Source organism: Trachurus trachurus (genome assembly GCF_905171665.1).
Source record: "Trachurus trachurus genome assembly, chromosome: 9".
Taxonomy (NCBI): domain Eukaryota; kingdom Metazoa; phylum Chordata; class Actinopteri; order Carangiformes; family Carangidae; genus Trachurus; species Trachurus trachurus.
Genome location: NC_139895.1, coordinates 7610806 through 7754984, shown reverse-complemented (window position 1 = coordinate 7754984; position 144179 = coordinate 7610806). Strand labels below are relative to the sequence as shown.

Sequence of the window (144179 nt, the reverse complement as noted above, 5' to 3'; positions counted from 1 at the left end):
CAATAATTAAAAAATGAAATTATAGGTCATGAAATCTGGAGTTCATATCTTCATAAACTGTTTATTTGTTTATAAATATGTTTTTTTTTTTCATAAAATACAGATAAAATCCTCTGAACATTATAAAAATGATATCCACAGTGTTAAAGTAAAGTTATTTTACTCCCAGAGGTTTGACTCTGTCCTGTATCTCACTGTGAACTGTAACTCCGACGCTGTGCCGCCCCCTGCAGGTCAGACGCTGTACGGCCGCGTGCTGTGGAACCCGGAGCAGAACCTGAACGCGGCGTACAAGCTGCAGCTGGAGAAGGTTTACCTCTGCACCGGCCGCGACGGATACGTGCCCTTCTTCGACCCCACGGGGACGCTGTACAACGAGGGGCCGCAGTACGGCTGCATCCAGCCCAACAAACACCTGAAGCACCGCTTCCTGCTGCTGGTACTGACACGCTCTCTCTCTGATCTGTTCATCATCATCATTACGGCTTCTTTTATAATGTTTTTTATTATGTTTTTGATGATATTTGCTAATTTTACTCAACAGAATGGGATGTGACACATCAGGTCGAACTCAGTCTGAAACTGACGACAATATTTAGCTTTGATTTTTCTGAGTAGGGTGGATTTTAAAGGTTTACGGCACTCTGTTAAGTCTTCAGCAGGTTTTGGAGGTTCACACACATACTATTTCTACCACAACAGTTATTTCAAAACAATATTTGCTACTTCACACATGATTGTATCATTACAAGAATGAAAAAAATGATGTGAAATAGAACTGATGATGAGAACGGACAAAGAAATCTATTATCAAAACATTTAATACTAAATAAAACAAATATTTGACCATTAAAATGGATTTTTTTTCATTAAGAGAATTCAAAAAATAATGTAAAAAAGGACTGTAGAATTTGACAGTGAAATCAATGAATGATTAATCAAAATTAAGTTTATAAAACAGTTCAGTTCAGTTCTAACACAACCATTATTTAAAATATTTTAAAATTGTATAATATTTTAACTTCACACATGAGAAAATGAATGTGAAATAGAATATACTGTAAAAATGGACAATGAAAGATCTTTTTTAACGTAAACTTTTTATTTAAAACTTCTGTTAAAACTTAACATGAACTTTTATCATGAAGAGAATGTAAAAAAACAAAAAAACAATGTAAAAATCCTATTGAACACCAACTTGTGTCAGCAGATCCAGGCGGCTGCAGGACTGTAATGATACAGTTGGTGTAATGTCATGTTGTACCTGCACTCGCCCTCATACGACCAACCAACCAACATCACACACGTATCTGCTCTTCTTTTTTCTTTACCACCTGCTGCACCAGTCGGACCAGTCGGACCGGTCTGAGACTCAGAGTCACTTCACCTGATTATTTTCCAAAGATATTCAAAGCCCGCGGTTATTTAAATCCCTGAGCTTCTTCTGCAGGCAAAACAGTCGCCGTAAACAAATCATGTTGCTTTTGTGCAAACGATAATCCCGTAGCTGCACCTGAACGCCTCATATTCAGTCATCCACACATCTGGCCTTGACCTCCTGCACCTTCAACCAGCTGTTCTCCGCTCTGATCCTCTCCTCTTTCTCTCTCTTTCCTTACTACAGGATCGTAAACAGCCGGACGTGTGCGACAGGTTTTTCCACGACGTTCCCTTCGAGGCTAACTTCGCCTCCGACTTCCCCGAGCTGCAGCCGGTGACGGACATGCCGGGCGTCGACGGCTTCACCATGAAGGTCGACGCTCTCTACAAGGTCGGTCGAGTGGAAACTGTGTGAACATCAGTGGAAGAATCTGATGCTACAGATCTGATTTACTGCTATTTACTGAAAGCATCGGGCTCAACAAGTTGGGATTTTTTTCAAAAGCGGCTTAAAAGTTAAATCAGTAATAATGAATCAAATGATTTTATTTGACCTAAAAAAAGTGCAGAAAAGGCCTCGTTTGGTTCATAGTTTCAGGTCGTTTTCAGTTCTAAAAACGTCTCCAAACAGACAAAACTTAGAAACGCTGGATACTTTAGCAGCTAAGAAGCCAAATATTTCCCTGGAGTCGGTGCAGATGAGAAATAGTGAATATTAAACTGACATTTATTCAGATGGACACAGATTTAACGACAAAGGTTGGCGTGTGTCTTGTTTTGCGAACAGGGTTTCAGCTTGTTTTGATCTGTCCAAAAACATTGACTGTAGGTTTGAGGTTTCCTGTTTAAGTGAAGGGCAATTCGATTTTAATGTGATGTGTTGACAAATTGGCTGTGACATGTGAGTTAATGTAGAATTAAATTGAAGTGATCAGAGGCGGCGCGGAGGAGAGATTTGATCCTTTAGAGAGACGTAGAGGAAGAGGAACTATGGAAGACTTTTACCTTAATTTAACAGCTTCAGAGTAACTGTGATGGTTGAATGACTTGTACCAGGGAGAATGGAGGCTCTCTGCCTTCCACCTAGCGTCTCTTGGCTGAAAACCAACCTTGTAAGATTGTCGGTGCAAGCTATTTTTAGAACGGTGGAGCAGAGCCGTGAGCTGCTCAGAGCTACGCTACGGAGGCTCATGGGATTTCTTGGTTCCCCTCATCAAACTCATCAAATACACAATCCAACAACTCCAAAACGCTCTGGTGGACAAGTTGTGACCTGCACATTCACCACGCTATGAGATAATAACACAACGTTACCACACAGAGTTGTTTTAGAGGGAAATTCATGCAAAACTGCTGATGCGCGTTCCCGCCTGAGACAGTTTTTCAGCAAACAGTCTCTGTATTTACCTCTAAAACAACTCTGTCTGGTAACGTTCTGTTATTATCTCATAGTGTGGTGAATGTGCAGGTCACAACTTGTCCACCAGAGCGTTTTGGAGTTGTTGGATTGTGTATTTGATGAGTTTGATGAGGGAAACCAAGAAATCCCATTAGCCTCCGTAGCATAGCTCTGAGCAGCTCACTGCTCTGCTCCACCGTTCTAAAAACAGCCTTCACGGACAAATAAAGGTAACGAACCTACTGCTATGACTATAGGGATTATGGCGATGGGCCAATTTGCCAAAAATGTTGAACTATCCCTTTAAATAAGTTCATTTTATATATATTATCAGAATAACGCTAACGCTCTCTCTCTCCGTGTTGATTGACAGGTGGAGGCGGGGCATCAGTGGTACCTGCAGGTGATCTACGTCATCAGTCCCGAGTCCCGGGCGAGCCCGCGGATCCAGCGCTCGGTCGCCACCTACGCACTCGCCAGTCACCCCCCTCGCCCTCGGCCCAGACGCGACCTGGTGGACCGCAGCGGGCGTCTGACGCTGGACGAGTCGCTCATCTACGACAACGAGGGCGACCAGGTGAAGAACGGCACCAACATGAAGTCTCTGCGGCTGGAGGCCGGGCCCGCCGCCTCCTCCTTCAACGCCCACGTGGGCAGCACGGTGGGCGGGGGCGTGGCCGCCGTCACGCTGCTGGTGCTCGTGCTGCTCGCCGCCTGCTTCCTGATCCGCCGCTGCCGCCTGAGCAGCAGCAGCCGCCACCGCAGCTCGTCGCCGACCGCCAACAACAACAACAAGAGCAAGAAGAAGGCAGCAGCGGCGGCGGCGGCGGAGAAGGCGGCGGCGTACGAGGAGTATCCGCTCAACACCAAGGTGGAGGTTTGCATGGACAAGTGCGTGGAGAAGAACTTCAGCAGCAAACACTGCACCGTCAGGAACATCAACATCCTCAACCGCAACCAGGAGGCAGCCGGCGGCAACGGTGGCGGCGGCAAGGCCAAGGTCAAACAGGTCAACCTGGAGGTCAAGCTGCACAACAACCTCAACGACGGCACTGAGGTCTAAAGACTGACCAGGACGAGGAGGAGTGGAGCGCTACTTTATGTAATAACGCCGCTTTTTGTAGTAATCTGAAACATTTTGTAATGAAACTCTTCAACGCAACATGTTATAAACTTTGCCACATTTTGTAGTAAGTTGTTACGAAATGCTAGCCTGACAAGCCAGACTATATCATTAAAATGTCTAGTCTGGCAACGACCGGTAGACCTTGGCTCAATCCAGGGGGCGGGATGAAGGCTGTCTTTCAAACTGCCTCTGCACGCAAGCAAGAGTACCCATATGCGGGGACAAGAGCGCCGCCATTAGCTCAGCTGATCCATACCGGAAGTCACGACCGGAAGTTGCTCTTCTTCGTGTGTATCATTTCTCAGATAAAAAAAACAACTCAGTAACTCAAATGGTCCATGATAAAAAAAAAAGAATTTCCAGCGGATATCTTAGTTACAACATGATTGAGCTACTAAATATTTTTTTGCATGGATCGTTTATTAATTTATTGAGTTATTAAAAAACGCTGCTAACGGCTAACGGCTAGCGCCGCTCCTGCTGACAGCAGACCAGGAGAGAGAGAGAGAGAAAAAAGAAATGAAATGTCATTGGTGGTTGCTTTGGTTGGGTTTAGGCAATGAAGAAAGGAGTTGGTTAAGTTTAGTAAAAAGAGCAGGTAGAGGCTAGACAGGCCAGAGAGAGAGGGGGGGTTCTTAGAATAACATAGAAATAATATACACGAAGAAAAGCAACTTCCGGTCGTGACTTCCGGTATGGATGAGCTGAGCTATGGCGGCGCCCTTGTCCCTGCACACGGGTCCCTCTCCACGCAATAGGGTAGCGCTACGACTAATCAGAGCAAAGAGCAGGATGACGTTAGCCTGACAAGGCAATTAAAATGTATGTCGTCATTGTGTTAAGCCCGCCCAACGACTCTCTAAACAGATGACGATGACGACGACGACACACCAAAGCGACGTTGTTGAAAGCTTCTCGATCCAACATGGGGGCAGACGCTTTACCTGTCAATGCAGCATTAAAAAAGTGTTTTAAGTAGTTTAGATCGCAAGTTTATTTTGAAAAAAGAGCAACGTTTAGCGTTTTATGTCGCTCTACATACGTCATCGGGTATGATTGATACGATTGGCTATAAGCTACGTACAGACGCATTTGATAGACATTCATAGCGCCCAATAAACAGCTCTGGGCTTTCGTAAACCAGCTTCAAATATGAAAAAATGAACGCGTGGTTCCCAGACCGAAGGCTAACAACTTATTACAAAATGTGGCAAAGTTTATTACATATTCCATTCAAGAATTTACTTCAATATGTTTCAGATTGTTACAAAATGTGGCGTTTTTACATTATGAGATGAAAATGTTTAACAATATTACACAATGCAACATTATTACATAATGTGGCGCTACAAGGAGGAAGAGGAAAAGAGGAGGAAGGGGGATAAAATTTAGAGAAAAAAGTAAAATAAATAAATAAAAAGGTATTTTCTAAAAGAAAAGTTTGTACTAAAGGAAAACGAGATGTTTGTTAATGTATTTTTTTACCACTTTGAAAAAAACAAAAAACAAAAGGGAAAGAGTGCGAGGTGCAGACAGCTGACACAGCGTTTTCATCACTCATGTCATGTCACAACTGGGCTACCTCAGGAATCCACGAACCAGAAACAGCTGCATGATGAACACAGCCAAAACATCTGCACCATCATCATCATCATCCGTCCGTCCATCTATCTATCTGTCGTTCTTTCTTTTCTTTTCGTTCTTTGCTTCTCCACTTCTGCTGAGGTGTGCGACAGGTAGCTCAGACACTGGTGATTGTTTCTCCACTTTGTCGCTGTGACCGTGGACGAAGACGCCGTCCATCGAGCGGCTGCTTCTTCTGACTTCCTGTGAAAGTATTAAAGCTGCTGCTGCTGGATGATGAGTGTAAATAATAATAATAACACAGATGAATGATAGATTTAAAAAAAAAAAAAAAACGTTTCAAGTGCAATTACTTCACCGTTACTGTTGTTAAACCGCCTCCTTCCCCTCATGAGCAGGACCTTCTTCTGTTTTTGCAACGACATGTATTTCACGCCTTACTCAGAACAAACAGATAATAATAATAATTCCTCTTGTTTCTGCACAAGTTATCTCAATTTATTTTTTAATGTTTGTGTTGCTCTGACAGCTGCCAATATTAAGTGCCATGCAGTATTTAACTCATGAGTTTCAACAACAAATCATCCAAAGTGTTTCTTCTTTTTTTCTTTCTTTTGTTTTCTTTGCTTTTAATTTTCCAGAGAGCGAGAAAAGTGGAGAAATTTTTCCCCCTCTGCGATTGTAACGAATCAAAAAGGTTGTAGCCTTACACTGGAAAAAAAATTCACTTTTTAAAAAAAGGAAATAAATAAAGAAAAAGATGCATTTTGTCGGAGACGTGCGTCGACCTGCCTTCGTTCTGCCCAAAGACACAAAAACACACTCACTCGTTTTATTTTATTCTTCATTTTTTTTATTGTATTATTATCTTTTATCCCTTTTATGATGTATTATTATGTTACACTGAGCTACTGATGATGTAATGATGATGTAACCCGCCATGTTTAACGTTACTGTCATTGTTTTTTTTGTTGTTGTTTTTTTTTAAAAGTGTGTGACACTGGTTTGGAGAATGAATGGAGAAGAGAAAAAAAAGAAAAAACAGCTTTTCTTTCTCTCCACTCGTCTCCTTTTTTATTTTATTTTTTTGGTTCCACCACCTCCTGTCTTCTTTCACCTGTGCCTATATCAGATGACATTGGAACAGGGGAATTCTGGGAAATTACATTATATTTTTTTGGTGCTATTCTTTTTTTGTTGTGGAAAATAACCATGATGCTATCAATATGATGCCTGTATTTGGTGCCTTTTTTAGTAATAAAAAAAATTCTGAAACATGATTAACTGACTCGTTTCTTTTCTGTTCATCTACGTCTCTTTTTTATAAAGTTTTTATATATACTATATACATTTGCTAATGTTATTAAAGGAGCATTATCGCAAATACAGCAGTAATAGCATAAAACAAACTGAAATATGCAAAAGATGGGTCGGGGGGAGCCATAACTAAATTTACAAAAAAAAATCGCCAAGAGTATAGTGTCCGTGGGGCAAATGCAGCATTTGTCTTTGTTATGATCCAAGCCGCCCGGCGCTTGCTGCGTTCAATTGCACTCGGAACACGCAAATCCGACCTCCGAACCGGAAAAATGCAACAGTAAATTGTAATGTAGCAGTGTTAGGCTGCTTACAGTCACTGAATCGTCCCACTGCGGTCTGCACGTCACACCAACGATTATACATTTGTAGGAGGAAGTTGCAGTTGCTGTTGTTGCCGTTGTTGTGGTTGTGCGGGAGTAGAGCTGCCGCTTCCACTAGCGAGTTTTCTTTTTCCTTTCCCGCGATTGCACGTTCATTCAGCCTTGTGAGGGAGGAGGGGGAGGAGGGGGGAGGGGAGGACTAAACGAGGCTCCTCTCTCTCTCTGACAGCTGCCCGCTTGTTTATATCTGATATGCTCCGCCTGGCTCCATCTAGTGGCCGAATTAAGAATTTGGATTTGCGATAATGCTCCTTTAAACAGAATGGGACGTGACATTTAGGGACGAATTCAGCCTGAAACTGACGATAATATTTAGTTGTTGTTTTTTTCTAAGTAGGATGGATTTTAAAGGTACATTGTGTAGGAATTACTCCCATCTACCATTGCGGTTGTATATCGCAAGCAACTCAGTCGTTTTTTTCATGCTGCATTCACGTGAAATTGGGCAGACGGCAGACGGACGACAGCCGCTGCAGGTAACGGCGTAAACAAGTGGTAGTGGAATTCACAAGTGGAATTCAGTGTAAAAATGGACAATTAAAAAAAAACTTTCTGTTTAAAACGTATAGTTTACACTTCACATGGACTTTTATCATTAAAAGAATTTTAAAAGAGTGTTTAAATGGACTGACTGACCAAATATACTACGTTTTTGAAACTGTTTAAAAAAAGCAAAAGCTAAGTTCAAAAGACTAGAAATGAGGGTAATTGCAAATTAAAAAAAGAAAAAGAAAGAAAAAACAATCTCAAACCAACATTAAAATTAATAAACATGATTGATGATTGAATGAGACATTTATTACTTTATGTCTGATATGAAGTGTGATTTATTTGCTCAAGGGGCGTTTTATTAGCCTACAGTAAGTTCACGAGCCGCCCCTGAAGGCAGCAGCAGCGCGTGCGGAGTGGGCGTGGTCAGGTGACTCCTCAGGTAGGAGTTCAGTTTCCACACAGACGGAAGAAGAAAAGAAGGAGAAGAGAAGAAGGGAGGAGACGTGTCCCGGTCAGACTGAAGAAGCTCTACAGTAGGTGAGGATTTCTGAACGAACCTGCGAAGTTTTGTGATTTTTTGGGATTTAAAGGTTTGACACAGGTGAGAGTTTCACTTCCGTTTCATCCTCACCTGGAAAGAGAGAGAGAGAGAGAGAAAAAAAAAGAAAACCGGAATGTAGCCTCAGTACAACATGGAGCTGCTCACTGACTTCAGGTTTATCAGGTCTGGTTCTTTAAAAATGTCTTGTCACCGACTGAGACTCAGAGGTTGGTTTGATTTATCCACCAGAGCAGCTCAACGTTTGATGCTGCCTTTAAAATACATTCAACTTTTTAATGTTATTATAGGAAATCACACAAATCACTTCCTGTGAAATGAAAAAAACTAGAATAACACCAGACTGAGATGACAGTGAGTTACAACTGGACACAGTCAAGTCAAGTCACAATTTATTTACCTATAAAGCACATTTAAAACAACCTCAGTCGACCAAAGTGCTGTACAGTTAATCATAAACACTATAAAAAAAAAAAAAAAAAACAACACAAGGGATAATAGTCAATTTAAAACAAATTTAGATTAAAAAAAAATAATAAAAAGAAGAAAAGAGAGAGAGAGAGAGAGAGAGAGAGAGAGAGAGAGAGAGGGAAAGAAAGAGAGAGAGCTAGATATAATTTAAGCGTTGCATATGATCGAAGTAGAAATTGCTATGGTGTATTATGTAAACTCTTTGTTGAAGTCTGTTTTTGTTTTTGCAGAATAAACTTTTGTTGTCGTCATGACGTCTTTATGGGTGAGACAAAGTTTTATGCTTTTATGTTGTTTTTAAAATGAAGTCGTCACACGTTTTAATGAACCCAAACTGACGATGAACATGTTGCAGGACGACCTGGAGGGTCTGGTGGATTCTCCATCTTCCTTCACGGCTAAAGTGAGTTTGATTCAGACATTTTTTATGCTGATTTCAGGCTTTTATTGTGAAATCCAGATAAAGATGTTGTCATGACTTGTTGTTGTTTCTGTTCCTCAGGCCGGCGGAGACAGAGGAACCATCAGGGCCAAGGCCGGCTTCGATGCAGCAGCAGATGTCGAGGCTCTGAAGGACGCCATCGAAGGAATCGGTATGAACACACACACACACACACACACACACACACACACACACACACACCCATCATTAGTTACACAAGCTGTGACATCACACATGCTCCTTCTCCTTCTCCAGGCACCAAGGAGAAAGTCCTGATCGACGTCCTGACTCAGAGGAGCAGCGCCCAGAGGCAGCTCATCTGTGAAGCTTATCAGGAGGCCACAGGCAGAGTAAGACCAAAGACGGTTTATAAACCAAGACCACACACACACACACACACACACACAGATCATAGTCTATTCTTTCGCCCCACCGTCACTGAAGTAAATTTTGAACTCATTTTTTACAAGCCACATCTCTCTGAACAGTTTGACACGAAAATGGCAACACAACAGGAGAAAATAAACTTTGTTCACGACCTGTCGCCGTCTCTTCGACACACTCTCGCGAGATTTGGCACAGATCTCCAACCTAGGCAACGTCAAACAAACGGCCGCGAACTCCCGTGAAAATTATTTAAATAATTTTCGTCATGCTAAATATGACTGTTAGCAGTGTAAATATTTAATGTTATCATAAGAAAATATAAATATCTCACTTTCATCTACCTACAAATTGTATAAATCCACACAGAACGAGGTGGGGTGACGGTTGGCCACGCCCATTTAGGAGACAGGATGTGTAACCATTTCTATCATTGGAGCAGCCTCTCATGGGGTATCTTGGTAAATAGAGTATCTTTGGTAAGAACTGACCTCCATCGCCCAGACACACAAACAACAAAGAGTGCCGAAGCGGAAGCAGGAAGTAACGGCGCCATGGGTCCTCAATTCGAAAAAAGTCTCCATACAAATGAATGGGACTCCAAGTTTTATTTCGTGATCCGTTTGAATTGTGCCATGAGAAAAAAATATGTCCTCTACCTGTTTAAAACATCACGTTTCATGCCCAGAAATCAGCAGTTTAAACGGCAACAGAAAAATGTATTTTGTGTGACGACGCTCTGCGGACTACAAATCTGGTGTTCCACAAAAAATACGTCACCAACTGACACGGGAAAGGGCGGCATGTGGTGTGTGACGTCACCTACGAGACCTGTAGTCTTTCTGGTTACGGACTCTTCGGAATTTTATTTTACAGAGGACATATTTTTTTCTCATGGCACAATTCAAACGGATCACGAAATAAAACTTGGACTCCCGTTCATTTGTATGGAGACTTTTTTCGAATTGAGGACCCATGGGGCCGTTACTTCCTGCTTCCGCTTTGGCACTCTATTACCACGCTGTCAGAAGACCCTGAATGCAGCACCAGCAGCAGCGGCAGCAGTAGTAGTTATTTAGTGTTGAAACACCAGCCTGTGTTTCTTTGTGTGTGTGTTTGGACAGAGTGAGTCATCATGGTGTGTGTGTGTGAACCAACCCTGTGCACCAACAGGTTCTACACAGTCATTGTGAAATTGTATGTGTGTGTTAGAGGAGGCAACTCTCAGAGCAGCCAGATGTCTTGAAAGCCCCAGTATGTAACTTATTTGGCTTTTTATTAGCATAAATCAAATGTTGCTTTAATAAATACGTATTTCACTGAAGTGGAATCACAGCCGCATACAAATGAAAGCTTTCTTGTACCTTAGAATGAGTTGTTACAAGTCTTTACAAATACATAAGTGGGCGACGCACCGAACCGAGGCGGCCATGTTACATCGCCATTTTTTACGTTGAGTGGCAGCGTGACCGTAGGTAACCACGGAAACTCAGCGGAGCTGTCGGCTCAGGGAGAAAGTTTTCCAGGTAGCGCCTGATGTTGCATTCAGGTGCAGTCAGGCAGACGGCCGTCGGCAAACCAACCGGATGTCATTTTACTCCACGAGAGTAAAGCCCTATTCGCACGGGATTAGTTTTACCTGGGGACCTCTGGTAATTTGTAATAATTGCGGAGGACGTCTGTGATCTTAATCCCGTGCGAATGCGCCATGTCAGTAAAAAAGTAAGTAAAAATTCCCCCGCAAATTACCTACTATATTTCACCAAAGACCGACGTCCCGTGGTAAAACTAGTCCCGTGCGAATCTGCATCTCAGTAATTGAGGGGCATTTTTTGTTGTATCTGTGTTTTTAAGAGCCAAGTCACCACCACACACACCTTCACTGCTGCAGATAAAATAAAAACTGTCACCGAGTGCTGCATTTCGATTTGAATTCGTGAGTCTATCAAGTGCATTGTTAATCAATACGTCATGCCTGTGAATCTGTGAACGCGCACGTATAAAAGGCGGATTCAAGGCAGCAGACAAATCACAACCAGAGCACCGCAGAGAGTAGCGAGGTGAGTGCAGCGCACGCCTTATTTCTCCTGTGATGAAGAAAAAAAAAAGAAGCCTAGAAGTTTAATTGGTGCTGATTAAACTTGTAAATTATGCTGCTCTGGATACGATTCTTTCCTTATATTCTGACTCTTTTAAACAGTGGCCAAACAACAGAACCATTTTATTATATTAGACTATTGCCTATATTTTCCATCTTTGCTGGGCATATAAAGGTTTGTTTAAAGCCTGTCCCATATAGACGCGTGTCTCTCTAGACGGGTCCGCTCGGCGCACACACACACACACACACCCTCCAAAAAAAAAAAAAAAAAAACCTAATGTCAGAAGTCCGGGCTGTGAGAACCGGCAGCCTACCTCTGGTATCGATAACCACAGCGTGGTGATCCAATGGATTTGATCGATCCTGGAAAATCTGTTGTCGTGATAGACTCATGTGTTTTCATAATGTTTCATAAAGTGGATACAATCACCGCAACTCTGTCCGGAGCTTCGCTACTTTTATTTCCGTATCCTTGGTAACAAAAACCCCCGGTACAAGGACCCCCCCCTCCCCGCTTGACTTGAAGTTATGGCCCCCCCTTGTCCAGATGCGTTCCGCGGTCCATGCAGCAGCGGATGTTACGACGTGCACAGCTTTGACGTCACATCGGAGCCTTAATGTCAGTAAATTCGAGTAAAAATACAGACATCACTTATCCCGTGCGAATGCACCGCAAGAAACACAGACGTGGGGGGGTAATTTACAAATTACCAGACGTCCCCAGGTAATACTAATCCCGTGCGAATAGGGCAAAAGACGGTAAAACGTGTGTCAGGTAAACAATACGACATCACCATGACAACATATTGTCACGCCTGTATTGTTTTGCCTCGTGCTGGCGGACCACTTGTTTACATAGACGCTTGTTTATCCTGTTACATGCAGCGTCTGTTGTCTGTCTGACATCTGCCCGATTTCACGTGAATGCAACATCAAGAATACGTTCAGATATGCAACCGCACCGCTAGATGGGGGGAATTCCTACATATTATACCTTTTATAATACGGTGGCCCTGAGGTGCAAATCACAACAACAAATCAGAAAACATAACACAAAAAGAGAAAACACAATGACAAACTACTAAACGCAACAACAAAACAGAAAACATAACGGTGATTTGCCGTTCTGTTTAGTAATATATTGTTGTGTTTGGTAGGCTAATTTGTCGTTGTGTTTTCGGATTTGCTGTTGTGATTTGCACCTCAGGGCCACCGTAGTTTAATGTTTGATTTTCACATCAGGAAAATGAACGTGTTGTTTCTTTGATTTGACTAAAGCTCTCGTGCAGCTTTTAAAATGACAAATACCTATCAGTGTGTGTGTAGGTGACTAGGTGTGTGTATTTGCATAGGTGTGGTCCTGTGTGTGTGTGCGTGTGTGTGCGTTCTGAGAACTGATGGGCTGTGTGTGTGTGTGTGTGTTTGGCGTTTCCAGACTCTAGTGGACGACCTGAAAGGCGACACAGACGGCGACATGCAGGACGTGTTGGTGGCGCTGGTCACTCCGCCTGCAGCCTACGACTGTCATGAAGTGGTGAAGGCCATGAAGGTCAGACCATCATCATCATCACCACCTTCTTCTTCTTTGTCTCTGGGATGTTTGGTTTATTTAATGACTTAACAAATGAGTTCAAACTGAAAGAACAAAGATTTACATGTGGTCAGTTCAGAGCCTCATCATACTACTTTGTAGGAGAAGCTTTTAATTGTAGCCTACCTTGAACATTTAGTTTTAATGATAAGTTTAACTGTGTGTGAAGAAGAATCTCTTTATCAACTAAATGTATTTAAACACTAACCTCGCCCAGTCCTCTCTGCATCAGTGTCAGGTTAATTTAAGGTCTTTATTTAATCAGCCGGACACTTGGTTCTGTGATATTTCCTGCAATCTGCATCTACTTTTTTTTCATAATATCAAAGAAAATGTACAGTACATCCACTCTTCCAAAGAAAGTAGTAAAACATAGGTAGGAACAATTCAAAGAGAGCATATACTTACAAATACAATGTTTCTCATTTTGATTTGTGTCTTTCTGCTGTTTTCAATGAAATACCGAGTTTAAATATTTTGTTATGTATCACATTCTGTTTCTATATTTTTCTTAAATTCTGTTTCTTTTTGTCAGTGGGGGTTGTTTCTTTCTTTCTTTCTTTCTTTCTTTCTTTCTTTCTTTCTTTCTTCTTCATGTAAATACAGTTTAGAAACTTTGTTCCTCAACTCTTTTGTTGTGGTTTGTCGTTGTGCAGGGAGCTGGGACTCATGACAGCGCCTTGATTGAAATCTTCGCCTCCAGAACCAACGAACAGATCAAAGCTCTGCGTGAAGTCTACCTGCAAGGTGACGACAGTCTAGAAGTTTTAATTAGTGTTGTTCCAGTTCCAGAATAAATGTCTGCACCTCATCTTATAGCCGTTCATCCAAAGCATTTAAAGGGATAGTTCAACATTTTGGCAAATTGGCCCATTGCCATAATCCCTATAGTCATAGCAGTAGGTTAGTTACCTTTAATTGTCGGTGCAAGCTATTTTTAGAACGGCGGAGCAGAGCCGTGAGCTGCTCAGAGCTACACCACGGAGGCTAATGGGATTTCTTGGTTTCCCTCATCAAACTCATCAAATACACAAAAAACAGCTTGCACCAACAATTAAAGGTAACGAAACCTACTGCTATGACTATAGGGATTATGGCAATGGGCCGATTTGCCAAAATGTTGAACTATCCCTTTAACACATTTTATTGTGAACTTGTTTCGTGTTTTTTTTTTTCCTCCAACAGAAACAGAGACTCAGGTGACTCTGCAGCTGAAGGACGAACTCTCTGGAGACTACGCCACAGCTCTGCTGCTCCTGGCCGAGGTTTGTCCTCAGAGCAGCCGACACTGCATCCACACTGATGAAAATGAAAAAAAAAAAAAGTGAAATAAACTGTACTGTGCAAAAGTTTGAGGCACTGCAGATGTTTAGATTCTTCTCCACCATCCGAGACTATCTCTCATATATTTTGCAGCTTGACAATGAACCAAAACTTACAGCCAGTGTCAAAAATAACTATTTTAATCGACAAGAAGAAGACCGAGTCCTGCAACTGATGGTATAGCCATAACTTTATAAATACAGACTATTCATGAAAGCATCTTCACTTTGCTTAAAGTAAATCTAAAACTTCTGTCAGTTTTGAAAGATTAAGTTTTATTTCTTTGTTTTTGTAGGATTCAGGTCACATTTGCATCAATATATTTTGTTATTTTCCCTTTGTTTAAATCTTTTCCTTCCAAATGAATGGAGAAAAATGTATCGATATATATCAAAAAATTACATTTATATGCAAATTAAAGTTACTAAGCGTTAAAAAAAGTCCTGATGTCAGTAGGTTAAGGTTTGTTTCTGTTTGCAGGGCGAGAGGGACGAGAGCTCCACCGCAGACGTAGAGAAGGCAAAAGAAGATGCCCAGGTGCAGTTTTATGTGAAGTGATGCATGCTGGGAAAATGTCTCTCTTTGTGTTGCATAAAATCTTGAAGAATTTAATTTTGTTGTTGTTTTGTTTTTTCACCCAGACGCTGTACGATGCTGGAGAGAACAAGTGGGGAACTGATGAGTCTAAATTCATCGACATCCTGTGTCAGAGCAGCATCACTCAGCTCCGACAGAGTACGGACGCCACATTTAAACATTCCTGTTTATTCTAGATGAGGATAAAACTGTGTTTTATTATAATTAATGTCAATAATGTAAAGTGAGATTTTCCTTCCAGCTCTGGTCGAGTACAAGAACATCAGTGGGAAAACGCTGCAGCAGAGCATCGAGGGCGAGATGTCAGGAGAGCTGGAGGAGCTGCTGGTCGCTATAGGTGAGATTAAAGTTTCATCTAAGAAATGTTTTTGCACATTTTCAAATCTCTTCTTCATCTCTGTAGAAATATTGTTGTTGTGGTTGTGGTTTACAACTTTTTTTTTTCCTTATTTCTCCAGTGAAATGTGTGAAGAGCGTCCCGGCCTACCTCGCAGAACGTCTGCATGAGAGCATGAAGGTGAAAAATTGAGTTTTTTATTTTTGTGTTTCAGTTTAAGATCAAAGTTAAAAAATAAAATAAAATAAAAAAATTCTAACATCCAGATCAAAGAAACACACGTCTGTGTCTATAAAGAGAAAGAACAGAACTATAGAAGGTAGATCATATGACCTCAGCCAATACTAGATAATATCAAATATCACAACGTTTTCTGTTATTTACAATACATTACATAATATTTTCCATAATGTAATATTCATTTCATATTCTATAATATTTTATTATTGCACATATTGTCTTATTGCTACAACTGCTGTTCAGTTTATAATACTTTATTATTGCTACAAGTGCTGTTCAGTTGAAGCATCATTTATACCTGAAATATGAAATACAATAATAAAGTTATATATTATTATTACGGTTAATAATATGGTTATACATATGTAGTATTATTAGAACATTCATAGTAAATATACTTATGTATTGTTTAATATGTATGTATATTTGAATATAAAGTACAATAATATAGTTGAATTTTTTAATTTGTCAAACTATCTCAAACTAAATATAATGCTGTAATTATATGTTATTGTAGAAAATGCATTATAAATGTTATTTGTTGTTATAAATGTCGTTTAAGGGGCGGTGTTTAGCTCTGTTGGTAGAGCACCCGCCCCATGTGTTGAGGCTATAGTCTTCTGCAGGCGGCCCCGGTTCGAATCCCGCGCCGAGCAGCCCTATCCTGCGTGTCATTCCTCCCCTCTCTGCCTCCCATTTCCTGTCTCTCTCTGAACTGTCCTGTCCATTCAAGGCCAAAAAAGCCTCAAAAATATACTTAAAAAATAAATAAATAAATGTTGTTTAAAAACACATGCAAAACTTAAAAGCCAATAATGTAATAATGTATAAAACATAAGTTTGTTTGTTGTTCAGGGCGGGGGAACAGACGAGTCGACTCTGAACCGGATCATGGTGAGTCGCTCTGAGATCGACCTGCTGGACATCAGGAGGGAGTTCAAGAAGCTCTACGAGCGCTCGCTGCTCTCCGCCATCGAGGTGAGGAGGAGGAGGAGGAGGAGGAGGAAGAGCTCATACTATGAAGTCATAAATACATTTAGTTTAGTCTGCTCTCTCTCACTGTTCACCACCACCATCACTATGACTCCAGTGTGATCAGAGGGTTTTAACTAGAGTTTGTTCTCTGTGAGTTTCCTCTGATCGTCTCTCTGACCTAAATGAAGCTGGATTAGAAACAGCTCCACGACTGATGTCTGACGTGTGTGTGAAGCCGAATCTGTCTGAATAATGCAGGAGGCTGCTGCTGCGGGTCCTCGGAGACGCAGCTAGAGACAAAGTGACTAATCTGCAGCGCTGTGAAGTACAGAGGAACTCGAACGTCTCTTCATTTGACACCAGAAACAACTTTTCTTATGAACTCTGATTAAAGGATGTGAGAGCAGCAGCAGACTCCTGTAAACAGCGGGGGGGCTACTCTGCTCTTTATTTAGCTCCTTGTTCTTGTTGCTCAGGTGGTTCTTCAGTCTGGATCAAAGTCCTCAGAGAAAGACAAGAACTGCAACTTCCTGTTGTAGCTCCGGGAAGCAAAGGAAAAAAGACAGCACATGTGATTTAACCCTCCTGTTTTCCTCCTGGGTCAAGGAAGGAAGGAAGGAAGGAAGGAAGGAAGGAAGGAAGGAAAAGGGAAAGTTGGGAGGAAAAGGGAAAGATGGGAGGAAGGAAGGAAAGATACATGGAGGGAAGGAGGGAACAGATTAGGTCAAAAAGGAAGGAAGAAGTAAGGGTGGATGGACGGAAGGAAGGAAGGAAAAGGGAAAGATGGGAGGAAAGATACATGGAGGGAGGGAACAGATTACTGTAGGTCAAAAAGGAAGGAAGAAGTAAGGGTGGAAGGAAGGAAGGAAGGATGGAAGGGAAGGAATGAAAAAATGAAGGAAAGAAAGATGGAGGGAGGGAACAAATCAGGTCAATTGGATCAAAAGAGTAAGGGAAGAAGGATTGTGGAAATAAGGATTGTGGAAATAAGGAAGGGAGAAAGGGAGAAGGAAGGATGGAGGAAGGGAACAGATTGGGTCAATTTGACCCAGAAGGACAGCAGGAGGGTTAATACAAGTTTGCATGCTGGAAAAAAAATCTAAGTAAAACATGAAAGGAATTAAAAAGACGTCACACAATAGAAAGTTTAATTCTAAAATGTGTCTTGAGAAGTGAGATGAAACAAGATAAGATACAAGATACAAAATTATAGATTTTTTTGTGTCATTTTGTGTTTACTTTATTCTAAAAAAAAAAAAAAACACAAAGTGCACAATATAATACAGACGACTTTTACATTTTGTTCCCTTGGTCGTTCCTCCATCATTTCGTCTCTCACAGTTACTCGAGCAACAAACAGCTCACACCGTCTCGAATGTCCTACAGTATTTTACAACATTAATACCACAGAATGACAGTTACAGGAGAATATGGTGATAAAGAAAGAAGGAAGAGGAACTGGCGACAATAAAACGACAGATCGATAGAGAGTCTTGTAGAATGAATTTCTTGAGGTGCGAGAACTTTATTTTGTCTAATGTTTAGAAAAGATGTCAGATTCCTCAGCTCCACAGAAGGAACAGGGTGATTTGAAAATGCCAAAAGAAAATGAATTCGGAAAGCCAATACATTTTTAAATTTACTCTTGAAGGTTCAATCTTTGTCAATCTGAACACCAAAGATAAAACATCAGGCTGAAGTTTCATGAAAGGTTGGACCTTAAAGGAGAATTCCGGTCATTTTTGGCCCCTAAATCGTTGTCCTGATGGTCATCCGGTGTTGGGGGGAGCAAAAAACGCGACTAAGATTGATGCAGGTAAACCAGAGTTAATTCTTTCAACCACAACAAACACTCAAAAAACAATCAAATATCTATGGTACATGACTGGAATCCTTACGAGACACCACTGAACTCATATAGTTTACAGTATAAACATAATAAACTTCCTATCCAATCGCAGAGCGCCTGCTCTCCCCGCCACAGAAACAAACACTTTTTCCTTGTTGTGATGATTTCTTTACAACAATAAACGGTCAGAGATATTTTGGACATTACCACTGCACTGCTCCACCGTGTATTTTTGTTGATTTAAGGGGTCAAAAATGACCGGAATTCTCCTTTAACATCCTCTATCAAGTTATTTTTTGTCTGACCTGAGACTACAAAAGTGTCTGTTTTTAATGTGAGGACAAAGAAAAAGAAAAGAAAAGTATATGTTGAAGCTGACCTCCTTCAACTCTGCTGCTGCTGCTGACTGACACAAAGTGTTTCTCCTCCTGCAGTCGGAGCTGTCTGGTGACCACGGCGACTGTGTGAAGGCCATCTGTGGAGGAGACGACTGAGCCGCTCCGCCTGAAGCCTCCTCCTCCTCCTCCTCCTCCTCCTCCTCCTCCTCTGACCTTCGACCTTCAGTCTTCACCCCCTGTGCTTCATCTTCAAACCTCGTAGATTATAACAACTTCATTTTATACTTGAGAAAACAGCCAGAACTTACTGTACTGGCAGTTGCCGTAGCGATTATCAGATTAGTTCACAAAGGAGACGATGAGTCGTTATCGATTTGTTTCCACTTCAGTTTTTCCTTATTTTATCATTTCACCGTCCACTTCCTCTCACTCCTGTGAAAACATAGTCACAAAAACTGTGAATTTGAACTCTATTTGTTTTCATCAACAGATCTTTATGCATTCATTTCACTGTACAGTTACACAATATCAGTGCAGAACAGAGAATCTTACACAATACTAACAAGAACATTAGAGACACTTGTCCAAGTCTTCACATCTATTGTATATTTAAATCTATTTAACTGTTAAAAATCTGATGTCAGTTAAATTATTATATTATTAAAATATTCAACAATGTACTGTATGGAACGCAAATGATGTCCGTTTTACTAGTGCAACATTATAGAAGAAACATTAACTGTCATCATCAGTTTGCTTCTTCACGTTTTCTGACATGAAAGAAAAGTTTTAGGATTATTAACTTTTAATATGTTTTTTTTTAAATAGTAATTCTTTAAATGTATCAATTATTTCCCAGAGGATGGAGGTTGTTTCGTCCCAGATACTGTTAATCTGAATCTTTTTTGGCAGTGTAGTGAACAGAAACTTGAAATATGAAACACCATGAAACAACACATAAATAAAGAGAATAAAGCTTCCAAGTGAATAATTGATATTTTTAGAGGATTTAAATGAAGATTTTCTCTTAATTAACCCACATTCAATTTAACTACCATTTAATTGTAAGAATACTGATCCATGCAACAAAGCTTCACTTAATTAGTAATGACTAATAATGACTAATTTAAATGCATTTACATTTACAACAAATAACATTAGAGGACTCAGGCTGTTATCAACTATAATGTGATGAATCATATTCTCTCTGTTTGTTTCTTTGCTGTTTATTCTCTCTCTTATTATAAGTTTAACAATAATGAGATAATAATAATAAAAACCCCTTATGAATCACTGCTGGTGATAATGTTTTTCACATCCTCGTCTGTCCTCGTGGTCGTTCCTCTCAGTGACCAGCAGGGGGCGTCACAGACTCAGCAGCAGGTCTCAGTGTTGTAGACGCTGCAGCTGTCTGAAGACCTCGGGGGGCTTTAAGAGGCTTACAGAGGCCGTATGTGGGGAACATCTGAACCGTGGAGATCAGTCAAACCAGTTTTTTTTTACTGACTTGATGGAAATTCCTGCTGATCAGGTGGAAAACAGAGACTTTATCCTTAAACGAGTGGTTTCACTGAAACCAAGAGGGGGAAATGCATAGACGACTAAAACTGAAACATTCAGTCAGTCCACAGAGAGTTGGGAAGAAACTTTGTTATTTGATTAAATATTTAGTAATTTTCCGGAACAAATACCGAAAAACAAAATTAATCAGTTGCAGAATATATTTTTTCTCTGTTTTACACACAGCACAAAAACCAAGACAAACACACACAATTTAGACTAAACTGTGCTTTCATAGGTCCTGCTTTTGAGGAATAACGTTGTCAACAATAAGTATTGTACTGAAACAGTAAACCATTTAAATACTTTTTCATATTTATACATACTGTACCTGTAGGCCTACTGTATTAGATAAGCATTTTTACTATAAACCATTCATTTACTGTCAAATATGTCCCAACAGTTTTATTTATCATTGCACTTGTTTTGATCATTTATTACCAATTTCACTTATATAATAAGCGATAATTCCAATAACTCAAATATATTAGAAAAGATATATACGGTATATAATCTAGAATATGATATCAAATAACCCTCTCCAAACTGCTGAGTAACACAACAGCACCACAGATGCCATCAATTTATAAGAATTAAATCAATTTCTAAGATATTTACTAAATTAATCAGTTAGAAAAACAGTAAACTCTCCTCAAAATACAAAAAAGTAGCATTTTCAGTTTTTGTTAAAGTATAAAGTATTTATTTATTCAATATTTTATTTAATTTGTCCTATAAATCTTTTTCTTATTTATTTTCTCTTATCAAGCTTGTTTTCTATAGTAAATCACAAACTGACAGACTTTGGCTAATTAGAGGAATAAAAAGTATTCAATAGAAAAAGTACACAGACAGGACACACCATGAGGTTAGAGCTGTGGTTTCCTGACAAGATGCAACCAAAATGATCTGTTATATAAGAATAAAATATTGATCGTTCTTGACCTTGGTGTTGTTCTTCCTTATCTGAACAAAACAACGAGTGAAGGACGACACTAAAACACGTTCAAATCAATCATCTAAAACAGCTGAGGGGAGAAAATCAATGCGTCTCGTTGGCAGCAGCAGCCGCCCTCGGCCTCGAGCAAATCTGGAGATAAAAACCCTGAAGTGAAACGGTTGAGTCACAATGACGACACGTGGCGTTTCTCCTTTCTCCTCTCCGTTTCAGTTTAATTCAATTAAAGTTTGAAATTGTTTCCTCTTGTTTCTGATCTGCAATAAAAACTCATCGACAACAGTTTGAATCCCACTGAAAAGTTCCCACACAGCTTCTTCTTGCTTCATCTGAGGTTTTTTATTTGTGACTGACAACTGTGACATCTGCTCTGAGAACTGAAGCACAACAACGATCTGGTTCTGGTTCTGTAGAGTGGGAACATGTGTAGAGAGCAAATCTTTAACAAATTAAATTCAGATGATGAACTTTCACTCGGAGCGATGACATTCAGATATTTCCCTCCAACGCCGACGGAGGGAAATACCAACAAGCAACAAGAGAGCACGCAGATGTCAGAGAGTGGACATTTGTCTTATCTTTCACTAAACTATAAAACTCAGCGGAGGTCGTTCTTAAACGTTCGGACATGACAAAGTTATTACTTCATGATTTCATATGTCCTGGCAACTTACAGACTCTAAAAAGTGACAAGAACAAGAAAAGCTTAGTGAAGTGAAGAAGACTTCAAAAAAAATTTGACTTATTTACACAGAATGATTCATTTTATAACTCACTTACTGTATATCTCATGTTGTGATAATTATGAGCCTGATTGGTTTGTGGAGTTTTATAATGTGGAAACATATCCAAACAGCAATTAACCAGTGAACTTTGAGAGTATTTTGTCAGCTGCTTTTGCCATGTTCAGTTCAGTTCAAAAATACTTCAATCGTCTGTCACAGTAAAATTTACAAATGAGTATGAAAGTATGAAAACACATACATTTATTTATTTACTTTTATTCAGAAGAATCCCTTTAGAAGAATCCCATCACACATGAACACATGAGAAAGCATAACAAAAACAATTCACGAACAGATTCCAAAAATATAATTTACAAATATGTCAGTAAATGACAAAAAAATGTAAAATTGTAGAAAAAAAAATTGTGAAACTCAATAGACACTGTGAGAAAATGTACATAATTGTAAAACTGTACTAAAATACACAACGAAAATTGTAAATATCCTGTTTTGGGAATACACATAGCTTACATTTAAAATACACATACAATATTAAACTGCAAAAACTCAAATATCTTAGAATTAGAAAATTAGAAAAACTTTATTGTCCCGCCAAGGCAGGAAATTCATCTTTGGTCTCACTTACAGACAGAACAGTCAGAACACAAACGCTTGCCAGCAAGGCTTACATGAGACAAAACAAAGTCAACAGCAGTCACATCACTTACCAAGAATATTTGTCTTATTTCTAGTCAAAATGTAATTTCTAGTCAAAACAAATCTCATTCTACTTAAAATAAGACTCATCACATAAAAAGTAGCTTGTTTCTTAGACACTTTTTACTCCTTCCAAGCATATTTTCACTTGAAATAAGTAGAAAAATCTGATAATGGAACACGTTTCAAGTGAAAATGTGTTTGAAACAAGTGAACATGATCTAAAAACAAGTTAATTTATAGGTGATGAGTCTTATTTTAAGTGGAAAGAGATTAGTTTTGACTAGAAATTAGAAATTTTGACAAGAAATAAGACAAATATTCTTGGAAAGATTTTGAGTTTTTGCAGTGTAATTCACACTATACAATAATATGAATAACATGAATGAATGTTTGTGAATGAAGGTTCAGTAGAACCTTTTGTTTACCAGGTAAAAAATAAACAGCTAAATCCAACAAAACAAGTTTATCAGTGCGTCACATTGAGAATTAAAAGAAATCTAATCAGCTTGCTGAAGTTTAGCGAGTCGATCAATATGTCCCTATCTCCTGTCAATGTCAACAAAACTAAACTACAAAGGAACCCGGGCTGCTGCTGCTGCTGCTCACTTCAGGAGTGCGAAAATTTAATGTCTCATAAACATTTTATTTACACTGTAAAACACACAAGCTGTGTCCAAATGAAATCTACAGACTCATGTTCATCGTCACCGCCTACGTCTCTCACTCTTTCAGTCCTGCTGGGAGAACCGGCAGTAAAAACTCGGGCCAGACACAGACACGCATGCTGCTCGCAGTCAGTCAGACTATTGAGGTGGACGACCGCCCCGAGGCAAAGACGTTTTCCTCATTAAAGACAAAGTAATCACCCAGAGTCCTTCACTCCCCTGCACCCACTCCATCCATCCCCTCCGTCTTTATCTCCACTGAAGGAAAAACAGGAAGGAAGGAGAGGATGCAGGCTGACTTCTATACATCTTCCTCCACACACACACACACACACATCCTCCGCCTGTGTGTGTGTGTGTGTGTGTGGTATGATAGTAGAGGGCTTATCAGCACCAAAAATATTTTTAAAACACTCCTTATTGCACACCGTCTTTGTGACCTACTTTATAGCAGCCTGATGTATGACCCAGTAGCTACTATTCCCTCTCCATCCTTTGGAGAATATAAAAGCTGTTTCGGTTCAGCTCAACAATAATAACCCTAACGTGTTGAAATCAATCACGTATAAATAATTTCCAGAGAAGTTCTACGTTGTTTTGTTGCAGACAACAACCGTGACCTCATTAATGTTGTTTCTCACTTTACAAAAACCCATTTTTCCTGCAGCTCAATGTAGATGTTTCCATACAGTATAAAGGTTAGATGTTTGTATTAAAGCTCCATACAGTATAAAGGTAGATGTTTGTATTAAAGCTAAAGGTAAATGTTTGTGTTAAAGCTCCATACGGTATAAAGGTAGATGTTTGTGTTAAAGCTCCATACGGTATAAAGGTAGATGTTTGTGTTAAAGCTCCATACGGTATAAAGGTAGATGTTTGTGTTAAAGCTCCATACGGTATAAAGGTAGATGTTTGTGTTAAAGCTCCATACAGTATAAAGGTAGATGTTTGTGTGTAGTGTGATAATAAAGCAGCTCTAGGTTCTATATTAATACTGTGAAAGTATCAAAGCCTTATCAGAGTCTTAAAACCAGCCGTCGGGACTTCCTGTGACTTTGTGATGTCACAACGAAACAATCCCCTTCTTTCAGAGCCTCATCTCCTCTGATTGGCTGACACCAACTTGTTGTCACTAGAGCACCAAAGACAGTGCTACTCTCTACTTTTGGTTATTAATACACAATATAATCAACTGATACAATGATTACCGTTGTGTATTATTATAGATACGTCGTATAATCTCCTCAGAATTTTATAAAGTTGTTCAAATAAACCCCACACTTACCTAACTCAACATTCAAGTCATACTCACAAATGTTAGTTAGTTAGTTAGTTAGTTTTATTTGTCCACGATGTGGAAATTTGTCTTTGGTCTCATAAAAAAAACAACAAGAAGCAGGACAATAACAGCAACAACAAGCAGGACAACAACAGCAACAACAACACTTACACACAGACATCTTCATGGCAAAAAGCAGGACAGCAGTGGCAGTTACATTACAACACATCGCATCAACGCATCAACGCATCAACGGGGCATGGTGTTCAGTGCCCCAATTGCATTAGGAATAAAAGAATTTTTAAAAATATTACGATTTGCCCTTGGTACTTTATAACGTCTACCAGAGGGAAGAAGTTCAAACTCCCTATTGAGTGGATGAGAGGGATCATTTGCTATTTTGACAGCTTTTTTCCTAAGCACTTCATCGTACATACAACTTAATTGTTTCTGTCTTGTCCCTATGATTTTTGAGGCAAGGTTTACTATTCTCTGCAGCTTGCTTCTTCCTTTACTATTTAGATTACCGTACCACATTGCCATGTTGAAAGTTAGAATGCCCTCTATCAGGTTCTTATAAACTGTTTCCATAATGTGCTTACTCACTCTAAAGGAGTTGAGCTTGCGCAGTAGATGGAGACGTTGGTTACAGATTTTAAAAATATGGTCTGTGTTTTCACTGAAATTTAGGTTACAATCAATATATGTACCTAGATATTTGAACTTGTCTACTACCTCTACAATTTGTCCCCTAATTATAAGGGGCTGCACAGGGTCCTTTTCATGAAAGACAAGTTCCTGAGTTTTTGTTACATTGATCTCTAAGGAACTTTCATCACACCACTTTTGGAGAGATGACACATGTGCTCTATATACTTCCTCTCCGACTATGTCCCCCTTCTTTAATAAGGCAACCAGGGCCATATCATCTGCATACTTGAACAAACGAAACTTTTCCAGATCTAATTGGAATTCGTTTGTGTATATGGAAAAAAGTAATGGGGATAAAATGGTCCCCTGCGGGGCGCCGGTGTTAAGCACAGTGATGTCGGACCGAGTATTGTTAACCAGGACCTGTTGAGGGCGGTCAGAGAGGAAGTCCCTAACAAGGTGGATAATACCACCGTTTACTCCTATGTCGATAAGTCTCTGCAGCAGGATGTGAATCTGCATGCTGTTAAAGGCAGAGGTAAAATCGATAAATAGGGCCCTAGCAAGGTGGGAGGGGGCTTGTAGGTGCTTTGACAGGGTGTGGAACATACTGACAGTTGCGTCATCAGTTCCCCTCTGACTTTTGTAAGCAAACTGGAGATGATCTAAACTGTTAGAAACTGACGCTGTAATTTGTCTGCTTATAACTCTCTCAAAACATTTTCCTAAGATAGAAGTAAGAGCAATAGGCCTGAAGTCTTTTAATTCAGTAGCTCCAGGTTTTTTAGGGATAGGTACAATATAAGACATTTTCCATAATTTGGGCATTGTCAAGGAATTAAGCAAGTTCTGGAATAACTCCAGCACAATACCTTTAAGTTCATGAACATTTTCTTTTAAAACTCTCCCTCTCAGGCCATCTGGCCCCGGGGCCGAGTTTGGCTTAATACTAGACAGGCTGGCTACAATCTCATGTTCATTCAGTGTAATGGGGACATATCCCAAAATGGACCTACACACACTATCACGTTCAGCACTAAAATCATTCTTGTCAAAACGACTGAAAAAAACATTTAAATCATTTGCAAAAGATGGAGAGGGGTGTGACAGGGGGGTACGCTTTTGCTTAGTTTCCCTGCCCATCATCACATTTAAACCTTCCCATGCTTTCTTGGCATTTCCTGAGAAATAGTGACATTCAACTTTATCTTTATATTCTATTTTTGCTTTACTCAGTTTAGATCTTAGTTCACATCTTTTTTCCTTAAGTAACTCAATATTACCATTTTTAAAAGCACATTTTTTCTCACGGATACATTCCTTAAGATCACTAGACATCCATAAGTTATTATTAGGAAATATTCTTACAGTTTTAGTACGGATGATTTTACTTTCATTAAACAACAGATATGATGTAAAAGTGTCAATTAGTTCATGAGGGGTGCCACATGAGTCAAGAAATAACCAATCGGTAGTCTCCAGCTCGCATTTCATCTCCTCCGTACAGTCCTCAGTCCAGATCTCAATTTCCTTAGTCACTGTCTTCTCCCGTCTCAGTTTAGCCCTGTAACGAGGGAGTAGATGGACGACATTATGGTCAGACTTCCCCAAGGCAGGCCTACAGGTGGATTTATAGGCGTCTAGTATGTTGCCATAGCACTTATCCAGGGTACGTGCCAGGCGGGTGGGACAGTCCACGTATTGATGTAGAGTGGGTAGATGGTCGGACAGATCACAGGAGTTAAAGTCCCCGAGCAACAGGACGGGTTGGTTAGCTGCACGGGACAGGGCGGTGTTATAGCTCTCGGCTATCCTGGCTGCAGCTCCCACGAAGTCCGGCCCAGGTACATAGGCCAATATGATTGTAATCTGGCCAAACTCCCTCGGGAGGTAAAAGGGGCGAAAGGAGACAACCAGGATTTCATAGTCATGTGTGCACACACGTTCCCGGACGGTGTACTGGGTGGCCCAGCGTGTGTCCATATAGACACACAAACCACCGCCAATAGATTTCCGTGACGAATTAATGTCTCTGTCAGCCCGAATAATTGTGTAACCCGGCAAGTTGGGGTCTGACATATCCTCTTTCAACCAGCTTTCCGTAAAACAGATGAGGTTACTCTGTCGGAACTCATTGTCATATTGAACTTTAGCGGTCAGTTCATTCATCTTGTTGCTCAAAGAGCGAACATTAGAAAAAGTTATTACCGGTAGAGGATGTCTGCTGCCGCGCCTCCTTAGTCTTTCTCTCACTCCACCTCTCGATCCTCTTTTCTTTATTTTAGTCCCTTTTCGCGTTCCGGTGTTTTTGAGTTGCGGATACTTGACCAGCAGCTCCGGACCAGAGTCCCCCGGTTTGATTGAGTGCCTGAGTGACAACAGCTGGTCCCGCGTGTAGGTGAGGACGCCGGCTTTTCCATATAAACTCCATACTTCGGCGATTAAACTACTGAGAAGGCACACAGCCAGCCAAAGTAACATGCCGACGCTAAACTTCATCTTGCCACAAAGAGAATGCGGGCTCGATCACTTAAAACAACAAAAAAACATAAAAATGACAGGAGACGAGACAGACAGGTGAGACACAGGGTCAGCAGCAGAGCCGCGCCCCTTAATGGAAGATGACCTACATATTTAATGGAATAGGCCATTTTACATAAGTAATACTTTTGATTTAGGGATTTAAAGTATACATTTGTAATATAATAATTTGGAATAGCCTATATTATATTGATAATAGTATTATTATGTTAAGTAAATGGTTAACATGCAGCCTTGTCTTATTCAGTGAGGTCATTTGAGGAGGTGACCATAAAAAAAACAACAATGTTAGAACAGAAGAAACACAAACCCATTCACCATTGTTGTGCGCTGCCAAGCATCCATGACCGCTTCAGTTTTGTGTAACCACAAACTTTGCTGCTGTTTTTTTTTTTTTTTTTGTCTTTTCTTAACAACAGTCCAATGTCTAACTTGTTTATGACTCGTCATCTTCTCTGGAAGTTTATCAGACAGTAACAGTGAAGAGTTAACGGGAATTGGGTTAAAAAAAAAATGCTCTCGACTGGATTTCAACTAGTATGCATGTCTTATTTATTCTCAACCGACAGCATAAACCCTGTTGTTTGTGTTTGTGTAACGTCTGACCGTCCTGTGAGTCTCCGTCTTCCTGTAAAAGGTCAAAGTGATCGTGCTCATTAGGACTTTGAATGTTGTCTGTCTGCACATCTTAACAAGATTTAGTGTTCCACCTCGACTGAGTTTGAGACGGATGCAGCAAAGGTCGACACATCGATTTTATTGACATTGTGTCACATCAGGCTCTAGAGGTCATAGGTCAAGTTCCACAAAATGTAGCATCAGTGTTACGACACATTCACACCTCAGCGTCGTCACGTATAGACGCTTGGTCAGGGGCCGTGTCGCTGTCACTTATGTGTTGGATCCTTTTCCTCTAAACAGACGTCGCGGCCCCCTGTACTGGGCTGGATTTGAGCAAATGAAAGTCGGTCTCAATTAGAAGTCTAGTCTATTTTCTGTGCATGTTATTGTGAATGTAAAAAAACCTCTCAAAGCCAGTTTGAGCAGTTAATAAGCTGCTTAATTCATACATACAATAGTTAGATGGCGCTGCTTCAATCGCTCTTTTTCCCTCTTTGCAACTGTTACAACCATCTGTCCAAAGTTTTGTCGACATGGACCCAACTACATGTCGTTAGATCGCTTAGATTCTCCACAAATCACTCGTTCAATTCAGTATAAGAAACAAACTAGTCCTTTCTGAAGACTCTCTGCCTTCACTGAAGTCCCAATAGCATTACTTTTGTACATTCATTTAGAAGTGTAGCGACTTAAGCCAAAAGAGCCGCTGAGAGACTAAGCATGGGCCGGTTGTCAGACGCGCTATCAAAAAGAAACTCACTGAGATTCAGAACTAAAGATCAAAGTGTTTATTAACCAAACAAAATAGGTTAACTCATAATAAAGTGTACAAACTAAGGCAAAGTAATCCAAAAATAGCGTAACTATAGCGGTCAACAAAAAGTAAGGCAACCCACGCTCACCCCCTCTCTCTCTCTCTGAAACAAAGGAAAAGCAACAGGTGAACATAAGTGCTAAACCCCGCCCATAATGACGTGACCCGCTGCTGAAATAATAACATAAACTAAATCATATTCAAAATAAACAACACCAAAACAACCCTTAAACTTAACTAACAGAAAACCCAATTCATGGCTCCTACATACCAGCCCCTAATTATTAAGTTATTACACATAATAATTACCCATATTCATATTAATAGGAGACACGAACCAATATGCTATACATTCAAAATTCATAATGCACATTTTCGTCTTCTTTCTTCCTTCTTCCTGTTCTTCTTGTGTCACAAGTCAGTAAAGTCAAATGTCTCTTGACTGTCAGAGTCCATCAAAACCACAATTCTGTGGAAAGTCTGTGAGTCAAAAGTTCAAGTCAAACGAGTCAAAGTGTCACTGTGCAGCATCCGCTCCTCATCCAGCTTCAGCTCCCTGTGGTAGGCAGATCCTTGTTATTGGTCGGTTGAGGCAGATGCTCCCCAGACGAGTCCAAGATGAGAAACGTTTCATCACGTTAGTCACAGCATCAACCTCCTCCGCAGCCTGCAGAGCACTCACCGCTGCCGCCCTCTTGACCTCTGCTGGACTGAGCACAGTGTCTGCATGGGATGCTGAGTCCTTATGAAGCCTCCTCTTCAGGTATGAAGCACACTGATCAACAATTTTCACATGATTTGGCACACTGAGTTCCTGGTTCCTTGACGGTAAAGTAATCTTGTAATCACCATTCACATTCTTTGACGAGTGTGTGACCAACTCCACATACTTCTCTTCTCTTGATTGCTCATCCATGTTGCGTTCAGGAAGATCCATCTTGAACTGTTGCCGAATTTCCTCCAGATTCACAACTGAGACTCCATTTACTGATAATTCTTGTTTTTCACAATCTCCTTTTACAGGTCCATTCACAGTCCAGCCCAGCCTTGTCCTGATTGCATAAGGTCCACCATTTACACTGTGAATGACTTCCTGTGGTTCCAAAGCTTTAGGAACATTCGCTCCAATCAGCAGTTCCACATCTGCATCTATCTCAGGCAGATACACAGATCTCAAATGAGACAATCCATGAAGATCCCTCTCCGTGGGAATGTTCCCCCTGTGGACGGGCATGCGCTCCTGTGTGTAAGTCTTTGGCAGTTCACAAAAGTTGTCACTTCCTAAACCAGCAACCTCCAGTCCTGAGACAACATGGCTACTCACAATCTTCTCTTGGCCCATGGTTCTCAAGAGGATGTGTGACCTCTTTCCTGTGAGGCCTAATTTGTGCATCAGTCCCTCTGTGCAAAAGACTGCTGTACTTCCCTGATCCAAGAAAGCATAGGTGGTGATGATCTTGCCTCCTTTCTTGGACCTGACCTGCACAGGAACAATAGGAAGTTTACACTCACTGTCACCAGCCCCGGTGAGCCCACTTGATACCAAGGTGTCATCTACTGCCACCTCTGATTCTTTTTCTTCTTCACAGGAATTATTTTCATTTTCTTTTGGAGGAATGTGAAGTATGGTTGGATGTTGGAGACCACATTTTGCACAGGAGATCCGTTTTCTGCAATATTTGCTGATGTGTCCAATACACAGACAGCCGAAACAGAGACCATTTTCCCTTAAGAAGCCTATCTTCTCTTTGTGGGTTCTTTTCTCCAACTGAGGGCACAAATCCAAGGCGTGTCCTCCTCCACAGCACAGACATGTCCTCCCTGTTGTCAAGGTTTGTTCCTTTCTTTCAGTTACTGGTTGAGCTTTGTTCACAGGAGCCACCGTGGTGGCAAAGCTTGCTCCTTCATGTCCAGAACGATGTTGTGGTCTGACTTTGTTCATGCATTTATTAACTGTCGCTGAGGGCGCATCCTGTATGTTCCCAAACACTGGATCAGTTAAGATTTTCACTTGTCTTTCAATAAAATTGGTGATGTCACTGAACGTGGCTCTCATGTTGCGTTTCTCCTGCAATTCACAGGCTACAGTTCTCCACTTGTCTCGCAATTTATAAGGCAATTTCCTTATAATAGCAAGCATGTTGGCAGGAAGATCAAGCTCATGCAAATATTCCACTCCTTCCATAGCATTAGAACAGCTTCTGAGGAACAGACTGTAGTCCTGGAGAGCTTGGACATCTTCTGGCTTGATGGGCGGCCATGACAGAGCCTTGTCCATATACGCAGAGGCAATTTTCTGCGCATTTCCAAAGTGCTCACATAACAATGCTTTAGCTCTGACATAGCCCCTTTCTGGGCTGAGCTGCTGGCAGCTTCTCACCAGTTCCTTCGGATGGCCACTAGTGTACTGCTCCAGAAAGTAGAGTCTGTCACTGCAGTTGTCAGTGTTTCTCTCCACACCATTCTCAAAAGCCTTCATAAATGCATGATACTTTAATGGATTACCTTCAAAAACTGGAATTTCTCTTTTGGGTAATGATGAGAGGCACTGCTGTTGGACTAAAAGAGTTGTTATTTCATTTTGCTTTCTCATAATTCCCAGAATATTGTTTTGATTATCATCTGTTGACCCAAATCCTGCGTTCCAGGTGTTTCCATATCGAGTGTGTGTGTCATCATTGGTGATACGATTCACTGAATGATGTTTGGGTTCATGCAATAACACAGATTCACAGTGAATGAATGAAGGCGCAGTATTTTCTTTAGGCCTTGTTCCTGAATCCAAGCAGTCATGTTTAGTTTCCCTTTGTTTCACAGACATTTGTGGAATAAATGAGTTTGCATCTGCATTAAGAGCTCTTGGTTTAGATTTTTCTTTTTCCAAATAAGAGTTCATTCCATCAGAAACCCTTGACCTGAAGCTCTTTCCACTTATGATGCTCTGAGACCTCAGCACACTTAATTTTGCCATGTTTGCTGCAATGTCTTCATCCATTTTAAGTTGCTCCTTTTTCCTTTTCAGGCGTTCCTCTTGTTCCTCAAGTTCATGTTTGTCCTTTAACCATTTCTGTCTTGCCATTAATGCTGCCAGGTCAGCCACTGCTATCAGACGTGCAGAAGAAGCAGTAGAAACAGCAGACCCTCTTCCAGTAACAGAGTTTTTGCTTCCCACGTTTGACACACTGTCACTTGGTTTTATGTCAATTTGCATTTCCTCTGTACCGAGTCTTGGTGCAGGCTGAGTTGGAAGTTGAGGTTCATCCTGTGTTGGACATTGAAACACTTCCTCATTTAATGCAGCAGCTGAATCAGAATGAGATGGATTGAGGATGCCATTTTGTTGCGATTCCTCTGGCTCACTCAGCCATTTAACAACGTCCTCCTTAAATGTGTGGCTATATTTCATGATGCTGGAAAACCATTCATTCTGTCTTTTTTGTTCATCTTCCATGAGCAAAGCAATCAAAGCATCATGTGACATCATGGCATTTTCACGCAGTTGTTTTAATTTGTCAAAATGAGATTGAACATGTGAAACATTTTCCTTTGTTTTCATCAGAGCTTTCATTTCTGGTATGAGTGCTTTCATTTTATTCACAGTGATTTTACGTTCATGTTGAAGCTTTTCGATTTTATTTGCCCAGGCCTTGGCTGTGAGTTTGCTTTGTCTTTTCCCACACTCCATTTCAACATCAGCATTTATTTCACTCATTTTCCTTGATTTCCTTTAGATTTTCAGAACTTCCAACACAAGCATTAATTTGACACAATTCTTCTTTCATTTCCTTTTGATTTTCCACAAGATATTATTTGTGCACCTGAGACACATCCACAGAACAGAAGCGAAATTCATTCAACAAACATCATCCACATTTCGCACAGCAGCGGAGCGACATCAACTTCAGAGACAGAGTGAAGATTCGCATTTACAGCTTGGAGATAATTCGGCATCGGATGCACTGCGCTGAGGAATCCAATCCTCCATTAACCAGGCAATCGTTCCCAATGAACAACAACAGTCAATATGCACGCCGCGATCTTTCCATTGATACACGGCTTCAATGCGCACATCCACAGGTGGACTTACCTGGCTGTAGTTCGCTTTCGCAGCGGCTCCTTAAACTGTTTCACAGCCAGCGCCTACCTCCGTGCCTTTTCTCCGGTTTCTGTTTATATCGTCCTCTTCCTCTTTTCGTCCTCTTGATTTCGGCTCCGCTGATCCGTCTCTTGATGTTTGTGATTAATGCCTTTTTTGTTGACAAAATGTAGCGACTTAAGCCAAAAGAGCCGCTGAGAGACTAAGCATGGGCCGGTTGTCAGACGCGCTATCAAAAAGAAACTCACTGAGATTCAGAACTAAAGATCAAAGTGTTTATTAACCAAACAAAATAGGTTAACTCATAATAAAGTGTACAAACTAAGGCAAAGTAATCCAAAAATAGCGTAACTATAGCGGTCAACAAAAAGTAAGGCAACCCACGCTCACCCCCTCTCTCTCTCTCTGAAACAAAGGAAAAGCAACAGGTGAACATAAGTGCTAAACCCCGCCCATAATGACGTGACCCGCTGCTGAAATAATAACATAAACTAAATCATATTCAAAATAAACAACACCAAAACAACCCTTAAACTTAACTAACAGAAAACCCAATTCATGGCTCCTACAAGAAGTTTAATGGGCAACGGTCTCCAGCTCTTTCCTTGGGTTGGTTGGTTGAAGTGGCACCGAGGGCTAAAGCGCAAGTGTTCTTAACTTCCGAAGTAAACAATCAATTTGATAGCATTTTCCCATTTTTACTGACCAAAAAAATTGTGCAAATTAATTAAAAGCCTTTCCTATATAGACGTCTGTCTCAGATACGAGCCGGTTTAGTTCAGTTCAGTTCAGTTGAAGCAAATAAAAGCCTCTGTCTTTTATTTAATAAGTTACGGTAACAAATGACCCTCTAGTTATATTCTATTGCATTGGTGTCGTACATTTTTAGAGAAAATGATCATATCTCTGTTGAAAAGTTGATCTTATGATAGTGGAGCTCCAACGCCGGTGTTTATTTTGTTCATCTTGTGTTTCAGTGCCTTTTCTTTTCTGTCACATCCCTATGACATCACCATCGGAGCTCATCTGTTTCTGCGGTCCTCAACATTGACCTCCATCATTTTTCTCATGCCCTACATGTTATAGTCCTGCTGCCATGGTGGCCAATAGCTTTTGTTATGATAGTCTATCAGTGAAGTCTTGTGTAAGGCATCACTGTGGTTTTGTATTATTGGACTATATGACGCCTGTAATGTGTGTGACTGTGTTGGCCACTGAGCCCAGCAGCGCTCCAGTAAAGAAAATTAAACTCACAAGAGGAGGAGGAGGGAAACGGGAGGAAATGTAGGCCAAGTTCATGCATGCATCCTCGCTGCGCTGACTCCAGACTCCAAACTGGTGTGTGATGCCAAGTGTAAAGTAGTATAACAGACCAGAATTCAAGAGCAGAGCTTTTATCCCTCCTGACATGCACTCCGGGAAATGTAAGCTTGTCTCTGAGTTTTACCCAATTATTTTCTTCCCGTGTGAAAAGTCTCCATTCATAAAGTGGACTGCCATTCACGAGTACAGTACAGCAGTGAGCAGCGCTGCAGTCTGCCTTCCCAACACTTTACTGCTCCACTGTGTGACAGCATGAAGCCAGAGAGTGGGGAATATGGAGGACACACTGACTCTTCAAGTTAATTTCCCTCTTAAATTACCACTTTATATTTCTTCTGTGCATCTTAAAATACTTAAAATCTCCATTTTGCATGTGTTTGCATGTTTAGTTGAAGTTAATCTTTATAATATCAAGAATCTGTGTATTTATGGATCCTGCAATTCATAGATTAGAGGTTTTGCGTCCTCAAATAGCTTCAGGGTTGGAAACATTATCGTCGAAAAACATAAACTACATTCGGTATTGAAGTGTTCCAGCTTCTTTTTGGAAGCTACACAGACTGTTTACACACAGTGAAATAGTCAAACTGCAGTCAAAATGCATGACATATTTAGTGTCTTTGGAAACGCCGGCATCTCCGTCTCTTTAATGAGGCTTAATGGGGGAGGTTTAAATACTTTGTCGGCGTAAAGTGAGCTCGTAAAGATGGAGCCACATGGCAGAGTTTACGGTGGTGGTTTCTGACCCTTCAGGCTTGTTGTGAGTGACACATTAAAATTAAACTAGTCTGGTTGTGGTGGGATTTGGTTTCAGTTGTCAGCAGTGATTGAAGACAGAAATTAAAAGACAAAATAATAATAACGCAACACATGAGATTTTTCTTTCTTGCTTCTTTAAAAACATTTTTTTTTAAATCTAAAGCAGATGTGATATTCTTTTGTATTATGAACCATTTATTCAAGACAACCTTTATAAAAAAAAAACCTGACCTCATTATATTTCAGTTAATTAGTTCCTTGTTGTTGCTCTTAAATCATCATCTGCATCAGTGTGATCAAAGATGCAGCTTTAAATCTCCAACTAAAAGTTCGTTAACAATTAAAATGCTCATATTTAGCCAATTTCCTCTGCTGGTTTGTTAGTTTTGAATTACTGATATGACCTCGTTTTCTATTTTTATGTTATTATCACCCAACAGGAGACTTGACTTGGCTGACGATCCTCCTGGAGGTTCAGAGGTCAGCCCAGAATCTTTTAATTGAAGACGCTCCAGTAATGGTAGTGTATTGTGCACTGATTATTATGTCTCAGTGTATTGAAACACCAACAGGTGGCAGTATACACTTCACACACAGCCAGGCAACAATAAGTGTGTCAGAGAGGAAAGATTCCCCCCTGCAGAAACAGGATGTGTCCAGACATGGGGGTTTATACAGTCATGTGATCCCGCTCTGCTCCTCCTCATCTCTTATGTAATCCCCATCACAGCCATGTGCTCCCCCAATATCCACTGACCTGAATATGCTAATTACGACCAGTTATCCACATATGTAGGCATTTTTTCACCTCTAGCGACCGACGTTTGGTCGACAGAGGTCACTTTGGGTGACACTGCCAGCGTTGTTGTGTGATTTAGATTGTGAAGGAATTGGAGGTCTGTAGAATAATGTGGTGGATTTTTTTTTTTTTTCCCAGCAGCCTACACACATGCCTTTGTTCACTGAGCCTGTAGGCAGCTGTCACACCACTTCCTCATTGCCTCTGTCTGCTGAGAAAAATTACATTGTTTCTCTCACTGCAGATGATCATTACAACCAAAGGCAGTGTCGAGAGATCAATTCACACATAACTGAGGAAGTTACGACCACAACCAGTGCCTTAAAAACAGACCAGCAGTGTTTTACAGGCTTGGGACAAAGACACAGATGAAGATAGAGCTTCTATGATGATTTTTTTTTATTAATGAGCAGGATGATAAATGTGAATCAGCAGTAGAGCACATTGCTCCGGACCAGCCTGAGGTTTGTTTATTTCTCCATGCATTGCATTGCATTCTTTCCAGCCTGTTTTGTGCTCTCCTTCCTCAACCAAACTGCTCAGTCTGTCTGTCACTGACGCCGCCCCATTATAGATGAGCATTGTCTGGGCACTTCTTATGGAAGTCCATTCCTGCCAAGACGCAGAAATTAAAAAATGTGCTTTAGTATTTGATTATACAGTAAAAACCGAAGCAATTCTTTGAAGTCTGCCTGAAAGTCACTGATGGTAGCATCTTACTGTAGTTGTGTCTTTGTGAAACATATAACAATATTCTCACTTAAAGGGGAACTATGCAAATCCGGTCGCTTTCCACTGTTTTGCTAACCCTCCTCCTGGCGGCCGTGTGCATTTGTTTTAAATGAAGCCAGTGAGAAAGCAATCCATGGAAGAGTGGCTAATGTTATTTATCATGAACGCTATGTGTATATTTGTCTAGTCTTATCTGTCATAAACAAGAGATTAGGCCTACAGGTTACGGGGCGCGTTTGTGTCACAGTGCCGCCAAGATGAGAACTGGGACACCGGGTCAGAAGCTCTGATCTGGTAAGGTTGGTTTGCGGCCAAGAGACGCTATGTGGAAGGAGCCTCCATTGACTCTCCCTCTAACAAGTTACAAGTCATTTATTTAACCGTCACAATTACTCTGAAGCTGTTGAATTAAAGTAAATGTAGCATAGTTAAGGTAAAAATCCTGCATAGTTCATATTTAAGATGCAGATTTCTTACCTGGGCTGCTCCCCATGAATCTCAATTGTCCATAAATAAAGTTTAAAATAATAATTTAATGATTTTTAAACTTTATTTCACAAGTGGAGTTTATATAAGTGCATTTAATATAAATGTAAGATGTACAACTATTACAAAAAAGAAAATGAGAATAGATTCTAACAGGTCATGTCTATTTTTATTTTTTAAATCTTATATTATCATTATTTTTAAATCATGGATTATTTCATTTATTTATTTTTTTACTGACATCCAGCGGCTTCCACACATTCTCCCCTTACACCGATCACAACAATAGAAAGGGGCTTGTTTCGCTGAGGAACTGTTGCGGCCCACCAATCTCAAGTTGTCCATTAATAAAGTTAAGAAAAATTTTCAGGACTTTTAAACTTTAGGCTATTTCATAAGTGCAGTTTATATAAGTTGGTAGCAAAAATATAAATAACTATACCAAAAGAACAAAATAGAAAAATAAGTAAAAGCAAGTAGAGTCATGTGTATTTTTATTTTTAAAAACTCAACTTATTTTATCATTATTTATAAATCATGCATTATTTCATTCATTCATTTATTCCCCCCTCTTTTACCGACATGCAGCGGCTTCCATACGTTCTCCGCTTACACCAATCACAACAATGGAAGGGGGCGGGGCCACGTCATCAGGTTAGGTTGTCACTGGTCTCATTGGGTAAATAACAAACCACCCACTTCTGTCTCGTAGCAGCAGCAGCAGCAGCCGCAGCAGCAACCTACCTACCGTAACGTTACAGAGAGAGAGTCACGAGAAGTTTAACGTTAACAGAAATGACACGCGCGGCCGGGAGGGGAGTTGGAGTGGGAGTGGGAGTGGAGAAGACGAAGATGATGACACAAGAAGAGAAGAGAGGAACCGAACAAAAACGACTCGGCTTCCTACTTTGTTAGCCTAAAAACGTTGACGTTAACGTTAGCAACGCCGCCGCCGCCACCTGCTCGTTGCTACGCCGAGGAACCAACGGTTGTTGCTGCGCTAGCTAAGGTCGAGCTAACCGCTGCTAACGTTACTACTGCCTGTGTGTTTTTTTTTTTCTCTTTGAGAGAGAAGGGTTATCGGACTGGATATATACAAACCAAGGAGGGATTTCTTCTTCTCAACCCCCCCTCCTCCCTTCCTCCTTCTCTCTCTCCCTCTTTTCATTTCATTGTTGGCTTGTGCACCACGCTGCAGCCTGCCTTGCTGCTCCCGTGATGTGTCACATTATCTAACTAACTAACACAGCAGTAGCGCCTCTTCCTCTCCTCTCCTCTCCTCTCCTATCGTACATAGGCTGCTTTTTTTTGTGGGGGGAAGATATTTGCGAGTGGATGCTGCCAGCTGTCACCTCACCATCATCAAAAACGGTGACCCCCTTGCTGTGTATTAATGAACTGTAACTTTTAATGTTACAGCCTCCCTGCAGAAAAAGAAGAACCAAGACGACTCGGAGCATGCAGGAGAGGAAAAGACTTCAGATAAGTAGATAGAAGAGGAGGAGGAGGAGGAGAAGGTGGAGGAACTGGGACTGGGACTGCTGTTGTGTGTTTTTTTTTTTTTTTACTACCAAAAACCAAACAAACAAACAAGGATTTGCTTTGGAAATAGGAGAGAAAAGAAGAAAAGTTTGCAAGGATGAAGAAGTTTTCCAGAATGCCAAAGTCTGAGAGCGGAGGGCTCGGCGGAGGAGGAGGAGGGGCGTCCAGCTCAGGCTGCAGCTCCGGAGTCAGCAGCTACTTCGGGAAAGTGTTCGCAGTCGGCCGGTATCAAGTCACCGTGGAGGAGCTCATTGCTGAAGGTATGTATGTGTATGTGTTATAGGTTAGTTAGGCTACAAGTGTTTATAAGCTGTCTCACACAACAAACACACAATACAAACCACCCCAATGTAGTTTTACTTTTTCTTTCTGGGACACACCCGTCATCATGCTCTTGTTTTGAGTTTTGAGAGAGTGAGTAACCTAGACTGACTGACACACAGCAGCTTCAACTCCAGTTTTGTTCAGTTTTGTTATTATTTTCTACCCCACTCCCCCTAAAAAAAAAACAAAGAAAACCCCCAAAACATCTGCACAATAACCCAAAGAAATCCTCATCATCTTCTTCATCTTCAGAGTGATTGAAATAGGTCGCCCCTGCCTCTTCCAGGCTGTGCGCTTTTCGTGCTTAAACTGGGACAACAGGGATTTGGTACATTGGCTGGAGCTGGAATTAAAAACTTGTAACTTCAACCCCCCTCCCTCCCCTCTATCCCTCCTTCCCTCCCTCTCTCTCCACCATGCATGCAGCTGGAGTTGACATCCTGCTTCAGCTGCTCTGGGAAGGGTGGATGGATGGTTGGGGTGGGTGTGTGGGTGGTTAGGTGGGTGGGGGGCTGCCCCGAGGATAAACCCCCCCCCCCTCTCTCTCCTCCCTCCCTGTCCAAGCCTCCTGTGTCAACATACAGCATGTAAAGATCCAGCCATCAAAGCAAGAAAAACACTTTGTTCAACATGTTCAGGTTCAACAAGTTCTGCTGCAGTTTGCTTTTATCCCCCCGAGGATTTACGTAATAAAAAAAAAAAGAAAAAAGAGGGGGGGGTATGAAACATTTGACTCTTTTGTTGAAACACAAAGACAGAGATGTTGAGAGATACTGTACCTGTGTGTTTACATATACAAATTGGATTTGATTGCAACATTAAAACAAGTAGCAACAGTGCCGTTTGCCTGGGATAGAGACATAAAGGAAGTCTTGTGCAATGTGGCTCTGAGAGAGAGATGTCCACAGGCTTCTTCTACTGGGGGGAGCATTGGAAATTTCCTTTTCCTTACTGTAACAAAGCCTTGTTTAAGAAAAAATGTTGAAATGAGAAACTTCACAACAACACACAGTCAGACGAGCAGAAAATGAGGAAGTGTTGCGGCGAAACACGCCTCTGAAAACAGCTGTTCTTTCACTCATGGTTCAGCGGTTATCACGGTGTAACAACTGGAGAAAATCGGTTCATCGATTCGATATTAATGCTCCAGCTTTTCCCCCCGGCATGGCCATCTACTGTAGTTGTCAGGGTCATTTGTTTTCTAGGAAGTGGTCACACCGTTGTAATCCTCATTTACAGATCGAGGCGATACTGCAAAGTAAAGGATCAGAGCTACTCCGACCTAAAACATTACTGTTAATACTAGTTAATATAATATCAGAGTTAATTAGAGTTAATAAACACTATTAAATATGTTTCATTTTTGATTATTAATTGTAATTACACTGAATAAAGAGTTCCCAAATCAACATTTCAGACGTGACAACCATGTCGGGGAAGTAAGCAACGCTGTAAACAGGCCACGGTGTCAGATTGGTCAGTCACACACACGCTTACATTTAACACACATAGACAGAAACACTTCCTGCAAGCGGTCACGCATCCAGTGTCATCATATAATCATGTGAAGTGGCCGTGGCTGCACAAGGTTACACCGTGACCTTTGCTCATCATTCTCTCTCCACCACCGAGGCTGAGCGGTGTGTGTGTGTCTGAGCCTGTCCGGGCCCGTCCCGCCCGCCCGCCCGCACTGTTAATCATATAATAGTATATTTCATTGTCACACACACACACACACACACTTACACACACACAGAGTGCCTGCTGTGTTTAGAAATAGACGACAGCCAGGCTCACTCATAGGTAGAAACAAGAATGTCGCTGTGAATCCTTCTGCTAAATAGAATAAGTACATTTATATTTACTGTTGAGCTATTAAGAGTTCATCTGCCTGAACTCAATTCAACTTAGTCCTTTTTTTTGGGACTTTTGTTTTGTTGTTGAGTCATAAGCAGGTTCAAAAAGAGAAGAAACAGAACTCAGTTTCAACACAGTCAACCATAATCATACATGCAATCAGAGCTCTGTTTTAGCAAATTAAATCAATTCAGATCCCAATCATATCATACCACATTAAACAGTCTGGAAAGTGGATGAGTTATAGTTTTATTAATGCACCAATGGCTATATAGTATGATACAACACGCGAGGAGTTGCTCCTCCTCCTCCTAACCGACACCTGCTTCCCTCTTACATTCATAGTGTGAATGCATGAGCAGCTTCAAGATGCTTTCATACAATTATAAATATAGACACTTTATGGTGCCATGAGTGCACGAGGACAAGAGCCCATTGCTGTGTCAGTGCTGCTGGTCGCATGTCAGACCGACTGCCTGACCGAGTGACTGCTGACTCTTCAGGTTCTTCTGAGTAACCAGCGAAATCATTTAGAAGGTCTTGTCTTCGCCGTCTATTTAAAGAACGGCTTGGCCGGTGAAGTGTTGGAAATGTCAGGATAAATTTGGGATTTACCTGCTATTGTGGCGCGGCGGAGAGCGCCGAGAACATTTGAAGTGACATTTTGAAGTCAGCAGATTCATTAATAAACCCAACAGCGCTCGAGTCGTCACACAGTCGCCTGTTGAGAAAAGGAAACAAAGCACCGTATGAAGTTTTATGTCTGAAATGAAACCAACGTTTTGACGGCAGTAATCAGTCGATGTGTTTCTATAAAGACATCGTTAGCTTTGTATCGGCTTGATTGGGCCGACGGACCTGCTGCTACTGGTCATGAATGCGACTGACGTATAGATACTGAATGGATCATGTGATGTTTTCAAGAAGCTCATCATTCCCAGTCCGTTACTCACTGTTACCAGCATCTCTGCTGTTTAATGGTAGTCATGGGATTCCCTCGAAGCCAAATGCACAGCTATATAGACATTAGGGCTTTAGAACAAACTTCGCCATCAAATTATTTAAAAAATGAGAACATTCAAAGGTGGAAACTAACGTTCGATCGTGTGCCTTCCACAACAACGCAGATTAACGTTGTGCGTCGCAACGTTTGGGGTAGTCAACATGTTGAACAAAAACTATTTTGTTGCTGCAGCTTGAAATTTACAAGCAGAGTTTTTTTAATTGCCCGTTTATTCGGTTCGGGCGGTGCGCCTACATATTCACACACCACACACACACCTTTCTTTTAAAACATTTTTATCGATCGATTCGCAAACCACTTATGTGCCGATCACGGGTCAACTGTGATCTGTTGCACCACTACTTGTAATATTCAGATTTCCCTTCTTGAAGTTTTATATAAGTGTGTTGCAGATGTTACAAAACAGATTTGGTTGGAATGTCCTTTAGTGGACGCAGGACGTAATAATAAGCTGGTTTGAATTGATTAAAAAAAACATTACAAATTTGAATATTTAACAAAAGAAGCATTAGAAATTTGAATCTGATTTGGGGGGATGGTTGACAGCCCTAATAGACATCAGAATGTCTTTAAAAACTAAACTTTCTCTCCATCTGGTTAGATGTGTGTGTGTTTTTTTTTCTTCTTCCAGTCATATTATCTGCAGAGCTGGACAGGTCTTACACTGAGCTGTGGAGCTGGAGCTGGAGCGCAGTCATTTCCGTCCACTCCTCTTCAGCCTCTGTGGTTTCTCTTCTTGAGCTCTATCTGCTGCTGTCTCCAAGAGGAACAGAGAAGTGACATGAAGGAACAGGATGCATCTGCGAGCTTGTCACCATTTTTTATCCTCGGGTTCTCATTGTTGTCGTCGGGGCCTTAGAAATTCTGGGGGGGATGTGAAGAAAATTAATTTGATGGATTACAGCTTTTGGAAAAAATTGTCTAGCTGCACCATTGGCTGCATAAAGTTTGGCGCTGGTGTTGTATGCCCTAAACACATGCTAGAGCTGTTAGTCTTTGACCTGCTGTCATTACGCACACATCATGTGCATAATAACGGATTGTTTCATCTGGAAAGTACAGAATTGAAAGGAATAGTTAGTTTACTGCTCCTTTGAATCGTGATACATTATGTTTATGTGTCTTTTATTCCTGATTAAACTGGAAACAACAATTGGTTTTGTGTTAGATCCCAGGTCAGTTGTTGTAGCAGCAGCACACAGCAGACGGTTCCTAACCTGATTGCCCTGCACCTGCAGTTGGAATATTTCATTAAGCTCTTCTGCCGAGCAGCCGGTAAACATTTAACAGATAACTGTCTCTGGAACATGTCTCGTTGTCAGTTTAACTTGCATAATAGCCCCCTTATGTCACTTGTGTTTATTCACCAGACCACAACTGTAACCGGGGCCGTTTGCTCCGACCTGCCTGCTGTGGGCACAAGGCAAACAGTCGCTGTTTGCATGTGTTGGGTAAATTCAGGGTAAAATGTCACCGGCTTCTTTCTAATTAACAGGAAGACCTTGGCTCAGTGGTTTCATTTCCTATGTTTGCAGTTTTACAAGTACGTTAGCAGCGAGCTTTCTAATACATCACTGTCTGGTCTGATTAGGGCCACCACCACCTCCGTCTTTGCAGCTTTGCAGACTTTATGCTTCTCTTTAACCCTCTTCTTCTCGACCACCGCTCTCAGCTGACGGCTCCTCTGGTGGTTTTAAGTGACACATGTTTGTCACAAAACAAAGAGCTTTCTTTTTTCTTTTTTTTTGTTCTCCGAACACGCTGACTTCACAGAAATTCACCCAGTTCCGTGTTGTCAGCGAACTCGTCCTTAAAGGGATAGTTCAACACTTTGGCAAATTGGCCCATTGCCATAATCCCTATAGTTTTAGCAGTAGGTTCGTTGCCTTCAATTGTTGGTGCAAGCTGTTTTTAGAACGGCGGAGCAGAGCCGCGAGCTTCTCAGAGCTATGTTACAGAGGCTCATGGGATTTCTTGGTTTCTCATCAAACTCATCAAACTCATCAAATACACAATCCAACAACTCCAAAACGCTCTGGTGGACAAGTTGTGACCTGCACATTCACCACGCTATGAGATAATAAAGGAACATTGCGAGTCAGAGTTGTTTTAGAGGTAAATGCAGAGGCTGCTTGCTGAAAAACTAGCCCTGACAGAAACGCGCATCAGCGGTTTTGCATTTGAATTTACCTCGAAAACAACTCCATTCCGTTATTATCTCATAGCGTGGTGAATGTGCAGGTCACAACTTGTCCACCAGAGAGTTTTGGAGTTGTTGGATTGTGTATTTGATGAGTTTGATGAGGGGAAACCAAGAAATCCCATTAGCCTCCGTAGTGTAGCTCTGAGCAGCTCACGGCTCTGCTCCGCCGTTCTAAAATCATCTAACAACGAAACTACTCCTAAAACAATAGGCATCATGGCAATGGGCCAATTTGCCAAAATGTTGAACTCTCCCTTTAACGTGTGGACACTGGGGTGGATGTGTTACGGTGCTGCTGTGTAAGTTTGTCAACCTTGGTTGCAGGAACTCCCCGTGACCACGAGGAGCCACAGATCATGTAAACAGGAGAACGGCAAACACCGTCTCCATGCAAACAGCTGCTGTGTTCACAGAGAACACGTGGCTCTCTCACCTTGTCCTTTGCCACTCGTGATCTGGACGGACGCCACACGCTCGCCAAACAGGCCTGGCCGCACCGCTTCTAGAAATTTATACAGCACAAGTTGTATCAGTGTAGAGGCAGTTACAGTTAATTCCAGTATTTATTTCACGTGCCGCAGCGTCAAGTGCGTTTGATAAGCTCTTTGTCGGGAGTCTCTCGGCCTGTGTTTGTGTTGAATTTAATAAATGAGAGCCAAAGCCAAATGTTAAGTAAATAAACTTTACTTATCTGCCGCCCTTTAGCGTCTCTGACATGGTTTAGATTAACTTCTTTCCCAGCAGAGTGATGCAGTTGAAATCAGTACCAGAGTGTTGGATGGAGCGACTGAGCACCATATTACCTCAGTTGGTGTTTTTACAGTGACGTCGACTCTACACAAGATAAGATTTTACAACTCTGGAGAGCCACAGTTGTTTCTTTGATTGGCCAACACAAGGACATGCAGGATGACATAACACTGGTTTATGTCAAAGTTGAACTTTATTGCTAGATAACCCTGTAAATATCCTGATGTGTTGTTGTTTTTAGGTCCTTCCTGCCTTTTCTCACCTCTCTATATAACAAATCTATTGAAAATAACATGCAGTGATCGAACTAATCTCAGTGCATTCAATACAACAGAGGATAGAATGACTTATTTTGTAATGATTTAGAGCAGCAGCCTTTGTGCAAGCATCAAAATGCTCTTCAAGTAAACGCACAGATGCTGTAATTTGATTGAGACAAGTGCAGGAGGTCTGAAACGCTTTTGCTTCCTCTGGATAATGTTTTCTTGAATGACCTATTTGATCGTCCCTCTCTGCCCAGGGCCGGGCGGTGAGAATGCATCCATCTACATTATTAGCATACTGTACTGGTGATGAATAGGCACATTGTGGCCCCTTTGTTGTCTTATTCTAGCACCCGAGAAAGAATGCTGGTACGATGCAGCACTTGGTCCCGTGATGGGTATCGGTGCCTTTGTGCTTGCTCATTGAGGCCTTCTGTATCTGCCTCTCTGCGTTGCCGCTGCCGCTGCCACTGCCACTGCCGCCCCTCCCCTCTTTGTGAAACTGCAAATGAATGATTTTCTAACAATTCATCATCGCCTGATCTGAGGAGGGCGCCGAGCCAAATGTGGGTGTGAACTCGGGTCGTACATGGAGAGAGGCCGGAACAGAGGGACGTTCATATGGAAGTCCACCACAGCAATTTTTTTTCGCCGTGCATTTCATGTTTGACAGACAACGTTTTAAAGTGACACGGGAGCAGAATGAAGTCCTGACGCACTGTTATAATGCACATTCACAGCTTTCTTTTTTTCTTTTTGAATGAATGAAATGCTTGGGCTGCAGTGAGGCCAGCTTGTATAAATGTGCTCGCAGATGGGTGATTGTGGGAAGCTCAAGGTTTTCATAACTCCTCATCTTTAGTTGGACTTGAGTCAAGGGTTTGTCTGAGAATGAGGATCCAGCGTTTTTGTTTTCCCATGGACAGAAAGTATGTTTCCTTTTCTTTTCTGCCTGTGGCATCAACTCAGTCAGTCAGCAAACAGCCTGGAAATGTGTCATTTTGATGTCGAAATACTCAAAATAACAAAGGAGATGGATATTATTTATGTTAAATAATCAGTTACAAATGCAATACATTTCCTGTCCTGCCTCCAAGACGAGGTCGGTTTTACCGGAGAGACTGCGTGCAGGTTAGAAACTGACGGTAGGCCTGTGTCAGCAGTACACTTGACTGCATGTCAGTGACTCGTGCATGACTACACTTGATTGCAGGACGACTGAGAAGTGATGAGCGATCGCCTCACTCTTAATGACTGAGGCTGTGTGAACGCACATAAACAAGTCAGTGCCAACATGTCCCTGCGGTCTCCTATAGAAAAAAACAACAACCAAAAAAAAAACGCTGCTCTAACTGAGCAGGAGTGTGTCGGGTTTTTTTTTTGCTCTGATAATCAAATAAAACAACTTGCCTCATGGCTGTCTGTCTGTCTCTGAGGTTTAGGTTTAGATGGCTGGGATTTGAGACGTCGCTTTGAAGTTGATTGTGGGCTTTCTGGGTGGCATACAGAATCATAACAAATGTTACGTAATGCTTTCAACTTTTACGGGCTGGCCTTGTGGGACTCAATAGTTTGATCAAGTCACTCGCATAGTTGTTTTTACATTTGTGCAATATCCTGGTGATCTAGTCTGATCTTTTAATGGTCGGCGTTGCCCATGATTCAGACCAGGTGTGGCAGCTACACCTGGTCTTTGAAAGATGAGGACCGCGTAAAGCTACACTGAGTCACATGAAGCAGAAAACAGCTTATCTACACCCTAAAGTCGTACTGCTGCTTTTATGTGTCACTTAGGGTGAGTCATTTATAGTTCTTAAACCATGGTTTTAGCAAGAGGTATGGTTAAAAACCCCCATTAACTGATGATAACTGTTGAGTCTCCACAAACTCTAAACGTTTCTTATAGGTCAGTTTGGTCAGTGTTCGTGGTGCAAACTTGCAAAGTCAGGTAAGTTGTGCAACATACAGGCTTTGTGCAACTAGCACAGGGAAACAGTGGTTTGTGCCGGCTAATGAGGGTGAAGTGAAGTACTTGTTTTGGTCTCACGTAAACAAGGTCGTGCTCCTCGACCCCGACCAGTAACCACACACTCACTGAAGACCCATTGTTGAGTCTGGACCAACCACAGTGGTCAGATGTGGAGCTGCGCTATTAGACACCAGAGCATCATCGTTGTACTCTTGCTGCAAAAATATAGTCAAAATGCACACACAGAGATGATTGCACATGCTCTGTTTATTTCAAGTCAGTGTTTTTTCCAAAGTCGTACTTGCAACAACGACCTTTCCTCCAGTCTGTGGTGTTTTCTTTGTTGCAAATTGCCTTTCTGAGATGAAACACAGTGAGGACACAGATAATATTCCTAAATGCTACTTTTTCGGTTGTTTTTGTTAAATAGCCATTTCATCTTGGAAGGAGATTTCAAAGTCAAAGCAAAGGATGAAGAGAAGGCAACGTTTCCCCCCGCCTCCTCCTTTGTGTATTTGTCATGGTGGTGTTGAACTTGGACTTCTCTGTTTCACAGCTGCCCCTCATTTTCACCCTTGTGTATCCTTTTCCTCCTGCAGCACCTCTGTCTCATTCCCAGTTTCATCTTAAAGCCTTTTTAAGCTCAGCCACTTGTGTCTGTCACTTCAGTTGTAAACCCTGTTGAGGTAAGACGTATGAGAGCCGACTGCCAGAACCTTCCAGCAGCACTAAGCCCGGCCTGAAAAAAAACAAAAAAACCCAACATCCTATACAGTCATCGCTGCACCTCCTCATGTTACCTTCTATGGACTTGCTTCTTAGAAAGACTTCTTCACACACTTGCATCTGTCTTTTAAAGTGCTTTGCATCCTTCACCTGAGTGTGGGTAGAGAGGAGATTAATTGCATCGAAGGCTCATGCGCTTAACACGCAGGCCAGAGGGCAAGAATGAATACCGAAGAAGAGGAGGAGGACGGAGTTGTAGTCCAGTCCAGACCAGGCCAGGTTGATGTTTTCGTGAGGCATACCACAAAGTGTCTGCAGTGGTGTTGCACTTCTCACTCGCCAGGCAGGAGTTACTGTGTGTCATATGGGAGATAGGGCAGTTAGATTTGTGGTAGTTAAAATAAAGCTGACAGGGCATTAGTCAGAGTTCTTCTTTCAGCTGGTGTCTGCTTCCAGACCAGTTTTCCTTCACCGCTGCTGCTGCTGCTGCTGCTACTTCACTGTTTGATTTTTCTTGTGACTCTTAGTGTGCTTTTAAAGGTCCAGTGTGTTATAATTGGCATGGTTTATTAGGAAACTGAATATACTACCCTTGAATATATTTGTCTAAGTGAATAATCACTATAAAATAAAGATATGTTTGGTTTTCGTAGCCTTATAATTATTCTTTTATATAGCAAAGGTCTTGCTTTAGAGAGTGTCGCCATCTCACACCGCCATGTCTGTACGGCAGCCCGAATGGAAAATCCAGCCAGCCAGAGAGCGCGTTCATGAATAAACCAACAAAGAAGAAGGCGGAAGGAAATAAGAAGGAGTAGGAAACAGCAGACATATCATGAAATGGTTTAGATCTTCACCTCATGATCGCTCCATGCTCCTGAAATACTCACAGTCGTCCCAGTCGTGGTAAACAAGTTTTTTGTTGAGCCTACAAACTAGAATCTGAACGCTGGATATCACGGTTTTCCCTCCATTTTACACACTGGACCTTTACAAGACAGGATTGTTAGTTGATTAAGTTTGACTGATTGGACTTATATCGACTTGAATGCAGCAAGACCTAAGAATGATTGAGTTTATCTGTTATATCTTTTGACCCAGTGCCAGATAGTTTTGACAACTGCTGGTTAATGGACCGAGGCAATATCCAAAACGTAACATCTTGACACAGTCCAATACAATGTTATTGCTAGTTGGGGAAATATCACGATATACAATATGATAAGATCCAATATTATCAAAGATCTGCCTTAGCTTCCTCTTGCCATGTCTTCTACAGTGAAAGGATATCTCAAAACCCAATGGCAGGATGTCCATGGGGTTTGCTTTTTTTTTTGTCCTTGAGGCCCGGAGGATGTGACCCCTTTGACCTTTTTTGTGGTTGTCACACATATACAATCTCAGGCTGCGTTTCCGACCACGTCACTGGCATGTGTCAGTAACAGCACAGGGTAGTTGTTGTGAAATGTCTGGTTCTAATTTCTTCTATTAAGAGTTTCATAGATCTTCAACCATGTTTAAAATTTGAGAAGTTTTGATTTATAGTCTCCGTCATGGCGCCGCGAGGGTGGCAGCCTGTGCAGCAGCTCCTGCTCAATACTTGAGCTTTTCTTCTTCTTTTAGCTTTTGTGTACTGTCTTTTTCTTGTAAATTTCCCCACTGTGGGACAAATAAAGGAATCTTAATAGTCCTAGAGATAAAGCAAAGTTTTGGTGTTGGCGAGCAAACTCAGCTCTAGATGTACAGACATTTGGCCACGTTGCTGCATCATGTTGCATCATCCTGAAGGCAAGTTGCAAAGGAACTATATGAAATTTGGAAGAGCTACACATGGAGTAATCCCTTTTCCCCCCTCTCCCCCGTGACCACCGTGCTGCAGCCAAACGGCTTTACATATTTTTGGACAGCACTTCATCACAGGGACGTAATACGGTTGTTCACGCAGTGCTGTCATGCTCAAACTCAGCACTGGTACTAAACAGACGTTTATAAGCCACTTATAAGGCGGCTGACAGTGACCCCTCCGTTGTGAGCAGGAGCTGTGTGATGATGAATACAGAGCGGATATACCTGTAGCTGGGATGAAGAGAACACGAGATTCTACTTAAAAACCTCCGATAAGACGATGTTTGAAGAGGAAGTGTTCCTGAAAGGTGATTTGAGCAGAGCTGCTATAATAATTCATGAACCCCCCTCTATGTGGGGTTCTCCTCTGAATAATTTTTATTCCTTAAAACAATCTGTCTCTTTCAATGAAGACATGGACAGGAAGAATCTCAGGGGAACAATTTTCAAGAGGTGTAAATCTTAAACCCATATGTCAGGTAGGTTCTACACTCTGCATTTTAAGTGGAACGTAGTACGTGTCCTCAAATAGTCTGAAGCACTGAGACAGGATCAGCGTGCCGCTTGCGACCAAGTCACACTTCCAGATGTTGGAGCAGTTGGAGCCAGATTGAGGTTATCAGCTGTTTTCCCACTCTGATGGCACTGCTCATTCATTTTAGTGCGGTATGCTCGCAGCATGCATCCCACCACCTCCTCTGTGCTGTGGCAGAGTGTCACCTTCACCTGTGAACGTTTAAAAATATCTGACCTGAAACAACCTTGATGATCTGTTTGTTATGGCCTGTTATACTAGAAGAGGAAACTTGGTAGACAAAGTTTTAGTAGAATTTTTGTTAATTAACACCTCTTCCTCATCTCTTACTGGTATTTTCTTATGTTTAATAGCCAGAAGAAGAGATGTGGCTTTCTTTATCTGTCAAAAAAAAAGCTAAGGTAGGTTTTTGCCCATGAAAGGTCCAGAAAAACTGACAAGTCAGTGTGGTGCTCTGTCAGGGAAAAGCTCACAGAGTGCAGAATCTCTCAACTACTTGCTAAAAGCAAGTGCACGTCTATTTTTAGGCCGGCAACCTATGCCACTGATGCTTTTCTGAGTGTAGCTGTAGTTGAAGACTCCAGTGAAACCGATTAAGCAGCATTTCTAAGAGTTCACGAGCCCAAAGTGGGTTACAAGGCCTCGGTGTTTGCCAACTGTTGTCTGACGGTGCCTGAAGAAGGTGAGAAATCTCAGGTTGGATTGTCCACAATTGGGCTGTAGATAAAAAGAAGACATGTTAACCTTCATATTGATTTATGCAATGAAGCTGACATAATATAGATTGAAACACATGCTTGTTGCTTGTGTTAATTTGTTCGATGTGACTTCAGTTTCACACTTACCAAATGGCACGTTTGGCCATGACATTAATCAGCCAGAGAACAAAAGCCCTACCCGCATTAGACTGTTTAATACCAAATCTCCAAGGATTTGCTAAAGCGCTGGGGATCAAAAAGTCATTATTGGTAATTAGCAGCAGCAGCTGGCACAGCATGGCAAACTGGCAGAGACCTTGAAGCCTGTGGATGGAAATCCATTTCCTAGTTTTACTGTGGAAAAATGGCACCTGTTAGTCCACCAGAGGAATGTGCTTCCAGATCAGCAACTGAAAGTCATGCAGCCTTCAGTTAAGGCAGCTACATTTGAAAAATATTTCTCTTTTATTTAAGAAGAACCATCTGTAAAAACTTTATTTTGGAATAGGTTTGGTGTCAGCTTCTGTTTTGTTGATCTCCTCATCTTGAAAAAGTTTATTTTTCTTCTTTCATTCGCCCCCAAAATTAAAGTAGGTCGGCCTGTTTTCGCTTCAACCTCTTTCATACCACAACTGGTGTTTTACTTAAAGATGGAGAACAAAATCTTTGATATGTTGATTATGCACTTATCACATCATTATGAGCAATAGTCAAACTGGATCAGAAATGTGAATTGCCCCAGATCCTCAATAAAGAGTTTGATTCTTCCAAGGGAAGGTTTGCAGAGTAGACGGCTCAGAAAACATAACTCTCTGAGTTTTGATTTTAAAGTTTTCTTTGGGGCATTTTCCCTTTAATTCATTAATTCAGCCAACTACTTACACTATTTTGAACTTTCCTGCAAGCCAAAAGAAAGGTGAGACGGCCTTTTGCACTTTTTTGTAAAACAGAGTAACCACATGTAACTTTAGTGAGAGGTACTTACACTTATTTTCAAGCGTAACAACTGTGAAGACTTATAGGGGAAGTGTTGTGGGTTGAGGTTAGGGGATGGGGGCCTCCAGGAGGAAATACCTCAGGCTGCTACAAATGTTCTCAAAAAGAATTGGCATTTTCCCCTCTTAAAAGCTGAAGCAGGCGCTTGCAATGGAGCTGCCATCCCAGTTTGGAGCTTTTTTAACAAGCAGAGACATCGCACTCGCTCAAGTTATAAAGCTGTGTGCGTGCGTGAAAAAGAGTGAGAGCGAGATGAAGAGGAAAAGACGGTCGGTCAAAGTTGTGGTGTGTTATCACAGATGACATCATGCTTCAGAGGAAGAACATCTGTGCCTCTTGCTCGAACAGAAACTATAAATGCACCGTCTCTGTTTGCTGCATGTTACTTAATCCTCTAATCCTCCCTCATCGTAACACTCCTCTGCCACTTCTGAAGTTTGATTTTTTTTTTTCTTGCCTATATCACAAGGCAACGCTGAGTATCTGTTTCTGTTGAGATCCTCTTTCAGGCCTCTTCCACAGGCTGTCATGTGGGCTGCCTGTGACTGTCCTAGTTAGTCAGGCTTTGTAGTGATGTCAGGGTCCCCAGTGCTGGATGCAGAGTTAGGGAAAATTCTCCAGTAATTACAGCCCTCGCTCAGCCAGTACCAGGCTTTTAATGTCCGTAACCCCCACCCCCACCCACCCACCCTCCTTTTCTTTCTTGGCCCGGTGGATTCGGGGTTTTCCTCCCAACTGTCGCTGACAACTGACCATATCGTCGTCACTGCAGTGAAGCGCCTCCATCCCCTCTCCACACTGCAGCCAGCTAACGGTAACGGAGCAGGAGGGGCAGCAGCACAATAACAGAGAGATGTGACTAATGGATACTGAGTACCAGCGTTAGACATGCCCATCAGCAGTGCTCCAGTACACTGAATGGATTCAGTTACAGATAATAAAACTCAAGGATTGACATTCAGCTGTGTTCTAACGTTCACTTTTCCTTCATATATTCCGTATTTGCTGTTTAGCTGAAGGCCTCCAAAATGTTTCCTGCCTGACTTGATGCTCTAAATAGAAAATTAAGAAATGTTACAGGAAACTGAGTTTAAAAAATCCATTTGCAATTTGCAACCACATCCAAAAGGATATCGGAGAACATTTTTACCAAATCGTATCAATAATTCATTCTCAAAAAGCTTTCAACATTAAAGATAATCAATTGTTATGAAAGTTAAGAGTTTTTGCCTACCTAAGACTGTTATTTGCATTCCCCACCCACAACACATGTGGTCACACGCCAATATTTGCATGTGTGTAGCCACTGTCAGTCAGTTGAAGACGGCTTTGTTATTGTCATCAGTTGAGGCCAGTCCCCCTGTACAGTGAGGGACATTTTCTGTAGCTTTAGGAGTCCTTGATTTGTCCAGGAAGTTGCTACGCTGCGCACAAAGACCCTCTAAAACAAATCATTCCATCCACAGCCACTCAGGAGAATAATACACTCAATAGCGTACCACTTCCGTGGCTGGCATAGTCACGGGAGGCAACAAAAGGCTCAGTGTGGTGATGTAGTGAGAACCCGATCCTGAAGCATATGGCCCCAGTCGGCCCCAGATCAGCCCAGCAGGCAGACAAGAAGCATTCGGTAGGATGTCCTGGGCTGAGGCCTCTATCTTCTCTCAGCTTTCCAAAAGCCTCCCTCTCTCTGGAGACACGACACCAGCCTCCAGGATCGGTGGATTGGTCACTTTCTAAAGACGGATGGATAAAGGCCATTGTTGGGGAATCACAGGACGGGTTACCTCATCCACTTCAAGTGATCCCAAAACACAGATTGACTCAGCTGTGAGCTGTCTCAGAGAGTTTTTTGCAGCGAGATGTTGTTTACCAAGATGCATCTAAAACCAGAGATGTAGCAGATTAGTTGTTCCGCTCAACGCATCTCGTGGACGGGAATAATCTTGTAAATCGGCACACCTTGTCATTCGGGCACTCCCAAGTGAGCATGACTTCACTCTGGTACAAATAAGTCTTGTAGTGTGCACTTGGTTGAAGGCAACACAGTGGGAACAGAGCGGTTGTTCAATGTAAACTCTGTCTCCACAGTTTGTTTAGTTTTTTTGTTTGTCAGTGAAGGTTAGCTGCTCTTTTGTCTCTTGTCCATGCATGCTTTAACAGCCGGCTCTATCCAGCCTCTTGGCCCTGTGCCCGACCAAATGGATTTTGCCTTGTGAAATCTGTCATCCGGTTTGAGCAACCCCCACATCTTCTTTGCCTACATTGTTGCTGCAAGTTGGATCTTTGCTACGTCTGCATCTTACATCTTTTGTGTCAAAGCAGCACATAAATGCTTGAGATTCAGACAAGGATGACTCACTTGTTTTCCCGCTTATACACCAGGGTCATGAAGCAGTATCTGCATCACATACGACTGGGTTTCAGCTCAGAAGTGACTGCACTCTGCTGCCTTTAAAGGTCCAGTGTGTAAAATGGGGGGAAAACCGTGATATCTAGCATTCACATGCCAGATTGCAGCATTTGCTTGCTCGCTCTCACTCACCCCAAAAAAATACTTGTTTACCACAACTGGGACAACTGGGAGTATTTCAGGAGCATGGAGCGATGAGGTGAAGATCTAAACCATTTTACGATGCCTGCTGTTTCCTCCTTCTTCTACTTTGGCTTATTTATGAACACGAAACACGTTCTCTTGGCTGGCTGGATTTTCCGTTCGGGCTGCCGTACAAACATGGCGGCGCAAGATGGCGACTCTCTAAAGCAAGACCCTTGTTACCTAGATATAAACGAATAAGGCTAAGAAAACCAAACAAATTTTATTGTATAGCGATTATACACACATTCGTGGGTAGTATATTCAGATTTCTCCAATAAACCTTGCCAATAATTTCACACTGGACCTTTAAAAAGCAGCTCTTTCACAAGACTATGTCATATGATTCAGTTTTCTGCCTGTAGTACACTCTCATCCTTGAGTCTCTGGATGGCTCTGCACTCACTGCCTTGTTACAGGAAATCAATTTAAGCCCGGCCCAGCAGTTTGGAGTGACCATCAAGCTGACCTTAGCACACAGTGCAGACCAAGGCGAATCAATGAACAGCCGCCAGCAGGTGTAAACAGCTCTGGCTCATGTACTCAGTCTTGGCAGAATTTCTATCTCTGGTTCATCTTTCTGTTTTTTGGAAATTGCGGTAGGTCTGGGGATGTAGATGCCCCTGAACTCCATCCATGCATCCACAAAACTTTGTCTTTTCATTCTCTTATACGCAAATTAATTTTCCCACCTGAAGCACAGACATTTCAAGTTATTATCAAGTCGGTTCCCAAATACAAGTCTGGGCCTGTGATTCTTACCATTCTCAGCAGCAGCAGCAGCTGCACCATAGTGTTTGATAAGCAGCTTGTTTTGTTGTTCAATCAGCAGTATCTTTTCAACCTCACCTCCGTTGACAGCCGTGGCCAGAGGCGTGGTGTTTCCAGGTCATCCATCTGTCACGTATCTCAGTGAGGCCTTGAGGGGAATCTCTTCAAATTCCTCACAAACACTGGACTTGGACTTGAAGATGAACTGATTTGAGGGTTTGAAAGTCTTTAGTTTAGTTTTTATCATCGAATGTATTATTTGTATGTTGATAACCCAAAATTTTGTATTATTTTCTTTTAGGGTGACTTTCAACATCAGTCCAGGGACAACAGATGCAAAATAGCCTTTGGCTAATTCTGGCATGTTTACATTTGTTTAAATGTTTTTATTAATGTGCAATGTCCCTGATCCTTAAACCTTTAAATAAATAAATAAATAAATAAGTCAAATAGTCCAAGGTCACTGTGATCTCGTCGTGTCCATCCCACGCTTTGTGAATATATCAGGGAACGCCTGCAGGGAATCTCATCACATCTGGCACCATCATCTACGGTACTTGGATCATCTCATTGGAATTTGGTGCTCAAAGGTGAAAGGTCACCCTTACCTCATAACGTACGCTGGTTATGATAGAAACTTCCCTCAACGGTCTCAATGCGATAAAAAATGTTGACTTTTATATCCAAAGTCTTTTGCTTTCACTCATCATTGGTTCAGACAGATGTAGACTTAATGCAACTTGACTGGTTCATGGAGGCATAAAACTGCCGGGCATTAATTCAAGTTCTGATTTGCTTCTAGTTTTTATTCTTTGTCCATATGCAGCCAAGTTTGACATTTTGACTGTCAGCGGTGGAAGTGCTTCTCTTAAGTTCCCAGTCACTTTTGATGCCACTGAACCGAAGATGTTTTTTAAATGAGAAGTATTGGATGAGAAGGACTGGACTGTGGTGGTTTCTCTTTTATACTATCAAAAGCTCTTCCTTTTTTGTGATGTTAAGTCGTCTTAAGTCTCATTAGCCGCCCTTTCATTCCTCTGTTCTGCTGAGTGGCATCAGTCGCCTCATCTAATCTGATAATGTGTAGGCCTACTACAGTTACTCTCACTGTTGTGACAACACAAACGCAAACACTAAGCTCCAGTTTGTTTATGCTTACCTGAATTTACCAGTTTTTATTTTCATGTCTGTTGCTGTCGGTTTACTGTCCCCATGGAAACACAGGTTTAACCTGTACAGATTATTTGTACTTACTGTATTTGTCCCCACATTTGTTCAAACGTAGCTTTCGGGGACTCTTCAATGACGGCTGTTGTGCCACACTGGTCACTTTCACCTCCTCCCTCCCTTTATTTCTCCTCCGTCCCAATCCAGAATCCACGCTGTTTTTTTTTTTTTTTTTAGCTGACCTAAGGTAACTTGGACGGGAACAAGCGTGCCATTGTAGATCTCTTCTTTCTCCTTTTCTCTGGTCGGTGGACTTTGATGCCCACCACTCAGTGACTCAGTGAACCCCCTCTAATGAGACGCACTGTCCTTTCACCCAGAGACACACACACACAGCGACAACAGCTCCTGGCACCCAGATAAACACCTTGGCCTCTGTCAACACAACTCTAATCCTACAGTGCATTCAGAAAGTCTTCACACCCCTTTGTGATTTTTATTATTTTTGCAGTCTTATAAACAATAAATATTATTTTCTCTCAACAGAACAGAATTCAGACACTTGAAATGAGCAAAGCTGCAACAAAACGTGGAAAAAAAAGGGGCTCTGCAGACTTTCTGAACACACTGTGCACCAGAAAATCCCATATAACAGCAAAAATGCACTCAGTCAGGGCGATTCCACCTTCAATAACTCATTCTTGTAAAACATTTCTGCATTTTATAAAGCAAGTAGCTTAATAAACTCCAGGATTAGAGCAGCTCGAGGCTTAAAAAGGTTCGACTTCTTGCCCATGAAAGGAGACGGTAGTTAGTTGCTGTTAAAATATCAGCTCTTAGAGACGCTTAATAAATCGTTGATTACTTCTTATCTGCACATTTTTCTACTTTGACTATTTTATAAAGACGTTCATATGGCTGAAACCCCCTGAGCAGCATGAACTGACCATGAAACAGAAATGACCATGTGCATAAAGTTTGGATCTCACATGGCTCACAGTTTCTGAAATGAAATTATTTGAACAAAGGTTTACTTTTCAAAAAGATGAAGCTTGAATGATTTCCATGTATGAAATATGCAGTGCTGAAGTTACGCTAACGTATCGTACCATGTTTTTATTTTTTTCCAGGAGGCTTCTCGGTGGTTTTTCTGGCTCGTACGCACAGCGGCGTCCGCTGCGCTCTGAAGAGGATGTACGTCAACAACGTCCCGGACCTGAACGTCTACAAGAGAGAGATCACTATCATGGTGAGTTTTACCATCACAGTATATGCTGAAAGTTAGTGATGGTATCTCTAAGCCGAGGTCTTCCTGTTTATCTTGATTGAAGAGCTTTACTTTGAATATATTCAATGCACATTTTTGTGTTTTTTTTAACCACCATCAAACTAATTCCTGGCTTTAGCTGCTTTTTTGTTTCCTCTCTCTCCATTCATCTCCTCACAGGAAAACAAATTCCTAATTTGAACTTTAAGACACTGCGCTTCTTTTCTGAAAATTACACCAGGGTGTTCTCAGTTTTCAGGCATTTAATTTAAGCGCATAACTCCACAAGCACCTCGCGAGGACACACGTGCGCTCTAATAAAGCAAAGGTGCATATAAATGTCCTCATTCCATCTGCCTAACCCATCCTGTTTTCCAGCATTCCCAATCTGGCAAGAGCAAAAAAAAAACAACTCTTTTTGGCCGCGTGTGTGCTGGGTGACGTTGCATTAATGCACCTGGCCCTCTGACAAGTACATTTGATCTCTTGCACAGCGCTGGCACCGGTGCGATTATTACAGCCGATCATTGTCGTTCCAAGTTATATATCCTCGTTTATTCCGTAACCTGCCCAGACGTACGTAACGTAGGACGGCAGATGTCTCGTCTTGAACGTTTGACCTGGTTGTGTCAGTGAACAGCTCACTCTGAGCTGTTTGGCCACAATGTGTATCTGTGTATTTGTGTGTGTGTGTTGACTGGCTCATCAGCTGGAACAATGTGTAATACTCACCCACACACACACACAGCTGACCTTAAACATCGACAGCTCTGGCCTTTTGGGACGTTGCCTTAGGTGTGTCGCCCTCCCACAGCAACACACTCCTCTGGTCTGCTGCTTGGCCGCAAAACACTTTAATCCAGTGAATCAATCAAGTTAAGGGCCTCGATATACTTGCTGTAAAGTACGCGTACGCGAGCTGCCGCGCGTATCCTGCGTCCGTTTGATGCGTATCCTGCGACCGAACGCACATATCGACGCGAGGTGACGCGACGCAGGATACGCGCGGCAGCTCGCGTACGCGTAGTTTACAGCAAGTATATCACGGGCTTTAGAAAGATTAGTGGAGTTAAGAGATCAGCATGGAGTAAGAACATGAAAGAATACAAAACACATTCTTGCCACACAGTAGCTCCGCTGTAAAGCCCAGGCTGGACCCGGTTCAGCTGGGTGGTGTTGAAATGTTTGAGACGTTTTTTTTTTTTTTTTTTTTCCCTGCTCTGGTCATTTGATTGTGGTTTCCACAGATTTACACTGCTCTCTTTTATTTTCCTGCTGAGCTGCAACTTTAGTAGGCAGCGTTATTGGCTCATCATGAGTACAGTAACTTATCTAACATGATTAACTCTTTTAATGCAGTTTGTTTGTATTTGTTTGGTGGCTTTAATACTTAAAAAGACATCAAGAATCAGCAGAGCGGTAATCGAGTCTGCTGGTTTTGTTAATGCAACATTTTAAATTTTGCAATGAGGAGAAACAAATAAAGCAGAAACACCACAAGGACAAATCCAAACAGGAACAGCCGATGCATATTAGGGCTGTCAATCTTCCCCCTAAATCAGATTGGAATCGAATGCGTCTTATGTTAAATATTCAAATTATATTTCTATATATTCTTTTAGCTCATTATATAAGCCTACCTATACCATCTTATTATTACATCAGACAGAGTTGTTTTCGAGGTAAATGCAGAGACTGCTAGCTGAAAAACTGTTCCCGACGGGAACGTACATCAGCGGTTTTGCATGAATTTACCTCTAAATCAACTATGTCTGGTAACATTGTGTTATTATCTCATAGCGTGGTGAATGTGCAGGTCACAACTTGTCCACCAGAGCGTTTTGGAGTTGTTGGATTGTGTATTTGATGAGTTTGATGAGGGAAACCAAGAAATCCCATGAGCCTCCGTAGCGTAGCTCTGAGCAGCTTGCGGCTCTGCTCCGCCGTTCTAAAAATATCTTGCACCGACAATTAAAGGTAACGAACCTACTGCTATGACTATAGGGATTATGGCAATGGGCCAATTTGCCAGAATGTTGATGTCGCGACGCACAACGTTAATTTGTGTCGCTGCGGAAGGAACACGTTGTTCTCATGTTTAGAATAATTTGAATTCTGTTTGAATAGCGAAGTTCGTTCTGTATATTTTGTTATTGCCCTCCCGTGTTTGGTTTTTTTGTGGTTTTTCCTTTCTCTTTCCGTTTGGTATGATGTCCATGTCTCTTTGTCCTCACCACTGTTCGTCTTCTCTCTTCCCCGTCTGCAGAAGGAGCTGTCCGGCCACAAGAACATAGTCAACTACCTGGACTCCACAATCAGCGCGGTGTCGGACAGCGTGTGGGAAGTCCTGATCCTCATGGAGTACTGTAAAGGTGCCGCCTCTTCGTTCTCACACTCGTTTCACTCTGAAAGCAGGACATGACCACCGTGTTCTTTACTGTTCACAATTTTAGCCTCATTAAGGTCGGCGTGGCTTCATTTGAGTCTCAGGTTGTAACCCGGTCATGGTTTGTTAAAATTATTGTGACAAGTAAACAAAATATTTGAGTTTCTGTTCTTTTTTTGGGAAGTCACAGCAGTGCTTGTGAAAAAAACTCAACTTTACTTTGTGCATATTGGTAAATAAACTAATCCTATCATTCCCTAATGATCTACATTAAGTTTATTATATTTATAGTCAAAGTGGCTCATGGACAAAAGCCTGACTTTTATTTTTTTTAATACTAGTTGCTGCTGTGTTGCTGCTGCCTGTGTCCTCTGCATGGCCTCTATTGATCACGGCAGCTGCTGGCTCAGCTTGTCGTTTTTGGAAGGTTATTTAAAGAGGATTTTGCCCTCGTTGGATGAGTTTATACACAAACATGACTCTGGTTACCAAGAATAATCGGATGAAGTGTTCACATGACGATCTGATTAATTTATGTATTGCAAATAAAAAACATTTCTGTTTGATTGAATCATGATGCTGCGTGAGCCGACAGCAGTACAGACACGATAACATCAAGTATTTCCTTTTTTTTTTTTTTTTTTTTTTTTATGTTTGTAGCCTGTTGTTAAGGTTACATAAACTATGTTGATAACAAAACATTAAAGGGATAGTTCAACATTTTGGCAAATTGGCCCATTGCCATAATCCCTATAGTTTTAGCAGTAGGTTTGTTACCTTTAATTGTCAGTGCAAGCTATTTTTAGAACGGCGGAGCAGAGCCGCGAGCTGCTCAGAGCTACGCTATGGAGACTAATGGGATTTCTTGGTTTCCCTCATCAAACTCATCAAATACACAATCCAACAACTCCAAAACGCTCTGGTGGACAAGTTGTGACCTGCTTGCTGAAAAACTGTCCTTGAAGGCAATGCACCCCTAAAACAACTCTGTCTGGTAACATTGTGTTATTATCTCATAGCGTGGTGAATGTGCTGGTCACAACTTGTTCACAAGAGCATTTTGGAGTTGTTGGATTGTGTATTTGATGAGTTTGATGAGGGAAACCAAGAAATCCCATTAGCCTCCGTAGCGTAGCTCTGAGCAGCTCACGGCTCTGCTCCGCTGTTCTAAAAATAGCTTGCACCGACAATTAAAGGTAACGAACCTACTGCTATGACTATAGGGATTATGGCAATGGGCCAATTTGCCAAAATGTTGAACTATCCCTTTAAGGAATTCATATTATCTGTGCTATAGTGTGAATATTGGATTTTTTAATCAGGTCGTGTCCAGTCTGAGAATAAACACACAAGAAAAAATGCAAACTATTCCAGTTGCAAAACACTGAACAGGCGTCGGCTTCCCAGGCTGAACTGATGAGATGAGCTGAGTCCTGATTGAGTCTCTCTCTCTCTCTCTGTCCCTCTCTCCTGCAGCGGGTCAGGTGGTGAAGCAGATGAACCAGCGGTTGAACGTGGGCTTCAGCGAGGCCGAGGTCCTGCACATCTTCTGCGACACCTGCGAGGCCGTGGCCCGGCTGCACCAATGCAAGACGCCAATCATCCACAGAGACCTGAAGGTGACCACCAGACTCCTCCTCTTTCCTCCCCTCCTCCTCTCCGTCCTCCGATCTTTTTCATTTATGAAATGTCATAAACATGCCCGTCACAAACTCCCCAGAGCCTGTGTTGGCCTCAGATTGCTTGTTTTTTCAGGCCAGCAGCTCAAAAAACCAAATTTACAGAAACATTTCAGAGTGAAAACACACCAAGTCCTCTCTCCTTCTAGAAGCTGAAAATTAAAGACTTGGAGAAATATCTGATTTAATTAATGACTTAAATCATTTATTTCTGCTTAGCAACTAATTGCACTAAACAAAACCATGTGGTAGCTACACTCACCCAGCAGGTCTTGGGGAAAAAAAAAGCTAATTACCAATATCCCTAAAAGCAACAACAGGTTTATAATGAGAGGTTAAAGGAAAGTGTGTCACCTACAAACTTCCTCAAAAGAAACAGAAAGGATTTTGCTGTCGAACCAGTTCTGAAGTTCCTCTATTTGACGCTTATTTATGAGCAGACATGACTGTGCACGGCTGATATTGTGAGACTGTGTGTGTGAGACTGTGTGTGTGTGTGTCATCGTTGTGTGTGTATTAATGAACTCAGAGAGTGCTGGTTGGCTGGGCCGAGCCATGGTCCCACCAAGGTTATTATACGTAGGTTTAAAATTTTCATTGGTTTTTAGTTTTATTTAGTTTTTCAGTTTAGTTTTACTTCGTGGAACTAGTTATGAAGCAGTTTTAGTTTTTGAGGAATTGATAGTTTTTATTTAGTCTTAGTTTTTCAGGTTTTAGGAGAAGGAGCTTCTGTGAGAGATGAACTTCCAAATTTGTGGGATTTTTCCCTTTTTAGTTGCATCCCGTAAATGTTCCCATCATTCCTAATCACGTTACCTTCACTCTTATAATAATACATTTTATTTGTAATGCACTTTACTTTTAACAAAAATCTCAAAGTGCTACAAAAAGCAGCCAAAAAAGGAAAAAAAGGAAACAATTACAGATTAAAGGATTTTTTTTAAAGGTACTGTAAGTTTTAAGATCTTATCTTATCTACCTGTGGGTCGTTTTATTTCAGTTTACTAAATTGTTTAGCTAGTTTTAGTCAGCGTTAACTCTAATAACCCTGTGATCCGGCTCCAGGATGCTCCTCTCGCTCAGATTGATGTGGGATGTTTATGAAGCCAAGTGATTAATCTGCTCGGTCAGCACAAGAGCCAACACTTTGGTTTCACTTCGCTCCTTGTTCTAGCTCCTCTGCTTCCTCGTGCGCTCCCCCGCTTCCTTTGCCAGCTTGTTCTTATTTCCTCTCCTTCCTCTCGGCCGATACTCCCCCCGTCCCCCCTTTTCCTCTTTCTCCTCCTCCTCCTCCTCCTCCTCCTCCTGCTGCTCTCAGGGCGCCAGGCTTTACTCTTCTCACCGGCGGCAACTGTAGCTTGTAATTCCTCTCTAACTTTTACCACAGCTTGATTTTTCAAATCAGGGATGGTAGAGAGGCAACCGGCCAGTTTTTTTTTTTTTTTTTTTTTTTTTCCACCCTCGTTCAAGGGGCCGGTGGTAATTTCCCACCCTGGTTGAATTGTGTCCTGAGCGGCCGGGGTGCTGTGGGCTGCTGTCCGCTGTCCAGTTGGACCAACCTCTAAACAGAGCGGTTCCTTCAGCTCCACAGGCCCGTCCTCTGTTCACTGTCTGTTCATCTGTCCGGCCTACATGGCTTACATAACATCTCAGGGACACAAAAGACCATGGAGTCCCAGTCACGCATCGCCAGGGAAAGTGAGTGTGCAAAAAAAGAAAAAAAAGCAGCAGTCCCCTAACCCTGAGCCGTCAACAGTATTGAGACAGTCTCTGCTGCTTTCATTAGCTCGCTCTTCTTCCCTTGGATAGCTCACAAATGTTTTCCCTCTCTGTGTCACATCTCTTACAAAAAACACTTAACCAGCTTTGCTTTCTCAGGTTTTTTGCATCTCGTGACCTTGTTGCACTTTGTTTTCTGTTTACTTTCTTTCTTTCTGTCTCTTCTTCTGCTTTTCTTTGCTACTTGTTCCTCATCTTCGCCGTTTATAGGAGCCATGCAGGCAGCGTAAGACACCTATTGTTTTCCACAGTATTATTCTTCTTCTTCCTAGGAAATCCTACTTCCCATACATGAAAAATCACCAAACTTTACACAAAGCTCCCGTCCCATGTCAGATCTACTCAACTCCCAGGACAATAAGTGTTTGAATTGAAAAACTTTGAAAACTCCTAACCAAACCAACCACACCTGCTACAGTTTTGCAACTTTTACCAAAATGTCGCCCTAATACTTTAGAAACCTTTGTCCATTTTAACTCATTAGAAATTATGAAGTCCATCGCTCTGTTCTTGTCCCACAATTTTTGCTCAATTGTCACCAAATTTTCTGCACTGCATCTCCAGACTGTCCTACACAAAGTTACCACCCGGCGTTTTGATATTTGAAAAATTGAGCTTACAGTGCATGAAAACGTTTGACTGTAAACAGTACTGTAAACGTATATCAGCCAGTTCTTGCTAAATACATTTTCAATCTTCTTTCAATCACTGCTTAAAATGGCTTTGGAATTCATAAAAAAAAAAAAAAAAAAATCCAAATTCAAGTTCCTTTTTCTTCTATACTAATACTTAACTGGCTTTTCTTCCTCTGATTTTTGCATCTCATGACCTTGTTGAACTTTGTTTTCTGTTTAATTTCTTTCTTTCTGTCTCTTCTTCTGCTTTTCTTTGCTACTTGTTCCTCATCTTTGCCAGGTTTTTTTTTTCTTTTCTTTTTTCTTGAAATCTCTCAGCTGTGCCACTTCTGAAAACTGAATAAAAGTCAACTAGAAAAACCGTGAAATTCCCCTCCAAACACATCTGATAACTGTTTTCAGACCCACTTGTTATTGAGATGTGCTTTCTGTCTCCCAGGCCACAGAGCGGCCATGATGGCAGAATTACTGTAATGAGGGCTTGTCTCACTACTCCATCTCTGTGTATTAAATCACTCTTGTGTGTGGGCGTGTGGGATTTGTGAGGGGTTTTTTTCTTTCTTTATAAGCAACTTCATCCACTAATTGTCATTCATGCCCATAATGATGTAATTGGAGATGAGCTTCAGCTTGTTTGTTGTCTGTCGGTCACAGTTTTTGATAAAACCTTTGGATGATGTGTCTCCGTTGTGACCTCAGCTATTCGCTACTGTTGTTACAATTTTCCAGACGGTTTAAAATAAAAGTGGAGTGGAGTTAAACACACATCAGTTTAAACCAGCAGACATCTTTGTTTTGTACCAGCTACAAACAGGAAAAGCTCTGAAATCTCACTTTTTAGATATCGACATATTGGTTGCTTCATGTTTCTGAGCTTTTAAATTAAACATGAAAACACAACTTTAAAGGGATAGTTCAACATTTTGACAAATTGGCCCATTGCCATAATCTCTATAGTCTTAGCAGTAGGTTTGTTACCTTTAATTGTTGGTGCAAGCTATTTTTAGAACGGCGGAGCAGAGCCATGAGCTGCTCAGAGCTACAGTACACTACAGAGGCTTATGGGATTTCTTGGTTTCCCTTATCAAATACACAATCCAACAACTTTCATGCAAAACCACTGATGCACGTTCCCATCAGGGACAGTTTTTCATCAAGCAGTCTCTGCATTTACCTCCAAAACAACTCTGTCTCGTAACGTTCTGTTATTATCTCATAGCGTGGTGAATGTGCAGGTCACAAGTTGTCCACCAGAGCGTTTTGGAGTTGTTGTTGGATTGTGTATTTGATGAGTTTGATGAGGGAAACCAAAGAATCCCATTAGCCTCCGTAGCGTAGCTCGAGCAGCTCACTGCTCTGCTCCGCCGTTCTAAAAATAGCTTGCACCGACAATTAAAGGTAAAGAACCTACTGCGATTATGGCACTGGGCCAATTTGCCAAAATGTTGAACCATCCCTTTAAACCTCCTTTGGACAAATAGAAGTAAGTTAGGTCTGTAATGTGAATCAGGAGGAAACGGGACGACTGTCTGAGCAGGTTTAGACTATTAAATCTGAAACCAAACACACACGCAGCACATTTTCACTTCTCAACATCTGCTCCCGTCCCACTGGTGATGTAGATGAGGTCGGACTGCTGACGCTCCGTAGCTAAAGCTCTGTTATTGACTCATATTAGCCGGGGCGGGTTGTAGGTTCTTCACATCAGCGACACTGTCTCCAAAACCCAGCAGAGTTCAACTACATCTGTCGCTCCCTATCAACTCAATATAGTTGGCGTATGCTGCAGATTATTTTTTATTTTTTTGGTCTTTTTCAGTGTTTTCCTTGTTGCTTTTTCGTTGACTAATGTAAAACCTTTGTGTGCCTCCTCACCAGGTTGAAAACATCCTGCTGAACGACCAGGGAAATTACGTGCTGTGCGACTTTGGAAGCGCCACTCACAAGGTTTTACTGCCACATAAAGACGGAGTTACGGCCGTGGAGGACGAGATTAAAAAGTGAGCGTTTTTATTTTTCACGTTATTGATGCCACTACTTGATTTTTAAACCATAATATTTATCTGCGCCCTCTCTGTGTTCTGGCTCTTGGAAACATCATTGTTTTGAACTTGTGGAAGTGCTGTTTAAAGTTGGCACCGTCAGTGTAAATCAACTGCTGAGAATGAGCAGAGCATTATAATGGTCCCTTTTCCATCACACAGGAATTTAACTGCAGCAACACGCTCTCAGGTTTTACATGCATCCAGATGGCAGATGGCCTACTATGGGCTGTCAAAGTGGTAGTCAAGGCGATGCCTCCAGGTCACAACAACATGAATTGTGGGGGTGGGAGTTATAGATGTTTTTTAACAGAGTTGCAGACCGTGGATTTTCCAACCAGGCCAGAAGAGTGAGGCGAGACAACAGAGTTATGAGAGAAAGAAATTATATTTTATCATGCCTAACTTTACTTTCTGACAGTTTCAATGCAGTTACATTTAAAATAGGTGTTTTAAAAAAACTCTGCATCATATCAAATCATGAATTATTAAAGGGACTGTTATTAAAGGGATAGGTCAGAGCTATGCTACGGATGCTCATGGGATTTCTTGGTTTCCCTCATCAAACTTATCAAATACACAATCCAACAACTCCAAAAAGCTCTGGTGGACAAGTTGTGACCTGCACATTCACCACGCTATGAGATAATAACAGAACGTTACCAGACAGAGTTGTTTTTGAGGGAAACTTACATTGAAAACTACTCCGTCTCTGAGCTCTGAGCAGCTCACGGCTCTGCTCCGCCGTTCTAAAAATAGCTTGCACCGACAATTGGGATTATGGCAATGGGCCAAATTTGCCAAAATGTTGAACTATCCCTTTAAGAATACTGTATACAACTCGTGCCATAATCAGGAATAATCCTGCTCAACGCCACGCGTCTTTTAAATGTGGCGTGAACATAAACTGGAAAGCACAAAATAGATTTCCGATTAATTTAGTTGCTGGGTCTCCTCACCTTCCAAGACTGTCAAGTCAAAATCAAAATAACTTTATTGATCATTACTCTACAAACAAAACTTCCGATGGAAAAATGGGTGCATAAGAGTCAGAACTCAACTCAAACTTTATTTATAGAGCACTTTGAAAACATTATGGATCGCCCCTTAAGATGAGCAGCCATTTCATTTTGGAGGCGACATGATAAAAGAGCGACACTGGAGATGTGTTTGAGGGAACCTGTATTGGGTCCACACAACAACACAATCTGCTGCAGCTCTGGCTCTGTGTTTTCTTCTCTGTGTGTGTGTGTCCACAAAGCAGAGGAGTAAATCTCATAAGTCACACTGGGAACAGATGAGGAAACCTCTGTTCTACCATCCACTCACATAACTCTATGCAAGTAAACCAAAAATAAACACGCTACTACGGCAAACAGTGGCTGCAGATGACGGCCGTAAACACACACACGCGCACGTGCACGGCACGCGTTTAGTTTTGTTGTGTTGTCGCAGCACCTGCACGATGGCTGCCTGCGTGGCGTGTTGTGTACTGTACGTTTTTTTCTATTCGTGTAGCGTCAAATCACAGCAGCTCAGATCTGCTCTGTCAACTTCCACCACGTTTTACAGCTGCAATAAAGAGCGACGCGTGGAGCTTATCAGCCGTATACGACCCGGCGTTAAGTCTCCTCCACTGGCAGCGTCATACACACACCATCAGGCCTTTGAACTCTGACCAACACACACACACACACACACACAGTCCTCGCATTTTCACAACTCCACTGACTTTTATTCCAAACACAAGCAGCTGCTTTGATCATTATCAGAACGAGCAAATAGGAGGAGAAATGAAATGTTTGGAAGATGAACTAGGAAACCTCTGCTGTCAGATTCTGCTCTTTTTTTTTTCTTTTTTTCTCTCTCCGTGCCTCGGCAACAGGAAGCTCACATTGCATCACCAGAGGAGAAGAAGAAGAAGAAGAAAAGTGTACTCAGCAGTCATGAAACAAACCAATAACCTCTGCCACAGTCTTTTTTTTTTTATTAGGCTTTGGTTTTGTTTTGACTTTTTACTGTAGAGGAGCTCTTGAAGTGGAGCGTTAAGCAGCTAAAGAGCCGAGGGTTTCCCTCAAAGTGAAACGTCAAAGTGAAAACAACTGTCATGTTCATTTAAAGGTGATAGGTTCAAGTATATTTCCTTTTTTTATGATCATAATTTTTACTGTGTCAACCGAGTGCCACAGCATAACATTACAAAACATGAGTTCACAGCATATACATGTAAACATACACAACACATTTGCATACACTAAAACAAAACAAAGCGCCTCGATCTATCGCCACCAGCTGACTATCTGTCCTTTTTGTTGTTCATGTTTATTTTAAGAATCCCTATACTATTAACAACAGCAGCCCTTATCATAGTTACTATAATAATAATGAGTTTACAGAAAATCTAAGAATAAATATGTAAAGGAGAAGGAGAGAATAACTAAATGAATAACCAAATACCTGAATTACACATGATAATTACATAAAATATCTCTACCCATGTACTTATGCATACAAATCCTCCTGATCTGACACAGAAATCCATAAATACAATCTGTAAGCAAACCAATACAGCTGTAAAATTTCACAATTGTCCAAATTTAAATGTAAAAGTTTGCATCTCTCTACTATGTGACTCATTTCAGGAGAAAGTTAAATATTTGCCTCCAGTTACCAATGTATATTTCCGTTCCTCCAAGTCGTTTGTATGAAAACTACCCTCCTCATCTCTGCAGCCCGTTCTTGTGTTGAGGGCACCGCCTCTATCTACCTGCATCATAATACTAGTTTGGCTCCAGCTTCTAACATGGTTTAAGTGTATTTTCTTTTTCAGATGTGTCATGTAATCTGTTCTCACAAGCTTTTAATTCGTTTTTTTTTTCTTTTTTGTTCGTCTTAACACGTTGGCTTTTGTTTTAATATGTACTCATATGTATTGCCATCTTGCTTTTATCCTGAAGCACATTGAGTTTATGCTCGCCATATGAAATGTGCTATATACTGTAAATAAAATTGGCATTGACATTGATGAAGGTCTTTTGACTGAAAGCTTGGTCTGTAATTTAAAAATATTGAAACTTGCATCCGATCTAAGTGTGCACTCAAATGTGTAATGTAACATCAAATGAGGAACACACAACCTGACTAACTTCACTGTGTGTGTGTATTCTGCCACTAATGTTGTCGCTTTTGTGTGTCACACAGGTACACGACCCTCTCATATCGGGCTCCGGAGATGATTAACTTGTACGCAGGGAAAGCCATCACCACTAAAGCTGATATATGGGTAAGACGCCTCTTTTGCTTGCATGAGTGTGTGTGTGTGTGTGTGTAGTATGTGTGTGTGTTATGCACCCCGCAGGGCTGGTTTGTCCTGGCAGTGGCCCGGCCGTCATTCTGCCCCGACGGGTTCCTCAGCCTCCTCTCTCTTCTCGTTGCTCTGCTCTGGCTCTGTGTCTCTTCCTGGCTCGCCCCTGGGCTGTTTGCCTCCACCAGCTCTCCAACAGCGTTTTTCCCTCATAAAACATTGAGCAACATCATTCACAACAAAGCCAGGGCTCCATCTCATCCTCTTCCTCCCCTCTCCCTCCCTCCCCGTCGCCACCGCCACCGCCGCCTGTCCTCTATTTTCTCGGCGTTTGGAGATAATTAGGCTCACTCGAGGACCTCGATAAGCTCGTGTGAAACGGGGCCTCTGCTGCTGATTTTTTGAAGGTGCGAGGCGAAGAGAGGCGAGAAAAGAAGAAAATAAAGGGGCTTGGACAGCAGCCATTTTGAGAAGCGGTGTAAATTGATGCACTCCAAAAACCCAGGGAGTTCGAAAAACAGCCAAACACAGAGAGAGATTAGGAAGCTGCAGATGGGACAACCCCCCCCAACCCCCCTGCATTTAAAAGTTCACACTCTGCTCAGACTTTTTCATCATGCTCTGTCCTTTTAAAAAAAAAAATCTTTAAAGGGATAGTTCAACATTTTTGACAAATTGGCCCATTGCCATAATCCCTATAGTCATAGCAGTAGGTTTGTTACCTTTAATTGGCCGTGCAAGCTATTTTTAGAACGGCGGAGCAGAGCCGTGAGCTGCTCAGAGCTACGCTACGGAGGCTCATGGGATGGTTTCCCTCATCAAACTCATCAAATACACAATCCAACAACTCTCTTGTGGACAAGTTTTCTGCACATTCACCACGCTATGAGATAATAACAGAACGTTACCAGACAGAGTTGTTTTAGAGGTAAATACAGAGACTGCTTGATGAAAAACTGTCCCTGAATGCAACGCGCATCAGTGGTTTTGCATGAATTTACCTCTAAAACAACTCTGTCTGGTAACGTTCTGTTATTATCTCATAGCGTGGTGAATGTGCAGGTCACAACTTGTCCACCAGAGCGTTTTGGAGTTGTTGGATTGTGTATTTGATGAGTTTGATGAGGGAAACCAATAAATCCCATTAGCCTCCGTAGCATAGCATTGAGCAGCTCGCGGCTCTGCTCCGCCGTTCTAAAAATAGCTTGCACCGACAATTAAAGGCAACGAACCTACTGTTAAAACTATCGTGATCATGGCAATGGGCCAATTTGCCAAAAATGTTGAACTATCCCTTTAAATCAACACCAGTGCTGTGATGTTTTATTGTGCAGCCTGATATAAAATCAACACCACCACCAACAACAACGACGACGACACAGCTGCAGAACATAATTCAGCTGTAACAACGGCAGCTGTAATTGTCTACAGACCAGCCAACAACAACCGGAGCTTTTAACGCTGCTGCCACTTTGCATTCAAGTCACTTATAGTTAGCGTGCACGAAGTCCACATCTGTACAGGGACGTACAGGAGCTTTAACTGACTGACTTCCTGTCAGCTACCTCTCTGTGTTTTCACTTCCTCTTCTATGTTTAGCCACGTGTTTTTTTTTTTGCTGTTTTCTATATCGTGCCTCACACAAAATGTCATATGAATTTATTCATGCATATTTTCTGTGTGTTTTCTTGTGGGGTTGCAGCAGGCAGCAGGCAGCAGGCAGCAGGCTAGCGCTGTCTGACTCAGATTAGGAGTTTTAATATCAGACGGGATTAGCCCGTAGTGTCGAGCAAGAGAGAGAGAGAGAAAACTGTGAAGAATATGTGTCTTCAGATTAGAGCGCTTAAAGGAAAACAGTCCCTAAACGCTGTGGCTAATTCCAGAGTCTCTTTCATCTCCAACTGCATCATCAGCAAAAAAAAAAAAAAAAAAAAGACGCCTGCTGAGCCAAATATAGCGCCAAGTGAATATATGATTCGGGAGCAGCAGAGCACTTTTGCATGTGGATTTGTTTGGACAGCCATACTGCCAGGGGAGCTCCACTCCGGGCCTGGATTTTTTTTTAAAAGCAGCTTTTTCAGCCACTGACATAAGGAACATTAATTCTTCGCTAAGCGTTGCTGTGCAGCTCAGCGGGGTAAAGAAAAGGCAACGCACGCCGCCTGGGTCGGGCCTTCACCCCTCCCCCCGGAACAGACTGTACCTGACATGTTAGCTGTAGGAGGCTGCGGTGATCAGGAGAGACCAGCCAGTTCCCTCTTTAAACGCCGTGGCTGATCTGTGCTCACTTCCTGTATATGTGATGAGCTCAGTGATTCAAAACTAACTTGGAGCTTCTGCCTATATCACTTTTAAGTTAAGATAAGATAAGATAAGACTTTATTGTCCAATGGTTTAAAAACACAATGGAAATTTGCATTTGGCATCTTGACAGTCAGCCGACAACAACATCTGGACACAACCAGCACAGAAACAAATACATAAATAAGCACATGGAGTACAACAATACAATATCATGCAGCTGCGGTTTCACTATAGCTCAAAGTTCACTTAAAGATGACAAATGACTTCTTGTATCCTGCTTTTTTGGCGAAGGGAACTCTGAACCTCCTTAAAACCACTCCTGCCTTAAAGAGAAACTCTCCAAGTCTGGTCTCTCCTCCTCTGTGTCTCTAACCCTCCTCTCCTCCATGTGCATTTGTTTACAATGAGAAATCAATCCAGGGAGCGGTAGATATCATTATTTATCATCTACCATGATATCTGTGTAGTCTTATCAGTCATAAACAAGAGATTACAGGTTACCGGGTCAGAGGCTCTGATCTTACAAGGTTGGTTTTCAGCCAAGAGACGCTAGGTGGAAGGCAGACAGCCTCCATTCTCCCTGGAACTAGTTACAAGTCATTGATTTAACCAGCACTAGGACTCTGGAACTGCTTAATTTAGGTAAAAATCCTGCATAGTTCCTCTTGCAATAGTGTCCCAACTCCTGCACCAAGACTTAAGCAACAGATCCCGGTCCAGTACGGGATCCATCTTGTTCCTGTTCCCGTTGACCCAAGGTCGTCACCAGGAGCAGCTGACAATCCCCGGTGTTTTGTAAATGCTCTGACCAGCAGCTCTGGTCTTTGTACAAACCTCTCAGATCTTTACACCCGACTGCTCCGCTCACATCCTCGACACAAGCCCCGTTTCCACTGCAGGACCTTCAGGGGGTCGGGGGGGGGGGTGTTAGCGTGTTAACTCAGGTTTACTCTGTTCTGATTGGGTATAACTCAAAGCGAATTGTGACAGTGACACCAAAAGAAAACTAAAAAATAAGCAGCATTTTTAAAACCCAGGATTGTTAAAAAAAAAGCAGAGAAAAACTGCTGCACAATAATTAGGCGACGAATGAAACTTAAAAAATAGATTTCATTCAAAAAGTCACACCACTACAAACAAAACAATTAAGTTCAGCGTCCGTAACTGTTGCACATTACGTCGCCTAAAGAGTTCGATACGTGTACAACTCTGCAGTGGAGACACAGCGGCCGAGTGCTTCCTCAGTGGAAACGGCCTTACAGACTGTGTTTTGACCACATATTTCCAGACTTTGACATGTGCTGTTTCTGAGATAATCCACATTATTCACTTCATGTGTTCATGGTCATAATATTTAAGTTAGAGAATGAAACCGTATCTTATATTTTTCCTTCCCTCTCAAGGTCGTGAGGAAAGTACCTGACGTTCTGACAGCTCCAGCCCTGTTGGAGTTTTTCTTTCTTTCTCAATGCGTATCTTTATTTTCCACTGAAGATTGTAGCGTTTCAGTTTCAAAATGTGTCAAAAACCATAATGCACTTTCATGCCGCTGGTTTAAAGCTGTGTGTTGTTGTGATGAATCTGAGAGGTCAGAAATCAATCACATGTTTTAAACTCTCTGAGGAAGGAAAAGCAAAAAGTATATGGAGCAAAATAATGCGCTGTCTAAACTTAGATTGTTAGATTGGCACCGACTTTGGACATATGAAACGATACTTGCAGGAGAAGTCACAGGGTTCAGGTGTTTGGTTTTTTTTTGTATTTTTTATTAAAGACTTGTTTCTTTTCTCTCCACAGGCACTTGGATGCTTGTTGTACAAGCTGTGTTTCTTCGCACTTCCATTTGGGGAGAGTCAAGTCGCCATATGTGACGGAACCTTTATCGTTCCAGATAACTCCAAATTCTCCTTCAAGTTGCACTGTTTAATCAGTAAGTCTGAGTTACACACACACACTATAATGTGTATTTTAATGATTGATTACCACCTCAGTGTTTTAGTGAAGCAGATAATTGTAGAAAATGTTGTGTTTGAGGAGTAAAGATTCCTCCTCTGACTGTTGTGTGTCTGTAGAACAGTTTGACTGTGACTGTGAAGACACTGCGACTTGCATTTTGCACAACCTGGCCTGTTTGAACCGGTCATGGACTGTCTGTCAGTCATGGCAGCCTTGTTTCCTTTCAAGCTGTTTTACTTCCCTAAATGTATATGGCGTGGTGGTGGTGGTGGTGGAGCTTCCTTTTTTTTCTTTTTTTAAATTTAGATTCTTTAACCAACAGCTCCACCAAGTGGCCAAATGGAGACGATGCACATGAGCTGCAGTGGAACCAAGTGTCCAGTGTTGTTCACGCTCTATAAAATAACCTCTGTCTGTGTCCGTCTGCTGCAGGATATATGCTCGAACCAGACCTGGACAAGAGACCAGACATTTACCAAGTGTCCTACTTTGCCTTCAAGTTAGCTGGAAAAGACTGTCCAGTGCCAAATCTCTTTGTAAGTCATTGGAACAAAGCGGTCATCGTGGTTTTTCAGCCTCTGCAGTCATTTGCTCCTCTTGTTATTTTAATTCTCTGCCGTCATTTTCTCCTTCTTCTCTTTTTTTTTTTCCCCAGAACTCGCCCATCCCCACGTCGCTCCCCGAGCCTCTAACGGCCAGCGAGGTCGCTGCTAAGAAGAGTATGACAAAAGCCAGGTACTGCTGAGTTTTCTTATTTTAATTTTCTTTTCTTTTTTCTTTATACTTTTAAGGCTTATACTTGACAGTATTAACAAAAAAACGGACAAAAGCAAACATTAAAAGACAAACAGACTGAACCACAACAAAACATTGACATAATCCACAACAATATCACAAAGAGGGGGAATATACAGTACAGTGCATGTTAGGTCTGATTTTAAAACAAAACAAGACTAAAAAAGAAAAAAAAACACAGAAATCTTCATCCACTTTTATGGTAAAATTTCAAATGTCTGATTATTTTAGTTTTCTAATGATATATGAACTGCGATGTGATGATAACTTGTGTAGGTTTGAACTATAAAAGCAAACTGACATCAGGATGACACAAAGTAAAACCCTCTCTTTCTCTCTCTCTCCAGGATAACAGACGCTGTCGGCCCCACGGAAACGTCGATAGCTCCCAGACAGAGGCCGAAGGCAGCAAACAGCAACGTCCTGCCCCTCGCCAACACGGTCACCCCCGTCAAGATGACCATGCCCTCTGCACCCGTCAGCAACGGCCAGAAAGGTCTGATGGTTTTTATATCAGTAGAGGTTCTGATGTGGTAGAAAAACACAAATGATTAAGTTTGTCTGAAGGTTTGGTAAGAAAAGAGTTAAGTTAATGATACTGTTGGAAAAAAGCAACTGAACTTGATGCAGGGCTCCAAACTAACTTGTTTTACCAGAAGCACAGTGGCCCCTAACTTAAAATTTTAGGAGTTCAAGCAGAAAATGTAGGTGTTAAAACCATAAATCGACTTGCAAAGCAAATATTCACATTTCCTTTTTCATTCGTGATGCTCACACAGATTGGCCTGACACCTTTAATAACAAATTCCAGATTCTCTGCGTTAACCTATCCACATTTACCCCCCAAAAAAGGGGAAATTTACTGATTGTACATGCACAAGTAGATGAAAAAGTTGCTGATGCATTTTCAATGTCTGAAGAATCTGGAACTAACCAACTCACTCAGTGCTCCTCGGTACTCCTCCACATGGGCAGGCTTTGCGACGCGCTGTATCACTCCGCCAATCAGCTGTTTGGATCAGCTGTGTGTGGACACCTTTCTACTGCAGATTTTATACTTAATGGCCATACGTACCTCACACAACCCCACTTCAAAACAGCTGAACTATCCCTTTAAGGACAGTCTGGAGCCCTGTGACGTGATGTGATGTGATGTGATGTTCAAAGTAGTAACTCTCTCTGTCCGTCTCGTCCGCTCAGCCCCCACGCCAGGCTCAGGGCAGCCGTCCATGCAGCCGCAGCCCAGCAGTCAGCAGCACCGAGTCCTGCAGCAGCTGCAGCCTGGAGACCTGCGTCTGCAGCAGCTGCAGCAGCAGCAACATCACCACCACCACCACCAACAACAACAACTACAACAACAAGCAGTGCAACAACAACATGCAAATGCACAGCAACTCCAATACCTCCAGGTACACAACACAACACATGCAAATGAAATCAATCACACTGCTCAACAGCTTTATTGACAGTTTCAGTTCTGGATCTGGCATCGGAGCAAATGTTGAGTTTGTGAATGTGTTTCCGGCCCGTCCTCAGTACCAACAGGCTGTGCAGCAGTCGCTCCAGCTCCAGCAGCAGCAGCAGCAGCAACAACAGGCCCTGCTCCAACAGCAGCAGCAACATGCCCTGCTCCAGCAGCAGCAACAACAGGCCCTGCTCCAGCAGCAGCAGCAGCAGCAGCAGCAGCAGCAGCAGCAGCAGCAGCAGATGATGATGCAGCCCATGTACCAGCAGCAGGTGGCTCAGGCTCAGGCTCAGGCTCAGGCTCTGGCTCAGGCTCAAGCTCAGGCTCAGGCTCAGGCCCAGGCTCAGTACGCAGCCATGGTGAGTTCTGTCAGAAAAAAACAAAAAATCTCCAGTCTCGACAGGTTTGAATTTCTCATCTGAGCTGAAATCTGACTCTGTTTGATATTAGTATTAAAGGAGACATATTATGCATCCTTTTCTACAAATTAAAATAGTTCCCAGGTGTCTTAAAGACGTGTATGTGACATGCTTCGGTCAAAATCCCCCAAGGATCGAACATCACAGCTCTTTTCATCCTCTCAAAACAGCCCTGTTCAGAACGGCTGGTTCAGTGCCTGTCCCTTTAAATACAAATGAACCACTGCTTGCCCCGCCCCCTTCTAGGGTGGGATTATGCAAATTCCAAAACTAGTTACATCACTGGAAGACAACTGAGGGATCAGCTCGTAAAACCACTTGGATTTCAACCCAAGGAGCCTGAAAATTACAGATTTTTTGTCAATTCTCACATTTTGGGGTCCGGAAGGCAAGTTAAAGGGATACTTCACCCAAAATCGATAATTCACCAATTTTCTACTCACCGTCATGCCAAGGAAGGGTTTGGAGAACTTTCAGTCATCAAAATGCTTTAGGAGTTCCAGGGGGGGTCCGGCTGTTAAGTGGCAACGGATTTTCATATAATGGCGGCGGATAGAGTTCACTTTTGTATCGTCTAAAACACACACTATGAAACAATTTTTTCCTGTGGCAGCTTCAGGACACTTGGGTCAGTAGGACAAGCAGTATGGAGGCATTTGGATGTTTCATAGTGTGTGTTTTGGACGATTTAAAAGTGACACAATTCACCGCCATTATATGAAAATCCGTTTCCAGTCGGACCCCCCCTGGAACTCCTAAAGCGTTTTGATGACTCAGAAAGTTCTCCAAACCCTTCCTTGGCATGACGGTGAGTAGAATTATCGATTTTGGGTGAAGTATCCCTTTAAGAGCCTTCAAAAAGTGACATTTCCATAATAATATGTTCCCTTTAATGTTGAAGAAGCCTTTTGCTGTTGGTTTGTAACTCAAAAAACCACAACAGAATCTGAGAACAGAAGATTTTCTCCAAAACTGCAATAAATAGTTTGAGCAAATGACAGCGAAACACATGGAGACGCAGCGTGAAACGCCACGGAGCTGAAATTTTTCATTTAATGTCAGAATGGCCTAAAATTGCTCTCTCTGTTCCAAACACTGGCAGCCAGTCGAGATCTCCCCCACGTCTGTGCCAAGCAGCATTGGAAGCAGACGCTCCAAAACTTCCTGCTGACTCTGTCCAAATATTCAGAGAACTAGTATTTACACAGCTACTGAATCAAACACACAAACACAGGTCCTCCGAACGCACACTGTTAGGGCGGCGCAATTTTTAGTCTCGTTTTCCCACCGAACGCGTACCATCTGTTTTATTTCAGAGGCAATCTGGTCCGAGCGAAGCCACGAGGGGATCGAACAGAGGGTGAAATCGAGCAGTTTCCTCTGCGTCGCGTCCTGACATATGAGGCGGTTCGCAGACGGGACAAGAGAGCACCTCTCGGAAAATTACTGCTCTTATTCCCAAGAAACCTGCTGCCTTCAACGCTTTTTTTTTAAAGCAGCGGCGAACTCCGACCTGGCGCTGTCTGTCTGTCGTTGTTCCCGACGACGACTACGACGAGAGCTTCATTCGCAAAGCGGCCGCAAAATTTGTCTCATATGGTTTTAATAACAGAACATCAACTTTGTTAATTTGGATATTTTAAAAAGCACAACAGTGATGTGCTTTCTTTAAAAAAAAGAAACAAAGTGGTAGAGGATGGAGCAACGATGCCAGACTGAGAGAGTTTTAACTTTAATCTCCTCCTGAGGATTCACACAAAACATTTTTGTTATATTCAAAGACCGAATATTAAAAGAATCAGGTGTTTTTAAAGCGGAGCTATGCAACTCCGGTCTCTTCTCCTCTGTTATGGATAACGTTATTTATCATATACGATATGTATACTGTATTTCCTCAAATAGCAGCCGGGGCCTTTATTTATACAACTGCCCAGAATACCCGGCTTTTATTGGAGGCAGGCTTTTTTTTTTTTTTTTGAGGGAAGGAGGCCTTTATTTCTTAATCCCTCTATTTATTTTTACACATTAGCGACCAAGCTCATCGTATCTGTCTCCGTAGCGCTTCGCTCCCATTCAAGTCAATCACAGCAATTTCACATTATGTTTTTTTTTTACCCGGCTGCCACTGAGACCCGGCTATTAATTGAATACCGGCTATTAATTGAGGAAATACGGTATATGTGTAGTCTTATCTGTTATAAACAAGAGATTAGGGGGTTACGAGGCGCGTTACGTTTGTGTGGCGGTGCCGCAGAGACGAGAGCTGGGACACCGGGTCGGAGGCTCTGATCTTACAAGGTTGGTTTTCAGCCAAGAGACGCTAACGGAACAAGTTACAAGTCATTGATTTAACTGAAGCTGGTTCATTAAGGTAAAAATGTAGCAGAGTTCCTCTTTAAATGTATGCAGAGATCATCACAGACCCTTTTTCTTTTTTTTTTATCTCGCTGTTGAACTTCTTTGGTCCAGATAATGTTGCTCCAAGTCAAACATAAGCAACCGACATCAAAATGCTGTGCAAAATGTTTTAGGTATTAAACGTACTGAAACAGTGACGACGCTTCAACAGCTACAGGAAGCAGAAGAAAAAGATATCAAATCAATATTTGGTTCGACCTCCTTTTTTTTTTTTTTTTTTTTCTCCCCGTCCTCCTCGTTCCACCTACACACACTTCTTCTTCAGGAACTTGGCAGGTGCTTCGCTCGTAGCATCTTGGAGAACCTGACACAGTTCCTGTCTCCTGGCTCGGTGTCGGAGATCAGGGCTCTGTGGGAGTCGGACCATCTGCTGCAGGATTCCTCCTCCTCCTCTTCCTCCTCCTCCTTCTTCTTCTCCTCCTTCTTCTTGTCTCTGAAGATCCTGTCGTCCTGCCGCGGAACAAAACCAAACGCCTCCCCAGCGCTCGCGTGATGAATTATATAACTAAAAAAACCTAAAACTTTTGCACAGCGTTTAAAGGGGCATTTCCAGTGGTAATCGATGTTTACCTCAGATACCAGGTCACCTATCATCAGTTCATTTCATACCATCCATACTCCCAACTGCAGCGTGTATTCGTTTTTGTTCAAGAATCTATCATTTTTTCAATGTTTACTAATGGGCTCCGGACTAATTTTCCGTCCATTTAAATTAAAAAATTCGCTTTACAATTAAATTAAATCAAAGTTTGGGCTTATCACAGCTTCTGCATTGTTCCTTTCCGGGTTAAGAGAACACAACCGTAGAAGGACTCTGAGGCGTTTGTTCTCTGACCTGGAAAGGAACTATGCGGAAGCTGCGATAAGCCCAAACTTTGATTTAATTTAATTGTAAAGCGAATTTTTAAAGCCCCAGTATGTAACTTTTTTGGCTTTTTATTAGCAAAAATCAAATATTGCTTTCATAAATATGTATTTCAATGAAGTCGAATCACACCCGCATACAAATGAAAGCTTTCTCGTACCTTAGAATGAGTAGGTAGCGCCGTGTGAGGAAGGACGGAGGCACTGGTGTTGCATTCAGGTGCAGTCAGGCAGACGGCCGTCGGACAAACCAACCGGATGTCATTTTACTCCACCAGAGAAAGACGGTAAAACGTGGGTCAAGTAAACAATACGACATCACCATGACAACATATTGTCACGCCTGTATTGTTTTGCCTCGTGCTGGCGGACCACTTGTTTACATAGACGCTTGTTTATCCTGTTACATGTAGCGTCTGTTGTCTGTCTGACGTCTGCCCGATTTCACGTGAATGCAACATCAAGAATACGTTCAGATATGCAACCGTACCGCTAGATGGGGGGAATTCCTACACATTATACCTTTTTTTAATTTAAATTATGGTCGACCATTGATGAACATTGAAAAAACGATAGATTCTTGAACAAAAAATGAATATATAAACGGTAATGGATGGTATGAAATGAACTGGTCATAGGCGACCTGATATCTGAGGTAAACATTGATTAACACTGGAAATGCCCCTTTAAATTAAAGTTGATTCTTGTTTTACTTTGGAAGAATTTAGTTTTTTGTTCAGCTTGGTGTTCCTTCTTCGCGCTTGTTTGACTCTCGTCCCCTCATCCCTCCCCCTCCACTGTGTCCCCAGCTTTCCAAATCCAGAACTGGTTTCTAACAACATTTCATCATCTTCGTTGCCGTTGTGTCATTGTGCGCCATGAAATCAAAGGTCCGTCCCTCATTCCCTCCCCTCCCTCTCTCTCTCTCCTCCGTCCCTAACAGCTGCACCAGTACCAACAGGCTTTTGTCCAGCAACAACAGCAGCAGCAACAACAACAGCAACAACAACAACAGCATCATCATCATCATCAACAACAGCAACAACATCATCAACATCAGCAGCAGCAGCCTCTCCCCTACATGTCCTCCCCTCTTGAGTTCCAGATCCCCCTGGGCTCCTTTAACGCCACCACACCCACCGCCGCCGCTGCTGCTGCTGCTGCTGCTGCAGGATCTGGCCAGATGGGGGCGCTCTCACCTGTGGATCCCTCCTACACTAACGCCAGGTAACGTAATGTAACGTGTAGTAACCCTGAAGAAGACGTGTTTGAAATGAAACCAGAGATCTGATTATTGTGTGTTTATTAAGGTTTTTAAATTTGTTTTTATGGGGCAGTGATTGTATAATTCAATATAAAAGTTGCTTTAATTCGGTTTAGTTTAGTTTAGTTTATTATTAAGATCCCCCATTAGCTGCAGCAAAACCACAGCTATTCTTCCTGGGGTCCAACAGAATTACATATACAGCACAGAAACATTATAAAAGCAAAAACCAAAAGAAACAAGAACATCAGTATATAAACATTATCAAAACGACACAAAGAAAGACCAAAAACAAGGTGAAGTTTTAGCTTCCTCACTTCTTGATCTCATATCAGCACCTTATAATACTATAACCATACATACTATTTATAATATAGGTTAATGTGGTGAAAACACTTTGTGACACCTATCTCTATAAGGCATTATAACATACTTATAATAAGTTATAATGCAGTTATAAAACTGTATATCTGTAGTTATAAACACTCATAAATGATCGTAAGGCTTTATAACAATAAGCATAACACATTATAGAGCATTATAACTCATTATAATACCATTATTAATAATAATGCCATTATAAAATGCTCTATAATGTGTTATGCTTATTGTTATAAAGCCTTATGATAATTTATGACTCTTTATAATAGTCATACACGTTTATAAGCCAATTATAACATATTATAACTATATTTACAATGCATTATCGATGTGGGCATTGTCAGCAAGTTACTAACAATTATAACATATTATAATACCTGGCCTCATAAGTCATGATAAAACGCTTTATAGTGTGTTATGATTATTGTTATAAAGCATTATGATAATTTATGAATGTTTATAACTATAGTTATACAGTGCTATAACTGCATTATAACTTATTATAAGTATGGTTATAATGTGTTATAGAGATAGGCATCAAATAAAGTGTTACCACTATTTCTTTTTTAATGTCAGTTGTGCTGAAAGAGAGAGAGGAGAAATAGTCGTTGTCGTGTTATAAAGTGATGAAACCACACATCAGTGTTTTATTTTGTCTAACAAACTGGGAAGTCTGTGATTCAGACACATTTTGTGACCTTTTCTATGTGTCTTAGATTTGTGTGGTTTCTAAATCATGGAGGCAGATAACTACGATTTGTAACTGTGATAAATATCTAAAGTGAGATTTTTAGTTTTCATGATGACTTGCAGAAACATTGTTTGTCTCGGTTCTCTCTTGTGTAATGAACCGTAGTTGTGTAACAGCTGTTCCTCCTGAATTCTTAATATTTTTTTTTTTAAAGCAAAAACAGGAAGAAGCTACATGAACTACAGTAGTCTGAGCAAAGAAACTGTATTTATCGTGATTAAGGCTGATAAAAGAGACGTAGTCAGAGAGGACCAGAGAGCAGAAACCTCTGTTGTGACCTGGTGTTTTCCTGTCATCCCTCCCTCCGCAGTAGAAACCCTCTGCTGGCCTCGGACGCCATCACCCCTCCCTCTCAGAGCTGCAACAGCGCCGTCTCCAACCCCCCCGACATGTCGGGCTGGAACCCGTTCGGAGAGGACAACTTCTCCAAGTTGACGGAGGAGGAGCTGATCGACCGGGAGTTCGACATGCTCAGAGCAAGCAAGTGACCCGCCCACTTCTTTTCTGATTACCTCTTTACCTCTGTCCCGTATATAGATTTACTAGTAAAAGGCCTTAAAAAGATATTATATTGTCTTTTATTCAGATTTTTATGTTGCTGCTTTCAAATGGATGTCTTATACTACTGTTTATAATATTTTCATCACAGTGAGACTTTTTGGTGCTGAATAAATCACGTGACACAATGACATTAATATAATTTAGGATGAAGATATTTTTGTTCTTTTTTCACATCAATGAAAAATGTTCTTGAACTCAACTGATTATTTTCATGTTACCTACTGTAACTGTTCATTTTGAACTGATATCAATGCCTTTAATTGAAAAGAGTATATTTTGAGTTTTGGCCTGTGTTTCCATCGCAGGTTTGGTATTCAGTTTTGTTTAAAGTGGTGTTAAAGGTCTTTAAAAGTCTTAATTGAACTTCAGTTCAGTAGTACCTGTAGTCACCCTGGTTACACTTTTAAAGGGATAGTTCACCCCAAATTCAAATTTCACTCATTATCTACTCACCCTCATGTCGACTAAGGGCTGGGAGAATTTTCAGAGTCCTCCGTGCCTTCTCTGAGTTACAGGGGGGTCCGCACAGCAGTATTTGTCCATATAATGGTTGTCAATGGGGCTCACTTTTCTTCGTCCAAAAAGACACACCAAAAAACATCCAAATACATCCAGTGAACTGAGACACTGGGAGCTTCCGCTACAAACAAGCTTAAAATATAGACTTATTTAATTTTTTCCGGAACAATTTCTCATGTCGGGGCTTCAATACAAGAGGGACATTACAGACGAGCACTATGGAGTTCATGGCAATTATTGCCCCAACAATTATTCTGAAAAGGACAATAAATCTAAATCTAATCTAAGCAATAAACACCAAAACATAGAAAAGTCAGATATTTAACATAAGAAATTAGAAATTTCAAATCTGGATTGTGGGAAAGATAGTCAGCCCATGTGTAGATGCTCTAACGTCTTCTCCCTGTTGCTCTCGTTTCCTTCAGACAAACCTGTGGAGAGAACAGCCAGCGTGGAGACGGACCGGTCGCAGCCCGCCGTCATCGCCGCCATCACCGCCGCCGCCAAGCCCCTCCCCCCCGAGGATCTGTTCGGCTCAGTCCCGTTTGTGGCCAGCGCAGGCAAGTCTTAGAGGAGTCTCTACCATGAGGACCCAACACTGTGGAGCCACCTGCCTCCTCCTCCTCTTCCTCTTCCTCCCTCCCTCCTCCTCCCCCTCCTCCTCCTCTCTCTCTGATCTCACTTAGAAACCAATGATCAGTTTGTTGTTTTTGTGTTATTCTCCTCATTCATGTTCAGTCAGCAGATCTAGACGTTGCCTCTGTTGTCGATTTACGAACTGAACTAACGAATGAACGAACGAACCGTGCTCCTCCTGTGACTGGAGCAGCTTCTCGTACTTGGGGTTCTCGGCGGTGATCGAAAACTTAAAAAAAACAAAACTGCCCTGTGGTTACAAACCTTTATGCAAGACAACTGGAAGAAATGTATGTGTGTGATTGTTTGTGTGTATGTGTGAGTGAGTAAGTGAGCATCCTCTACAGCTCTAACTCTGTATCAAGGTACTAAAAAAAAACACAGAGGTCTCACTCACGAGTCCTCTCTCTCTCTCTGCATAAGAAGTCGTTTTTATTTTTTATTCTTTATTTTCAGTGCATTAAAAACTTTAGAGATAAAAACTTCCACTGAACTGACGAGATGGTTCGTTTCCATTGGCGATAAAAAAAGCAATACTTGACGACGAGGCCGAAGCGACAACCCAACGTGAAAGGTACGGTAACGAGGGCTGAGTGATGTCAACGCGTCTGGTTAAAACACACAGGCCATCTAATTAAAAACCATCAATATGTGAGTTCTTGTCACTTTTTTGTGCTAATATTCATATTATACCCTTTTCATCCCAGAGGTCAAATGTAAAGGGATAGTTCAACATTTTGGCAAATTGGCCCATTGTCATAATCCCTATAGTCATAGCAGTAGGTTCTTTACCTTTATTTGTCCTTGCAAGCTATTTTTAGAATGGCGGAGCAGAGCCGCGAGCTGCTCAGAGCTACGCTACGCTCATCAAATACACAATCCAACAACTCCACAACGCTCTGGTGGACAAGTTGTGACCTGCACATTCACCACGCTATGAGATAATAACAGAACGTTACCAGACAGAGTTGTTTTAGAGGTAAATTCATGCAAAACCACTGATGCACATTCCCGTCGGGGGCAGTTTTTCATCAAGCAGTCTCTGTATTTCCCTCTAAAACAACTCTGTCTGGTAACGTTCTGTTATTATCTCATAGCGTGGTGAATGTGCAGCTCACAACTTGTCCACCAGAGCGTTGTGGAGTTGTTGGATTGTGTATTTGATGAGGAAAACCAAGAAATCCCATGAGCCTCCGTAGCGTACCTCTGAGCAGCTCGCGGCTCTGCTCCGCCGTTCTAAAAATAGCTTGCACCGATAATTAAAGGTAACGAACCTACTACTGCTATGACTATAGGGATTATGGCAATGGGCCAATTTGCCACAAATGTTGAACTATCCCTTTTAATTAAGTCATTAATCGTCATGTTAACGACCTGTTTTCTTCTAACAATCCAGATGCATGTTGAACAAACAGCTGTGATTTTCTGATAATCCTAAAACCTAACCCTGATTTGAAGACAAATCCACATTAAAGTGGTTAAAACAAACAAAAATAAACATGATGTCACACAATCATTTGGAAAAAATAAAATAAAACCAGTTTTACACAAAAAATGTAATAATACAAACATCATCATCACTCAGCCCTGGTACTAAAACAACAACACTTGAACTTCCAAAAGTCTTTGTGGCTCTTTTTTGCCGTCGTTTACATCAACAACACAGTGAACTCTCCTCCGATCCAACGTCGCCATGACGCCTCAAATGTTCTCGTGTGGACTGTGCACTTTAAACAACTCAGCCCCGCCCCTCCCACCCCCCCCTCTCCTTCCACTTCCTGATAATAACCCCCCCCTCCCTCCCCCTCATTCGGCTTCACTAACCCGTCGTCGGCCTGCATGTGGTTCAACCCCCTCCCTCCCTCGGTGAAAAAATCTAATAAACAAGGTGAATATGACAGTGCAGTATTCCTTCATGTTACTCTACTACGACATCGGTGGCAGCAATAAGCTTCTGTGCCTCTGTAACTCTTCCCGCTCCTTCAATGTGAACTGTTTTTGATAGATAGATAGATACTAGATAGGCAGTTTAGGGGGGGGGGGGGGGGGGGGACGCTGTTTGTAACTCAGAATATATTTAATGATGAGAAACAGTATCAACGCTAAAGCGCTTCGATATTTTCTAGAGGAGAGCAAGAGTTTGGTTTTGTTTTGTTTTTTTTACTTTTTACAGTAAATTCATCTCGTGTCCTTAAAGCGAGTCCAGTGGCTTCAGTCTAGTAGAGTCAGACCTGATGATGATAATAATAATACAGATGCAATATATATATCTAAATATATATATGTTACCCTCTGAGCACTCGAATGTAAGTGTGGAAATATTTTATCCTCTTCACTTGTTCAATAAAGAAATATAAAATTATATCAGAGCTCAAATTGGATCAAAGGAAAAACCAAAAAAGGAAAAAAAAAAGAAAAAAAAAGTTAAGAAAAGAAACCAAACAGTTCGAAGGGACTTTTTTTTTAGTTTTTTCTTTTTTATTCTGAACCCACGTCGTCTCATTCCTTTCAGGCTGGCATGAAGAAACCTCTGATGAGTTTTGGATCAGCCTTTTTTTTTTTTTTAAGCTTGTTGTGTTTGTGCCATCGGTGCGTCAGGTTGTTGTGATTTATTGGCTTGTTTACGCTCCTTCCTTCAGAAAAAAAAGTGCAAACACACTGCCAGCAACTTTCTTTTTTTTTTTTCTTCTTTTTTTTTATACAGCCACCCTGTCATTAGTGGAGAAAGAGAGAGAGATGAAAATAAAAACTCTCTCTGTGTCCTGGTTCGGTTCGGCCTCGGTCGCAGCAGTGGTTTAATTTTCTTAAAGACAGAGCTGTAATTTTATAAAATAAACTGAATCCTTTAAACCACTTGTGAACAGTTCAGAGAGAAAACTTGAAACTTAAGTGAAAAATTAAAGATTTAATGACTTAAAAAAAAAAAAAAAAAAAAAAAACCCAGCTTCTGGCACATTCAGGACAAAAACCCTCAGTTAAACATGAAACAACTCAGAATAAACTGGCTCATCTAACACCGTCAGAGACATTTATTAAATAAAACTACAATTAAACATGTAACAGAAGCTCATTTGGCCTAGATTTGCATTTATTTGTGGCTTTTATATAGTTTCATCTGCGACTTCTGAATCGATTTCCAAGCAGATGTCTGATGTTTAATTCTTTCCACAATAAAAAATCAACTTATTTCAGAAACATTTGAACATTTCAACACATTTAAAACTTTTATTTTGGCGGTTTCAGGAACAGGACAGGAGTGAAGTTGCTGGTGGTGCGTCTGCACATTTTCATTTAGCGCCTCCTTTTTTATTTTTACTAATCTATAATACTATCAGTTTCTTTTTGCTGTGGAAGTCGCTCGGTTTCCATCCGTAGATACAAAGTGCCTTTGTGTCACACGTTTATTTACCAGATCAACAAAACTGACAGAGCTTTTTTTTGTTTGTTTGTTTTTCCTTCCCCACAGCAATTAAAATTAAAAAATAAATAAATAAGTTTTATTTTCCTGCAGTAGAGTGTAAGTGTGTGTAACGGACACAACCCGGCTGATGGCACATCCTCTAGTCTAGTGTAAATCTAAGTTTGTGTCGAGACAGACAGCGTTCTGGCGACTTTCCCGTCAAAATAGAAGCTGAACATTTAGATTTTTTTCCTTTTTTATTATTATTCTTATTATTTTTTCCATGAATTGAATCCATACAATCCTAAAGGGCTGTATGTTTGTTTCCTCCTCCTCGTCCTCGTCCGCCTTTAGAGCAGCACGTCAGAGTGAGCCATCTTTAGTCGCCCCATGAACTCATGTGACTCATATTAACACTTTTAGCTGAAGGTAAGTTAATGTGGCCTGACTCCACCTCATGTCTCCGCTCATGTCACTGCTTGCTCTTTATTGGACCTCTCTGAAAAAAAAAAGACAAAAAAAAAAACAACTGCTTCATTTCAGTTTAATTGTTGTTGTTTTTTTAATTATTATTATAATTATTATTATTATTTGAGTTTCATTTTTCATCAGTAAGACAGCCATACTCAGAAACATCTTGTTCAATCATGTGTACTGGTGGATGGATTTACAGTTTTGGTACAGTTGAACCATCAAAAAAGCCAAAAAATGAAAATGAAAAAAGAAAAAGAAAGTGAAAGGGACGACCAGAGCCATTAACTGCACTTTATTTGAATTGTTTTTTTGTTTTTTTTGTTATAAAAGTGCGAGGAAACGTGAAACATTATAATCCCAGCAAAACAGACGGTGAATATGTTGTTATATTGTTTACATCTGTGCTTTTTCCTCTGTCTTTTAATTTTTTATTTTTTTTTGGTCAGCTTTACATCCTGTTGAGGAATTAGTCGCCCCAGATAGACTTTCAAAAAATATATAAATGAATAAAAAATTTGGATTTTTTTTTTATTTTGGATTAAATCTCGGTCAGTTAATCGTGTTGGGAAACGAAACTGTCAAAGCTGTGGAGTTTTAGCCGTGGTAGATAGATTATCAGCAGCTCCTGGTACCTCCCTCCTCCAGAACCAATACAAAACCTATAGATCGATAAGTTGTCTCACACATATCTTGTTTTTTTTTGTTTTATTTTTTTTGTTTTGTTTTGTTTTTGCAGCAGACTATGTAAACGGTCCTGTATCATACTGTGAGTGTGAATGTATTTCTTTATAGAATGTTACTGATAAATAAAAAACATTGAAAAGCAGCGTTCACTTTGGTTCCTTCATTTTATTATTATTAGAGCGACAGAGTTTTTTATTTAGCGTCTTTTCTCCACCACTACACCAACGAACGAGCAAGATGTTCCTGATGTAAACAAACATGGCTGTCTTTACTGTGAGCGCCTTCACTGTCAATCACACTGACAACAAACTAAACTAAACTAATCTAATCTAACGTGTGTGACTAACTCAGTGTGGTTCATTCAGTTTGAACTTCTTTGTTTTTGTCTAAATTTGATTTTTTTTCCCACTTTTTTTTTTGGTTTTCTTTTTTTCTTCTTCTTCCAAAAAAGATTTTTAATCACAGGTCTGATTATTTATTATGACCTCGATTGATATAATTGTCCACTTGATTGTTTCCCTCAACTAGAAGTATCAGAATCAGATGAGAATACGTTTTTATGACATAAGAAACAAAGTACCTGGGATTTTTTTTTAAATATCACCTAAATCAAGTCAGAAACTTCAAAATCATACTGGAACAGAAAAAAAAACTACCCATTGAAGCAAGTTATATAGATAATTTACATCCTCATTTTGTAACTGAATCGACCTTAATGAGAAACAGAGCAGAAGGTCATACTGCGATTATTGTTCACACACCTGTTGTTACTGCGATAAATTTGAATTTAATTAAAATTTTTGAAAACAATTTTTAAAAAAACATACAAATTATGATGACATAATTTTTTGTCGTTCAATCTTAGCACCAGACAAACATTTTCCTTTTTTCTATTTGAAGCACTTACTTATTGTGACACATTTGACCTTTTATCAAAACAAAGGGAGCTCCTGTTTCTCGGATGTTGCACTTCAGCTCAAACCAGCTGTTATTTGATTGATTGATTCATTAATAAATATCCATAGCAACAATTGATCAGTTTCTGCTAAAATACTAACACTTTGAAAGGTGTTAAAATATTTGCATCTTTCACCAAAACTTGAAAGGTCACAACCTTTGCTATCCTCATTAATTGTTATCATAGATAATATTATTGATTAATCCATCTAGTCCTGTTACTCAGAGATTTAGTTGGTGAAAACCATAATAAACTTTTTTTTTAAATACATAATTTAGTAATTTTTTCAAAATGACAGAGTGTTTTTTTTCTTTTCGTGGTCCCTTTTAATGGTGCAATGTTTAATTATTCCTCCTCAAAGACCAGATGAATCCTCATCTGTGTCAAAGTGGAAACTCATTAACCTCAGTCTGACGTTACCGTGGCGATAATGGGAGTTATTAGAGTGAAATAGTGGGAGTGGATGAGATGAGACTGAAGCTGAAGCTGAATCAGCAGTTTTGACGGATCTGAAAACTTGTTTCAGCTCAGTAATTTAACAAAATAAAAGTCCCGAAAGTGTTAAAAGACTCACATCAGCAAAGAAACATTTAGTATTTTCATCTTAATTAATGACTTTACAAACATGTGGGTTGATATTTCAGCACTTTGATAATCGGAGCCTCACTTTTAGTCCCTCAGTCTTCATTAACTGGATCTGGTGCAGCGACAGTTGAAGCCGATCTTCACCTCCGTCAGACCGGGCTTTTAATCCCTCCACAGATCTGTGTCAGCCCTGATCAAACATGAGTCTTCAGTCCGACGATGAGAGGTGAACACACGAATGATGAGAAGTTGTAATCTGTGCAGCCGAGCAGCTGCAGTCAGAGCACCTCGTGTTTTTCCACTTTTTGAGACTTTTTTCCATTTTATTATTTGCCGCCTTGTTTCATCTATCGGCAACAAAGCCTCTTGGCTAATCCGTCATCTCGTCCTGCCAGTTTGGATGATTCAAGACGTGGAGAGAGAGGTTTCCATTTTCGTGTTCACAGCAGGGGGGCCCTTTCTCTGCTTTCTAATGTACAACTTCCACTAATGGGGGAACAATAAAATTGGCTCATTGTGCGCGGCACAACTTATTTTCAATATAATTGGAGACTATCCACTTGCTAATTAGACTAATTTCTAAGTTGCCATTATGCAAATCTCTTGGAAATAAATTTACACAAGGAACACATTTTTTAAACAATTGCCAAACGGGTAAGAATTTATAGAAATGCAGAGGGAGCGGTAATAACTGAACAAAGCTTTATTTTTATTCTCTAAGTCTGGAGGAAGTAGTGACTGACAGCTTCAATCTTTTCAGCAGGAGATTTGAGTTTAAAAGCAATTTGGTGCATCTTGAAAAGCCGGGCGTCTGAATTCTTTGGCCTCCGCAGGATCAGAATAGAGAAGTCAGAGCAGCTTTCAGACCATATTGAGTTTTATGATTTTCCTTCGTCGCTCCTTCTGCTTCATTATTAGACAAACTGTTGGGATTTGTATTTGTGGACTTGGGGAAATCCAAGTGAAAGCCAAAGTAATCCTGATTTCAGTAATGCCACATATGACACAGCCTGAGAGAGGTATTATTAGGAAATGAAAAACTTCTCATGGTGGCACCATTCTGTCTCCCTCGCCTCGTCCCTACAGTTTAAAAACTTAAATAATCAAACTCGGAACATCTGCCGAGGTCTGAGGTCTCCAAAAATCCAGTGTCTTTGCAGATAGAAGAAAACTTAAACGTCTTAAAGAGGAACTATGGAGGATTTGTAGCTTAACTATGCTACATTTTTACCTTAATTTAACAGCTTTGGAGTAGTGCTGGTTAAATCAATGACTTGTAACTTGAAGAATGGAGGCTCTCTGCCTTCCACCGAGTGTCTCTTGGCTGAAACTCCAGCGTGTCCTGGGTCTTCCTCGGGGCCTCCTCCCGGTGGGACATGCCCTCACGAGGGAGGCGTCCAGGGGGCATCCGGTACAGATGCCCGAGCCACCTCAGCTGGCTCCTCTCGATGTGGAGGAGCAGCGGCTCTACTCCGAGCTCCTCCCGGGTGACAGAGCTCCTCACCCTATCTCTAAGGGAGCGCCCCGCCACCCTGCGGAGGAAGCTGCAAACCGCCCTAGTGCATGCTGAAGGTCCTGGCTCGAGGGAGCCAACAAGACCACATCATCTGCAAAAAGCAGAGATGAAATGAAGTGGCTCCCGAACCGTACCCCCTCCGGCCCTTGGCTGCGCCTAGAAATTCTGTCCATAAAAATAACAGAACCGGTGACAAAGGGCAGCCCTGCCGGAGTCCAACACGCACCGGGAAAAGGTCTGACTTATTGCGGCTAGCACAGAAGTCCAATAACAAAACACCGCTCGGGTTCAGATCGGGGAGGCCGTTCCTCCCAATCACACCTCTCCAGGTAACACTGTAGAACGATGGAGCACTTTCCAGCACCCCTCCCAGGGCCTCCAGGAAGGCCGGGTACCGTAGGCCGAGACAACAGTGAGAGACCTATCCCCGACCCGAAGGCGCAGGGAAACGACCCTCTCGTTCAGTGGGGAGAACTCCAACACATGGCGGCTGAGCTGGGGAGCTATGAGCAAGCCCACACCAGCTCGCTGCCTCTCACCGTGGGCAACTCCAGAGTGGAAGAGAGTCCAACCTCTCTCAAGGAGTTGGGTTCCAGAGCCCAGGCTGTGCGTGGAGGTGAGCCCGACTATCTCTAGCCGATACCTCTCAACCTCCCGCACAAGCTCAGGCTCTTTCCCCCCCAGCGAGGTGACATTCCATGTCCCTAAAGCCAGAGTTGTTGTCTGGGGATTGGGTCGCCGGGGCCCCCGCCCACGGCTGCCACCCAAAACACACGGCACCGGCACCTCATGGTCCTTCCTGCGGGTGGTGGGCCTACTGGAAGGCGGGCCCACGTCACTCCTCCGGGCTGGGCCCGGCCAGGTCCCGTGGGCAGAGACCCGGCCACCAGGCGCTCGCCTGCGAGCCCCAACCCCAGGCCTGGCTCCAGGGTGGGGCCCCGGTGACGCCTATCCGGGCGACGTGAACGTCCTTGATATCGTTCCACTCATGAGGGGTTTTGGAACCGCTCTTAGTCTGACCCGTCACCTAGGACCTGTTTGCCTTGGGAGACCCTACCAGGGGCATTAAGCCCCCAACAACAGAGCTCCCAGGATCATTCGGGTGCTCAAACCCCTCCACCACGGTAAGGTGGCGGTTCCACAATCCTTTTTCCCCTTCCTTCTTTCCTTCCTTCCCTTCATCCTTACTTCTTCTTCCTTTCACTTTTGATCCAATTGACCTGATCTGTTCCATCCCTCCATCTTTCTTTCCTTCCTTTTTCCCTTCCCTCTTTCCACAATCCTTTTTCCCCTCCCTCCCTTCCTTCCCTTCGTCCTTACTTCTTCCTTCCTTTTTGACCCAATTGATCCAATCTGTTCCCTCCCTCCATCTTTCTTTCCTCCCATCTTTCCCTTTGTCCTTCCTGCCTTCCTTCCTTGACCCAGGAGGACAACAGGAAGGTTAAACTCGTCTATTTGTGTCGTTTCTGCAGGAACCACTGTGATGAAGACGGAGCAGAGCAGCGAGGAAGTCGGCGTTCCCATCTCCACCACCGTCTCCACCACCACCGTGGAGGATCTGCCGCCGCCGCCTGTTGCTGCAGCCGCCAAGGAGCACAAACCGGGCAGGAAGAGCCACTGCAGAGCGGGAGAAGAGTCCGACAGCGACTTCGAGTCCGACCCTCCGTCGCCGAAAAGCAGCGAGGACGAAGAGCCGGAGGAGGACGAGGCGCTCAACAGCGAGCACGGCGACGACACGGAGCCGGAGAACAACCTGGGGCAGCGGCCTCTGCTCATGGACTCGGAGGAAGACGGAGAGGAGGAGGACGACAAGCACAGCTCCGACTCGGACTACGACCCCAGACGAGTCAAGAGTCGCTCAAAGAAACCTTCGGCTGGTAAACCGGCTCCTTCCAACGCCACCGCCGGGACGAGTCCGCGCGGCGACTCCACCATGACCCTCATCACGCCTCCGGAGTCGCCCAGCGGAGCGCCGACGAGGCCCGGTCCAGCCGTGGACGCCGTGGATGTTTTCGGAGCCATTCCCTTCCTAGGCGGAGCCTCGTCGTCCGAGAGCACGGACATCTTCGCCAAAGCGCCGTTCCGGCAGGTCAGTCAGGAGCAGCTGCCACCGGCCGCCGCCGCCACCGACGAGTTCGACGTCTTCACCAAAGCGCCGTTCAGCCGGAACCTGTCCAAGTCGTCCGGGAAGAGCGACGTCCCCATGGGCCAAACGCCGCCCGTCTCGCCCGACGCCGGCATCATCGACATTTTCGGCTTCTCGCCGTTCCACCCGGCAGGCCCTGCGGCGCCGTCGCTCCCGGTGACCTCCCGGAGCGCCGACGACATCTTCCAGCCTTCCTTCGAGGAGTCGAGTCCTCAGCAGCAGCGTCTGAAGCAGCGCAGCCTGCAGAAGCTGTCATCGCGCCAGAGGAAGACCAAGCAGCAGGACGCCATGGCGGGCGGCGGCGGCAGCAACGGGAAACGCCACCACGGAACGCCGACCGGCGGCCGCAAGACCAACAAGCCGACGTACCGCACACCGGAGCGCGTCCGCCGGCACAAGAAGGTCGGGCGGCGGGACTCGCAGAGCAGCAACGAGTTCCTCAGCACCTCCGACTCCAAGGAGAACATCAGCGTCGTCGTCGACATCACCATGATGGCGGACGGGAAGGACAACAAGGCGCCGTCGTCTCTGTTGCCGGGAGACGACGCCACCGCCGCCGCCGCCCTGTTGGACCCGTTCGGCGCCAAACCGTTCCACCCTCAGGACGGATCATGCCGGTATCAAGGCCTCAACGACGGCGGGAAGATGGCCGACATCGGCACAGCGGCCAACGGGAAGTCCTGGACGGGCGGCGTTGCCCTCGGGGAAAGCGGTGGATTCATGGATGACTTTGGCGCGGTGCCGTTCACAGAACTGGTCGTCCACGGTGAACCTCAGCAGCAGCAGCAGCCGACGCCAACGCCGATGCAGACGCCACCGCCGGCGCCATCGCAGCCGTTGGAGCTCGACCCGTTTGGAGCGGCGCCGTTCCCCTCCAAACAGTGACTCATCGCTCCTTCTTCTCCTTCTTCGTCTTCCCGCTCTGCCGCTCAAACGACGAGTCATCTTCTTTCTTTTTTTTTTTTTTTTGGTTTGGGATCATTTTCAACCACAAGCTAAAACACTGTCCTCTTTCTTACAGCTCTGACTTTATGAATAACAAAAAAACTGAATCCTGTGGAGTGTGAGAGTGACGTTTTCCACATATCTTTCAGCCGCACTTGTTTTTGCTGAGAGGCCTTTTTAATGCTGCATCTTCTGAAAGGGATAGTTCAACATTTTGGCAAATTGGCCCCATTGCCATAATCCCTGTAGTCATAGCAGTAGATTTGTTACCTTTAATTTGTCGGTGCAAGCTATTTTTTAGAACGGCGGAGCAGAGCCGTGAGCTGCTCAGAGCTATGCTACGGAGGCTAATGGGATTTCTTCGTTTCCCTCATCAAACTCATCAAATACACAATCCAACAACTCCAAAACGCTCTGTGGACAAGTTTTGACCTGCACATTCACCACGCTATGAGATAATAACAGAACGTTACCAGACAGAGTTGTTTTAGAGGTAAATTCATGCAAAACCGCTGATGCACGTTCCCATCGGGAGCAGTTTTTCAGCAGGCAGTCTCTGCATTTACCTCTAAAACGACTCTGTCTGGTAACGTTCTGTTATTATCTCATAGCGTGGTGAATGTGCAGGTCACAACTTGTCCACCAGAGCGTTGTGGAGTTGTTGGATTGTGTATTTGATGAGTTTGATGAGGGAAACCAAGAAATCCCATTAGCCTCCAACGTAGCGTAGCTCTGAGCAGCTCACAGCTCTGCTCTGCCGTTCTAAAAATAGCTTGCACCGACAATTAAAGGTAACAAACCTACTGCTATGACTATAGGGATTATGGGCAATGGGCCAATTTGCCAAAATGTTGAACTTTCCCCTTTAACGCTTACAAAGACAAGACTGTTAGAACCGGAAAAGAAACAGAAAAAACCCACTCGGAAAAAAAAAAGTCGTACTGTGATTTCTGAAGCTTGACGTTCGACTGGACCGACCGCTTGACTTTGCTGCAAAAAGCCTGAACTTCTGTTTGTTTTCAGCACCACGAAGCCTTACCCGAGCTCGGCTCCGCCTTGCTGCACAGTACCTCGGAAAAACACGACGCAGCCGGTCGGCCTCCGTCGGGCCGCCGCTGCTGTCGTTTGAAATCGTTTTGGGAGACGACCTTAACCACTTTTTTTTTTGTTTTTATCCTCATTAGACCTTTTTTCTCTATGCATAATTTCACAGTAGTCTTTTTACTTTACGCAGGCTCTGACTTGACTTGTGTCGCATTTCACCTGAATACTAGAAGGGATCGAATTGTTATTGTACTTCCTTAACGAGTTTAAATTTTAGGATCTTAACTTTTAAAACTTGTATGTAAACTACTGTTAATTTTGATTCAAGTTACGACTCGTACAAACATGTTCTGTTTAGAAACGAGGAAGAAATAAAAACACAAAGCCACAGTTAATTAAGTGCACTAGTGTAGGGTTTGTGTTGCAACAACTGTTGACCCCCAGTAGAAACCTGTAAAGCTGCACTGATGTTTTCCTCAGCTCTCTGCATCAGACTTCACAACATTTTCAGACTAATTTATACTTAAAGGAAAAGTCTACGACTAAGATTGATGTTTTTTTTTTTTTTTTCCATTTTTGGTTTCTGTCAACAAAAAGCCACAAAAGAACAAAAACCAGGACTTTTTCACCTGTGGATCCGACTTTTTAAGGAATAACTCGATATTTATTTTGTGAAATATTCTCATTTGCCATATGAGGCTACAACCTTTTAATTATTGAGCTTTATCTCCAGTCTTTATGCTGTGCCATGCTAACTGGCTGATAACTGTACCTTCATATTGGATGCACTGGTAACAATCTTCTCAACAAAGACAGACTTTTCTCAAAAATGTCAAATTATTAACAGATCATAAATATGTAGTTTCATTTTTCTCCCTCAAACAGAAGCATCGGATTAATCCATATTTAGTATGTGGGATAGTTTGTCAACTTTAATCCATCTTTTAATGACATGATTATCAGGTTTTAAGTCTTTTTTTGGGGGGTTTGTTGACAGAAACAAGATAAATTGTTCATAAAGGGAAAAAGAAAAACAAACAAATCCTTGTGATGCCATTTTCAGGTCATTTGTTTCCATGACAGCACTTGACTTCCTCCCTGAACTCGTTCTGTGTTTTTTTTCTTCTCTCCGTCGACGGCCTTAAGCATTTTACCTTCACCACCACTGGCACATTGGTTTGAATGAGACCTGCAGGTTGCTGTGTTTTCACCATTGGAACCATTTGATACAAATAGTTTACCTTTTTTTTTTTTCTCCACCAGGGTTAAATCTTATATTGTATTTATCATGCTTTATGCTGTTTGATGCAATAAATAAGATTCATCTCAGTGCAGCTGTAAAGTGGAATTTGAAAACAAAGCAGTGCGACACTTGTTGAAACAATACAGATCAAGTTTAATTTTATTTTAGAGTCGAGTACAGCGGTTTGATTCGCCGCTCACGTATGAAAAGTCCAAGATACAAAACTTCTGCTGCTACAAAACGAGCCTCAAGACACAGAAGAGCTCATCATCGAAGACAGACAAGACGTGTTTCCAGAGAAAAATCTTTACAGAGCAGGTTTTATAACGAATAACTTAAAACACACAAAAAAACCACAGAGAGAGAGAGAGTCTGCAACTGTTAACACTAAAAAAAACATTAAATATCACAGAAAAACAAATGACTTTCATTCCAAAATAGAAACTACCATGCAGCTGTGATTACGTGGTGACAACGAAGCTTTAAGACTTTTGTATTTTCTTAAATTTGAGCGTGGATTTTGTTGCATTTTGGAATGAAGGAAACATTGCACATCACCCTAAATGAGCTGGAGAACATGTACTCGTCTGAAAGTAAAAAAAAAAACACAGTCCAGGCAGAAGCAGCACGTTGTTTATACCTGGACTAAAATCGATAAAGTAAAGTTTGAGTTTTACAGAGGGGGAAACACTGCTGCAACCTTTCAAAACAACGCAGACAACACAGAATAAAATCCATCGATTTGAGCAGTGATGATAAAAATGATGAAATATAAAACACTTTAAATTCAAGTTAGGCAGCAGGAGCTTTTTTTGTTGCTAAGTTTATCATCCAAACAAGGTCCTTTTACTTTTACTTCTTCTTTCCAGTGTGTTGAACTGATGCTTAAGCTTAAAACTAACAAACAGGCAGCATATCTCCTCTACTTTTATCTATTTAACTAACCTACTGCACGTACAAGAGGCTAATTAATTAATGTTACTGATAGTGTCATCATTCAACATCAGTGTTTTAAAGGTTATTATTATAGGACTGGGACACACACGGTCTCACTAGCAGCCTCTAGAGGCCGAGCTGCGTCTTCACACCCAAACACTGACCACTGACAAATCCCCATTTAACTGAACAGCTTTAACCTTTAACCAGCTGTAAAAAAAAGAAATAATAATAAATACATAGTGGACGCTTTAAGTCGTCCTGTGCAGCTCTGACCGACGCATCAAGTTTGAAAAAAACAACATTCAACAGTGGAGCGTCAGGTGTGCGACCGACATACTGTACCTGGATTCACCATCATGTGACTCAAAAAACAACCTGTTGTTCGTCTCGCTCAGTGGAAAAAGAAACATAAACATCCACACTGTTCCCAACTACAGGATAAAAAAAAAACTAAATGTGAAGAAAGAAGCTGCTGAAGAGAAAAATGTCACGTGTCTTTGGTTTTTCTATCTAAAACACTGAAGATACTGATCAGAGAGAAATGTTACAGCTTATACACACTACCGTCTGATTGTTTTCACCTGAAACATGTCGCTTTTCCCTTTTAAAGTCTTTTTTTTTTTTTTTTTTTTACGTGATTGATTAGTGAAGGAGGCTCAAAGCATCAAATTCTTTTAAAAACTTCTGATTTTCGTGGGGAAACATTTCAAATAAATTAAAATTAGAGAAAAAAAAAAGGTGTTAGATTTGAAATTTTAGGGGCAAAACTGTACAAAAGTTCAGTTAATTTAATTTTTTGCCAAAAGCTACATGATGTTTTATTTACAGGCACTTTAAACACATTTGTAGGATCTTATTAAATATATACTATATATATATATAAAAAAAAAAAAGATAAGAGAGAAGAGAAGAAACTGCTACTCGAGTGAAGCTGCTGTGATTTCTACAGAGGAACAGTGACGAAGTTTGAACTTGAACGCAGCGCGACGGTGACGAGCTGCTTCACTCACACTCGTTTCCTCCGTCGTCACGGAGACTCACAGGTAAGAATACGTGATGATGATGCTGCTGCTGCGATGGACTGAGAGCCTGGCGTTCCCCCGGGCTTCCATCCAATGCATGCTGGGATACGATGCAGCCTAAAGAGAGACAGAAAAACAGGTTGACTGATGATGAGAACCATTGATAAAACAGGGTTGCAATATTCCGGGAATTTTCAAAGTTGGAAACTTTCCATGGGAATTAACAGGAATATATGGGAATAAATCTGAAATGTACAAAATTGAAGGTTGGCCTTTAACAGGGAACTTAAATATAGTTGGGGGAAATATATTGTAGTATATTGAAGTACACTTGAATATCTATGCTATTCCTATTCACATGCACACAGCACACTGCTTACTGCAGGGGGGGGGGGGGGGGGGGTAATATTTTACTCAACATTCATGTTTTTTGTTTTTCAGTAAAAGAATTGATTGTTCATACAAGAATTAAAACTTGATAAAGTTCTACTCACAAATAAATCTGTTGAAATGTCATGTTTTTTAATTGTATTACTTTGCATGGATGCCTGCTTATGATAAAAAAAATATTTACATTTATGTTTGGATATGATTGTTTAAATTACCCCCAATTTCCAGTTTGTTCCCATAGAATACCAATAATTCCCATAAATTCCCATGGAAAGTTTCCAATTTGGAATATTTACAAAATTCCCCTGCTTAACTTCCCATTGAAAGTATCTGAAAATTTACTGGAAATGTTCCCAACCCTTTGCAATCCTAATCAAACATAAGAGCGTTGGTGTCTCCGTCAGCTCAGACAGAGTCAGTCGGTGGCACGGCTGCTTTAGTTCTCACCGTCCAGGGGGGCGTTGGAGGACTCCCATGATGCTCGGCGGCGACCCTAGGCGTGCTGCGGCGCGGCGTCGGGGCAGGGCTGGCTGTGTCGGTACTCCATGATGAAGCCCGCCGTCTGGTGCCACCAGTAGAACATCAGCACCAGCAGCATGTGCCACACCTGGTGGCTGGAGCCCAGGTAGTTGAGCTGACCTGCAGACACATACACACAATCACTTACTCCAGAGCATTAAAGGGATAGTTCACCATTTTGTCAAATTGGCCCATTGCCATAATCCCTATAGTCATAGCAGTAGGTTTGTTTCCTTTAATTGTCGGTGCAAGCTATTTTTAGAACGGCGGAGCAGAGCCGCGAGCTGCTCAGAGCTACGCTACGGAGGCTAATGGGATTTCTTGGTTTCCCTCATCAAACTCATCAAATACACAATCCAACAACTCCACAAAGCTCTGGTGGATAAGTTGAAAAACCAAGAAATCCCATGAGCCTCCGTAGCGTAGCTCTGAGCAGCTCGTGGCTCTGCTCCGCCGTTCTAAAAATAGCTTGCACCGACAATTAAAGGAAACAAACCTACTGCTATGACTATAGGGGTTATGGCAATGGGCCAATTTGTCGAACTATCCCTTTAAATTGTTCTAAACTAAAGAGTCAAAACTATGAGTGAAAAAACAAAACGACAGAGAGAAGGAAATAAAAACTCTGTGTGTCACCTGGGAAGTAGCGTTCAGGGACTTTGGAGACGTAGAAGATGAGAGCTAACGCTGCGATGAAGTACATCCCCAGGACACGAGGAACAAAAGCCTGAAACACAGAAGATTAAAAAGATTTAAAACACTAACAACAACACATTTATATAAAAACAGCTGAATCATTTTACTCTCACAACTATTAAAGCTTTGTTTTAGGTGAATGATGATCAATATTGCCTTTGTTTATAATGTTGATTTATAGTTTTTTTTAAACAGGAGCTTCTCCTCTTTTCCTTCTCTCATGTCTGCATCATAGTGAAAATACTCACAACTTCATGATAATTCACCCATGTATTTATAATATATCACTAATCTGACATTAACAGAAATGATACTTTCAGGTGTTGACATTTCAACTTGTTTAACGTCACTTGGTGCGTGGTTGTAGTAACCAGTGTTTCTTCTCAAATCTCATTCAGAACTTTATTCATTTATTCATGTTTCTGTCAATGTTTTTTTTCCATTTTTGTTTTATAACCAACAGGGTTAAACTGAACCAGATGATGAAATGCTTCCTAATACATGTGATCCAGGTTGAGTTCAGGTTCAGGTTCTTTATTTGTCATTCTACACGTTAAAAACACAGAGAACTAAGTGTTTCTCAAGACCAGTGAGGAAAAAAATAAAAAGAGGAAAATAAATAACCTAAGAGAACCAATATTAGGAACTAAAAGCCTAAGATAATGAATAAATAAATGAAAACACATTGTTAGGCAGCGACATGTTGGGGTAGCGTGCAGTTATAATGTAAAGTGCAGTAACTGACGGTTATCCTGAGTAGGTTAAACTTGCTTCTAGTGATGTCACGATTATAGATTTTCTTGGTACAATTATTGTCAGAGAAATAATCATAGTATTACGATTATCACGATTTTTATGAATCAATACATTTCACAACACTATTAATGTGTAACATCAAATATAGTCAAAAAAGAATTACAGATAATTAATATAGGACCAGTTATTAATCCCCAGAGGGAAGTGTTTGAAATATTCAAGTCATTTATTGTCATCTATACCAAATGTTTAAGCTTATTTTAGTAATTTTTTTAAAAATACAAATGACACGCTAACATTTAAATTCCTACCAATTCAGTGTTACTTTAGATAAATGGACCAGTATCTGTGCATTTTCCTTTACTTTGGTGCACATATGGTGTCGATATGCATCTTTTTTGGAAAGTGACGGTATTTAGGAATCTTTACGATCAATTAATTGTGGCGTTTAATACCGCGATTAATTGTGAAAACAAGTAATCGTGACATCCCTACTTGCTTCACATTACAGGCCTGATGCTGTATCTGCTATTAAGAGCAAAAAACCTTGGAACAGCTGATCAATATCGACGGTGCAGCATCTTCAGGTCTTTCATCAGTGAATCCAAAACATTTCAGAATCTGTTCCTCTTTTATTTTTTTCCTCTCTATAACAACTTATTTTTCAACTAGCAGATGAGCTTTCACTTCAAATGCTGCAGGTTCACACGGCTCAACATCACATTTAACATCAAAATGAACATCAGAATCAGATGGTCGTCGTGGAGCAGACGTGACCTCACCCACCTGGACGAGCTCGGAGGAGAAGCCCCCCGTGATGCAGATCCAGTGGACGGTGGGGACGAGGCCGTAGCCGGCCACCGAGCAGAAGATGAGCGAGCGCAGCTGCTTCCACTGCTTACTGAGGTAATGAGGGTGGATCTGAGCGAAGAAGACGGCCAGGATCATGGCCAGGACCGTCACCAGGTACACCTGCCGCCAGTACTGCAGGGAGAGGAGAGAGGAGAGAGGAGAGAATAAACGTAAACCTTTAAAGGGATAGTTCAACATAGTGGCAAACTGGCCCATTGCCATAATCCCTATAGTCATAGCAGTAGGTTTGTTACCTTTAATTGTCGGTGCAAGCTATTTTTAGAACAGCGGAGCAGAGCCGTGAGCTGCTCAGAGCTACGTTACGGAGGCTCATGGGATTTCTTGGTTTCCCTCATCAAACTCATCAAATACACAATCCAACAACTCCAAAACGCTCTGGTGGACAAGTTGTGACCTGCACATTCACCACGCTATGAGATAATAACACAACGTTACCAGACAGAGTTGTTTTAGAGGGAAATTCATGCAAAACCGCTGATGCACGTTGCCTTCAGGGACAGTTTTTCAGCAAGCAGTCTCTGCATTTGCCTCTAAAACAACTCTGTGTGGTAACGTTGTGTTATTATCTCATAGCGTGGTGAATGTGCAGGTCACAACTTGTCCACCAGAGCGTTTTGGAGTTGTTGGATTGTGTATTTGATGAGTTTGATGAGGGAAACCAAGAAATCCCATTAGCCTCCATAGCGTAGCTCTGAGCAGCTCACGGCTCTGCTCCGCCGTTCTAAAAATAGCTTGCACCGACAATTAAAGGTAATGATCCTACTGCTAAGACTATAGGGATTATGGCAAAGGGCCAATTTGCCAAAACTAAAATATTTGTGTTTTCTGCTTCTTTGTTTTTAGCGTTCAAACTAAATCAACTGACAGTTTGATTGTTTGATTGATCGGTGTCAAATGCCTCATTTCTGATGTTTAAAATGAATTTTTTCTGAACATCTTTTTAGTTGCGATGAGTATTTTCCACTTTATCTTGAATTAAATTACTTGTTTTGCAGCAGGTCTGGACCGCTCTCTGATCCAAATCACATGAGTATTTGTTGGTCATTTTCATTAATTTCACACCCTCCTTCTTTCTCTCTGTCTCTCTCTCTCTTTTTTTTTTTTTAATTAACACCTCAGGCCATTTCATGTATGGCTTTATTTTATTTTGCATCTGCGTAACGGTGATACAACTAATAATCTCTTTGGAAAAAAAGAAGAAAAAAAAAAAACCTGTGAAGATCTGTCCATCTGCTCTGCTACAGTTTCAGCCGTTGTCATCATATATATATTTATATTTATATATATATGTGTGTGTGTGTATGTGTGTGTGTAAAACATAAAGCAGTTGTCATCAGATCTGTAACTACTTGGTATTTAAACTTCTATAAGTAACTGTGTAAAAAAAGAAAAAAAGAAGAAGAGGAAGAAGGAGGAGAAGAAAAAAGTCTGGACGCTCTCGGTCCCTTCTGTCCGTTTGTGTGGATGCAGCCGGCCTTCGTCCAGTCACACGTCCTCATGTGACGAGTCCTGCTGAATTTCACAGTGAATAAATTTGCACCAGGAACAAGGCCCCACTCGGCTGCAGCCAAAAAATGTTTTAACTGAAGCAGCGCTCTCCTCTTTTAACAGACAGCATGTTCCCTCTCCTTCTCCTTCTCTCTCTCGCTCTCTCTCTTTCCTCCAGATCTACATTTTTTTTATTTTTTCCCTCACACAGACAAACTCAAGACAAGACGACGACGACTTTGACTTGCTAAATATAAAAATATCTACTTTTTCTGTAGGGACTTGGCTTTGCCATATAAAGAGTAGAGATGAAGAAGATGAAGCACGAGCCCCAGTCTTGGCAGAGACCAAGGGGGAGGTGGTGGTGGTGGGAGAGAGGGGGGGAGGGGGAGAGGAGGGGGCTTCGCTGAGATGAGATGAGACGGCTCCCAGACTTGCGAACGTCATATGGTGGGGAACAGGAGTGACGGACGGCGCCGTGAACGCAGCCATCTGGTTTGAGCTGGAGCAGATTTCAGCTGCGTTCTGGGGGCAAAATAACCCGGCGCTTCCAACACGCGGGAGGGAAAAGAAAGCAGAAGAGTACGGAGACGACACACACACACACACACACACACACACACACACACACACACACACACACACACACACACACACACACACACACACACACACACACACACACACACACACACACACACACACACACACACACACACACACACACACACACACACACACACACACACACACACACACACACAGCCAAACACTCACACAGAGATAAGGGAAAAAAGAAAAAGAAAAAACATGGTGGTGGTGGTTGTGGGCGGCTGGAATAAGGAGCTGAAACTGGCTGGTTGGTGTCATCATCATCATCATCATCATCATCGTCGTCGTTGTCGAAGGCTGGTTTCCAAACGGCGAAGGTGTCGTGTTGCTTATTCACCGGGAACAATGAGTCAATGTACCGCCGCCGCCGCCGCCGCCGAGCCAGACTGTGACTGTGACTGTGACTGTCGGCGGCTCCACTTCGGCTTTTTATTCAATTAACTGTCTGCTGCTTCACACAGGACGAGGACGAGGACGAGGACGAGGACGCCGCACCGCATCGCACCGCACCGTCCCCGGGGAGATCGTGCACTGCAAAAACTGCAAAATCTTACCAAGAATATTTGTCTTATTTCTAGTCAAAAATGTAATTTCTAGTCAAAACAAATCTAATTATACTTAAAATAAGACTCATCACATTAAAAGTAGCTTGTTTTTTGACACTTTTTCATTCTTTCAAGCATATTGTCACTTGAAATAAGTAGGAAAATCTGATGGTGGTTTTTCTTCCTTATTACAAGCACAAAAAACGTACTTACTACTTATTTCAAGTGAAAATTTGTTTGAAACAAGTGAAAATGATCTAAAAACACGTACATTTTTAGGTGATGAGTCTTATTTTAAGTGGAAAAAGGTTAGTTTTGACTAGAAATGAGACATTTTGACAAGAAGTAAGACAAATATTCATGGGAAGATTTTGAGTTTTTGCAGTGTGGTTAACACACACACACACACACACACACACAACCATCCGTGTGTCGAACTTATTTTAGTTCAGGGGCCACAAACAGCGCAATTTGATCTCCAGTGGGCCGGACCAGTAGAATAATACCATGATAACCTATAAATAAAAATAAATTTGGGTAACCCTTTAATCTACAGGTCGTTAATTATGCAATAATGTCAAGAAATAGACAAGAAATACCAAGTTATTGCATCATAATGTCTAGAAATAGCCCAGAAATATCGACCAATTGCAAGACGACTTTCCCAAAAAATTCAAAGCATGAAAAGCATGTGTAATCTTTAGCCTTTACTAGACTAGCGCTGGACTGTTGCTAAGAAACGCAAACATCAGCCTGAGCCAGCTACTACTCCGGTTTTTTGTCTAAAAGTTTTCTGTCCTCCCCTTTATCCTCCTTTAACAACCACACAATGTTAATTCAAATATTATTTCTGCAAATATTTTCATCTTTGTAAAAGTTTGACACAATCTAAGAGAGTTACCGACTGTTAATTTAAGGCTAATTAACAGTTAATAGGACACTCGTCACGCGGAGTGATACATGTAGGTAAAAGTCACAGTGGAAACCAACAGTGGCGTATTTTTTTATATCACATTCGTAGGAAATAAAAACATAAATATCTGAGGGTTTCTTTGACAAAGTGTGTGACTAATCCGTCAGTAGCCTTTAACTTTAATCTGCTTTCAATTAAAACGTCTTTGCAAATGTTTTGGCATCAAGAGACAGTGACACATAGATTTATTTACATATTCAAAGGCTGAGCTACATTTTTCTCCTGAATAGAGTTTGACGTTTTGTTCTATAGTTGGCACAACGCTGATAACAGTAAGACATGAGGCACTTTGTCTGCCATCTGATTCAATCAGTAGCAATTGTGGTGTTTGATTATTTATTTCAACTTCTGTTTTTAATGTTTTCATGCTCCGTTCTTGTTTTTGAGATTATTTCTTTGATGATTTTGCTTTTACTTGACAGCAGACAGGAGCGTGTACAATGCATCTACTGCTGCTGCGACACCATCTTTACTTTAGCAGGGTTCCTACAGCTTAAGCCAAGTTAAATTTAAGACTTTTAAAGACTTTTTTAAAGCCACTTGAAATTAAATTTAAGACCGACTTCATAATAAACATAAATGCAGAAAAAAAAAGAAAAACACCACATCAATTACATAGGGTTGGGGACAATTTTACCCACTTTCCTATGTGATCCAAGGTAAAGTGACTGCTACATGAACATTGGATTGTGTCTCTTTCCAGCTGTCCTTTCAAAATAAATGCATAAAAAGTCCGGAAAAAAAAAAAACACTGACTCGGGAGCTGGTGGCGGTGAGAAATTTAGCATTGACGGCCGCCACTAAAACTTCTCTATGCCGGAATGTTACCAATTATTTTGAGATTTGAGACTAATAACAACCATAAAATCCCACTTACCATGTGTTAACATTTTTAAGACTTTTGAAAAATTGATTTAAGACATTTTAATGCCAATTCAGGCCTTGTTTTTAGATTAATGAATTCAATGCCTTTTAAGACTTTTTAAGGATCCGTAAGAACCCTGTTTAGGGATCAATGAGGTTTGCCTGAGGTGGATGAGAGACGGTGAACTTACGTTGTTGCAGTAGAAGGTGTAGAAGACTCCGGGGACGTAGCAGCCCAGGATGCCGATGGAGATACCGGCGTAATCCAGCGCCAACCAGCGGCGGCTGGTCTTCTCTGAGCGGTGGCAGCAGAACAGGTGGTAGCCCACCGAGCACAGCATACACAGCTGAGTGACCAAAGGAATAAACACACACAGTCAGACATTACAGCAGCAGAGACATGAGATATTAGGGCTGGGACGATATGCTTTTCTCCCGATTCGATACTTTTTGGGTGCCAATTCGATTTAAATTCAATTGCGATTCTTTGATTTTTTTGTTTGCTTTTTTAACATCAGCCCATGTGAAAAAGGTTGAATGATGATGATGATGATGTCTACAGACTAAATCGGGAGCCATATTCTGCGCTGGTTCACCTGCAGCTCCACCTGCAGCTGCACAAACATACAGTATAGAGTATTTTAATCTTATCAGTTAACGGTTATTAATCGGTTAACGAGCGTCGGTTATCTGAGCTCGCTGCAACGCTGTGTATGGAAGCCTGTGAGGGCGTGCAGAGAGACAGAGGAAACGTTAATAAAAAATCTATTTTTGAAGTTTATGAATCGATTCAGAATCGTAGAGGATAAGAGTTGCGATTCTTACATGAATCAATGTTTTCCCCACCCCTATGAGATATACAAAAAAAGATAAAGAAACATGTTTAGTTATTCAATTTCATTTTAAAATCCACTGATTTCTCATAGATGTGACGACTCTGGTTGTCAGGACCTGTTTATTCACAATCTGCGAAAAATATCTGCTAATATTGTCAATAAGGTCTGATTTTCTTGATCACACTGATCAACACTAGGTTACAACACCTCGCTGTAACTGAGCATTAAAAGCAGAACACTATTTATTCCTTTGCTGTGTAAAATTACTCCCACACAACCAACATTTTTCACTCACTTCAGTTTAACTTTAACAAACTGAACGTGAGCGCACACTCTTGCATTTCAGCAGAGTCACTTCCCCCCAAAAAAGAGGAAAAAAAAAAAACAGGCTTTTCCTCTGATCAGCACAATCTGCCTCTGAACAGATAAACATCGGCCAATGGCCATCAGTATTTTCCGATGGCCGATGTCAGTCAACAAGGCGAATATCAGTCGATACTGGTGTTCATCTGATGCATTGGTGCATCCCTACCAAAAACTAAACCTCCAATTTGAAACAAATACTTAGAATTCAGTCTCAAAAACTGAGAAAAACAATTAAAACCATTTGAGTGGTGAATTTAAAAAAGTATATAGAAACATTGTTGTTGATTGTTGTTGTTTTCTGTTGTGTGCTATGCTAAGTAATGCATTGCATTGCACTTATGCTACAGCCTGAGTTGTCAATGCTTGTCATGTTGTAGTATTGTGTGTTGGATGTTGTACGTACAGAATGACAATCAATTTCCCTTAACAGGGATTAATAAAGTAAACCAACCAGTGTAAAAGCTCCCAGCTGTCTTATCTCAATAGTAATATCAGCCAAGTGGGTAAACTGGAGGATGTGACATGATGACCGTACCTGGAAGCAGAAGAGGCCGATGGAGTAGATGACATAATCCTCTCTGGAGGCGCCGAAGCCCGGCAGCACCGAGGCCATGTTGTACACCCCGAGAAAGAAGAAGAGCAGGAAGCCCAGCAGGTGGCTCCAGATGTTCACCGTCTCATTGGATAGAATGAAGAGGCTGCAAAGAGGGTTTTTTTTTTTTTTACAAACTTAATAGGGATAGCTCAACATTTTGGCAAATTGGCCCATTGCCATAATCCCTATAGTCATAGCAGTAGGTTCGTTACCTTTAATTGTCGGTGCAAGCTATTTTTAGAACGGCGGAGCAGAGCCGTGAGCTGCTCAGAGCTACGCTACGGAGGCTAATGGGATTTCTTGGTTTCCCTCATCAAACTCATCAAATACACAATCCAACAACTCCAAAACGCTCTGGTGGACAAGTTGTGACCTGCACATTCACCACGCTATGAGATAATAACAGAACGTTACCAGACAGAGTTGTTTTAGAGGGAAATTCATGCAAAACCGCTGATGCGCGTTGCCCTCAGGGACAGTTTTTCGGCAAGCAGTCTCTGCATTTACCTCTAATTTTGATTCTTTGATGCAGAAAAGTTTTAAACTAATTCACTGATTGTCAGTAGTTAAACTTGGTTGGTTCTAAGAAAGCAATAGAAACACATTTCACGTCATTTGCACTATTGAAGGAAAACATCTTGCCAAATGCATCTGATGCATTGCACATACGCTCTTTTTTTCTTTTTTGCACTGTGTCTTGAGGTCCTTTTTATGCACTTTTAATAACTCATCTGTTTTTAAATGCTGTTGATTTTTTTTTTACATTTATTTTTATTGTTATGTCTTATATGTGTTTGTGTTACTGTGTTATGTGTTTTATGTGGGAGTGGAGAGAAAACGAAAACGATAATTTCCCCTCATGTTTTTACATGCTGTGCAAATGACAATAGAGCCTCTATAAGTCTATTTTTGAGGTTGCATCTCTGAAGAAAATGAATTAAAAACAACAGAATAAAAACACAGTGTTTTGTTTTCATGCACTGTTGAAATGAAATCCTCCTCCTCTTGTGTTGTAGTATTATACAAATAGTCTCCTGTACTTTGAGTGTGGTCTGACAGGATGAAAATGCTGATCTAAATTATATTACAAAAAAAAAGAGCTAACCACCACAACGTTGACTCGGCACTTTGACTTCCCTGAGGAGCGACCAAGAAAGAAAGAAATGCGTTTCCTCCCCCTCCGTTGGGAAATGTAATAAGAGTCTTACAAGAGTAGAGCTGATTAATTAATTAATTAATTCATTAATTAATAAATAAAGAGCCTCCTCTCACCTCTTGATGCAGAGCCTGGAGGGCAGGTAGGCTCTGTATCCGTCCGTGATGTACGGGTTCTCCCTCAGGAACACGGGGATCTGCTCGTAGGTGTAGAGCCGGATCCCTCGGGGCACCAGCACGGGCCAGTACTGATACCCGCCCAGCTCGATGTAGTGCGCCGTCTGGGCGTTCTTCTGCCCCTTCTGAGGCATGGCTGCTTTAGTGTGACCTGAAGCTGAGGAGGAGTCACATCACATCAGATCCAATTAACACTGTAAACTTACACAGCAAAGTCCAATTAACCATTAAGAGCACAGTGGGCGATGCAGTTACTGTATATCTGTTTACACAAGCTGCTGCAGCAGGTAAAGGAGGTTTTGGAGCAGGAATGAGTGAAACTGAACCTTTAATGACAGTAAAATGTAAAAAGAAAAGTTGATTCTCTCCATATTCATCTGATGAGACTACAGAAACTCATATCTGCTGGCTGACATTACTGTAAAGCTGCAGACAGCAACTTGTCCCTTGTGAAATGCACCAAATATACAGTAGCATTGTGCAGAAGTTTGGCCGCCCCTGGTCAAACTTTCTGTTAATGTGAACGAATAAAGCAAGTGGAAGATGAAATGATCTCCAAAAGGCAAAAAGTTAAACATGAAACACTCTTCTGCAATATTTTAAGCAATATCAGTGTATTATTTTTGTTTTCTACAGTTTAAGAGTGGAAAAAGGGGAAACAAAGCAGCAGCCTGCAAAAGAATGGGAAACCCAGAAGACTTGAGCTCTCACATAACTTTGACCAAGGTATCAGACAAGATATTTACAATATATAGGCCTACACACTGTGATAGTTTCATTTTGAACAAGTAAAAGATTTCTTTAAAAATTAAATGTTTAAAATGTAAAGGGAATGTGTCATCTGTAACGTTATGCCTTTTGGAGATCATTTCATCTTCCACTTGCTGAATTGTTCACATTAACAGACATTTTGACCAGGGGTGCCCAAACTTTTGCGTGATACTGTATGTCACCTATGTGCAATATTCCCTTCTACTATAATCATATAGCCTAAAAGATTAATCCCATTATATAATCCCATATTATGGGATTATATATTATCCCAGAATGTATAATGTTATTATATATTAGGTATATTGTGCCATTACACTATGCTATATCTTGTATTGCCCTATATTATATTACATTACCGTCACATTATATTAGGTTCAACGATATTGCACATCATATCATAATGTCTTGTATTACCTTATCTTATCTCGCATTATCTTGTCACATTACATGATCTTAAATTATATTGCACAATACTATGTGAATACATATCATCTTATTGCAGATAAATGCAAACAATTATTATTTATTATTTTCTTTCTTTTCTCTTCTATACTTTCTTTACTTATTTTTATTGTATCATCTATTATAAATGTATATAATACCACCCCACCTGCCTCTCATCTACACACACAAACACACACTAACTTCACGTTGTTTCCTGTTGTAAATTGTACTGTTTGTATGTTTAGTCCATGTGTTGTAACGTATTTGACCCTTATGTCACCTTGTCTATCACTTAACTTCACCAATAAAGGAAAGAAAGAAAGAAAGAAAGAAAGAAAGAAAGAAAGAAAGAAAGGATAAATCCCAAACTCTGTTTAGAAACGTCACAATTTTCTACCTTATCTTACATATCAACAGTCACTGAGCTCTTTTAGAAGTTTTAAACATCCAAGCTTTAATTCAATAAGCAGCTTATAAACCAAACCTAATCTTAATGTACATTATTACGAATAGTTAACCTTTACCGTTAGTATTTACACACCAATTACTGTTTTATTTTATAGTTTCTCAGTCAGGCACACAGTGACACAGAGGAGAAGCAGTGAAGTTTCAGATTTGTTGACATAATAAGGTGTTTGTTTTGTAAAGATTATTAAAAGACCGACTGTTTCTAAAGCGACAACTGAAACAGAAACTATTTTAAAAGAAGTCTTATTAATATAAATAACAATAGTATTGACAAAGTCGGGTTTAAAATGACACAGTTTCCATAGCGGGTTTTGCCAACTAGTGGTTTAACTAACGGGGCTAACTGACGCTGCTAACGCTGCGTCGCTTAATGGTTTAAATTCATTACAATAAAACGGCGCACTTACCCTTTAACTTGCTGTATGTGCAGTGCGCGTCATTCTGCGGCTTGTAGTGCGTGCTACGCATTTGTAAACATAAGTTAACACTGACTTTACAAAAAACAACGAAATGTTTTTATCAAGTTTCTCTCCGCTACAACATCTTCCAAATCACCATTGACGTCATCAGTAATGGACCCCGGCCCGGCGGTGAGTGCGTCCAAGGAGCGCCTGAGTAAAAAACAACACAAAACTAATGAAAACCACGATGTATGGAGTTACTTTTGTATCAAATAAATAGAAAACAAAACCTCTTATTATCTCTCAAATTCTTATATTTGTTTGATATTGAATAAGTATTGTTTGAATTCTTTTGACACAAATTTAATTGAAGCTAACAGTGAGAGGAAAAATACTGACACTGAGAAAGAAGCAAACTGTAAACTTTTACAGGGGTCATTCCTATGTTCCCACAGCCTCCTGTTCCCACATTTCTAACTTTTGTTGTCACTGAAAATTAGGCCCTATGTAACTATGTTCCCACAGCCCTTTGGTCCCACCATTGGTTGGGTTTAGGCAATGAAGAAAAGAGTTGGTTAAGTTTAGTAAAAAGACCAGGTAGAGGCTAGACAGGCCAGATAGATAGAGTCCAGATAGGTAGAGAGAGTCCAGTGGAAACATAGGGCCTAATTTTGAGAAAAATCTTAGAGCTGTGGGAACATAAGGCCGTGGGAACATAGGCATGGACCCAACTTACACAGCAAGTCCAATAAACCATTAAGAGCATGGTGGGTGATGCAGTTCCTATCTGTTTACACAAGCTGCTGCAGCAGGTAAAGCAGGTTTTGGAGCAGGAATGAGGAGTGAAACTGAGCCTTTAATGACAGTAAAATGTAAAAAAGAAGAAAAAAGCCGATTCTCGCCATCTGATGGGACAACAGAAACTCATATCTGCTGACATTACTGTAAAGCTGCAGACAGCAACTTGTCTCTTGTTAGATGCACCAAATATAGGCTACAGCGGCATTGTGCAGAAGTTCGGGCACCCCTGGTCAAACTTTATGCAAAGATACTATAGAAGTTTTGTTTGAATTCTTTTGACACAAATTTAATTGAAGGTAACAGTGAGAGCGAAAGAGAAAGAAGCAAACTGTTAACCAGCAAGTCCAATTAACCAAACAGCAAAGGTAAACAAAAACGCATGTTATCAAAAAAAAAAGTAGAATACAGATATTTTTACATAAAAACAAATAACTTGTTTTCAAGTTATACATTTTGGTTTTGAGATTACATTTTGTTTTGTTTTTGCTTCAGTGAGTTTATTCTCTCTTAAATTAAGTTTTATTCTTTCTCAAGCTCTTAATTTTTGTTTGACATTGAAGAGGTTTTATTGGGTTTGATTTGATACAAAAGTTATTCCATAACGACCCAACTGACAGCTCCAGGAAAAAAGAAGTAAATGATTCATATTTTCTCTCCATTTCTGTTTGAGCATACAAAAGCTACATTTATAATTAGCCTACAACTTATTTGTAATCGTTACAACCACTAGCTATGTATTTATATAAATAAAAGAGAAAAAAAAGAAGTGAATTCATATTTAAAAATATTACATACATTTAAAAATACATGTATAGGCATTAGGCAATATAATAAGTTTGCAGTTTCTAAAGCTGATAGCAACCCCCATCCATCCATCCATCCATCCATCCATCCATCCATCCATCCATCCATCCATCCATCATATTGCTTAAACCTTCTGAGGGCGAGAGGTGAGATCCGCCCTGGACAGGTCGACTGTAGATCACAGGTCTGACATAATATAGAGATAAACAACTGTTCACACTCGTTCACCCACACACCTGCAGGTAAATTAAGCACAAGCCCCCATGCCGTGTTATTATTACCATCATCTCCACTCATTTTGACCTCTTGTGTGTGTGTGTGTTTGCCTTTTAACTGCTATAGAGTCTGATCTGAACTGAACGTGTTGTATGTGATGTTATGTTATGTTGTGTTGTGAATGCACTGCAGCCCTAGAGACCTTGAAGTGTGACATGATTGATACAGCGAGCTCCTAACTGGATGCTGCTGCTGCTGCTGCTGCTGCTGCTGCTGCTGCTGCTGGGTGGTGCCGGTGTGGCCTGTGTTGTTGGATGCATATAGGGTTGCAAAAGTTGGAAACTTTCCATGGGAATTAACTGCAATATATGGGAATTAACGGGAATTAACAGAAATAAATCCAAAATTTACAAAGTTGAAGGTTGGCCCTTAACAGGGAACTTAAATATAGTTGGGGAAAATATATTGTAGTATATATTTTTTTCCAACTTTTTTTTATTGGGTTTTGCAGATGAGTACAATTGAATTTACATTTACAAAGAGTAAAGTAGTAATTTTTTTCTTATAGAAAAAACACAAACAACAGAAAACAAAAGTGGTCATTGAAGTATTGCTGCATACCCGAACAACTCACAGAACTAGAACAGCCATAAAAAAAAGAAAAAAGAAAAAAAAAGAAATAAAATAAATAATAAAAAAAAAGGTATGACTAGGACATTAATAGACATTAAATATATTGTAGTATATTGAAGTACACTTGAATATCTATGCTATTCCTATTCACGTGCACACAGCACACTGCTTACTGCAGGGCTATACATTTATGTTTGGATATGATAGGTTGTTTAAATTACCCCCAATTTCCAGTTTATTCCCATAGATTACCAATAATCCCCATGGAAAGTTTCCAATTTGGAAAGTTTCTGGAAATTTACCGGAGATTTACTGGAAATTTTCCGCCCCTTTGCAACCCAATAGATGCATACAGTAGGGCCGGCTCAGCTCTCAGTCTCCTGGCTGTCGTCCCGCTGCTGCAGTGAGGAGTCGCTGTGTTACATCCTCTCCTGTCTGTCGCTAACTGTCACCGGGAATCCTCGTCAGGGCGACGCCGTGTGCACAGACCTCTCAGGTGTGAGAGAGGGAGAGAGAGACACGCTGGAGGATTCCCTCAGGAGCGAAGTCACACTCGGTTCCTCCCTCTGCTGTTTACACCCCCACTTTAATTGCCTCATTCTCAAGTGGAAGTGTGTTCTTCATTATCACTTCTAATACACCTCTCAGCACATCCACCCTGGCAAAGTGTCAGCTGCCAAGTTAAGATAGTAACTTGTGCGTGCAAGGGCAAACAACAAGAAGCTCCTGCTGCTGCAGTCGCTGCTTGACTTAGTTATTAATTGATTTTGTGGGCTTACAGTTGGCAGCAATGTGCTACAAATGATTTTAATGGGAAACTGTTATAGGAATAAGCAAAACACATTGAAGAAAATGGAGAAACATGTATTTTCCTTTGACTATATTTACCTGAAATGTCTGATGATGAACTGACGTCAGTTGTTTTTCTTTTTCTTTAACAACAAAGGGCAGAAATTAAGGAGCTTGTAGGCTACTGTATGTTTTCACTTATGAAGAGGGGATACAATCCAAAACAAAGATAAACAGGCCCTGTTGTCCTCCTGGGTCAAGGAAGAAAGGAAGGAAGGATGGAAGGACAAAGGGAAAGATGGGAGGAGAGAAGGAAGGGAAAAAAGAAGGAAAGTAAGATGGAGGGAGGGAACACATTGGGTCAATTGGGTCAAAAAGGAAGGAAGAAGTAAGGACAAAGGGAAGGAAGGCAGGGAAAAAGGATTGTGGAAAGAAGGAAGGAAAAAGGGAAGGAAAGAAACATGGAGGGATAGGGAACAGATTCGTTCAAGGAAGGAAGAAGAAGGAGGGAAGACGGGAAAGAAGGAAGGGAAAGGGGAAGGGAAGAAAGATGGAGGGATAGGGAAAAGATTTGTTTAAGGAAGGAAGAAGAAGGAAGGAATAAGGGAAAGAAGGAAGGGAAAGGGAAGAAAGATGGAGGATAGGGAACAGATCAGGGCAATTGGATCAAAAGAGGAAGGAAGAAGTAAGGACAAAGCGAAGGAAGGAAGGATTGTGGAAAGAAGGAAGGGAGAAAGGAAAGAAAGATGGAGGGAGGAAACAGATTCGTTCAAGGAAGGAAGAAGAAGAAGGGAAAGAAGGGAGGAAAGAAGGTAGGGAAAAGGGAAGGAAAGAAAGATGGAAGGATAGGGAACAGATTCATTCAAGGAAGGAAGAAGAAGGAGGGAAGAAGGGAAAGGGGAAGGAAAGAAAGATGGAGGGATAGGGAACAGATCAGGTCAATTGGATCAAAAGAGGAAGGAAGAAGTAAGGACAAAGCAAAGGAAGGAAGGAAGGATTGTGGAAAGAAGGAAGGGAGAAAGGAAGGACATGAAAGATGGGGGGAGGAAACAGATTCGTTCAAGGAAGGAAGAAGAAGGAAGGAAGAAGGGAGGAAAGAAGGAAGGGAAAAGGGAAGGAAAGAAAGATGGAAGGATAGGGAACAGATTCATTCAAGGAAGGGAGAAGAAGGAGGGAAGAAGGGAAAGAAGGAAGGGAAAGGGAAGAAAGATGGAGGATAGGGAACAGATCGGGCAATTGGATCAAAAGAGGAAGGAAGAAGTAGGGACAAAGCAAAGGAAGGAAGGAAGGATGGAGGAAGAGAAGAGAATAGATTGGGCCAATTTGACCCAGAATGACAACAGGAGGGTTAAATTAATAATATCCTCAAACTGGGGATGCAGCTCTTATTGTTTTGGTGTTTGGCAATGATACCATTAAGTCTTATGGGGGAAAAACATGAAGAGACAATCAAACAGGACGTAAACAAACCAACAGCTGAGTCAGATGTTTGGAGACGAAGTCAACAGTCCCTCATCACACAACAAAACAGGACATCAGTGTGTGAAGTGTGTGTTAAAACACAGACACAGGAGTTAAAGTACAGACATGGATCCATTCAGTGAAGAATAAAACAGAGTATTATTGATCAATAAGGCAGCAGGACTCTCATAAAGCTGAGGAGTCGACTCATTCCCTCGAAACCTCTCATACAAACAAAGGACACAGACCGGTCAGTTACATTTACACCATGTAATGACAACCACGAGATAAAGTCCACGAGATGCTTATTATTATTTTTTATATCTATTTATAGCTTACATCTGTAAACATAAAGAACCAAACCACGTGAAGCCCATGACGTCTTTCAGCATAAAACAGGATGAGGAGAACAATGGGCTTCTTGAACGTACAACAAAAAGCTCATTCATGTCTAAAGGCCTCACACTCAGTATCTAACAATGTTACTTCCACATTTTGTATGAAAATTGATAAACTTGGCGTTAAATTTAGTATTATTGTCAAATGACAACAGGCAGAAAAACAAAAAGTTAGCATCACCATCAGCTTGTCACCACATAAGCTGGAAAAATGGACAATTAGCCTAATATAACGAAACAAAAACATAATGATTTTGTAGTTGTAAATGTTTAGATTTAAATGCAAACAATGTGTAACATTTTATTTTAACACTTTAAAAGGTGTACAAGCTTACTTACAGCAAACATGTAACATGCACCAAAACAAGTTAGCTGCTGCTACGTAGGCTAGTTATTGTTAGCAATAGCCTACTCTTTTGACAACACTCCAGGTGTTTTTTTTTTTTTTACACATAGGGCCTACAAACAGCAAAGGAAAATGTCCAGGGATAAGAATTGAACAGTGGTATGTAAACGGCTGATTTTAATGTGAAACTATTAGGAGATAAATAAGATAAGCAGTTAAATTGCTGAGTGTTCACTGTTGACCTGAAGAGCAGCCATCTTGAATTTTTATGTCAGGGCTTGTGGGATTTCGGGAGTCTGAAATCCGACTTCAGGGAGCGTTCAGGATTAAAATTCAAACTCGGAGATTTGAAATTCAGACTTCTGAGTGCAACTGAAACGCATCATTAATACTTCTCAGACTCAGAAGGAGGCGGCCATCTTGCTTCTGTCCAGATTAAAGATATGCAACAGCAGCATGTCTGTGCAACATCACAGTGACTACGTTTACATGCAGTCAGTATTCGGGTTAAGGTCAATATTCCGGTTTCTGAAACATTCGGAACATGTTTACATGCGTGAGCAAACACAGTTATTCCTGTAAGGTAATCGTAACCAATTGGGATAGGCTATCCCGATCAACACACGGACAACGTCATGATGCAATGTGCGTCATTTCCGCTTCAACAACAACAACAGCAGCAGCAGCACGGCGATCTCGCTTTCCCCGCTACTTTCTACCATCTAAAGACATGATGTTTATGTCTTTCACCACTTATGAAGTGATTTGTTTCCTCCTCGCTCCAAAAGTGTGGTGTTATCTTGCGTTTTCAATTCAATTCAATTCAATTCAATTCAATTCAATTCAATTCAATTCAATTCAATTCAATTCAATTCAATTCAATTCAATTCAAAAAACGTTATTGTCTATTGCAGGGATAGAAAATTGTAGTTAGTTTGGGCTCCAAAAACAGTCAGACATACAAACACCAACATAAAAACTCACATTAAAAAATCTCACATAAAAGCTGTAAAATTCACATGTTGCTCACATAAAAACTGAAACTGCAGTAGATCTTGCCTTAAAAACAGGTATCTATCTCAAAAACAGGTATCTATCTCCAAACAAAAGAGCCACAAACCGCGAGTTGCTCGAACAGAGGAGCACAGGAAAGTAGTTCCTGTACTCAAAAGACCTAAATCCTTGCAAATAGGACATGCGCAGAACACAAATTAACGTTCCCTTCAATGGGGATATCCCGATAGCCGTATACAAACCAGAATATGAGCATATTCCAGTTTTTCAAAAGGGTTATTGGTGTTTACATACATGGCCGTGCGCAACCGGGTTATTGCTAATATTCCGGTTATGAAAGGGTTTTTGACTGCACTGACGATAACAAGCATGTGAAAAACTGTATTTACATTTCAGTTGATGCACAGTAAAGGTCTTTTACAAAGGTCAGACATGTTGGTATGAGAATTTCCTTGATTAAAGGTGCAGCCTCCAGACCCAATGGAGACCACACCTCGTCCCACAGAGTCTCACGCTCTCTGGACTCGGACGGAGGTTTTTACACAAGGGCGACGGGATTCACTCTGACAATCTGTCCTCAGCCCCCTCCTTTTTTTCTTTCTCCACCTGTATCTTTTGCCTTTGATCTCTGTCCTCCCTCCACTTCTCTGTCAGGACTTAACGCAGAGAAATGTGCCGTGATGTAATTGTACGTTTAGGGGGCGGCGTGTAATGGAACATGAAATGAAAGCGCTCCTGCTGCTTAAATACTCCAGTCTGAATGTTTGATTTGTGTAGGTATATTAGCCTTCACACCAAGACCACACAGGTGGAGATACAGGAAGTGTTGCATGTCGTGGTCGTCTTTTCTCTCTCATGGATTCGTTTCTTCGTCCTGCTGTGAAATGTGCAATAAAGCGGCAGCAGCACATTACGTCTTAATTGAAGCTGCCTACGCTGTCTTGGCAAGTGAAAGTCTCTCCTTTCCAAACAAGGCGCTGTTAGACTGGTTTAAATAGAGACAGACAGGCCCCCGGGCCGCCCATGTCCTTTGGGATTGTCAGGGTCATCAATGAAACAGCGGTTCACCCCTCCCTCACTGTTGCATGGTGTTCAATGGCACCTTACTATACAGTACATCACGGTAAATGCATGAGATGTTGTACCTCCTTAAATGCACACTAAATTGACTATATGTTACAATGCATGCTGCCTTTTCATGTTTAGTTTTCCTTAGTTTTCTCTCCCACCTGCCACTAAATGGAAAAAACAACTTTGATTTGAAAAAAAATGGGGGGAAAAAAACAAAAAAACAAACTCAAATCTCGGGGCTAAAATCTTTATTTTCTTTTCAAACCCTGAACACAAAGCTCACAGGCATCACAGGCTTTAGACGCAGGGCCCGCCAAATGTTAGCCCGCCTGCCGTGCCAAGACTAGACAGGCCCTTTGCAAAGCTAACACGGCCTCGCGGCGGCTTGTGCTCGTCAGCGGCCGGCTGGTCTCATTGGCTTTATTTATAGTCGGCGCCACAAGACATCTGCTGGAGACGAGACTCTGTCCTCTGTGTCCACACAGCACCGCACAGAGGGAGCTTGTCAATGTTTTTTCGAAGGCAAAGTGTTTGCGAGGACCCCGGTCAGAGGAGGAGGAGGGGAGGAGGAGAGGAGGGAAGGAAAGGGGGGAGGACGACAGTGGCGGCGGCGGCAACCTCCTCCTCCTCTAATAGGACGGGTGTCCCCTTCGATTGCTTTCTCCACAGCTCTGATTAACGAGACCGGAAGACAGAGGGAGGCTTCACAGTTTGTCGTGTCCTGTGTGTTCGCCGATGTTTACTTGATCTGAGAGCTGTTGTTTGTTTGGTGTCTTCAGTCTGGTCGTCGCTCGCCACTATTTTGGGACACTGACACTTGGATGCAGCTCGGCAGTCGTCTGATGCGGCCTCGCCTTTTTTTTTTTTCTTTTTTTTTTTCTTTTTTCACCCCCCCTTCATCTCATCTCCTCCTCCTCCCCCCTTCTGTGTCACACAGAGTTTCTCTTCCTCTCCCATGCAGCTCTCTCTCCTCCTCACATCGAGGATGTCTGGATGTCTCGGGCCGACCGACCGTGCTGCAGGGCCTTGACACAAAGTGCCGGGGACAGCTCTTTGCTCTTCCCACAGAGCTGTAGAGGGGATGGGTGGGGGGTAGTGGTGTGTGTGGGGGGGGGGGGTGAAGTCAGAGCCGCCACCGAGGGAGTGTGAGTGTGAAAACACTGTGTTTACATGTTCCTGAAAAGAACCAGCCTGAGAAAACCTCCATTTACAAACACAGACAACAAAAAAAACCAAGGTAAACCGTGGTGATGATCGGTGGTGACGCCGTCGCCACGTGTCATATTTGAGCTCAAACTGACCTGGTAAGTGTTGATGTGGCGACCTTTGACCTGAGCTGCATTTGGTAGAAATTTACAGAGTCTAATAGCGGTAGAAGAAAAAGTAGATGCACTAAAATATCATGTTATTTCATGTCGTGATACCGTATCAATTCCTTGAAGTGGTGTAAAGATATCTTTGTTTAGACTGCACTGCATTTGCTAGATGTTGCAAAGAAAATTTATTATTTTAATGACATTTTACATCAGTGTTTAACTCATCCTTCCTGTTCACACACTGAGTTTCTATTCACTAATTGAGGCGGACATTAATTCCTCTAAAAGGATGTACTGTATGATGGTAATTGTAGCTACCAATGCAGGTCCAACTATCTGTATTTTCTAGTGTATAAAAAATGGTGTGCTATTTATACAATGAGCTTGTTTTTTTGTTTCTTTAAGAAAAAGACTCTTGGAAGAAAATGCAAATCACAGTTTCCCATTGTATCATCAATATACCATGTTGTCACCGCCCTTTGGGATATGTATCATATTGCAGGATTCTTGCCAATACACAGCCTTAGTATTTAAATGCAGGTATTTCAACAAGTTGCTTCATTTCAAGCATTTACGTCCAACAATCAGCTGCGTTTACATCAGTTTTAACTCAGATTTTAAGACTTTTAACAGTTTATAAAAAAGGAATTTTATTGATTTCTTCTAGTTGAAACAGGAAGGGGACCAAATCAGATTCCCTGAGGAACTCCGTTTAGAAGTATTCGTCCATGAAACTTGATCATTAGTGATATTTTTGTGTGTTTTTCTTTGTAACCCCTGTTCCCATTCGAGCATCAACATTAGAAGGAGTTTTTTCACTTTAAAACACGAATGAACACTCGCTGACATTTTAACGTATGGAAATCTCTTAGAGCAGATACAATGTGTCAGTCCAGTCAGTGAGATATGGAGAGAGGTTTAGAGGCTCATAACAAACTGTGATAACTTTTATTTATTTATATATTCATTTTAACAGGCTGTACTGACATAAAATGCATGATTTTGTAACTGTGCTGTTTGTAGTTCCAGGTTTATTTTAGTTGATGATTTGGACGATGCTGTGACTCTCCGCCTCCCTAAACGTCTAACCCCGATTCCATAAGTGTGAGACATGTTTCCCGTTTTAAATTCACCAGTATTGAGACACATTTTAGTGGCAGCTCAGGAATGAAACTGAAAGCATTTCCAAACATGTTAGAAATTTAACATTTGTCTATTTACATCGTCTTTTTAAAACAGCATCTGTCTGAGCGAAACACCCACAGAAACTCTACAAAAAACACACACAGAGAATAAACTGCGTATTTGTTGTTTTGTTGCTAAAAACCTGAAACATTCCCGCTCGTGTTTCTCTGAACGTATCGTCCAAGTGGATAATCGAATAGTAAACAGTTAAAGCTGCTATTAGGCAAGAGACAAGATGCAAAAAGGATGTAAAACATGATGCATCTTCCTGCTTGGAGGCCATATGTAGCACAGTACATCACACACTGGAGCGGGGAAAAGAAGAGAAAAAAAGAGGAAAAATGAAATGTTGCATCAACAAATGTTCCGGCGCTAATGTCTGAATCCATCCTCGGAGCATCTGGACCATGAGCTCTTTCTGGGAATGAAATGGCGTCGTTGCTTGTTGAAACTTTCAGCTGTATAACAATATTGAAAGGCATTAGTCTTAATCTCTGGGCTTCCTTTTACTTTTTTTTTTTTTTTTTTTAAGTCTTAAAAGACGATACATCTGGTTCCCTGTCTTGTAATTCCTGCTGGGATCCGAAAGAAAAGCGAAAACAATTTTTACAACAGTGGAAGGGATTATGGAGTAAGAGGAGGAAGAGCAGGAGGAGGAGGAGGAGGAGGAGGAGGAGGTGGTGGTTGTGTTGGGGCATTTAGCTGCTGCTGCTGCGAATGAGATTAATGCTCCTCCAGCAGCAACAACTGCTGCGACGTGTTGCACTTTTCTGCAGTCGGACAAAACTTGCCTTTAATCCTTAATGGATCAGGAGGAGCAGGGATATAAGCCCCATCCTCATCACTCAGACAAACCCTTTAAGCTTTTTGACACAAGGATGTATGTTCTGCAGGATCTTTTAGTTTATTGTATTTTTTTTTTTATTTCCAGAACAATACCAATAAAAAAGAATAAGCCCTTTATTATAAAACTGACTGTAGATTAGAGCTGCATATGCGCTGCTGCAGTTATCCTCTTGCTGCAGAGTAGACAGGGTTACATGGGACCTACGATTGGTTTTCTTGAGTTTTACAAAGGAGATTTAGTGGAAAAGTGATGTAATTGTGTAGTTTGTGTAACTTCAAAAAAAAAAAAAAGAAAAAAAAGAAAGCTTTTTATGATTGTTACATGTACCTTTTATAACAACTCACCTAAAAACAACTTGTTTCAGGTCAGAGGGAGCAGATTGAACCCAGAACAGAGCAGGAAAGACCTGCAACACGAAGCAGCTGGAGACTTCAATCAATCTTGCTCTTACTGACATTTTCAATACAAATTATGATTTTATACTAGCAGGATTTAAGTGTGTGACAATTTTTTAGCGTGATTGTGAGACTCGATAATGAATTAATGAAGCTCAAGTAAGAAAATAATCTCATTATGACTGTTTTCAGCTGAATTAGGGCCATAGGAAAAACGTTGTGTTATATTGTTTTAACTCCAAACTCAATTTCAATGGTCCTGAATGGTTGAATAAAAACTAAGATGCATTTTCAGCTTCCATCCTACACAGATTCTCTTTAATGTGTTTTCAAAAATAAAAGTCATCAGTGTAATCACAATGGAGACGGTGAAAGTCCCTGCTGGTTTACACGAGTAGGTTGAGTGAAGACGTGAACAACCCCACTGTTGTTTTTGGAAATGTGTGGGTTTTTTAATGATGTTTACATTCTAGTAACTAAGATGACAAAGATATTTCTTTCTTTCTATGTGCAAGTGTAAAAAAAAATACGATAAATTTGACTGTTTTTAGAAACAGTAGAATCAACTCAGTCTTTGTTTCGCAACTTCTTGGAGAAAAACTAGAAATATATAAATATTTAAAGGCTTAAATGTGATACAAACAAATTGGGATTAGCAGAAATTATTCTAAACCTTTCTGAGAGCTTATCCAATGTTTAATATTCAATTAAGACTAATTAAGAGAATTAAGACGCCTATAATGATGTGTTAGAGATGCTGCTGTATATTAATGTCCGTCATTAGTTTTCATTGTTTTAGTGGCTTGTTAACATCAAATCAAAACATCTGCTCTCTGTGTTCAGTTCAAACTCACACATACAAATGCATTTAACCTCCATTACTCATATTTTTCACCCGAATTGTATAAAACTATAGGATTTTAATTCTTTATCTTTAATTGCTCTTATATGCATCGTCTGCTGAGGAAATGTTTAATCACTTAAGAACATGACAACAGAACATTTTATCAACCAAATCTAAAACTGATGGATCTCTTCTCTGCATCTCATCCATTAAACACACAGGATATTTTCTAATCTTAACTCTTTACTTCTTTCTTGTGATTTTTTCTTACCACAATAACTCAAAATGTAAAAAAAAACTAAATTAACTTGATGATGATGATGATGATGCTGCAGTTCCCGCTGTGTCCTGTGGAGGTCACTCTGTACCTGCTGCTGTGGACACGAGCTCAGCAGCTGCTTCAAAATCTAATGTGTCTAATGAGGAAACACTGACTGTACAGTGTCATTTGAATTTTGAATATTAACATTAGAATTAAATTGCATGCTTATACTATATGTGCCATGCAAACTTTTGTAATTTTGCATTTTTTAAAGCTTTTTTTCCCTATTTTTTTCTTTTCTTTATTTGCATTTTTTTGTTAGATTGTAAATAATTGCAGTTTCCCCCATTTCTTTTTATTTATAAACACTTTTTTTTTTACTGTCTAAGATGCTGTTTTATAGTTTTTTTCATGTATTTTTTGTTTTGTTTTTAATGATAAAGAGTCAAATTGCAGAATATCAAACCCAACAGACACACACATGGTTTCCCCTCCATGTTGTGTTGTTAATTTGACTCTGTACCTTTTAAATAAAATAAAATCAGACCAGACACACACACAAACACACACACACAGTATCTATCTACACACACAGACGTGCATTAGCAGTTTAGTGACTCACAGTTGTTGTTACTTGCTGTTTCACCGTGTGGCTGCAACAAAAGACTCGCAGCTGCAGAGCAATGAATTTCACAGACGAGACTGATGGGGGGAGAAAAAAAAGAAAAGAAAAGCAAAAAAAAAGAAGAAAAAAAAGCAGCATTTACTTCCATGTGACGACAGCAGGTGGCGCTATGACCTCTCTGACTGTCCACCTCCTCCTCCATAGAGATGTCAACTCCCCTGCATGAGCCTAAGTGCATGCGATTCCCCCCCACCACCACCACTCCACCAAAAACTGGCTTCTGCACCGGGGCCAATAATAAATAACACAGCAATTGGGGGCTGTTTCAGCGGCAATGATTTATTAAAAGTTGGTGCATTAGATCGTGGGCAATAATTGAAGTTATGATTAAGGAAATGACAGGATCGGGAGCCCCCACGCATGATAAAAAATGGACGCGTGGATGGACAGACACCACAAGCAGATAGATCCCGTTTGTTTGATAAATAAATCACAGCTCCAGTATTATAAAGTAAATGGAGACACTACACAGGGCGAGTGTGTTTCAGTTCAGTGTGTGTAAGGTTTAAAAATAAAATGAAAAAAATAAAAAATAAAATAATTTAACCGGTTTGCAACAAACCTGCTGCCAGGAAGCTGCGAGGCTGGTGGCGTGTTGCTCTGAGGGTCATCGTTGTCATCACATGCAGTCCACTATGAAGATGGATGCTGCCTGATCCCATCAAGATAATAGGTTTCATGTCTCCTGGCGTTCAGTAGGGGGGGAGGAAGAGGGGGGAGGATGATGGGGGGGGGGGTGAGGTGGTCGGTTTGGACTGAGCAGATCTCTGTTGATGATTTCTTTTGTTTCCTCACACATCTCTGCAGGCATCTCCACCCTGAGCGTCCACAGCTTCACATGATAGGAAACCCCCTCTCCCCACTCTCTCCCTCCCTGCAGCCAGAGTTTGGGTGTTTTTTTTTTTCCAGCTGTGACCAAAAGAGAGTCAACATGAAGGATCATGGTTCTGGTTCTGGTTCTGGTTCTGGTTCTGTGAGTTACACTGCAAAAACTCAAAACCTTTCCAAGAATATTTGTCTTATTTCTTGTCAAAACTAATCTCTTTCCACTTAAAATAAGACTCGCCACCTAAAAATTAACCTGTTTTTAGATGATTTTCACTTGAAATAAGTAGAACAATAAGTAATAAGAAAGAAAAACTTGCTCCACTCAAATCCTTTGCAAAGTGAAAACATGCTTGAAATAAGTAAAAAAGTGTCTAAAAACAAGCTTTTAAAATGTGACAAGTCTTATTTTAAGTATAATTAGATTTGTTTTGATTAGAAATGATATTTTGACTTGAAATAAGGCAAATATTTTTGGTAAGATTTTGAGTTTTTGCAGTGTAATTTCACACAGATACGTCCATGGATGCACTGGAGAAAAATAACATCAGTGTTGTGTTCATTCAGTTTTCCACAGGTTTGATGATGCACACACAGCACTGTAGGACTGAAAAACAAAACAAAATGTGTCATTATTCATTTTCTGGTTCTGGTTCTGGTTCTGTGAGTTACACTGCAAAAACTCAAAATCTTTCCAAGAATATTTATCTTATTTCTTGTCAAAACTAATCTCTTTCCACTTAGAATACTGTAAGACTCATCACCTAAAAATTAACTTGTTTTTAGATCATTTTCACCTGTCTCAAACAGATTTTCAATTGAAATAAGTAGTTGAACAATCTGCCAGTGAAAGCAAGTTTTTTGTGCTTGTAATAAGTGAAAACATGCTTGAAATAAGTAAAATTTGTCTAAAAACAAGCTACTTTTTGAAAATGTGACAAGTCTTATTTTAAGTATAATGAGATTTGTCTTGACTAGAAATTAAATTTTGACTTGAAATAAGACAAATATTTTTGGTAAGATTTTGAGTTTTTGCAGTGTAATCAGCATAGGATCAGTTTCACATGATACAGATACGTCCATGGATCCACTGGAGAAAAATAACATCAGTGTTGTCTTCATTCAGTTTTCCACAGGTTTGATGCACACACAGCACTGTAGGACTGAAAAACAAAACAAAATGTGTCATTATTCATTGGAAACCTTTAATACTTTTTTTGTTGACATTGTCCAGGAGTTTACTGCAGCGCTGCACTGAAAAATAAAAGTTATTTATCATTAAACAGCAAAATGTTGAACCTCCAATAGAGATTTGTCACAAGTGTTTTAACCATATTTGAGGGATAAGTGCAAAAAACGTCACTACATTTGTCTAAATAAACTGTATATGTATATAACATGCTTAGATGAGGAATATCAGACAATTATTGGTGTTTTTCACTCTGTAATATCAGTTTTTGGCCCCAAAAAATCTAAGGACCAGGCTGGAGCACTTTAGTTCAGAGCTTCTTGACTTCAGAAGTTGTACAGATGGATGAGTTTGTTTGGTTTATTATTATAACGTCAACATCACATGATTCAGATGTCCTAATTGCTAAAATGTGCTGTTAGCTTAGTATCAGTCTTTAGCCAGGTCTGTCACTTCACAAACTGATGTTAGATCAGACGCTTTCTGGATTTGTAGCACGTTCCCATCTCTACATCTGTGTTTCTGATGGTACAGTATGTTGACCTCTCAGGGCCACCGTCAGAGCCGGCCCTCCCTATAAGCGAACTAAGCAGCTGCTTAGGGCCCCGCAGCCACTAGGGGGCCCCCAAACTTTGCTCAATCATTTGTCTAACCGTCTCTGACAACGGCAACGTGTAACCCTTGACCCAACCTGGACCCAACTGGCAACAATGACCGTGACACGCATACGTAAACGTAACGCAGACTGTGGCCGTTCTCCGGTAACGAGCGTGCCACCACCCCTTTCCCCCCTCTCTCTCCCCTGGCCCCCTCCCTCCCTCCCTCACTCACTGAGATCGCGATTTGCGAGGAGGTGATTGGCTTTTGGACAGCGACGATGTCCTAAAGGATATATCCGTCAGGTGCGGAAAATAGGAAAAAGAAGAAGGTCGAGGATGAAAAAAAAACAAGGACAAGGTAAGGCTAATTAATGTTATGTTTACCAGATGAACGTTTAGCTGAAAAAACATGTCGGTGCTTGTGTTAGCTCACTTAGCTGACTAGCTGCTACATACCAGCCTGCTGCAGTTCACATGTCTTGGCTGATTTTAAGGTCTGTTTACAGTGAAAAGATAACAGCTGTTTTCCTGTGAGGGGATAAAGGATCAATCACCCATTTATTAATGGCTGATTAGATATGTCATGTTGCCACATCCTCATCCCCTGTGGCTGGTTCCAGTCATACAGTTGGTAAGTTTCTTGTTTGTTGCCACAATATGTTTATCTCTGTTGGAAAATTAAATCGTGTGTACACAAGTGGCTAAAAAAATTCTACTAATCTTCCCCACAGCTCCAATGGTTACTGCTGATGATGCTGCTGACCAACCAACATCCTCTATCTTCTTCTCAACTGAAGTTTTGTTTTAAGGGTTCTAGAATTTAGCTGTACAGATAATTTAAAGAAAATAAATCTGTTCAAACTGTAATCTTTTGTAGAATCTTTTATCTTTCTGCTACATCAAAAGTAGTGATTTAATACTGCAGGTTTGGAGCCACCTATTGCCATTCACAATATTAACATTAACATTCAGACAAAAACAAAGTAGAAGAAAAAATGAAGTGCAATTAGACAGCTTTAAGTGTTTCAGTGACTCTAATTAGTAATAAAATAACTGCTCGCCATCATGTTGATAGAGGTACAATAAAATATGCAAGGGTTGCATACGGTAGCTGGTTTTATGAATATTTGATGGTACATATATACACTGTGAGGCAGGGCCCCCAATTTTATCCTGCTTAGGGCCCCCAGATGTACAGGGCCGGCCCTGGCCACCGTACACAGTTTGGGTCAAATGCAAAAAAAACAAAAAAACCCTGGAAACCATGTGGTGTATGGTCGACTAAAATAACCAGAACTTTCTCAGTTTCATACGACTTTCAAACAGTTTGGTTTGTTATGAACGTCAGAAATGCAGTTATGATGGGGCTTTTTTTTTTTTTTTACCTTTAATGGAAAGGATAGTTCAGAGAGAGACAGGAAATGGGAGGCAGAGAGAGGGGGAATGAAACGCAGGATAGGGCTGCTCGACGCGGGATTCGAACCGGAACCATAGCCTCAACACATGGGGCGGGTGCTCTACCAACTAAACACCGCCCCATGATACTGCATACTTAAAATTACAAATAATTTTAATCATGTACTTTTCTATGAAAGTAACACTATAGTAATATTATGCAAACAGTTAAAGTAATAGCTAAATAAATAGAAATTAAATGTTGTCTGTTTTATTCTTAATTGTTCTAATGTTCTTTATGTTTTAATGCTTTTCTGTGCTTCTTGTGTTACTTTTTACTTCCTGTACAGTGTCTTTGAGTTCATGTAAAGCGCTTTATAAATAAAATGTATTATTACTATTTTGAAATACGGACAAAATTTCACAGTTGTGAGTAGTTTTTTAGTGAAGACGACTGGATCGCTCATCTACTGCAGCCAGAGTCAGAGCAAGTCGACCGACGCAATATGGCCGCCTGTGAGTTACGTCTATGCGTAGTCCAATCTGCACTGACCCATATGTCTGCTCCATCAGGGAAGAAGGAGAAGAAGGAGAAGGTCATGTGACCAGACTGAAAGCTGCTCAGTGAAGTTCAATATTTAAAAAAAAAAAGCAAACGCAAACCTTTGTGACTCACCTAAAACAGGGGGGTTGTGGAGGAGGAGGGGTGAGTGGGCAGGGCATGGGGAGGTGTGGATGTCTCAAGGTCGGCGGCAGAGCGGCGAATTGGGGTGGAAGCAAACTAATGAGTTTTTCCGTTCCCTCCCTGCCGCCCCGGACTGGTGGCATCACCTCGCTGTCCTGTCAATCCTCCTTCCTCCCCCCAACCTTCCACCCATCTTCACCTCCTCCTCCTCCTCCATCATCTTTCTCTCTCTTCCCATGCACCTTCACTGCAGAGAGAGGAGAGGAAAAAAAAGTGTTTATTTCTGAACAGGCCTCTTAATCTATTTGGACTGGGCGTAATAGGACATTTGCATGGCGAGCACAGCGAGGTGTCAGCGATAACCACGGGGTTGTGACATCCCCCCCGAAATATGCTGAGCTTTCGCTAACCTCTCATCAAACACGCTGATCTTTATGGACTGTATCATATTGTGCCGTAATGTGCTTTATTGTCCACAGAATAAGCTTTTCTTAAAGGTAATTGGAAAGCGGGAAATGGCCGCTATCGGCGGACTTTTTAAATACATTATTCCTGAAATGTGGCTTGTGTAATGACCCTGTCGGTGTAAAACGTGAGATTTATCTTGGCAGCAGAAATTGATCCATTTCACCTTTGTCTAATGGAAATTTTTATCAAGGATTATCTGTTTATGTAAATGAGCGTGGCCCCTGGAACGGAGGGGATAAAAGGAAGTCTGGAGGAGGGGTGGGAGTGGTGGTGGTAGTGGTGGGGGGGCAGTTAATCTAGGGCCTCTTGACGTGTCAGTCTGGACATAATGCATACAGGATTCATCTCTGTGGGGGTGTAGTGTGTGTGTGTGTGTGTGTGTGTGTGCTTCTATTGCAGACCTTCACAGTGAAGGTTGGTCTTTTAGGTTCTGGTCTTGTAGATGTAGGCTATCGTTAATGTTTTACACTTCACTTCAAATGAAAACTTTAACATTATGGAGAAACAAAAGTCAGCTTAAACAAAGAAAAACAACAGAGCAATCGGGTGTTTCTAGGGCAGATGATCTAACAGCTGGATCATGTGGACGCTCAGTGTTTGGTGCAGTTTGAGTTTGGCCAGAAAAGTACTGAAAGGTTCATGTGGTCCACTGTTGTCTGTGCTTCCACCACAGCCTAAAGTCCCAGAAAGATTTATGCAAACCATGACAATGACGAATGGAAAAGCTGAGCACTACTGTACGTGTTTCTAAAGGCACTGCATCTCCTGTCCAGTAGGGGACAGTAAGAGGAAGATCCCCACTGGTCCGTATAAATGCTGAGTGAGGCTCTTGAACCATGATGAAAACGGTCTTGAATCAAAACAGAAACAGTCGGCTTCCAGCTTTTAAACATGGCGGACAAACTAAAATGCAGCGAGAATCCCACTCCGCCAATCAGAAACAGTCAACACTACAGACCACACCCCCCAAAAGTTCCTGACACATAGCCTATAATAAGGTGCTTTTCAACCAAAAGTTCCTGAACCTTTAGAAAGTACTATCGCCCAACCTGGTTTTTGTGTAGTATGTAGTTCCTGGTTCCTGGGGAAAGTTCGTGCAAATGGAAATGTGCCGGTAGTTCCTCAAAAAGGTTCCTGGGAAAGTTCCTGCAGTGAACATGAGGCTGTGGATGTCACTTCATGGATCCTTGAAGGTAAGCATTAGCATTAGCGCTACATCTATAGCAACCAGTTTAAATAACTACTGTATGAAGATAGAGGAGGAGCCGTGTTTACAAGAAAGTTCTGAAGTCTTGTTCTTCATTCAGACCTGGAGCTGGTTCCTCAAAGACTTTTAGACTGTGGTACAGTGAATTCTGGGTAAATTAAGACTTATTTTCTCAAAATAATAAATACAGCAGACCCTCAACAGAAACTAGAGCTTCTGTCCAGATGTAAAGAGACATAAAACTGCTCTCTGTGAGCTTTTGACCACTAGAGCTGAGGTTTACATTAAAAAAATTCATTTTTTTGTGAGAAAAATGAGTTAGGAGAAACTTTGACACGGCACCTTCCAATAAAAACTGTGAGACTTCATAGAAACCACAGTTTAAATATCAAATAAATTCAAAAACTCACAATGGATCATGTGACTGTGTTGGTTAAAACACCTGTAAATCTCCATAAACATGTCACAGACAAACACCGACAACGTCAAAGTGTTTCCAACCACAGATGTTTCATGTGTTGGAGATACGAGAGCGCGTCGGGCCTTTAAACTTCCACAACAACAACAAAGAAGCAGCCAACTGCGCTGGTGTTACTGTTATTTCTGGCCCCATAACGTCTATTCATCATCACCGAGGCTCTTAACACATTTACATATCGTAAAACTTTTCCACAGACAGCTCAGTTATGTGCAGCATTATACAGTAACTCAGACGTTTGGACATGTCAGCTGCAGAATAGATGGCACATTTTGGAATCGGCGACTGCAACAGCATGAAAAATGAATGAATAGCGTTGAAGCTGTGTGCAGAGGCAGCGGCAGAGGCAGAGGCAGAGGTGGCAGCGGTGCAGCAGTCACTCAGAAGAAGGGCTGTAAAGATTGACAAGACCCTCCTCGCTTGTGTTTTCATTGCAGCCGACGCTTTTGATGTTTTATGGGAGAGGCCTCGCCTTGTTGCTGGTGTCTTTGGCGTGACAGCAGTGCGGCGGTCTTGAAATACAGCCAGCCAGCGGTGGGAGGTGGGGGGGCGATTCTCCACGGAGGGGCAGCAAATGGAGCTTCACCGGGAGCATGCCGATTCCCCGGTGCCCCCCCCCCCCCCCACCGCACCCCCACCGCTGTCATCTGCCATCGTGACAGGCAGACAGAGAAGTGACAGACCCGACCCACCGGAGGGACGAGGAGTTTCATGACGCTCTTAAACGTCCGCGTGTTCTCAGAGGCCACAGACGGAGGAGAGGAGAGGAGACCCCGGTGGACGACGCCACTGACGGCAAACCTCGGCCTGCAGCTCCAAGTTCTCCTTTGATGATCAAACAGTGACCCATGATGCATTGCAGAGGTCAGAGTTCAGCTGCAGCTGTCTGAGGGGAAGCAGCCAGAACGACAATGATACAGAGGATGAAGCATCGTGTTGCATTCAATGACATTTAACTCCAGGGAAAAAAGAAAACATTCACAACTCTGATGCCTCACTCGAGCCTTTTTTTTTTTTTTTTTTTCTGTTTTACAAATCTGTGACATTTGCTTAGATATTTTTGTTATAATACTCTTTTTATTGGTTTTTCAGTTTTATAGGTACAAACATTGGAACAGAACAAAACAAGACACAACAGAACATCAAAAAGAGAAAAAAGAAAAAAAAGAAAACCCACCCTAAACCAACAGTGAGCGCTGCGTTGTACGTATGCATGAAGTGAATAAGTAAATAAATAAATAAAAAAGGCAACAGGAGACAGGTAAACGAAGAGCACATACATGGAATAAATGAAAGAAAGAACAGGCAGTCCTCATCTTCCAGGGACAGATGCTGAGTTACAGCTTCTGTAAGGAGTGCAATGGTTCCCAGATCCTCCAAAACTTGTCCGATTTGTGATTAAGGTCATGAGTCAACTGGAATAAGAGGAATAAGAGCAGAAATCTGTAATAGCCAGGAACAAAAGAATTATCAACAGAGATTTGGTGTCTGTGTCCAAAGAAATGTCTGGAGGCTTAGATTTACCTTCAAAGCTTTTTGAGGGGTTGTCTATGGATATTCTCATTCATCCAGGTCATCCAGGTTCTTTTCTGGGCAAATTGAATCGTAGGCAACTGGACTCGTATTTGTCTGGGAAGACGTTTCACCTCTTATCCAAGGGGCTTCATCAGTTCGTACGCTGCGCAACAAGTCTCACTAGTCCGCACTAGTTGGTTTTTGAGGGGTTAATTATTAGTTATTTATACAGCTTCATTGATTGAATTTATTGATTTAGCGACATCCAATATTGATGTGAATTGCAATAAGAAATTAACGTTTTTGACAGCGCTTTTTACGACCATGTAGGTAACATTTTACAAGAATAAAAATTATTACAATGAGATTAACTGAATAGAAACTTTATTATATTATATATAAGATCATTAGATTATTAGATAAAACAAGTCAAAGTTTTTTTTTTTTTTTTTTAAATATTCAACTAGCAGTGGAAAAAATTTAATGAAACTCAATGTATCACAATATTTCAGAGTTTCCGGTGGTCGGACAGTGAATAACAACTTCAATCAGAAAGTGTCCCACAATCTGAGATATTAGTTTTGAGCAGAGCTGTGCAGTGATTGGTTGATTAATTGATTAGTTATGACTGAACCATTTAATTAATCAAAAGCAAAACTTGTTCTCATCCTCAGCGAGAGCACTTCCTGTTTTTCTTCCTGTCATATTGTTGCAAACTCAACATCTGTGGGTCTTAAAGGGACAACAAGGAGTTTCTATTTGGTTATAAAAAAGTCTCATGTTAATGTGGATGAATCTCCGCTACCCACACTTGTTAATGGGCCCATTTTAGATAAATATATCGTTTTGTCTCTATCGTTATTTTGTTATTATTAGTGGTGGCGGAGATGCTGGTCGAGCCGACCAGCGTTTCTTTACTTTCGGTTTCGTGGCGAGTCATGAGAATAACGCCGCCGAATCGCCGTTTATGGTCGGAACTACGACGGTATGTGATCGCCTTCGAACCTCTGACTTTAATTCTTGATGAATGAAAACATGAGTCTGTCTTGCGCCGGTCAAAGAATTTCACGGGGCGCGCGGAGGCTCATAAAGGTAGTGTGGAAACGCTTTGCTTTTCCAAAACTCCTCGTTGTCCCTTTAAACTGTTGATTGGACAAAAGCAGATGTTTCAAAATGTCACGTAAAGATGTTTGATGAATAGAGATCAATCGGAAATGTGAATGAGAACATGTGAAGAACTGTCATGGTGGCTGTGTCAGTAACATCTATAGCCAAGCTCGGTGGTCAGTGATGCGTTCAATGACCCGGTCAGTGATCGTCACTGCAGCACCACGACGATCCCTTCAGGTGTTCCCCGCCGGCGTCAGTTCCTCTCAGCGTCTCTGGTCCTTCTTCTCCTGACCTGTCAGTGATCCGCCGCTGGGACGTCCGTGAGCCGCTCTGACTCTGACTCCGACTGTGTAACCGTGGTGAAGTGCTTTTTTCCAGTCGGTTCGGTCCCTGAATCCGTTCCCCGAGAGACACGAGTGGAGAGAGAGAGAGAGAGACGCCACTTCGTCCTCTGTCTGCCACTTCAGGGACTCTTCACTTTTTAAAGAAGTCACACGGACGTCAAACTCCGGCATCTCACTTTCTGCCTCTCGACCAGAACCAGAGCCCCCTGCCCTGCCCTGCCCCTCCATCCATGACTCCTCCTGCTACACTGGGACCGACAGTACAGTACGTGTAATTAAAGGAGGGGACGGACGGGGGCTTTAAATTGTCCCCAAGCATTAAAAATGGATCCTGTTGGCAGCAAATGGAGCATCTCGCTCCTCATCTGCCGCCATCTTGCCCGGTCCTCCAGGGCTGCAGGACCAGACAGATGCTCCTCCAGGAGGCCGCGGACATTTGTTTGGGCCTCGGGAGGAAGAGGAAGCGTGTGACCGGCTGCAGCCTTCTGCTTTACTTATTTATTTAGTTATTTATCTTTCTATCTATTTATTTATTTCTTCTGGATTATCCATGAAGCCATGAAGTCAAGAGGACTGTTGCAGCCGCCGACCGTCCAGAAACGACAGGTTGTTCGTCATCAACGTAAGTTCTTCAGAATGGAAACCTGCTGGAAATGTAAATGAGCTTCAAGGATGGAGAAAGTTTGAGGTTCAGGTGCAGCAGACTTAGATATGGACTCACTTTCTTTTCATTTATAAGAGCTACAGTACTGTAGCTGATCCATCGAGCCCTTTGACCATCACTCAATATTTACTATAGTTCGTTTAAAGGCAAATTCCACTGATAGAGCTGTTATTGTTTAATGTTTTAATTCATTTTACTACCTCAACTTACTTTTCTTTTTGCTTACATATACATATAATAGAACAGGAAGAGAGGGGGGACTTTGCATGTTTGATTTTACACATGATCTCTCTCTGTTGTCTCTTTTTCTCTAAAACACTTTGCACCAATGTTTTTATTTTAAATGTTGTGTAAACAGTGTTTTCTTCTTTCCACTGTTTAGTTAAAACTGCTTGATTATGATCTTTTTTAACCCTCCTGTTGTCCTTCTTGGTCAAATTGACCTTCCTCCATCCTTCCTTCTTTCCTTTCTTTCTCCCTTCCATCTTTACACAATCCCTTTTCCCTTCCTTCCCTGCGTCCTTACCTCTTCTTCCTCCATCTTTCTTTCCTTCCTTTTCCCTTCCTTCTTCCTTCCTTGAACAAATCTGTTCCCTCCTCCATTTTCTGTCCTTCCTTCTTTCCACAATCCCCTTTCCCTCAGTCCCTTCCTTCCTTTTTGACCCAATCTATTCCGTCCTTCCATCTATCTTTCCTTCCTTTTTCCCTTCCTTCTTTCCTCTCATCTCTCCCTTTGTCCTTCCTTCCTTCCTTCTTTCCCTTTGTCCTTCCCTCCTTCCTACTTTCCCTTTGCCCTTCCTGCCTTCCTTCCTTCCTACTTTTCCTTTGCCCTTCCTTCCTTCCTTCCTCCTTGACCCAGGTTGGACAACAGGAGGGTTAAAGTAATGAACCTGCTTGTTATGGCTTCAAGATATCTTCAGGCTAAAACCACAGGAAAACCATAAACCCTCATCTTTAATGTTTTCTTCCATATTTCTATTAGTAAAACGTGCTGTTCTCTACTGGTTTTATTCTCCTCTGCTTTACTTTGATTACTTTTATGTATCACAATATTTTTTTTTTTACTTTACTATTATATACTATTAATTCCTCACATTCTGCTCTTTTAAGATGTCCCTATGTGCAACAAATCTGTGTGTTTATGTGTGTGTGTGTGTGTTGTTAGCTGCTGCTGTAACAACACAATTCCCTGCAAAAGGATCAATAAAGAATCTTTATCGACGACTGCATAAGTTCCACCAGTCGTGATCCTTCACGTTCTGCAGCGGCGTCTTCATCAGTCGACCACGTCACATCAGCCTCAGTAAATGAAGTGTCGCTGCCTCTCTCTCTCTCTCTCTCTCTCTCCGCCAATGAGCAGCAGCTGCTCGTGTCCTCGTCGTCGTTGCAGGACGGCCAAACCGTATATAGGAGCGCCAGTGTCTTCCTTCCTTCCTTACCCTCCTTTTCCCTTTCCCTCCCTCTCTCTCTCCCTCCCTCCACACACTTATTACATTACCATGAGCTCAGCACCGAGGGCACCGCTGCTGCATCAGAGACACGGCTATTACTTTGAGGGTTTCTAACACCCCCCACCACCTCTCTAAACACACACACACACACACATACACACATACACACACACTCTCTCCAACCTCTTGCACCCGGTGTCAGAGCCTTCTCCTGTCAGTAATTTGTTGCTAATCAGCTGTCAGCTCAGAAGCGATGATGAGGTGATCATCGTGGGCGGTGGAAGGTAATGGCCTTAAAAGTCACAGAGTCAATGTCAATGGGATCACTCGGATTCAATCAGGGGCGGCCCGATGAAGGATGGCGCCCGCTGACATTACCACTCATTTTGAGCCCAAGCATCTGGGCCCTAGTAAATAACCATCAGTGGGTGGGTCCGGGGGACAGGTCATTAGCCCTGAGAAAAATAAATATCTCCTCTCTTGTGAAGGCTGCAAGTCATTTAGCACAGACTAGGAAATTTCACTCTAGATTAAGTATGATGAGCCAATATCAGTCAGAGGAGAGGCCATACTGAGCAGGAAGGCCCCTGATGAGACACGCAGGAAATTTATACGCATGCAGGCCCCGGCAAAATGTAATATGATTTTAAAGGCGAGGAAGAGGAAGTGTGTTGGCACGAGGCTGGAGGGAAGGAAGGAGGGAGGGAAGGAGAGAGGGAGGGAGGGAGGGAGGGATGAACTGGAAACTAGAGTTTGACTGATGGATGGTTTTCAGTGTTGAATGTTGAAGCTCTATAGTACATTTACAGATTTACCCAGTTTGTCTGCAAATATTGAATAAGTAAACGTGTACATGTCTTCCTTCCTTCCTTCCTTCCTTCCTTCCTTCCTTCCTTCCTTCCTTCCTTCCTTCCTTCCTTCCTTCCTTCCTTCCTTCCTTCCTTCCTTCCTTCCTTCCTTCCTTCCTTCCCTCTTCTTCCTTCATCTTTTGATCCAATTGACCCTCCATCTTTCTTTCCTTCCTTTTCCCTTCCTTCTTCCCTCCCTTCTTCCTTCCTTCCTTGAACAAATCTGTTCCCTCCCTCCATCTATCTTTCCTTCCTTTTTCCCTTCCCTCTTTCCTCCCATCTCTCCCGTTGTCCTTCCTGCTTTCCTTTTGTCCTTCCTTTCTTCTTACTTTTCCTTTGCCCTTCCTGCCTTCCTTCCTTCTTTCCCTTTGTCCTTCCTTTCTTCTTACTTTTCCTTTGCCCTTCCTTCCTTCCTTCCTTCCTTCCTTCCTTCCTTCCTTCCTTCCTTCCTTCCTTCCTTCCTTCCTTCCTTTTACAGATTTACCCGGTTTGTCTGCTAATATTGAATAAGTACATGTACATGTCTCCTGTTGATTTATGTTCTGTTTTCTTTCCTGAGAACAAACTCTAGGTCATACGTTTCTGAGTTTGTTTAACAAATAAATCATTTACAAAAAATATATATAAGCAGCATCAAATAATTCAAGAAATAAAAAGGTGGAAGCTAAAAAATACTGTAAAAGGATTTGAGGAACCTGTGAACGCGTTTGTTGTCACAATCTAATTAGGAGCAAGCACTGAATCTAAATAAACAATATGATTATATAATAATAAATATGAGCAAAAGAAGATTTGGATTTACATGAAAAAAATGATAAACGTGACATCAAATATTAAATGTATAAAAGTGAATCAGTCAGGAAATTGATGCCAATTTATCTAAAGCCAACTGACCACGTCTGTAATAATCTGTTTCTAATCTGAAATCAATACTAAAACATCTCTCCTCTTTGTTGTGTCGCTCTTGTTTTGTCAAACTGTCTTTAGAGGTCAAATGTCAATTAGTCATTGACCTTGACAGGAGCTCTAACAATACCTGATAAATGACTATGTGTCTTGTCTATCTATCTATCTATCTATGGAGGTTTCACATTGACTAAATAATAAATAAAAAGACATGATAATAAATAATACAAATGCACTTTACTTCCTGACTCAATATGAAAAAAGAAAAAAATACCTTATTTTTTAAGAGGTTCCCACGTGTGAAACAAACAAACTGGACCGTTAAAGGCCAAATTAATGAAGAATGACACAAAATTTGACCCTAAGTCAGTTATCAGTCCTCATTACTTTTTAATATAAATGTCATTGAACATATTTGTGAGTAATTTAAAACTCAAAAGTTAAAAAACTGAACACTGAAAAGGTTTTATGTTCACCTGCAGTACCTTCGCCGCCCACTAGGGGCTGCAAAAAGCCAACACCTGGACATTGAGCTAATATCGTAACTTACTGGTTTTATTCTCACTTTGAATGAGGCTAAAAACAAGATTACACAACAAGCATGTTGGTAAAAGTTAATTAAACTGAAACCAGACTTTAAAACGTGTCAGTTAATCCTCCCCCCATGTTGAAGTATTTTGAAGGACGGAGCCAAAACCAACAAGCGATCACTTCTATTTAGTCACATATTTGACTTGTGTGTTGAGACTTAGCTCACGTTTGTTGGTTTTGGGGGCTCCATTCGTCTTCGGTGTCATCCAAACTCATCCGTTTTGTTGAGATACAGGAGAGCGCCGAGGCTATAAAACCAATTTGGTTTTATTGTGTAACGTTGAAGGATGGTTTCCACCTAATCTACGGTACGAACAAAGGACAAATGAAGGAGAATTTTTATTACGTGCTATCCTTTCATTCACCGTGTCGTGTTTCAGGCCACAGAAGTAGAAGAAGAAGAAAAAGAAGGAGACTCTCTCTGGCATCTCCTCTTATATAAGTCATGCACACACTTCATCCAACTTGACTAATGTAAAGCCTTGATGATGCACAAATGACCCTGGTGGTTTTGAACTGTCATCAATCCAATTAATAGGAGATGGCTCTGAATCCATTACAGCAAATATAATACAAACATTATTATATTAACCTCCAAATCTAGTCTAATTCTATCAACATAATTAATTTAATCCATTTTGCAAAGTGCCGGTTAATATGAATAATTAATATCAACACTTAAATATTAAATATTCATATTTGTTCATGTGTCTCCATTGTGTTGGAGTGCCGCAGGAGCTGCTCTCAGTCAGCTCTGGATAAATTAGTTCGCGTGACTGTACTGCCCCCCCAAAAAATATTAATAATTATTTTATTTAAGCCTTAAAAGCGCCCTCTAGTGGCCTTTAAAGTGTTTTAGTCGTAAAGGGAGAAAGAAGTTTAAAATTTTTTTGTATTTTAAGGTTTTTGTTTTTAGCAATAAAAAAAAAGAAAGAAAAAGAAATGCACTTTTTTTTATTGTGTTGACTCCTCCCTCGCCACTGAATTTTGTGCTTTTGTTTGAGAGCAAAGATTCTTCCTCTTTCTCTGTGGAGCTCTAGTAACAACAGGTCGGTGTCAGCCAATCAGAAGAGAGGAGGCTCTGAGGCTCTCTTCTGATTGGCTGACAATTTTCTGGGTGATCCAATAAGAAATAGAGCAGATTTCACAATAAAACACCAAATTCTGCAAGTGTTGGATGGATGGTGGGTCCAGGTGGTGGGCGGAGCTTTGGGTGACTGCTTTGTTGTGACATCACAAAGTGACAGGAAGTCCTGACGGCTGGTTTTAAGGCTCAGTTTCTGAATACAGGCTGTGTGCATTTCTCTGTGGACTGAGGCTTTGATACTTTCACAGTATTAATATAGAACCTAGAGCTGCTTTATAATAATAATCATAATTTAAAATGTAAATAAAATATAACATGGGGCCTTTAAACCTACTATACTATTAGTGGTTTTTGTTTCTGTTGTATCAGATCAGAAAATGTTTCAATGTCTAAATGTCTTTAAAACTGAGGTCTCGTCCATCAGACCCACCTGTGATCCTGCATGACTCCTCGGTCGTTATGTCAAACACCGTCACTCAGATCCCTCGAGTGTAAGTCTGAAAGAGAGAGAGAAACACCAAAGTCAGCATGTCAAACTTACTGTTCAAACATAATTAGCCTAGATATATTCATTCATAATAATAATAATAAAGAAAGAACAATGGGGAACGATGTGCGACTGGGATCGAATCAGTGATGTTTAATTGGCTCCATCGAAACATTCAAACAAAGAAAAGTTTCTAAATCCATTTCCAGTGAAACTCTGGAGTGTTTTCATACGGACGCTGACCGCTGACTTTCATACAGTATTCACAGTCGGGTCCACCAACTCCCCCCTCCCCCTCCCTCTCCCCCGTCTCTCTCTTTCACCTCCTGGGTCCTGTCCATATATCTCCCCCCTGTTCTTTCGCCTGATGCCCAGCACTCAGCAACTCTTGGCGAGGCATCATTAGGTATAATGTACTTCCCCTCGCTCTCTCACAGGGATATTTTGGAGTGGGGCGAGCGAGCTGACCTTACTGAAGGGCTCAGGCAGCGCTGCCAACTCTCTCTCTCTCTTTCTGTCTCTCTACACACACACACACTCACCCGCCCCCCCCCCCCCCCCCCCCTCCCCCCCTCCTCACACCAAACATGTGTTTGATGGTCACACATAGTGCAACATAGTGATTTAGTGTTCAATGTGATGTTATCATTTTTGCAGCATCACAGTGTCATCAATAATCGACCAATAAAAACACAGCAGCTGATTGACAGATGGTGTCGGTCACGGAAACATCTGCACCTGCGTGGACAAATGTATCACCTGCTGCCCTCAGGTTTGTTTTTCAGGTGTTAAAACTTTTAAAATTTGCAGCTGCTTTGAACACGTTGTCGACATAAAACCTTCTCAGACAAATTCTGAGGATGTGGAATAAATTTCATCTTTGTCTAACATGACTATAAAACCTCTGAAGTGCGTTTTCATTTGAGATATTGAACACCTACTGTAGTATTTGTTTACAAGGCCAAAGATTGATCGTTTATGGGCCTTATAAAGAAAGTGAATGTTTGATTTGAAGTATAAATGCTGTTAAATGTTGTTTCACATCCTCCTTTATAAGAAATTGACGCCGAACTGTTACATTTTATCACTGTGCGACCTCTAGTGGCTGCAGTGAGTATGACAGGAACAAAAAGACGACACCCATGATCTCTAGCATGAAGAGCAACAAAAAAAAGCTACAGGAGCAGGTTGAGGACGATGGATGACGCCAACAAAACACAATACGTTATTTCACCCGTGACCTCAATAACTGTGTGTTTATGGTTGTAACCATGATGACGAAGCTCCTCCAGCCATAAACAGAAGCTTTTCCTAAACCTAGGCAAACCATGACTGTTTCTGCTGAACGATTAGCTACTTCATCTGAGACCATTCAAGTGGTTGTTGTTGTCATTTAGATTGGAGGCCATGTTGGTTTTGCTTAGTTCATTTTAGTTTGAAGTGCATTTTGAGTTGAAAGGTGCTACATGTACCTATATGAATAAAACTTGATTGATTGATTGATTGATTGACTGACATCAATTTAATGAGGTGATGGTCAGTGTTGAATTTTGAGTTTATTCTTCTGTATCATTGCTACTTTATGTTTATATTTACTTTGACTTTGTGAAGCTAAAGTTACAATTGGCAGTAGATGGGTATGCTAGCTGCAGCAGCAGGGATGCTAAGCTAACATGCTACAGTATAAGTGTATACTGTAGCATGTATTTTTTTGTATTTCATGTTCATATCTTTACAAAAATATATTCATACATCCATCTGTCTTCTGTTGCAGATGCGTACGCGAGTGTCACTTTAATCTTTGAAAAAGGAGAACCCCGCACACTGCTTCTTGCTTAGTAGCCTACCACAGTTTATTAGATAACTGAAGTTTCAGTCTGCTATCTAATAAACTGACCTTGGAGGAAAGTCTTGTGACTGAAACATTGGTTATCTAATATCAAATAAACTGTGGCGCTAAGCAAGAAGCAGTGCGGGACTCTCCTTTTTCAAAGATTGAAATGTTCATATTTTCGACACAGTTGGACTTTTTTTGACAGTTACTGGTCGGTTAACTCAGTTGATAAAGTTTGTGTTTGTGGCTAGGACGGTTAATAAACTGTCTCCAACAATCACACTTTCTTCTTCAGCGCCACAGCAGCTTTGCCTCAGTGTAAAAGTTTCTGCTTCTGCTTAATAAGACGGTCACTGCTGGTTTGTATTCCTTTGGTTCCCACGGATAAACAATGCCGGTACCACACCTGTGTCACCAAAAGTCCCTTGACAAAACACATGCAACACATAAACTGAGCAGGCGCTTTAAAAGGCAAACAGGGAGGGTGTTCTCTGCTGATTGTTATGGTGAAATGATAAACTAGAGGGACAAATTAGCCCCGAGTTTGAATCTGACTCTGTGTGTGTGTGTGTGTGTGTGTGTGTGTGTGTGTGTGTGTGTGTGTGTGTGTGGTGAAGCTGATGAACCCCGCCTGGAAGACGATCATTAGTGAGTCAAATACCAGCACAAATGGCCGCCCGCGATAATGGCTGACATTCATCTATGTCTGAGTCGTGTCCAACTCGCCGCTAAACGCTCACACAACCAGGGAGCTGAAGTCTGACAAGTAAAAAAACACACACACACAAAGAAAACGAAACAAAACAAATCAAAACAAAGAAAAGTACCAACCTGTGTCAGTTTGTGCACATTTACAACCACTAAACGAGTTAGCAGCGCAAGCTAACGAGCGTGAAGACCTGGAAATAGATGTAAGAAAACTGTTTTCTCACCACAGAACGAGCTGATCGGCTGCAGGAGAAGGAAGGAAGGAAATAAAACGTTGTTGCGTAACATTTTAACACTCACCCACTTTGGTGTGATCAATCAGGCGCCCGTGCAACCGTCCATCCCTCTGCCCCCCCATCTGTTATTGCAAGTGCTGTCCATATAACAGGCGCCTGTCAATTTCGCCTGCTTTTTTTATTGACTCATCCTCGGAGCCACGGAGGGGGTTTCGATCACAATTATCATTTTTTATGAATACATTTTCATGAATATATTAGCGTCCTCCTCCTCCCCACCACAGCACAG

At 41.5% G+C, this 144179-nt stretch overlaps 4 protein-coding genes across 8 annotated transcripts in view; 3 read left to right on the top strand and 1 right to left on the bottom strand.

Moving 5' to 3' along the window:
* fras1 (Fraser extracellular matrix complex subunit 1) overlaps positions 1-3859 on the top strand; it is a gene marked incomplete at its 5' end in the record, with an annotated part of 337050 nt that extends 333191 nt beyond the window's left edge. The window contains 3 exons of the mRNA XM_083979904.1: positions 234-439; positions 1625-1771; positions 3153-3859. Coding sequence (XP_083836030.1) covers positions 234-439; positions 1625-1771; positions 3153-3842 — 1043 coding nt within the window. The 3' untranslated portion in view covers positions 3843-3859. The remainder of the gene's footprint in view (positions 1-233; positions 440-1624; positions 1772-3152) is intronic.
* Positions 3860-9051: 5192 nt separating this feature from the next.
* anxa3a (annexin A3a) lies at positions 9052-19044 on the top strand (the record flags this gene model as incomplete). The annotated part of the gene is made up of 12 exons (XM_083978235.1): positions 9052-9114; positions 9214-9304; positions 9409-9503; positions 13074-13187; positions 13886-13976; positions 14415-14494; positions 15033-15089; positions 15194-15287; positions 15391-15486; positions 15608-15666; positions 16582-16704; positions 18985-19044. 12 exons carry the CDS (start codon positions 9052-9054, stop codon positions 19042-19044), a joined length of 1023 nt encoding a protein of 340 aa, XP_083834361.1.
* A 19319-nt stretch (positions 19045-38363) lies between these two features.
* bmp2k (BMP2 inducible kinase) lies at positions 38364-95288 on the top strand. Of its 3 annotated transcripts, none has more exons than XM_083979923.1 (16): positions 38364-39419; positions 58014-58132; positions 60417-60522; positions 62013-62155; positions 66508-66629; positions 69873-69954; positions 74077-74209; positions 74668-74771; positions 74891-74970; positions 75378-75526; positions 76231-76439; positions 76597-76854; positions 81140-81423; positions 82903-83072; positions 84098-84232; positions 93398-95288. In XM_083979923.1, exons 1-16 carry the CDS (start codon positions 39257-39259, stop codon positions 94954-94956), a joined length of 3816 nt encoding a protein of 1271 aa, XP_083836049.1. In that variant the 5' UTR covers positions 38364-39256; the 3' UTR covers positions 94957-95288. The 3 variants fall into 3 exon arrangements, with proteins under 3 accessions (XP_083836049.1, XP_083836048.1, XP_083836047.1); XM_083979922.1 differs by having other exon boundaries at positions 76567-76854; positions 82906-83072; XM_083979921.1 differs by having other exon boundaries at positions 76567-76854.
* paqr3a (progestin and adipoQ receptor family member IIIa) lies at positions 84239-112358 on the bottom strand. 3 transcript variants are annotated; one of them, XR_014595655.1, is made up of 9 exons: positions 112203-112358; positions 110050-110266; positions 108718-108880; positions 107172-107327; positions 102412-102609; positions 100810-100900; positions 100102-100293; positions 99253-99381; positions 84239-84537 (listed from the first exon to the last, which is right to left on the bottom strand). XR_014595655.1 is itself a non-coding variant. In XM_083979934.1 (8 exons), exons 1-7 carry the CDS (start codon positions 112261-112263, stop codon positions 100148-100150), a joined length of 1032 nt encoding a protein of 343 aa, XP_083836060.1. In that variant the 5' UTR covers positions 112264-112358; the 3' UTR covers positions 97523-99381; positions 100102-100147. The 3 variants fall into 3 exon arrangements, 2 of the variants coding, with proteins under 2 accessions (XP_083836060.1, XP_083836061.1); XM_083979934.1 differs by lacking the exon at positions 84239-84537 and having other exon boundaries at positions 97523-99381; XM_083979935.1 differs by lacking the exons at positions 84239-84537; positions 108718-108880; positions 112203-112358 and having other exon boundaries at positions 97523-99381; positions 110050-110178.
* Positions 112359-144179: the final 31821 nt, after the last annotated feature.

Bases quoted from the DNA above. Each gene is read 5' to 3' on its own strand.
- bmp2k (XM_083979921.1), top strand. From the start codon at position 39,257: ATGAAGAAGTTTTCCAGAATGCCAAAGTCTGAGAGCGGAGGGCTCGGC. The intron at 66,630-69,872 runs GTGAGCGTTTTT...TGTGTCACACAG, and splicing joins GTGGAGGACGAGATTAAAAA to GTACACGACCCTCTCATATC. The intron at 74,971-75,377 runs GTACTGCTGAGT...CTCTCTCTCCAG, and splicing joins AAGAGTATGACAAAAGCCAG to GATAACAGACGCTGTCGGCC.
- paqr3a (XM_083979934.1), bottom strand. From the start codon at position 112,263: ATGCGTAGCACGCACTACAAGCCGCAGAATGACGCGCACTGCACATAC. The intron at 110,267-112,202 runs GTAAGTGCGCCG...ACTCCTCCTCAG, and splicing joins CACATACAGCAAGTTAAAGG to CTTCAGGTCACACTAAAGCA. The intron at 100,901-102,411 runs GTGGGTGAGGTC...TCTGTGTTTCAG, and splicing joins TCTCCTCCGAGCTCGTCCAG to GCTTTTGTTCCTCGTGTCCT.